Below are 144,179 nucleotides of genomic sequence, written 5' to 3'. Positions count from 1 at the left end.
GTATATATACTTTTTTAAATTAATAAAGTATTTTATTTTTTCCTGTTACATGTAAAGATAGTTCTCAACTTTTGTATACATACTTTTATGTGTGTATGTATATATGTATGATATATGTATGTTTGTATATGTACACAGAGAGAGAGGCCAAGTTCTAAAATCTTTGGGGAAAGGATTATTTTGTTCTTCCTTGGAAAATTGATGAGATTGTAGTAGATGTCAATGACTGGGGGCAGCTAGTTGGCGCAGTGGATAGAGCACTGGCCCTGGATTCAGGAGGACCTGAGTTCAAATCCGGCCTCAGACAGTTGATACTTACTACTGTGTGACCCTGAGCAAAGTCACTTACCCCCAATTGCCTCACCCAAAAAAAAAAAAAAGATGTCAATGACCTCTAAAGGTCCTTCCAACTCTAAATCCAATGAACATCCTGGCTTTGATACAGTGTCATAACATTCAAACTAAGGTCCAACACCTGTGCTTGAATCAGAGGCAAAGCAATGTCATGGAAAAAAAATTCTAGCTTTGAAGCCAGAAGACCTGAATCCAAGGCTGTCTCTGCCAACTCACTTCCCTTCTCTGAGACTCAGCATTCACCTCTCCTAAATGGGTAAAATAATACTTGCACTACCCATTCTTATATAGCTGTTGTAAGAAAAATGCTTTGGAAGCTAGAAAGTACTCTAGAAGCAAGAACTCATCACCATTGGGATGACACTGGCTTTGAGCAGCTTGATTTGATTGAGGAGTTGGAGAAAGAGTTACGGAATAGTCCTTTCAGCTTGTTGTTGTTGTTGTTGTTGATTCTTCATTCTTTTTTTTTTTTTTTTTAGTGAGGCAATTGGGGTTAAGTGACTTGCCCAGGGTCACACAGCTAGTAAGTGTTAAGTGTCTGAGGCCGGATTTGAACCCAGGTACTCCTGACTCCAGGGCCGGTGCTCTATCCACTGTGCCACCTAGCTGCCCCCTATTCTTCATTCTTGAAGAGGACCAATGACATCAGGAAGGTGATATCTTGACTTGCAGTTAATTGGATTTAAGTGAGGCAGGGCTGTGCAAAGTCATCAGCCTCTTTCTCTCCTGCAGAGTCATCGGAGTCCAGGGGCAAAACATAGGTCAGACAACTGGTGATGGCCCCAGATGCAGAGGGAGACCTTGGCCTTTTTAAGCTAAGGTCTTTCCCATGTCTCCGTTTGTCTGGGCTAGTCCTTCAGCTTAACCAAAAGCCCTAGTGGGTCCGAGGAATCACCACAAAGCGAGCAATCAGGGCTTCTTCATTCAGAGGCTTCTCTTTGTCCAGACTAAAGCACTTCTTCCTGATCACCTCTCTCCTATATTTGCTATATCTCCCTATTAAGATGAAAGCTCCTTGAAGGCAGGAACCAGCTAGTTTGGTTTTTTATTTATACCCTCTGGGGCTTGGCACAAATGCTCTGTACATAGTAAATGCTTATTAGATGCTTTTTCATTCATTCATTTCTTTCCCCTTTGATAAGAAGGAATTTTTCTGGATTCACATTTCTGCCTCAAAGCTTTATGTCTAATAAATTTACTAAGGTACAGGGTGTGCTTTGTAACAGTGAAGGGCTCTAGACACACAAGCATCATGTCCTCCCATGCATAATGGGTGTCATGTTACTCGCCTTCTCAATGGACTATGGAAGGTCCTGGAAGGAGGAAGAGAATTTGGAACTCAAAAAGAAAAAAACAGATTGACAAAAGGAAACATAAGGCAGCCGTATTCTTATCACAGAGAAAGGTAGACCAGAGGAAAGACCTGTAAGTACCATAGTTCCAGTAGGAAGGACAGGAATAAACTTATGTAGCACCTACTATGTGCCAGGCAATGTGTCAAGTGCTCTTTACAAATATTCGTTCATTTGGTCCTCACAAAACCCTGGGAGGTAGTGGCTGTTATTGTCCCCATTTTACCATTGAGGAAACTGAGTCAGACAGAGGTTAAGTGGCTTCCGGTAGTACCAGCTTTGCTACTGATTTGCTTGGGGACATAAGGGAAGCTCTCCGTAGCTAAACTTCCTCAACTATCAAATGATTATTATAACACATTTTGTCTGGAGGTTGAGTAGGGTAATGGACAGGGGAATGTTTTGCAGAATTGCAGAAGATAAAAGGTTCAAACACCAGATATTTGTTATTGTAATTTCACATTATTCTTGTGAGAATGAAATGAGAAACGTAAAAATGAGAGCGATTTACAAAATTAAAAGTTCCCTTTTAAGTCCAATTCAGCTAAACGTTAAGTAGCTGTTGTGGGTACCCAATACAGAGAGAGAAAAAATTTAAACAAGGGTTGGCCTCCGCTAAGCAAGGAGATCAGACACATATTCAGATAACTAGGATACATGCTCAGTTAATCAAAAGGTGCAAACCTAGGTCCAAGGAGGCAGAAGAGTAGAGGGGATGAACTTAGAGCAAGAATTCTTAACCCCTTCAGTGCCATGGACCGCTATTTGGTCTGGGGAAGCCTGTGGACTTATGATCTCACATTAAGCAGCTAAGACTTCCTGTCTTCCCAGGCACCCATCTCTCCATTCCTAGTCTTTTTCAACTGAAAACTCTTTCTTATGAGAATAGCATAAAACCTTCCAAAAGCTTATCTAATAGTCACACTCTGCCACCTATTCTCACCACATGAAGGCAGGGACTGGTTTAATTTGTGTCTTTGCCTCACATGTAGAAGGCCCTTAAGTGTCTGTTAAATGGAATTAAGTTGAACCCACCACTTAAGCTCCCTAAGCCTCAGTTTCCTCAATAATAAAATGTAGCTAGTCCATAATATTTACATAACCTATATCACAAGATGGTTTGGGGGAAAGGGATTTGTGACCCTTCAAGTGCTCTAGGAATGTGAACCATTATTATATCCAGTCTGAATCAAAATGATTGCTAACATTTTAAAAACATTTGAGATTTTTTACAAAGCTGCAAGCTCACATCCACCCTCTGAGGTGGGCATTATCAGCATGATTATCCCCATTTTACAGAAGAGGCAACTGAGGCCCAAAAAGGGGAAGGGACTTGCCTAAAATTATATCGTAAGTGGCAGAGCTGGGATTCAGAGTCAGGTCTGACACTGAGTCCAAGTCTCTGTCCACTACCTCAGAGTTTTTGTTGTTTGTTGAGTTGTTTCAGTCATGTCCAACTCTTCATGACCCCGTTTGCAGGTTTTCTTGGCAAAGATACTGGAGCAGTTTGCCATTTCCTCTTCTGGCTCATTTAACAGATGAGGAAACTGAGGCAAACAAGGTTAAGTGACTTGCCCAGGGTCACACAGCCAGGAAGTGTCTGAGGCCGGATTTGAACTCAGGAAGAGGAATGTTCCTGATTCCAAATCCAGCATTCTATCCACTGAGCCACCTAGCTGCCCAAGGTACCCCTGAATAACTCTCTTAATTTAAGTGTCATTTTTATTATATTGGCTCAGCCTGCCCATGATCAATTAATATTTTCCAATTATTTAGATCTGACTTTATTTGTGTGAAAAGTATTTTGTAATTGTGTTCATTTAGTTTCTGGGTTGGTCTTGATAGGCTTTTATAGTGTATATAATAATTTTAAATGGAATGTCTCTTTCTGTATCTTGCTACTGGACTTTGTTGGTAACTTATAGAAATGCTGATGATTTATGTAGGTTGATTTTATTTATTGAGATTTTGCTAAAGTTGTTAATTATTTCAACTAGTTTTTTAGTTGATTTTTTAGGAATCTTCAAGTATACCATCATATTATCTACAAAGAGTGATAGTTTTCATTTCGCACTATCTATTCTAATTCCTTCAATTTATTTTTCTTCTTATTGCTAGTTGGGAGGACCTGAATTCAAATCTGACCTCAGATACTTACTAGCTATGTAACCATGGGCAAGTCACAACTCCAAATGCCTTAAAAAAACAACAACATCCTTGCTACCTTCATTTGTCCTGGCGTATATCTTGCCACTGGACTTAGATGGCTCTGGAGGAGTGAGGTTGCTTACTTTGCACAGCCCTGCCTCACTTAAATCCAATTCACTGAAAGTCATGTCATCATCCTGATGTCATGGTCCTTTTCAAGAATGAAGGACAGACAACAATAACAACATGAATTTCTAGTACAATATTGACTAATAGTGGTGATAATGGGCATCCTTGTTTCACCGCTGATCTTACTGGGAAGAATTCTAGCTTATCCCTGTTACAGATAATACTTGCTATTAGTTTTAGATAAATATTACTTATCATTTTAAGGAAAGTTTCATTTTTTCCTATACTTTTCTAGAGTTTTTAACAGAATTGAGTGTTATATTTTATCAAAATCTTTTTCTCCATATATTGAAATAATCATATGTTTTTGTTGGTTTTGTTATTGATATAATCAATTATGCTGATACTTTTCCAAATATTGAACCAGCTCTTCATTCCTGGTATAAATCCCACCTGCTCATAGTGTATGATCAATCTCTTTGCTAGTATTTTATTAAAAATATTTGCATCAATATTCATTAGGAAAATTGGTCCAGTTTTCTCTTTCTGTCTTAGCTCTTCCTGGTTTAGGTATCAGCACCATATTTATGTCTAAAAAGTATTTGGTAGGAATCCTTTGCCTATTTTTCTAAATCATTTATATTGTATTAGAATTAGTTATTCTTTAAATGTTTGGTAGAATTCATTTGTGAATTCATCTGCTCCTGTGGTTTTTTCTTAGGGAGCTTATGCAATTTCATTTTCTAAAATAGGGTTATTTGAACATTCTACTTCCTCACCGTTAATTTGGGTAGCTTATATTTGTGTAAATATTCACCCATTTCACCTAGATTTTTCAGATTTATTGTCATATAATTGGGCAAAATAGCTCTGAATTTTTTTTTTTACTTTCCTCTTCATTGGTGGTGAATTCACCCCTTTCATTTTTTGATACTGGTAATTTTGTTTTCTTCTATCTTTTTTAAAAATCAAATTAACCAATGATTTATCTATTTTATTGTTTTTTCACAAAGCCAACTTTGAGTTTTAATTATTAGTTCAATGATTTTCTTATTTTCAATTTTATTAGTCTCTCCTTTGATCTCAGGATTTCCAATTTGGTGTTTAATTGGAGATTTTCAACTTATTCTCTTTCTAGTTTTTTTTTAAATTCATTGATATGTTCTTTCTCTATTTTATTGATGCAAGCACATAGAGATATAAATTTTCCCTTAAATACTGCTTTGGTTGCATTCCATTAATTCTAGCATGTTGTTTCATTGCTGTCATTCTCTTTAATGAAATTATTGATTGTTTCTGATTTGTTCTTTTTTTTTTTTTTTTTTTTGGTGAGGCAATTGGGGTTAAGTGACTTGCCCAGGGTCACACAGCTAGTAAGTGTTAAATGTCTGAGGTCAGATTCAAACTCAGGTACTCCTGAATCCAGGGCCGGTGCTCTATCCACTGCGCCATCTAGCTGCCCCGATTTGTTCTTTAACTTACTTGGGTTTTTTAGGATTAAATTCTTTTGTTTCCAATTAATTTTTTTATCTATATTTCCATGGCCCTTTATTAAATGTTGTTTTTATTGTATTAAGATCTGAAATGGATGCATTTAATACTTTAGGTTTTCTACATTTTGTTGTGAGGTTTTTATGCCCTAATACATGGTCAGTTTTTCTCTAGGTTCTATGTACTGCTCAGAAAAAGGTATATTCCTTTCTATTCTCATTCAGTTTTTTCCAGAGGCCTATCATTTCTAATTTTTCTAAAATTCTATTCATCTCCTTAACTTCTTTCTTGTTTCTTTTTTTGTTATAACAATTTAGTTCTGAGAGGGGAAAGTTGAGGTCCCCAACTAGTTTTTACTGTCTGTTTCCTCTTATAATCCATTTAACTTTTCCTTTGAGAATTGGATGCAATGCCATTTGGTGCATATGTTCAGTATTGGCATTTCTTCATTGTTTATAGTACCTTATAGCAAGATGTGTTTTCCTTGCTTAAATCCTTTAGTTAGATCTATTTTTGCTTTTGTTTTGTCTGGGATCATGATTGCTATCCCCCCAACCCCTTTTTTACTTCAACTAAAACACAATAGATTCTGCTCCATCCTCTTACTTTTACTCCCTGTGTCTCTCTGCTTCAAGTGTGTTTCTTATAAACAATAAATTGTAGGATTCTAGTTTTTAATCCATTCTGCTATCTGCTTTCATTTTATGGGTGAGTTCACTCAATTCACATTCACAGTTATGATTGCTAACTGTGTATTTTCTTCCATTCTACTTTTTTTCCTATTTCTCCTTCTCTTTCTCTCCCCTTTCACCCTTTTCCTACTCAAAAGTGTTTTGCTTCTGACCACAGCCTCACCCAATCTTTCTTCCCTATCTCTCTCCCCTCCTACTTCCCTTTAGGGTAAGATAGATTTCTATACCCAACTAAGTCGGTTTTATTCCCTCTTTCAGACAATTCCAATGAGAGTAAGGTTCATATGTTGTCTACCACCCCACCATGTTCCCCTTCATTATAAAAGCTCTTTCCTCTTTTATGTGATATAATTTACCTTATTCCACCTCTCCCTTCCCCCTTCTCCCAGTGTATCCTTCTTTCTCATTTTTGTTTTGTTTTGGTTTTTTGGTTATCATTCTATCATAGTCAACCCACACCCATGCCTTCTGTCTATAGATACTCCTTTTAACTGCCCTATGTTAAGGGCTAAAATTCTAGCTAAACTGTCTAAACTATTTAATGAGTGGTCGCCAATAAATTATAAGCTTTAGCAAGAGTTAGGCTTTTAAGCATTTATTAAGGAGAATAAGAATTTGGTAAAGAAAAAGAAAGGCCTAGATTCCTATCTATTAAAGGGAGAGCACATTTCTAGCTCCGCTCTCCGCCAGAGTCCAAAAGGAAGCGAGCCTCCGTCTCCTCCTTCCTCCTCCCACTAGTCCGCGTCACTTCCTGATACCAAAGACTCCTGGTCTTGCCCTCAAAGACCTTCGCTTCATGGGCAGAACTCTTCTACAGTTAGTATCCAGCAGGTGGCGTTATTCCAATCGTTACAGTCCCCTGTTGTTCCTCAAGAAACAAATGTTTCCTTGACGGAACAGTAAAAAGAATATAATAACTATTGCTAACTAATAATATGTGAACAACAATATAGAAAAGGAAGAGAGGAAAGTTTTGTCCAGAGGGGCGATTTTTTTTTTTGTCCTCATGAACCGACGCTTTGACATTGGTCTTGCAAAGGGAGGGCCTCTGCAGAGAGTACATATTACAGATGGTGTATATTATAACCGAAAAAGAAAGAGAAAAAAACAAAACAAAACTGTTCATTTAAAGTCTCTGAAAGTCTTTTCTCAGATGTCCTCTAGGTGTAGTCGTGAATGGAAGTCTTTTCAGGGGTTGATGTGTGGATACTGGTAATCAGCCAGGAAATTTCCTACAAAATTGAGCTTAACAGAACTTTAAAATAGCTTTGTCAATAATCAAATCAACAATGAAAGTTCTCAAAAACATGTCTAAGGGAATTCAGAATCTTAGTTGTTACACATGAAACATATATAAAACAAAAATTGAAACATTCTTTAAAATTATAATATTACTATTATATATTATATAATATTACTATAGTCCACCCCCTTATGGAGGGTAATTGAGAAGACAATTGCTGTGATATTAATTTTTCAAAATAATTTTTATCTTTGTTTCATCACTTTTTTGCATCATCTGCCTAATCATCCTCATGCCATTATGAGAAAATTTAAAAAATCTAATATAATTGGTAACAGGTGTCAAGGCCAAATTCAACACTGTATTTATCATGACACCTGAGATAATTATGGGGGTTACCATAAAAGAACAGAGAAATGATGGGATATGAGCATTCCCACACTTGAGCAATATGTACTGCCCATACAGTATGCCAGGCTTAAAATAGGTGGATGGAATATATGTCCATGCCACCGAACATATTGGAGGAAACTGAGTCAGACTTAATCAGATGCATGGGATTGAGATGTCCATGGCATCAGGCATATAGGAGGGAGCATAGAAGCCAGGCGTAGAATAAGATGGGTGGGATGAATACTTCCAGCCATCTGTACAATATTGTGGGGAAAAATAAAATAAAATATTAAACCAGAGAATCCAACCTCAACATTAGTCAAAAGCCGTTCCCTCGGCCATACCTTGACTTCATGCATGTCTCCCCTCATGTGACAATTCAGTGTCTGCTCTTGCATGTATTCCTCTTGTGATTGGATGGCATCTTGGCCAACTGGCATCTGATAACTCAGAATAAAGGCAATTAATGTCTTAAATGATAAGTTCCCATAATCCAAGTCTCATATGGATTTAAAAATTGAGGATAATAAATGATTGCAAAAAATGTGAATACATCTTGACTCAGAACACAATATATAATTATGCAACAATTTCAAATAATACCCCTTTTTTTTACTTAGTATACAATTACTTTTTTGAAAAATCTGAACATATTTAAATAAAAGTTAAAGCACAACACAATCTCAAAGACAACTTTTACAAATGTTCCCCTCTTTTTTTTTTTTTTTGGAATATGCTTATCAAAAATAATACTTCTAGAATCAATTTACACTTGCCATGGCAAACAATTTGCCAGGGAAATGCTTTAAAGAGTTTGATCAAATAATCAGTTGAGAAAAAAAATAACAAAAACAAACAACTCAGAATATGGGAGCACAATACTCCTAGAATTAACATTGTATTATGAAATCAAAACCATGTTTCAAAATTAGATAGATGAATGAATAGAAGAAAATACACATGGAACAATAAAATACAGTGAAATTCAAACTAAGGAAATCTAAATGAATATGAACTTAATATCAATAAGAGTATTATAAAATATAAACTTGATCACATGACTATAAAAAGCTTTACAAATATTCTCCTTGTTTAGAAACTAAGTATAAGACACAATCTCAAAAGCATTAAAATCTCTATGAAAATAAACCCATACCATTAATTTCAAAATGTATATGTAATAGTATAGAAATCCTATGTAACCTCTGAACTGATACTATTAATAATCTGAGTGAATTTAGAACACTTTTGATTCCGATATCTAAAATCCCCAATACGCATATCAATACCTTGCTTCTTACTTCTACATTTCTGTAAAATATATATACTTCCATGGCAAAAGAAGCGGAGTCTTGAACTATGGTGATGATTGTCATTCTTATTCAGCTTAAGTTTTTCTTCTTTAACCCCTCTATATTGTCTGTCAGTCTTTTCACCATACAAATGCTTTATAAGATTACTAATTAAAGACAAAGCAGGTTAGCAAAATTATGAACAAAACGAGCATATCTGGAATTTAAAGGGTTTTCTAAGGTTGTCTCAGAAGCACAGCCAGGCTGGGGAAGGGCTGAGCCTGAAGCTGCAAATGTAGTTAGAGAAAGTTGAGCATGCGCATTAGATCTTTGGACTTCCCGGGCAGGGGAAGCAAAGGGCTTGGCCATGGGGGGAGTAGAGGGTGGGGTCTGGAGAGGAGGGGAGGGACCAGCACAATTTGAATCAGACTTGATTTTGAACTCAGGCCTGGATTCCTCTTCCCCCACTTTGCCTCCAGGTGCTAGGGGATTAAAAACTTCTAGAGGGTGGGTCATTGCCTCCAGGCATGCAAAATTAGAGTAACAATTAGTGTTAGAATTGGGAAAAGCTGCAGGAATCTCTTCAGGTTTCTCTGAAAAAAGCATGGTTGGGAGAGGGAGTGATATTTCCTTGTGTGAGTAAGTTGCTGGCTCTTTTAACAAAAATAAAAAGAAAAATAGAAAATCCACAAAAACAAAGCATTAACATGATCTTATCCCCCATTTGTCTGGTTAAACAGACTAAAATCAAAAATAGGGTAATTAGGGAGTTTAAAAGGTCCATTCGAAAAAATTTAAAGGAAAACACAGCCAGTACTCCAGTACTTAGCAGTTAAAGGGAGAGGGAGGGGAAATTTCTTACCCAACCAGAAGATCAGAAGACTGAAGTTTAGCTTTCCTCTTCGTGGTCAGCCATCTGTTAAGGGCTAAAATTCTAGCTAAACTGTCTAAACTATTTAATGAGTGGTCGCCAATAAATTATAAGCTTTAGCAAGAGTTAGGCTTTTAAGCATTTATTAAGGAGAATAAGAATTTGGTAAAGAAAAAGAAAGGCCTAGATTCCTATCTATTAAAGGGAGAGCACATTTCTAGCTCCGCTCTCCGCCAGAGTCCAAAAGGAAGCGAGCCTCCGTCTCCTCCTTCCTCCTCCCACTAGTCCGCGTCACTTCCTGATACCAAAGACTCCTGGTCTTGCCCTCAAAGACCTTCGCTTCATGGGCAGAACTCTTCTACAGTTAGTATCCAGCAGGTGGCGTTATTCCAATCGTTACACCTAATAATGATAAACAAAAAAGTTCTTAGGAGTTACACATATTATCTTCCCAAGTAGGAATGTAAACACTTTAACCTTATTGAGTCACTTGTGATTTGTCTTTCCTGTGTACCTTTCTATGCTTCTCTTGAGTCTTGTATTTGAAAGTGAAATTTTCTATTCAGCTCTGGTCTTCTCATCAGGCATACCTGAAAACCTTCTCTTTCATTAAATATCCATTTCTCCCCTTGATGGATTATACTCAGTTTTGTTTGGTAAGTGACTCTTGGTTGTAATCCTAGCTCCTTTGCCCTTTGGAATATCATATTCAAAGCCCTCTCATCCTTTAATGTAGAAGCTGCTAAATCTTGTGTTATCTTGACTGTGGCTCCACAATATTTGAATTGTTTCTTTCTGGCTGTTTATAGTATTTTCTCCTAGACTTGGGAGTTCTGGAATTTGGCTATAATATTCCTGGGATTTTTCATTTTGGAATCTCTTTCAAGAGGTGAGTGGTAGATTATTTTGATTTCTATTTTACCCTCTGGTTCTAGGATACCAAGGCTTTTTTTCCTTTATACGTTCTTGAAATGTGATGGCTAGGCTCTTTTTTTGATCATGGCTTTCAGATAATCCAATAATTCTTAAATTACCTCTCCTCAATCTTTTTTCCAGATCAGTTGTTTTTCCCATGAGATATTTCACATTTTCTTCTATTTTTTAATTCTTTTGATTTTGTTTTATTGTTTTTTAATGCCTCATCAACTCATTAATTTTCACTTGCCCAATTCTAATTTTTAAGAAATTATTTTCTTTAATGAGTTTTTTATCTCCTTTTCCATTTGACTAATTCTGCTTTTTCTTCTCTTCAGTGGATTTTTGTGCCTCTTTTTACCATTTGGCCTATTCTGGTTTTTAAGGTGTTATTTTCTCTTTTTATCACTCTCATTTCTTTTCTTAATTTTTTTCTCTACCTATTTTATTTGATTTTAAAATACCTTTTGAGGTCTTCCATGAGGTCTTTTTTTGGAGGGGGCGGGGGGCTGGGACCAATCTGCATTTTTCTTTGAGGCTTTGCTTATAACTATTTTGATATTGTTGTCCTCTTCCAAGTTTGTGTTTTGAGCTTCCCTGTCTCCATAGTAATTTTCTTTGGTCAGATTCTTCTTGTTGTTGTTTGCTCATTTTTCCAGTCCAGTTTTGACTTTTAACTTTGTTAAAGTTGGGCTCTGATTCTGGGTTCTGACTCACTTGTCCCAAGCTTCAAAATTTTTGTTCTATTGTTTTCAAAGCTAGTAATGGGGACCTGGAACTTTTCAGTTCTTCCAAGATGGTATGATCTAAGGAAAGGTGTGGTCACTGCTCTCCTGACCCATACTCTGGTCTGTGAAGGACCACAAGTACTGTTCTTTGCCCTGGAACTGTGACCAGGGTCCCTGCTCCCTTGTGGTCAAGAGCTCTAGTGTACTAGTGCTCCTCTTCACCCTGGGACTTCAGCCTGGAACCAAATATGGGCAAAGCAACAGAATCATGCACTCAATGCTAGCAAAGGGTCCCTTGTAATCTCTTTCTGATCAGTTGTGTGATCCCCCTTACTGTCTGTGGACTGAAAGTGCTGGAAGTCTGTGCTTCAGATTCAGTTGTCCCTAAGTCTTGCTGTTAGGTTCTGCCAGGGATGGCCTGCTACTGGCTTCCTTGTACATGGGCCCAAGGCCTCGCTGCTGCCTTGCCAGTTATGATTGTGCTCCCCTCTTACCCCAGTGAGAGACCTTTCCTGCCAACCTTCTAAGTTGTCTTGGTCTGGGATATTGTTTTTTCCCATCCTTTTGTTGGCTTTGCTGCTCCAGAATTAATTTTGAGATATTATTTTAAAGTTGTTTGGAGGGGAATTTGGGAGATGCCAGGTGAATCTCTTGTCTTTACTCTCCCATCCTAGCTCTGTGAAAGGCTTCCCAGATTCCCCTAGCTAAATGTTTCTTTTTTTTTTTTATCTTCATAGGAAAAATAAATTTTTTTCTTATCAACCTCCCTTTGCAAAATCTGATGACAATGGGGCAGCTAGATGGCGCAGTGGATAGAGCACCGGCCCTGGAGTCAGTAGTACCTGAGTTCAAATCCAGCCTCAGACACTTAACACTTACTAGCTGTGTGACCATGGGCAAGTCACTTAACCCCAATTGCCTCACTTAAAAAAAAAAAATCTGATGACAAATTAATCGACAAATACTGAATCAACACTAATTGTATGCATTGCCTAAGGTCCTGTGGGGAATATAAAGGTACAAAGGACAATGTCCCTGACCTCAAGGACCTGACAGACTAGTTGGAGAGAAAAACCATTACCCATAAAAATATAATTGATAGATGGCAGACTATTCCAAGAGACAGATGGATAGCACAAATTGAAAATGCTTATATGAGTTCAGAGGAGAGAGGGAGAGGGAGGGAGGGAGGGAGGAAGAGAGAGACTGAGAGAGAGAGACAAAGAGAGAATAAGAGAGAGCGCGTGTGAGAGCAAGAGCAAGAGTGAGAGAGTTGAGTGCGAGTGGCCAGACTGGTCAGAGTAGTGATTTCTCCCCTACACCACATGTTCCTATGAACTTTCAGTGCTCTCTGTGTCAAGAAAAAGACTAAAAAATTTTAGTCCATCTGGCAGGCCTTGACAATGCTGTCAGCAGTTGTCCACTGAGAGCTTTTGATTCAAGCTCTGAGCACCATTTGTGCCTCTGCTTGGAATGGGATCTAAGGTGACAGAAATGCCAGCCTCAGCTTTCTTTTCCCTTTGAAAGCATTTAGGTCCTAAACATTGTAATTCACATGATTAAACCAAGTTCTGTGCCCTCCTTTCTCTGACAGCCTGACAACATCCCTGTGAAACTCAATGCCGCTGCACTCTACAGAGAAGAGGCCCTATACCAACATAAAGCAGAGAAGGAACTTCGCAGGTATTGACCTAGCAAGGATGTCTTTTTAGCACTAGGGAGTAGGGGTAGGGGTAAGGGTTGGAGGGGGAGTAGGAGGAAGGAGAAAAAGGAGGGGTCATAGAATCCCATAACTTCAGAGTTGGAAAGGACTTTCCTTAGAGGGTATCTAATCTAATTTGTATCTGATGAGGAATCCCCTCTATCCTATCCCCAACAAGTTGTCATTCACTTAAAGACCTCTAGTGATGGGTAACTCACTAATTATTAGAAAATTTTTCCTTACATTGAGTCAAAGTCTGCCTCTCTACAATTTCCACCCTTTGCTTCTAATGGTGCCTTTTGTAGGCAAAGAAAAAACAAGTCATCTTTCCATAAGAAGAGGTATTTGAAGATAACAACCATTGTCTTCCTAAATTTTCACTTCTCCAGGCTGGGATTGGCAGACCCATTAGATAAACAGGGATTTGGTGTGGTCTGAGCATGTGCAGCATAGGGTTGAGCCATGTTCTGGGTTCTAGGGCCTCTACCAATGCACCAGGACCAGTATGGGGGAGCCACAATGAGGAAGCCTGACTGGCAAGTTTCTGATATCCTTGAAGTCTCTATATGTGGAAAAGAAACACACAGACCAGAGGCACAAGCAGACCTTGAGCATCTGTGTTACTGTGTAGAATGATAGTTAGACTAAGATTCTGTTCTTGTCTCTGCTCCTGAGTCATTATATTATATCCTGAGGCATCCCATTCCATTCTTGAAAGCCCCTGGACAACTTATAATGAAGTCAATCTCCCTGTAGTTTCTGTTCTTTTGTTCTAGTTATGCCCAATGAAGCAAGGAAGAACAATATAATCCCTCCTATAGAAAAAGGTTCTCTTTGGCAATTCAATTCCCCACAAGTTGGTGCAGACCACAATAGGCCATGATGCTTACCCTAGTAGACAGGTACATTTGCATACTTGGTGAGAGACTGGGTGCAAACTCTTCTAAAAGAGGTAAGCTAAGGGAAATTTTGAGCAGGACACTGGAAATAGGAGGGAGAAAATGAACACATAACCAAAAACAGCTTTACCATTGTGTCTTACTCCCCCTACAACCAAGAGAAGGCCTTTCCTCTTCTGGCTTCAGACCAGAGTCCTCTAGTCAATCCAACACTTTTGTCAGGGTTTCCTCTTTCTGTTGCCATATTCTTCTTGTGTCTCCCTCCCAAACCTGAGAACATCTATGGAATAAACTCCAATTTGTTAAAAGGACCGGCAGCCTTGCAAGCATCAAGTACGGGGTCAATCCCTGGACACCCTAACAATCTCATTCCTTTTAGAAACACAAAAGGAGATAGAGGCCAAAGGTTGCAGAGGGCATGAAAGAACCCTAGGGATTGCCACTGTTAAGGGCTAAAATTCTAGCTAAACTGTCTAAAATATCTAATGAGTGGTCGCCAATAAATTATAAGCTTTAGCAAGAGTTAGACTTTTAAGCATTTATTAAGGAGAATAAGAATTTGGTAAAGAGAGAGAGAAAGGCCTAGATTCCTATCTATTAAAGGGAGAGCACATTTCTAGCTCCCTTCTCCGCCAGCGTCCTCAGGAAAAAGAGCGAGACTGAGCGCCAGTCTCTTCCTTCCTCCTCCCACTAGCCCGCGTCACTTCCTGACTCCTGGTCTTGCCCTCAAAGACCTTCCCTTCATGGGCAGAACTCTTCTACAGTAAGTATCCAGCAGGTGGCGTCATTCCAATCGTTACAGTCCCCCCTGTTGTTCCTCAAGAAACAAAATGTTTCCTTGACGGAACAGTAAAAAGAATATAATAACTATTGCTAACTAATAATATGTGAACAACAATATAGAAAAGGAAGAGAGGAAAGTTTTGTCCAGAGGGGCGATTTTTTTTTGTCCTCATGAACCGACGCTTTGACATTAGTCCTGCAAAGGGAGGGCCTCTGCAGAGAATACATGTTACAGATGGTGTATATTATAACAGAAAGAGAAAAAAAACAACAAATCAAAACTGTTCATTTAAAGTCTCTGAAAGTCTTTTCTCAGATGTCCTCTAGGTGTAGTCATGGAATGGAAGTCTTTTCAGGGGTTGATGTGTGGATGCTGGTAATCAGCCAGGAAAATTTCCTACAAAATTGAGCTTAACAGAACTTTAAAATAGCTTTGTCAATAATCAAATCAAACAATGAAAGTTCTCAAAACATGTCTAAGGGAATTCAGAATCTTAGTTGTTACACATGAAACATATAATAAAACAAAAATTGAACCATTCTTTAAAATTATAATATTACTATAGTCCCCCCCTTATGGAGGGTAATTGAGAAGACAATTGCTGCGATATTAATTATTAAAAATAATTTTTTATCTTTGTTTCATCACTTTTTGCATCATCTGCCTAATTATCCCTCATGCCATTATGAGAAATTAAAAAATCTAATATAATTGGTACAGGTGTCAAGGCCAAATTCAACACTGTATTTATCATGACACCTGAGATAATTATGGGGGTTACCATAAAAGAACAGAGAAATGATGGGATATGAGCATTCCCACACTTGAGCAATATGTTCTGCCCATACAGTATGCCAGGCTTAAAATAGGTGGATGGAATATATGTCCATGCCACCGAACATATTGGAAGAAACTGAGTCAGACTTAATCAGATGCATGGGACTGAGATGTCCATGGCATCAGGCATATAGGAGGGAGCATGGAAGCCAGGTGTAGAAGTGAGATGGGTGGGATGAATACTTCCAGCCATCTGTACAATATTGTGGGGGAAAATAAAATAAAATATTAAACCAAGAGAATCCAACCTCAACATTTGTCAAAAGCCGTTCCCTCGGCCATACCTTGACTTCATGCATGTCTCCCCTCATGTGACAGTTCAGTGTCTGCTCTTGCATGTATTCCTCTTGTGATTGGATGGCATCTTGGCCAACTGGCATCTGATAACTCAGAATAAAGGCAATTAATGTCTTAAATGATAAGTTCCCATAATCCAAGTCTCATATGGATTTAAAAATTGAGGATAATAAATGATTGCAAAAAATGTGAATACATCTTGACTCAGAACACAATATATAATTATGCAACAATTTCAAATAATACCCCTTTTTTTTTTACTTAGTATACAATTACTTTTGTGAAAAATCAGAACATACTTAAATACAAGTTAAAGCACAACAGAAACTCAAAGAATTTTTTTTTTGAAAAAAGAAAACTTTTACAAATGTTCCCCTCTTTTTTTTTGGGGGGGGGAATATGCTTATCAAAAATAATACTTCTAGAATCAATTTACACTTGCCATGGCAACCAATTTGCCAGGGAAATGCTTTAAAGAGTTTGATCAAATAATCAGTTGAGGAAAAAAAAATAACAAAAACAAACAACTCAGAATATGGGAGCACAATACTCCTAGAATTAACATTGTATTATGAAATCAAAACCATGTTTCAAAATTAGATAGATGAATGAATAGAAGAAAATACACATGGAACAATAAAATACAGTGAAATTCAAACTAAGGAAATCTAAATGAATATGAACTTAATATCAATAAGAGTATTATAAAATATAAACTTGATCACATGACTATAAAAAGCTTTTACAAATATTCTCCTTGTTTTAGAAACTAAGTATGACACAATCTCAAAAGCATGAAAATCTCTATGAAAATAAACCTATACCATTAATTTCAAAATGTATATGTAATAGCATAGAAATCCTATGTAACCTCTGAACTGACATTAATACTCTGAATGAATTCAGAACACTTTTGATTCCGATATCTAAAATCCCCAATACTCATATCAATACCTTGCTGCTTACTTCTACATTTCTGTAAAATATATACCCTTCCATGGCAAAAGCAGAGTCTTGAACTATGTTGATGATTTTCATTCTTATTCAGCTTAAGTTTTTCTTCTTTAACCCCTCTATATTGTCTGTCAGTCTTTTCACCATACAAATGCTTTATAAGATTACTAATTAAAGACAAAAGCAGGTTAGCAAAATTATGAACAAAACGAGCATATCTGGAATTTAAAGGGTTTTCTAAGGTTGTCTCAGAAGCACAGCCAGGCTGGGGAAGGGCTGAGCCTGAAGCTGCAAATGCAGGTAGAAAAAATTGAGCATGTGCACCAGATCTCTGGACTTCCCAGGCAGGGGAAGCTATGGGCTTGGCCATAGGAGGAGTAGAGGGTGGGGTCTGGAGAGGAGGGGAGGGACCAGCACAATTTGAATCACACTTGATTTTGAACTCAGGCCTGGATTCCTCTTCCCCCACCTTGCCTCCAGGTGCTAGGGGATTAAAAGCTTCTAGAGGGTGGGTCATTGGCATGCAAAATTAAAGCAACAATTAGTGTTAGAACTGGGAAAAGCTGCAGGAATCTCTTCAGGTTTCTCTGAAAAAGCATGGTTGGGAGAGGGAGAGATATTTCCTTGTGTGAGTAAGTTGCTGGCTCTTTTAACAAAAATAAAAAGAAAAATAGAAAATCCACAAAAACAAAGCATTAACATGATCTTATCTCCCATTTGTCTGGTTAAACAGACTAAAATCAAAAATAGGGTAATTAGGGAGTTTAAAAGGTCCATTCGAAAAAATTTAAAGGGAAAACACAGCCAGTGCGCCAGTACTTAGCAATTTAAAGGGAGAGGGAGGGGAAATTTCTTACCCAACCAGAAGATCAGAAGACTGAGGGTTAGCTTTCCTCTTCGTGGTCAGCCATCTGTTAAGGGCTAAAATTCTAGCTAAACTGTCCTAAATATCTAATGAGTGGTCGCCAATAAATTATAAGCTTTAGCAAGAGTTAGACTTTTAAGCATTTATTAAGGAGAATAAGAATTTGGTAAAGAGAGAGAGAAAGGCCTAGATTCCTATCTATTAAAGGGAGAGCACATTTCTAGCTCCCTTCTCCGCCAGCGTCCTCAGGAAAAAGAGCGAGACTGAGCGCCAGTCTCTTCCTTCCTCCTCCCACTAGCCTGCGTCACTTCCTGACTCCTGGTCTTGCCCTCAAAGACCTTCCCTTCATGGGCAGAACTCTTCTACAGTAAGTATCCAGCAGGTGGCGTCATTCCAATCGTTACACCACCTAATCCAGAAAAGTGAAATTTGGGGTCATTTTCTCATACCTCGAGACTTAATATGAGATCTGGCTGTTGTGAGTGGGATACACCACACACACAATTCCTCTCAACAGCTCCCGGCCTTTTTGGATAGTGGCCTCAGAAAAATGTCCTTACTGAGATGGAGGACTTTAGAAACACCCTGAAGAAATAGCATCATCACAGAGACTCATAGTCAGGATCCCTCACTCCTAGGAAGGTGATAGGGGAGAGATCTGGATATATGAAGATTATCAGCCTTGAAACAAGAGAGTTACTAAGGTAGATCAGTCCACCATGCCATGAGTTCAAGATGCCCTGAGCTGGCTGTTGGGCAGCCAGTGGTTCTTAGGACTCAACTCAGCAGCCAGTAGTGCCATTATCCCGAAGGCAGAGGATGAAAGGGAAAAGATGGACTTCATCTGCCCAGTAGGATTCCACCAAGTTTGAACACATGCCCCAAGGGATTTCTGGGACCCCACTATTTTTCAATGTCTCCCAGAGAAGGTGGTTGGTGACACGAACTACTCAAAAGTCTTGATGTATCTGGATGATTTCAGTGTATTTGAAAAGACGTTGGAAGAACCTAAGGACAGGTTAATGAAGTGTTAAATTGGCTGGAGGACACTGGTATGAAGCTATCACTTGACAAGTGACTTCATTAGGCCTATCTGCAGCAGCCGAACTGTACTAGTTCCAGTTCAAGGCAGGACTTTCCAACCAGTTGACAAACATGTCAAAGAGAATTTGAGTTTATCTTCATGAACATGATCCCTGTTGGATGGAGATCAGCCCAATGTGGTGTTTCTCAGAGAATAAATGTCCTTTTATCAGCCCTGGGCTGCCTCTGTAACTAGATTTCCTTACTGCCCCATAGCTTAGCCCCATGAACATAATGAAAGCATGTCATTACAGAAGACTGGGGATAAAGAAGAAAATGTCCTTTTGGGTTGAGATTTGCACATAAATCCATGGCTAAAGTAAGATAAATCTTTCCATTTTCTAGTAATGTCAAATTACTGTATTGTAAAATCCTCATTTTCCCATAAACTCCTTGGTGATTGAATATGAGAAATAGACCCAAGTCATGTGCCTTCCCTGTGGCTACATAATCAATGTAATGACATCATTAAATGCACTTAATAGTTTGTTATGGAAAAATTAAAGTATAAAGAAAGACCAACTCCCTGGGCAAAACCACTTAGACTAGCAGAGTTTTCCCTCCCTACTCACTCATGTTCAACAAAAGCATGTTTGGTCAACTTTGGTGGCGTCAGTAAAAACACAGACACCAGAATGAGAGAGATGAGATGCCTAGTTAGCCCACATCTGGACTACTGTACTTAGGTCTGAGCACCATAGTTTAGGAAGCTAAGTAGGTGGTTTAAGAAGCTGAGAAGCAGTGGATAGAGCACTGGGAGTCAGGAGGACGTGAGTTCAAATCTAGCCTCAGACACTTACTAGCCATATGATGCTGAGCAAGTCACTTAACCTGTGTGTGCCTCAGTTTCTTCATCTGTAAAATGTGGATAATAATAGCACCTACCTTGAAGGATGGTTGTGAGGATCAAATGAGACAATAATTGTAAAATGCTTAGCACATAGAAACATTAGCTACTACTATGACTATTATTATTAGGAAAGATATTGACAACCTATGGGGCATCCTAAGTGAACTGAAGACTATGCCATATGAGGATGTACAAGAAGGGTTGGACTTGCTGAGCTTGACCCCAAAAGGCAGAACTAAAACCAAGAGGCAGAATTTGAAGAGGCAGATTTTGGCTGATATATTGGCTCAATATTAGGGAAAAATGAAAGGCAGCTGGCTGTAGTGGATACAGAGCTGGCTTCAAGGTCCCCGAGACCTGGGTTCTAGTCCTGCCTCCGACACATCCTGGCTGTGTGAACCTGGACAAGTCACTTCCTTTTTCAGTGTTCCAGGCAACCCTAAGACAAATTGAAGAGAAAAAAACTGATTGGTAGAAGAAGTTCCTCACTAAGAACTCTCTACACAAATGGAGGGAGGGAAAAAAAAGTGGAAATTATGAGAGCTATCCAAGAGTGGAATGTGCTGCTTTGGGAAGTAGCAGGTTCTCTTTCTGTGAAGGTCATCAGGCTTGTCAGGGGCATCATAGAAATGATTCCTGTCTAGGCATAGGGTAGACCAGATGCCCCCAAGGCCCCTTCCTACTATGATATTTTGTAACTCAGTGACTTCTGGTTACCCTTCCTGTTCATCAGTGCTTTCCTAGTCCCTTACCTGTAGTGAGGTGGCATTGTGGGTAGGAAGAAAAAGAACACTACTCAGCTCAAAATGCACATCCATCTATACTGTCACCCTGCATCCTCTTGCATTCACTTATGGGCCTTTTCCTCCTAAAGTTGTCCCAGCCAATATCATTTTACAACCACATTACTAGTTCATGATAAAGAGACTCTGCCTCTTTCTACCTTTGTGACTCTGGAAACTTACTTAACTTCTCTGGGCCTCAGTTTCCTTATCTGTATAACAAAGGGGTTGGACTCGATGACATCCGAGGTCCCTTGCAGCTCTATAGCTATGATTCTAGATATCTAAATAACTATACAGCGTATATCTATGTTTCTAAAGTTAAGGTTTTCTCCTTTATTGCTCTTCAACCAGTCACCTGCAGATAAATTCAATGTCCTTTTTTTCTTCGTTTGGGTCTTTCCTTTTCACAGAGGGAGGTTAAATAATTTATACAAACAGTTGACAAAAAAAAAAAATTTTGGAACTAGGATGTGGAAGGCTTCAAATGCCCAACAGAGAAGTTTTTATTTGCTCCTAGAGGTCAGAGGGAACCACTGAAGTTTATTGAGTAGGGGAACAAAGACAAACTTACATTTTAGGAAAGCTTATGGAGAAAAGGAGAGGTGTCATAAGATTAGAGAAAGGAAATGTCCCCATTTTCCAAAAAGGGGGGATTGGGTAGAACCCGCAAACTATTGGTTGAAGAGTTTGACTGATTCCTGGCGAAAAAATCTAGGCTGGATTATTAACTTGTGAACATTTAAAAAGTGAGACTGTGAATACTACGGGCCAGCATGAATTCATCAAGAACAGTCACACAAGACTAAGGTTATTCCCTTTTCTGACTGGACAGGTAGATAAGGACAACGTTGTGGGTATAGTCCTGTCATGATATCATTGTGGACATTTAAAAGATACCAATGAGGGGGCGGCTAGGTGGTGCAGTGAATAAACCACTGGCCCTGGATTCAGGAGTTCCTGAGTTTAAATCTGGCCTCAGACACTTGACATTTACTGGCTGTGTGACCCTGGGCAAGTCACTTAACCCCCATTGCCCCACAAAAATAAATAAATGAATGAATAAATAAATAAATATTTATAAAAGATACCAATGAGCCATCATCACATTATCCAACTCTTTCAATGTCTTAGTATGTAGTTCACTCCTGCCTAATGATTTAGACTTTTTCAGGGTGGCTAGGCTTTTTCTCTTTCACCATTTACCCATCAGAATATAAGCTTGAGGGGCAGCTAGGTGGCGCAGTGGATAAAGCACCGGCCTTGGAGTCAGGAGTACCTGAGTTCAAATCCGGCCTCAGACACTTAACACTTACTAGCTGTGTGATCCTGGGCAAGTCACTTGACCCCAATTGCCTCATTTAAAAAAAAAAAAAGAATATAAGCTTGAGGGCAGCAACTGGGTTGGAGTTTTTTTTGCCTCTTTTTGTATCCTCAGGACTTAGAACAGTGGCTTGTGGTTGGTGCTGAATAAATGTCTATTATTGAATCTTCTCCTTATTTATCTTGAATTTCAATTCCCAGTTAACCATCCTTTTTTCTACTTAGTCCAATAATCATTCTCCTAAGAGAAAAAAATGGAAGCAAACAAGAATTGAGTAGTTCTGCCAATTTTATTGTCATCTGTGTCATCCCAAGCATTCCTAATCAGTGGTCCTCTCCCTCTTTTTTGACCTTCCTCTTTCCCATCACATAGCTTTAAATTGGCGCCATCTTGGGCCTCAGATTATTCTGGACTTTAGTGTTCCTGATATACTTGTTTGGAGTGTATTTGTATGTCTAGGAACCCCAACCCAAGTCAACCCAGTTCTACTCAGCCCCATCCATGCTTATCACAGTCTTGGATCTCTACAAATATTAATTTTACTCTTTTATTGGATAAATTAGGGTTGCCCAGGGAAATTGTTTCTCTTCCTTCCTCCTCTCTATCATAATCTTCTAGATTCCAGGGGTGACTACAAAGAAAACCTAAATTTGTCTAATTACTCTGTTGAGCCAGCATAGTGCAAGCGAGTAGCTATGGAGAACAAGTTTGCAGATAATAAATGTGGTGTCGTTGTTGTTGTTGTTGTTGTTATTGTTGGCAAAGATACTGGAGTGCTTTGTCATTTCCTTACCCAGATCATTTTACAGATGGGAACTGAGGCAAACAGGGTTAAGTCAGCCAGGGTCACACAGCTAGGAAGTGTCTGTGGCCAGATTTTAATTCAGGAAGATTCCTGGCCCAGTGCTCTATCCACTGTGCCACCTAGCTGCCTTATCTACATGTGGTTCAAGTCCAAATTTCCCTCTGAGTACAGGATTTCACAATCAGGAAACTGCCCCTCACTGATGCTCACAAGTATTATTCCTCTTTCACTCCTCCCCAAACACCACTCAAATATCACCATCAAACTAACCACCCCCATGACATCATTTCATCCAAAACTGCATATTTTTGGAGTGCTGTTAGGTAGATTATGCACACATAACCAGGAGCTCACAAGTGATTATCTACTCGAGCCTTGGAAAACCTCCTCTCCCTAAAGGAGAAGGACCCTGCTCTTTCCTCAATGAATCTCCACTCCTTTTAGGACATTGTTTTTCATTTATTTACATGTTGCTTTCTGTTTGCTGTGTAATATATACATCTTGTGTCTCCTCCATAGAGTGTTCCCTTCCTGAGGGCAAGAATCATGTCTCATAATTCAGTGGTACCATGCACAGTACCCAGGAGAGTGTTCTCTACCCTCTCAGTAAAGGCTTGTTAATTCAACCAGCACTAGCCCCTGTCCCCTTCTGACATGTGATATATCCCCTAACAACATTGTGTTTCCATAATACCATCCTCAAAACAATCCTGTGAGCTTGGTGGTACAAATATAATGGTCCTCATTTTACAGATGGGGAAACTAAGGCTCAAAGAGATGACTTGACTAGTAAGCAAGTAGCTTCTTATTCTTTCTTTGCTGTTGTTATTCCTCTTCTGCCTCCAGGATCGAAGACCTCTTGCAAGGATACAAAGGCTTCTCAGAATTTGTAGAACGGCAAAAGAAAATACACGAGAAAGAGTTAGAGGAGAAGCTGGCTAAGACAGAGTACCAGAGGCTACTAGGGAAGTTAAGCCGGGAAGAGGCAATTATACAACATCAGAACCTAATTAAGGAGAACAATAAGAAAGCCAATCAGAAGAAAGAAATGGTGATGTATCTGGTTCCTCCTATGGGTAAAGGGCTAGCTAATGGTTTGTTTTGTTTTCTTTTGTTTTGTTTTGTTCTGATTTGCAGGCAATGAAATTAAGAAGTTAGCGCTGACTTTTACTAAAAAAATAAAAATAAAAAACCAACACGATTTATTTATTTCTATTTTGGCTCTTGAGAAGCCAAAAAAATAATCTCATGGCATTTTAGGCTGAATTAAGTAAAGGCAGTGTTGGGCCTGGGGTCAGGAAGAACTGGGTTCAAATCTGACCTCAGACCCTTACTAGCTTTGTGACCCTGGGCAAGTCATTTAACCCCTGTTTGCCTCAGTTTTCTCATCTATAAAATGGGAGTAATAATAGCACCTACTTTTCAGAATTATTCTGTAGATCAAAGGAGATGATATTTGTAAAAACACTTAACACAGTGCCTGGCTTTATATAATTTTATTGATTGATATAATTATATGTTTGTACTGTTTGCTATTCTTCTTATTAATTAGCATAAGCATAGTGTCTACAATAAGGGAGTGTATGATCCCTAACTAGGCAACATCTGGACTATAATGTTCAATTCTGGGCACCACATTTTGGGAAGAACAGAGATAAAAGAGTAGGTAGGTACCCAGACAGCAACCCCAATGGTGCAGGTACTCAAAAACCATGCCTCCCAAGTGATAGCTGCAAAGATCAGCTGAGGAAAGTGGGCTTGTTTAATTCAAAGAGAAGCCTTAGGAGCAGGGAGAAGATGTGATGGAAATTTTTCAAAATCTGACTGACTGTCAAGGAAGAGGGATTAAACTTGTTTTGCAGAGTCCCGGAGCACAGAATTATGAGCAGTGGAGTACAATTACAGGGAAACAGATTTCACTTCCACCCAAGGAAGAACTGTGTAGCAATCAAAGCCATCCATCAATGAAGTGTATTTCTTAAATAGGTAGTAAGTTCCCCATCACTGAAAGTCAGGGAGGTTGTCAAGGCAGATTCCTATACTTGGCCCCTCCAATTCTTAAGATTTAATGATTCTATCTGACTTTCATGTAAGACCTCAGTAAGTGTCAGTGGCTTTCTCTTTCTTTTCACTAAATAAGAGAGTCAAAATCATTTTCTGAAGTATGTAATAATTACTGAGCAAGTAGGCATCCTAACTAACTAAATTGTGAAAACAAGTTCTGACTTCGTGTCTGTCTGATTCATTCATTTAGCAGACAGGTGCCTGTTTTGTCCTAGATATTAGCATGCAATGGAATGTGGAGTCAATTAAGCTTTGGAACATCCAGATTGGTTTATTTGCTTTTTTATCACCCTTACCCGGGGATTTTGATTATTTCTTCTCTCTCCCATCAACCAATCATCCATCCAATCAGTCAGCCCACAAACATCTCTGAAGTACCTTCAGAGAACGTGGTGTTTTCTCCTCAGCTTAAAAAGAATTACTTTTTTAAAAAAGACAAAATTCTGACACTGTGTATTTGATCTTGGGCCGGTCATTTCCCTTTTCTGAGACCCCACTTATAAAACGAAGGTGTTGGACTAGATGCTCTCTAGAGATCTCTTCCAGCTCTCAAATTCCATGATTCCACGAACCCAGCAAAAATCACACTGTTGCACCAGCATTGAAAGCACATTGTCCCTGGAAGTTTGGGAGCTGACTTTGCCAGGCTAGAAACCACCTTCATCTCCTTGATTTAGGAGGTTCTAATCTGCACTAAAGTCATAGATTTATAGATGTGTAGAATGTTAGGGCTGGAGGGAATCTTGGAGGGCACTGACTCCCACATTTTACAGAAGAGCAAACTGAGGCCCTATGAGGGCAAGTAAGTGAATCACCCCAGATGACACAGTAAGTGGAGGAGCTAAGACTCTGAACTCAGATCTTTGGCCTCTCTGCCATGTAAATCTGTCTCTCCCTTTAGTAAACTGCATTCCAAATAGCATCCAGGGGGCAGCTAGGTGGCACAGTGGATAAAGCACCAGCCCTGGATTCAGGAAGACGTGAGTTCAAATCTGGCCTCAGACACTTGACACTCACTAGCTGTGTGACCTTGGGCAAGTCACTTAACCCTCATTGCCCTACCAAAAAACCCCCAAAAAACCAAAAAACAAATAGCATCCAATGTCCACTGAAAGGCTCATCTGAGTGTAAAGTGTTGAACAATCAAGGGATCACGGAATTTAAAGCTACAAGGGACCATGTAATCCAACTTCCCTCTTTTTTACAGATGGGGAGATGAAGTCCAGAAAAGTTTAGTCATTTGCCCAAGGTCACACAATTACTGACCCCACTACACCACGATTACTGTCTTGCCATGGGCTCAGGAGGAGGGTGAGCCTGCCCTCTCCCTCTGGGACTTTGGTTAGTTGGCCATTAACAGATTACAAAGGAGGCTGGGAGGAAGTCAATGCCTTTTTCTTCTATCAGTTCCAAGTGTGCTTAAAGGGCTAGGAAGGAAAGGAGGACAAATCCCCTTTAAGAACCCAATTATATTTTAAAGGTTCAAGAGGTAAAGAAGGCAAATCCCTTTTAAGAACTCAGGTATAGGGGCAGCTAGGTGGTGCAGTGGATAGAGCACTGGCCCTGGAGTCAGGAGGACCTGAGTTCAAATCTGCCCTCAGACATTTAACACTAGTTGTGTGACCCTGGGCAAGTCACTTAACTCCAATTGCCTCACACACAAAAAAAGAACTCAGGTATATGGGGAGGGGGGATGAACCATGCAGAAATAATCTTTAGCATTATGTGGAGAAGAAAAAAAAAAAACAACCAAAAGAAAAAACCCTCTTTGACACAAGTGATGCCTATTGGTTTTCACGCACAATTAAGTGCCTACTATGTGCGAAGTCCTGTTCTAGGTGCTAGGGACATGGAAACAAATAATGAAGACTGTCATCGACTGTTACCAACTGCAGCAGTAAATGGAGTGCTGCCCTCAGGGACCTTCTAGTGAAGGATGTGGCATGAGTACAAATAAGTTTATACAGGATCCTGTGAGAAAGAGGATAGTAACAATGACAGGGGGGCGGAGGTGGAGAAGAGGAAAGATGGGAATCAGGAATGCCTTCCCAGGCATTACGGATAGCTCCCCGAATTTCGCTTCCTTCCTTTTGTCAAGCTATTTACTTTAATAGAACCAGTCACAATGTTTTGCTTCACCAGTAGGTGCTGCCAGCCAACAAAGGAAGTAATTCCAACTGCAAACTACATAAGCTCAAAGTTACAGGAAACCAATTCATTCCCTGACTATATTGCTTGTTTTGATAGTCTACATATGGAGTTTACTCATAATAAAGGATTCCCCCCACCCTTAATTCTCTTCCTTTCTGACCCCTGTACTTCATTTTACACTGTTGATCTTCCTCTTTTCCTGGGCAGTCTCTCTGTTTGGGGTTTTTGGGACTTTGTTCTCCCTAGCTTCAACTCCTACCTGCAGGACCACTTCTTTTTTATTTTTCTAATTTAGATATGATTTTTTAAAACTTTCATTTGTTTAATTTTTCAGTTCCAAATTCTCTCCCTCCATGACATCCCTTCAACCTTCCCCCTTTTCTCAATTCACACCATAACCACTCTAACTGCATACATTCATCACCTCTTCCTTGGATCATTAGAATAGCTCAAAATCAATTGTGCCTGCTTCCAGTCCCTCCTCTCTCCAATCCAACATTCATAAAGTTACCAAAGTGATATTACTACAGCATAGATCAGACAATGTCATTCACTGACTCTTTAAACTCTGTTGGCTCCCTCTTACTTATAAGATCAAATACACGCTCCTCTGTTTAGCATTTAAATCCCTTTAGAACCTAGGTCCAAACTACCTTTCCAGCCTTATTATACAATTCTTTCTATGTACTGAGCCAGTGGAGTCAAACTCAAATAGTGACTTAGTAAGATAGTGACTTAGAAAACCACAAATTACCATTATCTATGTTGTACTGTATTTTCTTTCTTTTTTTGGGGGGGGGGCAATGAGGGTTAAGTGACTTGCCCAGGGTCACACAGCTAGTAAGTGTTAAGTGTCTGAGGCCGGATTTGAACTCAGGTACTCCTGAATCCAGGACCAGTGCTTTATCCACTGCGCCACCTAGCTGTCCCCTGTACTATATTTTTAAATGTCTTTTGTTAAACATTTCCCAATTTCTTTTTAGCCTGGTTTCATAGGAGTTTTGCAGCCGGTGACTAGAAGTTTGGCACTAATTGGCCTTCTTTCTTTACTCTATTTCCCATCTCCAGGCCTTTGCAAAAGCTGTCTCTCCATCACTGTACTAGACTCCCTCTTCACTTCATCTCTTTTTTTAAAAATTATTTAATATTTTTCCTAATTACATGTAAAAACAATTTTTAACATTTGGGTTGTTGTTGTTTTTTTTTATTTTGAGTTCCAGATCTCACTTCATGTCTTAAAAGTTCTAGTTTCAGAGGCAGCTAGGTGGCGCAGTGGATAAAGCATCAGCCCTGGATTCATGAGGACCTGAGTTCAAATTCGACCTCAGACACTTGACACTTACTAGCTGTGTGACCCTGGGCAAGTCACTTAACCCTCATTGCCCTACCCCCCCCCAAAAAAAGTTCTAGTTTCTTTCAGATTTCAGCTCAGTCAGATTAGTCCTGATCCCCTCCTCTTCTACCTTTCCTCACTCCCTGCCAAACACACACACACACACACACACACACACACACACACACACACACATTTATATTTGTGTATTCATTTTGTATTATTTTTTCTATATTTATGAAAACAAGCATGTTGTCTCAGGCAGACATGTTAGAATCAAGAGCTCATCAAAGAAAAGGATCGGGGCAGCTAGGTGGCACAGTGGATAGAGCACCAGCCCTGGAGTCAGGAGTACCTAAGTTCAAATCTGGCCTCAGACACTTAACACTTACTAGCTGTGTGACCCTGGGCAAGTCACTTAACCCCAATTGCCTCACTAAAAAAACAAAACAAAAAAACAAAGAAAAGGATCATTTCATTTTTGTCTTTATATCTACATTATTTAGCACAGTCAGTACCTGGCATATAGTAGGCTCTTAATAAATGTTTATTGATTGATTGATAGATTGGGAGAGTCAAAAACATACTAGATTTGGAATCAAAGGACTTGGGTCTGGATTCTGGTTTTCCTGCTACTCCCACTGTAACCTTGGGGGAAGTCACTTAACCCCTCCAGGGTTCAGTTTCTTTCCCTGTAAATTGGGGAGGATCAGACTGGCTGCTTCTCTTCCAGCTCTAACTCCTCTGGTTCAGGAGCTGATGTTTTGCAAATCACCCTGGTGTGTTTTTTTTCTTTTTTTTTTCTCATTTTTTTTTCTCTCTCTCACTCTCTCTACTTTGGTGATGTGGTGGGAAGTAGATAGCAAGGCTGAAGAATGAGTTCAAGAAGCAGTGCCTCAAAGAAAAAAATAAAAGGAAAAAAGTGATTGAACAAATAACAGAGGGCCACAAAAATGTGAAGACTGTCCAAGCGAAGCTTCGGAAAACCAAGCACCAATTAGGTACTGGAGGCCCAGACTGGGGGGGGGGCGGGGGAGACTTAGTTTCGATATTGTGGCCATAGGAGGAAAAAGTGACTGGTGGAGCAGGGGGGCATGTCAGGGTGGGAGGAGTTAAAGCCAGGGTTATAAACATAGGCAACTATGCCACTTTATGTGCTGTGTAACCTTGAGCAAGAACCTTCACCTCCATGAGCCTCAGTTTATCTATCTGTAAAGTGGGGAAATTGAAGTTGATGATTTCTAGGTCCCTCCGAGGTGTAAATGTGTCATCTATTGAGGAGTTTCAGGCATGGTTTTGAGTTAGGAGTAGCCAGGAGCCTATAAAATGCAGGAATGAAGAGAGTCAACCATGGGCCTTGTCTGCCTCACTGTGTGGCATATCCCCATTGATGACTGGCTTCAGCACTAACTTGCTGAGTAACTCTGGTCAAACTATGTCACCTCTTCTGTGTTCCTTGTTACTTCATCTATAAAGTATAAGGAAGGAAGGAAAGAGAGATAAGGAGGAAGGAAGAAGGGAAGGAGGGAGGGAGGAAGAAGGAAGAGCAGCTGAGGCATGGCTTTGAAGTCTGAAGTCAGGAGCAGAATGGGATGGGGTGGGGATGGGTAGTAATCATCGTACTAACTACATTACATTTTATTTGTGGGGGACTCAGGAGATGGGTAGATGAAAGAAGTTATCCTGTGTGGTCACTCCTGCTTTCTTGGGTCTCCTGCACCTCTGCCATATATATGCCTTACACAGTACTTTCCACCATAGAAAATCAGTTATCCCCCCCCCCCCAGCCCAGGACATGGCTCAGGAGATCAAGCAGCTCCATGAGAAGAGGATGGAGATTGACAATGAAGAGAACAAGAGAAAATGTGAACGGACCCATGAACTCCGATCAATTGAGTCTCTTCCTGTGATAAAGGACCGGTTTATTGACTTTACCAAGGTAAGTCCATCTAGAGTGGCTCATATTCATACAATGATATTTCTATTAACAATGAACATTGGGGGTCAGCTAGATGGCGCAGTGGATAAAGCACTGGCCTGGATTCAGGAGGACCTGAGTTCAAATCTGACCTCAGATATTTGACACTTACTAGCTGTGTAACCCTGGGCAAGTCATTTAACCCTCATTGCCTGGCAAAAAACAAACAAACAAAAAAGAAGATTAATTCTATTTCATTCAACAAATATTTATTATTTCCACTGTGTGACAGAATAAAAAGGTAAAAAAATTAATAGAGTCCTGGTCCCCAAGGAATTTATATGGAAGGGGACAGGGAGAACATGTATATTTGACATATATATGTACACACACACATATATATGTACATATATATAGATATATATAGGTGTATAAATAGAACATTGTAGGGTGAAAGTAGAGATCTAGACGAGGTACTCCAGCAGAATTTGAATGAGGAGAGACCACTCATTGGTCTTTAGCTGGGGGGCATCCGGGAAAGTTTTATGGAAGAGTTAATATCTGAGGTAGTCGAGCCTTAAAGGAAGATAAATATTTCAACAAGTATAAATGAGTAGGCTATGTGTTCCATACATGGGGTACGGCCTACTTGAATCTGTGGAGGCAGGAAAGGACAGAAAATGTTCAGAGAATAGCTAATTGTCCAGTTTGAATGGTACGTAAAATACATTGAGGATTTATCACGCAAAAGTTGGCTGGATTCAGACTCAAACTTACAGTGGTACCATGGAGCATTCCTCCTCACTGCTGGATTCCATGGCCAAGATGGAAGACTAGACCTCTTACCTCTCTAAAATAAGAACTACGCACAAGAGGCAAAGCAATTGTAGCTACCTCCATGGGCTATGACACCAAAAACCCTAATGAGGTTAGAGCCCAACGAACCAACAGCAAAGAAGGATATTCCTTGATGTGCTCACTCAGTGTCTTCTCCCCTACTGGCCCCCATATTCAAGCAGGGTAGCACAGTCTGACTCAAAGGCTTGTGCTTTCACATCCTCCACTCAACAATTCCTTTACTGATGCTGCAGTTTCTACAAGATAACCCCACTCTTGCTCCTGCCCTTACCCCACCATGTGGTGATCAACTGCCCCCCCACCCCCGGTCGAGAAGTGGGGGAGTACAGAAAAGGAGGAAGCTTGTCTTGCCTTGGTTGGTAGAGTGGCAACACACTATGGTCAGCCAGGGAACTAAGGAATAGAAGGAACAGGGATAAGCTGGCAGTTTTTAGGGAGGATACTACATGTTCCACCAGGCCTGAAGGAAAGGGAACTGGAATCCAGAAACAAAAGAAAGAACTGCTTGGGAACAAAAATAGACAGAATTGAAGGACAATTTGAAAGAAGAGAAGTGAAAAACAATATTTTAAAAGAAAACTATAGGGGCAGCTAGGTGGCACAGTGGATAGAGCACGGGCCCTGGAGTCAGGAATACCTGAGTTCAAATCCGGCCTCAGACACTTAACACTTATTAGCTGTGTGACCCTGGGCAAGTCACTTAACCCCAATTGCCTCACTAAAAAAAAAAAAGAAAACTATGACCTCCAAGCAAAACATTGATCTCAAAGACAAGATGCATAGAGACAACTTAAGAATTACAAGTCTCTTTAGAATATCATGACAAGTCAAAAAAAACCTGAACACTATAATGTAAAAAATAATAAAGAAAAACTGTCCAGAACTTTTGAACACATCCCAATCAAAAGAATCCACAGATCACCCCCAGGGTGGGAAAAGAAACCCCAACACTGCAAACTTCAAGACACATAGTATTTAAATTGAACAATGCCAATGATAAACAATAAACTCTGCAAATGACCAGGAGAAAGACCTTCAATACAGGGTTTCCTAAAAGTCTTAGTGCTTAAGCTAATTTTAAACTACCTTTTAAAAAAAATAATGTTCCAGTTTTTTATAGTTCTCTAGAGTCTTGTATTTGAAAGTCAAATTTACCATTCAGTTCAGGTCTTTTTATCACAAATATCTGAAAGTCTTCTTTTTCATTAAAGTCCCATTTTTTCTGCTGAAAGATTATGCTGAGTTTTGCTGGGTAGGTGATTCTTGGTTGTAATCCCATTTCCTTTGCCCTTTGGAATATAATATTCCATGCCCTCTGGTCCTTTAATGTAAAAGTTGCTAGATCTTGTGTTATCCTGACTGGGGCTCCACAGTACTTGAATTCTTTCTTTTTGACAGCTTGCAATATTTTCTCCTTGACCTGAGAGCTCTGGAATTTGGCTATAATATTCCTAGGAGTTTTCCTTTTGGGATCTCTTTCTGGAGGTGATCGGTGGATTCTTTCAATTTCTATTTTAGCTTCTTCTTCTAGAATTTCAGGGCAATTTTCCCTGAGAATATCTTGGAAGATGATGTCTAAGCTCTTTCTTTGATCATGGTTTTCAGGTAGACCAATAATTTTCAAATTATCTCTTTGAAGATAAAGTTAGAGAGGTAGAGGAAAAAATGGAAAGAGAAATGAGGGTGATGCAGGAAAGACATGAGAAAAAAGTCAACAGCTTGAAAAGCCAAATGGAAAAGCTCTCTGATGAAAATAATTACCTGAGAATTAGGATTGAACAAATGGAAGCCAGTGACTTTATGAGAAACCAAGACACAGTAAAGCAAATCCAAATGAATAAAAAAAATAGAGGGCAATGTGAAATATCTTCTGGGAAAAACTGCTGACCTGGAAAATAGGTCCAGGAGAGATCATTTGAAAATTATTGGTCTACCTGAAAACCATGATGGAAAAAGCTGTGCTATATAATTGTAGTGAAATAGTCATGTGCTATAGGAAATGACAAACAGGATGATCCCAGAAAAACCTGGAAAGACTAATGAACATTGATGTATAGTGAAGTGAGCAGAGTTGGGAGGACATTGTGCATAGTGACAGCAGTATTGTTCAGTGAGCAAATGTGAATGATTTAACTACTCTCAGCAATGCAATAATCCAAGATAATCCCAAGGAACTAATAAGAAAGCTTACTATTCACCTCTATAGAAAGAACTGATAAAAAGAACACTTGTGGATTGTACATATATAACCTGGTTGTTATCTTGTGGAGGGGGGAGGAAAGAGAGGGAAGGAGGGAGAAAAATTTGGAACTCTAAATCTTATGATAATGAATGTTGAAAACAACCCTTACATGTAACTGGAAAAAATAAAATAAATGTTTGTTGCTAGGGAAAAAAAATAATGCTGCACTAAGACTTTTGGGACACCCTGTATAAAGGAAAGGACTTTTGAATAGCATAAGACTATTCTGTCCCTGCCAGGAAAAAAAAAAACTGTAGGGAATGGAATAATGTCTTCCAAAGAGCAAAGGAGCTCAAGATGCCCTTTACAATCTAGCCCCCCCTTAGCTTTCCAGTCTTCTCATACTTAATCCTGTGCAGGTAATCTACAAGCCAGTGACACCTGGCCTTGCTGTTTCTCACATACTGTGCTCCATCTGCTAACTCCAGGCTTTTTCACTGACTGTGCCCCATTCCCAGAATGCTCTCCCTTCCCATCTCCATCTCTTGTCCTCCTTCTATTCTCAACCAAAACATCACTTTCTGCTACCTTCCACTCCCCATGTGAGTGCCTTTCCTTTGATATTACTTCCAATTTACCCTGCATAGTCCTTGTATGTACATAGTTGTTTTGTAGTTCTGGTCATATAATTGCTGTGTTTGTCTTGGGAGGAAGACTCCCAAGTATTTTATATTGGTAACAGTTATTTTATTTATTTATTTATTCATTCATTCATTCATTCATTCATTTATTTTGGTGGGGCAATGAGGGTTAAGTGACTTGCCCAGGGTCACACAGTTAGTGTCAAGTATCTGAGTCCAGATTTGAACTCAGGTTCTCCTGAATACAGGGCTGGTACTTTATCCACTGTGCCACCTAGCTGCCCCTACGCAATTGTTTTAACCTTAAGCTTACATAATGAAAAGGCAAAACGGGAAAAAACCCTGATCTTGGGAAAGATTAAAGGCAAAAGAAGGGATGGCAGAGGATGAGATCGATAGTGTCATGGCAGCAAAGAACATGAGCTTAGACTTTGGAAGAGAGTAGAGGACCAATGGGCCTGGAGTGCTGTGGTCTAGAAGAGTTGGACAGTATCGAATGACTGAACAACAATATAGTTGTTTGCTTGCTGTCTCCCACATTAGAATACAAGTTCCTCAGGATCACAGACTGTTTTTGCCTCTCTTTGTATTCTCAGCACTTAGCACAATGCCTGCCACACAGTAAGGGCTTCATAAATGCTTGTTGACTGACTGACCTTGGCAGCTGCCACCAAGCCAGACCAGTAGTCATGTACTCTTAACCTGCTTGTATTTTCCATAAACAGCTAAATCCACTTTCTCCCAATTAAGCAAGAGACAAGAATTTTTTTTGGGGGGGGGGTTGGGGGAGTGGTTTCAGAAGGAAATTTTATTTTAAAAAAAACACTAAGCAAATAACTAAGAGAAACAAAAAGAAGTCACCAAAAACAGGAAATGAAGTCTTGCAGTTTCCAGTTAAAATTTAATTCACTTCAACATACACTAAATGTTTGCTGTGTAGAGATGTAAAGCAAGACAGCCTTTGATCTCACAAGGATTAAAATAACTAAAGTCTAGCCACCAAATAGTTTGGCTGATACAGCTCTTGGATAACCCTAGACCCAATTCCCTTTCTTTGCTTCAGCCCTACCCTGTTTTTCTTTGTGTGGTTTGGTTTTGTAAGGAATTAATTGTGATTTGGGGTTTCCATGACCCTGTCTTTGTTTCATTATGGTCAGACTAAAAAGATGTAATCTTGAAAAACCTAAGAAAAGATGGGTATATACTTGAAGAGATAATAGAACAAACAAAAGGAACTCTGACTAGATTTGTCATGTATATTAGGTGGGACTGAATAACACAAAGAACATTTATTGAGTCAAAGTATCCAACAAAGTACCTAAGCCCCATCTAGGAGTTCCCCCATGCCCACATGGGCCTGGCCAAATTATAAGGGGGACAGCCCAGGGGGTATGTTGAACCAATTGGAGACTCAGCAAGGCTATAGAACCACCCTTCCTGTGGGAGAGGCAGGAAGGGGAAGAGAGGGAGAGGGAGAGGGAGAGGGAGAGGGAGAGGGAGAGGGAGAGGGAGAGGGAGAGGGAGAGGGAGAGGGAGAGGGAGAGGGAGAGGGAGAGGGAGAGGGAGAGGGAGAGGGAGAGGGAGAGGGAGAGGGAGAGGGAGAGGGAGAGGGAGAGGGAGAGGGAGAGGGAGAGGGAGAGGGAGAGGGAGAGGGAGAGGGAGAGGGAGAGGGAGAGGGAGAGGGAGAGGGAGAGGGAGGGAGGTGCTTGGTGGTGATTGACCTTTGGATAGAACCAGGAGACACTGCACAGCTGATTCTCCTTAGAACTACAGATTCCAGGTGGTGGTGAGTTTGTGTTGTTGAAGCTACGCTGGCTCTTTAGGCCAGCTGAGCTGGAAGCAAGTTTAGGGTTTGAGTCAGTTTTTATTCAAGCCAAGCTGTTCTCAGTAGCTGAGGAAGCAAAGCTTATTCGAGGCGCCTGGGGGCCTTTTTAACCCTAGAGATTTAGATTCTAACCATCTGGAAAGTGGGTCATATTTTTCCCTTTCTCTATCCCCTTTCTCATTGTCCCTGGCCCTATTAACTTCACTTGTGTTGTAAATATTGTTCCCATTAATAAAAGATGATTTGTTTGTGGAAAAGAGGCTGTTAATCTCCTTTCTTATCAGTCTGAGAGAAATAACTAAAGAAAAGGCAGTTTGGAAGAGAGGAAACTATGGACCTAGAAGTCTCCCATGTTTTCTGAAACCCTTTATTACGGCAAGCCGCTCAATTAACCCTCCCCATGCTGAATCTGGCCCATACAGTTTACCTGGAGTGTATCACCATCCAATTCTTAAAACTGGTTCTATCCTTTAAACATGCTAATTATTCAAACCTTGACCTAGTTTCCCCAGTGTCCATGTAGTCCTTAGTGTCCTGATATCTTGAATTTTTCTGTATCATATCAGCTCCCCATGAAAGACTCATAAAAGGGAAGTTTCTGGCTTCTTTTCTGAGTGTCACACATAAGGAGAGCAGAAAGGGGGCACCTCAGAGCTGCTCTTTGACAAAAGCTGACTTCCCTGGTCAGGAGCCTATTTCGTCTGCCTCCCTCCAAAATCTGATGGTCCCGGAGTAGATGTCAGAGATTCAGAATGTTAGGGACCATTCTGGGAAGGAGAAACAGCTGTGCACCTGGGGTTGGGGACCCAGAGCTGCCCACAATTCACACAACCTACTTAAGAGCATCAGGCAGCATCTTCATGGATAGTGTTTAAGAGGTTAGAAAAGGGACAGAGGACTAGCATTTGTGCTGACTGAGTGTACATGGGGAGAAGGTTAACTGTAAGAGCGCAAGAGTGAGTTAGAAGAGAAAACATTTGGGAGGCTGCAAGGGGAAGGAAGTATATTGTCTGCAATTCCACAAGATCAGGGTGGAGAGAAGAGATATTTAAGAACCAGAAAATGTCCTAAGGGATGGTCAGTTGGTGGAAGGAGTCAGCAATTGCAGTGAGAAAGTGTTTCAATTACCCTTTGGAGTAAGAATAGAAAGTAAGATGGGGTGTGGGGGGGAATATTCTGGGAATGAGTTTGAAGCAAGGATTTCGATGGTCATATGTTCAGGATTGGTCAGAGAGGGCTTCAGAGAATCACTGACTCAGATGCTCTCTAGTCCAATCATATCCAAAGAAGAATCTCCAAAGTCATCAAAACTTTTCTTGAAGACCGCCAGTTACAGGGGCAACTCAGTACCTTCCAATGCAATCCATTTTGGGTTAACCCCAATTGATTGGAAGTTTTCCCTTACATCAAGCCAAAACGTATCTCTTTGTAACTTACAAGTATTACTCCTGGTTGTATCCTCCAATGTCAAGAAAAAAATGCCTTATCCTTCTTTCATAAGCAATCTCTTCAACTACTGGAAAACAATTCCCATGGCCCCTCAAAGTCTTTTCTACTTTGACTACTCATCCCCAATTTCTTCAGTTGATGTGCCCTGACCAGGACAGAAAATAAGGGGACTCTCACTTCCCTGACTCTGTTTCTCTTAATGCAGCCTAAGATTGCGTTTATACTATCCTATCATTTTGCCGACTCATATTGGCCTTGTAGTTCATTAGGAATCCCAGATCTTTCCCAGACAAACTGCATTCTAACACCACCTCCCCCACTTCGTACCTATGGAGTTGATATTTTGAACCCAGGCATAAGACTTTACATTTATCTTTATTAAGTGTTATCTTATTAGATTTGGTCAAGCATACATCCAGGAACCACACTACTAGAGACCCCCTTCTAGGCTGACAGTGAACTATTAATGACTACTCTTTGGATCCAGTCATTCAACCAAATCTTTCTAATTATATTTTCATTATAGCCCACATTCCTTCATATTTTCTAAAAGAATAACATGAAAACTTTGTCAAATGCTTTGCTAAAATCTATTTGAACCATATCTACAGCATTTCCAAATATACCAGTCTATTAAACCTGAAAAAATAAGGAAATAAAGTTCACCTGCCATGACCTGCTCTTGATGAAGCCATATTGGCTTTTTGTGATCAACACTTCCTTTTCTAGATCTTTATTAGCCATCCCTGTGTGACGGTTATCTTCTAGATAATGTGTTCTAGAAATTTTCTAGTAATGGGAGTCAAATTCACTTGGACTATTGTCGACAGATTCCATTCTCTTCACTTTTTTTGAAAATCAGGACATTTGTCCTTCATTCCCATGTCACCTCTACCTTTGTCCACATTTCAAAGATCACTCACAGTGACTCAGCAATCACTTCTGCCAGTTCTCTCAATATATTTGATATAATTCATCTGGGCCTGGTAACTTGAACTCATCAAGGATGGCTGGGTACCAACTAATTATCACCCTACTCATTTTTGGTATCCATTCCCTATGAGCTATTTTCCTAGGCTGATTTCCCCCATAGAATTTTGACCTTTCTCTAAAACCTTTGAAGCCTACTCTTCCAAAATGTATAGTGAATGTCCAATTTGTCTTTCCTCCTCCATCCCAAATTCTAAGATGGTCACTTCCCACCCAGTTACTTCTGTTAGAAACAGATAAACTGAAGCACGACTCCCGGTCTGGTGCAGAGAAGGAAGGCCGTTTTATTATGATCTTGCAAAAATGGGCAAAATGGTTTTTTCAGTGTGTTTATATATGGGTCCATCCCTAACGCAAGGATTCCCTCCCCTGTTTCACCTATTGGGTTCCTCCGGATTCATATCACATTCTTCTAGACACTTCTAAACATGTATACCACTCCACCCCCTTCCCCAGTGGGACAACCAGACTGAGATTGTACATTTCTTTTGTTATCTAACTTTAGAAAACTACTGCTACCTCTGCAGGGAAAGGAAGAGAAATTTGGGGAGGGGGAGATAAGCCCCTGGGACTTGAATAATGTAGTCTGTTCTTATCTGAGAGGAGCATCTTCTACTGTTAACTCAGCAGAAAAAGGAGGGAGGCATGGGAGAAAAGGCCCTGGGACTTGAATAATGTGGCCTGGCCTAAGGGGGCAATTGTAACTGCTAGCTCACCAAAAAAAGGAAGGGAATGGGGGGTGGGGGGGTCAGGGGAGAAGAAGCCCTCGGGACTTGAATAATGTATCCTGCCTACTGAGGAGGACACATTTAATTCTCTCACTTCTAACACATCCATCATTTCTTCACTTTCACCAGCTCTTCCTTGTTGATGAGAATTGGTCCCATAACAGAATTTCTCTAAGATTCTCTTCCTTTTGAAGAATTAAATTACTATTAAGGCAAGGTAGACAGTTTTAGCAGATGTCCAGATAAATGAAATCCCACAGAATTAATAAATAATATCTCTTGGCCAGGCTTGTGATCTCTTTCCCAAATTCATCCATATGCATACCCTTTCACTTCTCTTTCTGCCCCTGTTAACCTTCACCCAAATAATCTCCACCCTTCTTCTCCACTCTATTTCCTGGATTTTCTCATACTGAGGATATTTTCTTCATATATAGTAAGGCTCTGTTGTATCCCCCACCCTCCCTGTCCTTTAACTCTCCTTTTCTTTTTGAATGTGGTATATTCTAGCTCTGTATCTCATCATAGTAAAGTCTGATAACCAGGCCAAATCTTCCTCCTTCCATTAGAATCTCATCTTGCTAGCTTGACTTGTGAATCTGAAATGATTTACCATCAGTGTTACTGAAGGCTCCTTTCTTGGAATTCATCTGCTATGATATCTGGGTCTCCCTACTGCAATTCTTCCTTCATTGGAATTGCTCTTTAGAGTAACTTGGTGCATCTGTGTAGCCAATCCTTCCCCTTCCCCTCCAGTCAGTGCAGGTTGGTATGATTTAGGAATTCTGAAAAATGCATTTGGGATTTGGGGTCAGAGCAGACCTGAAGCTAGATATGGTGCCTGGGGGTTGATTTGTGTTCTGGGAGAGTTGCCCCTATCCCATACAATGCATAAAGCAGCATGGTGATTTTGTGTCAAAAGCTATAAATTCAGATTCTATTCAACACATCCTATCTACATTGTGGGTTGCTGAGTTGTTGCTGGTTTTTGTTTCATATGAAGATAGGTTGGAGATGTGGGAACATGACCAAGCTTGAAATGGTGAAACAAATATAACTTGGAGGAAGTTTCTCCTCCCCTTTGTCACCTTGAACACATTAGTGGGGAGTAGTGCCCTTTGCAGAACTCTAAATCTTTACTGCTAAACTCTTGACTCAAGATTATTCTGAGAGGATTTCATAGGCTGCTCCAATAATCACAAGAACCAAGTGGTCCCACTCCTCCCATTCCTGGGCAAATTATCATCTCCCCTCCGGCCATTCTCTCATTGTCTAATCTAATCTCTCACTCCCTAGACACAACCAGAACATACCTTTCTCTAGTTACCACTCACAAACTAATTTCTCAAACTACCAGCTAACTTATATAAACAAAGGAACTATCCTGATGCCCTTAATTGCCCTCCCCCACACCTAGTATGCAATTGTAGTCATCTGATTCCTCATAGTAAAGGGAGACTCTTTGTCTTGGTGATCTCAACAGCCCTTATGAGTTCAATTATCATCTCTACACAAATGATTCTCAGATCTTTATGTCCAGCCCTAGTCTCTCTCCTAAGCACTACTTGATCGGGGCAGCTAGGTGGTGCAGTGGATAGAGCACCGGCCCTGGATTCAGGAGGACCTGAGTTCAAATTCGGCCTCAGACCCTTGACACTTACTAGCTGTGTGACCCTGGGCAAGTCACTTAACCCCATTTACCTCACCAAAAACAAAAAAACTAGTTATCACTAATCTCCTATTAGACATTTTCAGCTACGGGCATTTCCACTTCAACATGTTCAACATAGAAGTCATCTTTGCCTCCCAATTCCACTATTTCTACCAATGGCACCACTCTTTCTAGTTACCCAAGCTTAAATCCCCCACATCATCCTTGGCACTCTGTTCCCCCTTACTCTCCATGTCCAATCGGTTGCCAAGTCTTGTCACTTCACTGCCACAATTCCTCTGGCAGCTGCCCCCTTCTCTCTACTTATACCAGGTTACATTCTCACTGCCTCTTATCTGGACTATGACAATGTATCATCCCAAATGATCTCCCTATCCCAGACTTTCCCCTCTCCAAACTATTTTTCACATAGCTGCCAGTCAGATGAATGTTGATCAGCTGGCCTCTAAACTAAAGGAGATCCTAGAAGCAGTTCAAGGATCCAAAACATTTGCACGTGTATTGTTGAGATCCAGTCTCTGTATGAGGCTGAAAGGCGCATAAGTACTGGACAAATGCAAGATTCAACACTCATAATGTCTTCATGGACAAGCTGGCTTTGCCTGAGCCCGAGAAGCCCTGGAAAATGTGCAGGACACAGCACAAGATACAGTCCAAATACCTCAGCCAGACAGAGGACCTAAATGGACACTTCCGCTTTGTGAAGCTGCTACTACTGCCCCATGAAGGGCAAGGCAGTGGTGAGGTCAGCAGCTCCAGACCTCCCGTTGGAGCCCTACAAAGCACCCAGCACCCAGTAGCCCAGACAAGGAGCTTGTGCTCACCCTTGACCTTGGCTACTCCTGTTATTCCTTTTCCCTGCGATTCCCATCTCCCCTTAGAGTTTGCACAGATGTTCCTGATGCCCCAGGGAGGAAGCTCTTGGTTTGAAAGAGAAGAAGAGGAGTAAAGGAAACTATTTATTCCCTTCTCCCAGGGAGCAGATTTCTGGGCAGGGTGGGTGAGGAATTCACTTTCAGCAAGACTGAAGGGGCTCCTAAAGGGGCTCCTGAAGGGGCTCCTGAAGGGACTCTAGTAGCCACACCTCCCTTCAGGACCCTACTGTCTATGACCAAAGTTACTGAGCCTGAGAGACCACACTCCCTCTCTCCCCTATGCCACAGACAAACAACTTCTCTCTCTCCCCAATAAAGGTGCTCTCTAACAAATAATAACAGCACAACAACAAAATCCATCCTTTGCTTAGGTTATCACTTCTCTATACTTTTCTGAATGATTTATCATTCAGAGATGGCCAAGGGAATTTAGGGTTAGGGTATTGGGGTATTTTTCATATATACTGGGGGGGGGGCAGCTAGATGGCTCAGTGGATAAAGCACTGGCCCTGGATTCAGGAGGACCTGAGTTCAAATCTGGCCTCAGACACTTGACACTTACTAACTGTGTGACCCTGGGCAAGTCACTTAACCCTCATTGCCCCACCAAAAACAAAAAAAAAGGCAGCTAAGTGGCACAGTGGATAAAGCACTGGCCTTGGATTCAGTAGGACCTGAGTTCAAATCCAGACTCAGACACTTGACATTAGCTGTGTTACCCTGGTCAAGTCACTTAACCCTCATTGCCCTAAAAAAAAAATTTTTTTTAATTGAAGACATAGATACTGGAGCTATAATATAGAGAAAGGGGACTTAACTGAGATTTGAGAGACATGGATTCTTATCCCATCCCTGACACCAATAATAACTCACACAGCCCTCCACTAAATCCCTCCTCCAAAGAGGCAGCAAGGTATGGCGAAAAGAGCACTTGATTTGGAGTCAGAGCACCTGGTTTGGGATCCCAGGTCTTCCACTTAGAACCTTGTAGGACCTCGAGCAGTTATGCTCATTGAGCCTCGGTTTCCTCGTCTGTAAAATCTCTAAGCTTCCTTCCAGCTCTAAATCTCTGACCCTATACAGTCATGGCATGGAGATGGCCAAGTTCCCAAACATTTTACCGGCAAATTATAAGCCCTGGCAGATCCTGGCTTCAAGCCAGGAAAGCTTGAAGTATGAGCCTAGCAATTGATTGTGTGTCCTGTCTGAGGACTAGCCTAGATAAGTGTAGCAAAGCCCATCACCACCTCTGGTTGGCCACCTGAGAAGGAATTGGTTCAGCCAAAGAAACTCAGGAAACTACCTGCCAGTGAGCACAAAGGGATATCCACGCAGGTGAAACAATTAATCTTTCAGAGAAACGCCTATTTCTTTTGACCTTTACAGTTAACAATCTTGTGAGGCAGAAGGTATGGGAATTGATGATCTCCATTTTTCATGTGAGAAAACTGAAGCTAAGAAAGGGGAAGTAACTTGTTCATGGTCTCAAAGCTAGTCAGCACGTTGGAACTGGAATTCAAGTCCTGATCTCCTTGACTCCAAGGCTGGTGCTCTTCCCACTGAACTAGCCATATTCCTAGGTCTTGATGTGACCTTGGGCAAATCATTTAACCTTTGTGGCCCTCAGTTTACGCTTCTGTAAAATGAAGGAATTATTGCTGGCGCTAAAGTTCTCTGAAATCTTACATGCCTGTGGTTCCCATAAAGGAAAAGGGGACATTTCACCATAATATCTGGATGATGGCTGTTTTTCAGTTACTTTAAGGAGACATCTCAGTGTCTCATGCACAGTCGTTTCTTTATGATCATAGGTTTTATGCCACTGGAAAAAAAAAATTCAGCCTCCATCATCTCAAAGTCACGCATCTCCATCCTAATTATTCCATTGCTCTCTCACTCCCTCTCTCTCTCTCTCTCTAGGATGCTGGTCATGGCCTCATTGGGGAAATGTCCTTGGTAGAACTTCAGGAACGGCTACTGTTGCTGAAGCAACAGCAGAAAAGAGATGAAGAAGAGAAGCGTGACCAGATCATCCGGGAAAAGCAAGCTAAGATGAATAAGCTTCTGGAAAAGGCTGAACAGATCGCTATGTGCCGAGAAGCCTGTGGAAGAGCAGCAGCATTAAAGTCAGTACCCAGTGGGAGAATACAGCAGTGTCCACGAGACAGGGGTGGGGCTGGAGGGGGGTGATCTTAGGTGACCACAAGCTCAAGACAACACACAAGTGTAGTATGGCGGCCAAAAAAAAGCCAAGATCTTAGGCTATGTAACTGACCCTCTCTGATGTCAAGAGCAAGGGGACATGATTGTCCCATTATCCTCAGGCCTTGTCAGACCGGATTTGAACCATTGTTTCCAATTCTGGGCACTGCCTTTTAGGAAGGACATTGATAAATAAGAGTGCATGCAGAGGAGGAAAAATAAAATAGTGAAGGGACTCAAAACCACTCATTTAGTCATTGATTTAAGAAACATTTCATTCGGACAGCTAGGTGGTACAGTGGATAGAATGCTGGTCCTGAAATTAGGAGGACCTGAGTTCAAATCTCACCTCAGATACTTACTAGCTGTGTGACCCAAGGCAAGTCACTTAACTCCAGTTGTCTTAAACATCCGGGGCCATCTCCAGTCATCCTGATCTATATCTTGCCACTGGACCCAGATGACTCTGGAGGAGAGAGTGAGGTTGGTGACCTTGCACAGTCCTCCCTCACTTTATCTAATTCTTTGCATGTCATGACATCACCCCAATGTCATGGTCCTCTTCAAGAACGAAACTATAAACAATAATAAGAAACATTTGTCAAGTACCTGCCTATGCAGTGTCCATCTTAACCTGGAGTCAGGAAGACCTAAGTTCAAATCCAAATTCAGATACCCTGAGCAAGTCACTTAAACTCTGTCTGCCTCATTTTCCTCAACTATAAAATGGGAATAATAATAATGGCACCTAGGTCCCAGAGTTGTTGTGGGGATCAAATGAGATAATATTTTTTAAATGCTTAGTGTAGTGCCTGCCACATAGTAAGCACTATATAAAAACCTGTTCCCTTCCCACCTCTACCCTTACCCACACGGGTGGTGTGATGCTAGGCAAGGTGTTTAACTTCTTGGGGCCCCAGACAAATCTTTGAGACTAGAGCTTGCAGAGATGCTGAGCTGCATCTGTAGAAGGTGTTTCCTCACTGGGAACTCCTCCCATCATTGAAATTACAGGTCCAAAGTAGGGGAGGGGGGAAGCCCCTGCTGTGTACAGAGCCCTGGGTTCAGTTATCTAGGAAGATGCAAAGTTTAGATAAGACACTGGAGACATGGCTTCTATCCCCATGGCACTGACAGTCTAGCACAGGGACATGGCCCCTTCTCTCATCTGACATTGACACTGCCTCGGTGCAGGGTCTCCCTGCTAGACCTACAATAGCCCAGGCTGGGTTGGCCTGCCTCAAGTGTCTCCCCACTCCACCCACCCCCATTCAGCCACCGAAGTGATTTTCCTAAAACACAGGCCTGACCAAGGCCCCTCCTACTCACTGAACTCCAGGGGCTCCCTCCAGGATCCACATCTTCTCTTTGATATTCAACATTCTTCATAAGCTAGTCTCCTCCTTTGTTCTAGTCATCTTAACACCTTACTCCCCATCATGAATGCTTGCATCCAATGACATTGTCCTCCTTGCTTCCCCACTAATGAGATGCTCCATCTCTAGATGGCTCAGTACTATGCCTCAGGTACCGAGAGAGGTGTAAACCATACTGCTCAATGAGGCCCAAGGGGGAAGCTTATTTAGCCGTGGTCACCCTGGCAGGAGGCCCTATTCAAACAATCGTTTTGCAAGGCACTTCCTGTCTGGTATCTAGTTAGTATTGTCACAATACTTCCCCAGGAGGACTCATTTCAGGCCTTCAGGCCTGTTTATTTCAGGCATCTGTCAGCCCATCTGGGGAGATGTGTCTTCTCCCAGTTCAGATTCCAGCCTTCCCATACCATTGTAGACAATCCTTATGACTTGTTGAGGCCAAAACAAACAAACTAACAAACAAACAAAACCTCTCCACCCTTCTTGGACACTTCTCTGAGCCCCTGGAAACTTATCAAGGCTGCTCTTTGATGGTCAGATATAAGGAGCTATTCCTGGACTAGCTAGAGCTCATAGCCAAGACCCCAGCCTTTGAGAGCCCAGGGTTCCCTCCACATTATGGTCAGGTATCAGAGGATGACTTTGGAAAGAGACTCGAGCTGCATCTTGTGGGTTGGGCTAGAATTTAGCAGATGGAAATCGTGGGGGCAGGGGGATGGTGTAGGTAAAGATGCTGGGGGAGCCAGAACAGCCAGGGGCCACAGCATCTAGAACCCGAAAAGAAGCTGGAGTCAGATACAGGAGGGTCTGGAATACCAGGATCAAGGGTTTAGACTTGGGGCAGCTAGGTGGCACAGTGGATAAAGCACCAGCCTGGATTCAGGAGGACCGGAGTTCAAATCTAACCTCAGACACTTGACACTTACTAGCTGTGTGACGCTGGGCAAGTCACTTAACCCTCATTGCCCTGCCCCCCCCCCAAAAAAAAGAGTTTAGATTTAATTTTGTAGGCAGTCGTGTCCACCTGAATGTTCCTGAAAAAGGAGATGAGAAAGTGAATCTCTGAAGTACCACCTGGACCAGATAGTACCAGGAGACAGGGCCACCCTCCCCTCCCTCCCTGTCCCATGTGCACAGGAGCAAAAGCATTTTTTGACAATGGGTAGAAGGCTGACTTTGTTCTAATTGGCTTTGCCTATAAGTCATATGGGACAGATCCAAATGTAACAGTTGTCAGGTAGGTAGGTAGGATGCTCACTCCCACGGGCTCCACAGGTAGGTCAATGACCACACTAGCCCATGTTTCTTTTTTCTTTTCTTTCTTTTTTTTTTCTTTTTTTTTGCAGGGCAATGAGGGTTAAGTGACTTGCCCAAGGTCACACAGTTAGTATGTGTCAAGTGTCTGAGGCCAGATTTGAACTCAGGTCCTCTTGAATCCAGGGCCGGTGCTTTATCCACTGTGTCACCTATCTGCCCCGACACATACATGTTTCTTTCTTTTTTTTTTTTTTAGTGAGGCAATTGGGATTAAGTGACTTGCCCAGGGTCACACAGCTAGTAAGTGTTAAGTATCTGAGGCCGGATTTGAACTCAAGTACTCCTGACTCCAGGGCTGGTGCTCTATCCACTGAGCCATCTAGCTGCCCTTCCCCATGTTTCTTAAAAGTTCTAAAAGGTATGATCAGCTTTAGAGATGGAAAGGGCCTCAGTGCAGCCCTCTTGTTCTACCAGTGTGGAAACTGAGACCCACAAAAGTGAAGTGATTCGGAATCACAGATCTAGAACAGGGATGGACCCTCAAGGCTGTCTACTCCAACACCTTTATTTTATGGATGGGCAGATTGAGGCCCAGCGATGGCTAGTGATTTGTCCAAGATCACACAGCTAACAAGTAATGAAAACAGAATTTGAACCCAGGTCCCTCGACTCCCAATCCAGGGCTTTTGACACCATACTCTAGCTGCCTCCACTGTTGGACAGAAGAAGAATATGAGGTGCTAATAAGAGAGCCAGAGCCAAGGCTCTTGACATTAATTGTCATGGATTCCTTTTTTTAGTAGGAATCCTGTGGGAGCCCTTCTCAGAACAATGTTTTTTAAATATATAAATACATTCTTGGTAGGATTTACAAAGGAACCCAAATGAATTAATATTTAATATTAATGAAGATAAAGACATTATTTTTTCTGAGTTCTCAGACATCCCCACCTCCAGAAAATCTATCCACAGACCCTTCTGTGCAGTCCCAAGTTGGGAACCCCTGCTATAGTAGGAAATGCGGGGGAAGAAAGGGGGACCACTGAGGGCAGTGTTAAGGGTTAAAATTCTAGCTAAACTGTCTAAAATATCTAATGAGTGGTCGCCAATAAATTATAAGCTTTAGCAAGAGTTAGACTTTTAAGCATTTATTAAGGAGAATAAGAATTTGGTAAAGAGAGAGAGAAAGGCCTAGATTTCTATCTATTAAAGGGAAAGCACATTTTTAGCTCCCTTCTCCGCCAGCGTCCTCAGGAAAGAGCCCCAGAGTCCGCGCCAGTCTCTTCCTTCCTCCTCCCACTAGTCCGCGTCACTTCCTCCCGCCAAAGAAAAGACTCCTGGTCTTGCCCTCAAAGACCTTCGCTTCATGGGCAGAACTCTTCTACAGTAAGTATCCAGCAGGTGGCGTTATTCTAATCATTACAGCAGTACCTCAAAGCCTTTTGACCAGGCAGGGGACTGCCTGCATCCCCCACAGAAAATGAGCACAGGCTGCACTTTCATTGCTGGTAATCTCAAGCTGGTTCATGCATGGTTGCTTTCTTTCATAGACAGAGCTTTGGAAGTCAGAGTGGGTAGAGCTGGAGTCAGAGGGACTCCCAGGAAGGGACACAGCATCTGGGTCCTGGGAGCCTGGCTCTGCTGAGTGTCCTCCCCTTTGGTCTCTCTCCATGGACATCTCTGGCTGCTGCAATCCAGGCCTGAGAGAGGCAAACCAGGAACTCAGGAACACGAGCAGTGCCTCTGTCTCTCAGTCACCTCCATGAATCTTTGCGGCATCAAGCTGCTCCAGAGAATGAACCCAGATCAGGAGCCTTGGGTTTAAGCCCTATCTCACCCCTTAGCTGTATGGCCTTGGGCAAGTCACTTGATTCCATTGAGGACCTGAATCTCCTATAAAATGGGGATAATAATATTCACATCCTACCTCACAGGGTTTTGGCAGGGGGGGGGAGTGCCCCAGAAATAAAAATGCCCAAGAAATGCAAGTTTTGTCATTCTGGCCTGCCTTGAAGGGCTTTTGCAAGGAAAGAACTTTGCAAATGGAAAAGCAGTTCGTTCTTTCCTGAGACATCTTATGGATTTGTGTTTTCATCAGTGCAGGGAAGGTCACAGGACTTCAGAGTGGAAAAGTACCTTAGAGGTGATGTAGTCAAATCCTCTCATTTTACAGGGAACTTGGGCTCAGAGAAGGGGAAACACTTATCCAAGGCTACACAGACAGTAGAAAATGCAGAGCTGGAATTCTAACTCATAGCCTCCTCCTCTAAAACCTGTGTATCAAATGGGATTATATTGGGCAAGCACTTACCATAGTACCGGGTAAATAGTAGGTGCTTAATAAATGCTCATCCCCTTCCTCCTCCCTCCTTCCTCTCTTCCCACTCTGCCTCCTCTACTTCCTCCACCAGTGCCAGCCATACCACCCCCTCCCATCCTAAGCAATGTCTTTCCATCCTATAGAATTCTTTCCCCAATGTTATTCTGCAACTCCTGCACCCAGAATCCACCTAACATGCCCAAGACCTGTATACATGTGAGCTGTCATTAGCATTTTCAGGGGCAGAACTGCACTTGTGATATCAGTGGCATAGGAAACTCCCTCTACCAATGCAGACTGGTACTCCCTCTCCAATTTAGAGTCAGTGATTTGCCCAGAGTACTAAGAGATTAAGCCACTTGCCCAATGTCAATTAGAGGCAGCACTAGAATCCAGCTAGGTAGGACAGTAAATAGAGTACTGGGTCTGGAATCAGGAACACCTGGGTTCAAATCCTGTTTCAGACTAGCTGTGAGACCCTGGAGAAGTCACTTGACCTATTTGCCTCAGTTTCCTCCTCTGTAAAATGGGGATGAAAATAGTACCTGTTGTTGTGAGGATCTAGTAAGATATTTATAAAAGTGCATGGCACGTAGAAAGTGCTCTATAAATGTTAGCTATTATTGTGAGTATTATTGTTTTCAGTATCATTCCTGGTCTCAGGGCTATGATTCACTATGGTGTAGTGGTGGCTGTGCTTCTACCTCCAAGTGAAGCAGGTTTAATTTCAAGCTTAATACCCGAGAGTATCCACTGAACCCCACCTGCACCCCCAAAAGTGTTACAGTTTCATGTTCTTGCAAGGCCGACAGGCCAGTGATTCCTGTAGGGCTGTCTAAAGACAGGCTCTCTCCATCCCCAAGTTCATTATCAGAGAGATCATGTCATCAGTGCCACACACCATCCCAGGAGACAGAAGGAAGGCCAGAAGGTGACTTAGTTATGACAGAAATTAAGGCCACGGTCCCCACTGCACACAAGGAATTCTACCCACCTTGCATATGTCAACAAGTCAGCATCTAATAAAGGCCAGCCCCATTCATCCCAAGGGTGATGACAAAAGTTTCTTAAACAAATGGGATCTTGAGGGCAGCTAGGTGGAGCAGTGGATAAAGTACTGGTCCTGGATTCAGGAGGACCTGAGTTCAAATCGGACTTCAGACACTTGACACTTACTAGCTGTGTGACCCTAGGCAAGTCACTTAACCCCAATTGCCCTACCAAAAAAAAAAGAAAAGAAAAGAAAAAATTATACACACACAATGTTCTCTATTCAACAATTATTTGATGTTTAGGATTGTCATTGACTTCACAAGATTTTGACAGGTGTTCTTTAGTTCTCCATTATGAAAGCCAAAAAACAAAACAAAAAAAAACAACAAATGAGCTCTTAGGCAGCGTCATCAAGAGTTTCATGTGGTTCCCAACTCAACAAATTATTTACTGTAAGGACTTTTATAGGCAGGCAGTCACAAAACTGTGGTTTAATCAGCCACAGCATGTTATAACCACGGGATACCTTTAACCCCAGAAGCAACAGGCCTGTCAACTTCCTACTTGATGGGGCTATAAAATGAGACTGCCAGATCCACCCTATAGGATAGTGAAATTGGCTTTGCTTCTTCAGAAAACCAATTCTAGCCCTGATCCTTTGAATTGGAACATGTGAAGAACTGCAGAATGTCAGGGCTAGAAGGTACCTCCCTTAGAACTTAGAACACAGAACATCAAAGCTGGAAAGGCCCTTAGGACAGAAGAGAGAAACTATTAGAGCCAGGGAGAATAGAGAATGGAGTATGTCAGGGCCAGGACAGAGCAGAGAAATTAATGAAGTAATTAGCTAATGAATTAATTGAATTAACAAACAATAGCTGTCATTTTTACATTGCTTTAAAGGCTAAAAGAATTTTGAATACATTATCTCATTTGAATTTCACAACAATCCCAGGATGTAAATAATGTAGATGTCATGAATCCCATATTCCCATGCAGGTATCATTCCCATAGGCAGCTAGGTGGTACAGTAGATAGAGTTCCTGGCCTAGAATCAGGAAGACCTGAGTTCAAATTCAGCCTCAGACAGCTGGGTTTTGGATGGGATCCCCCTGGGTCCAGGGTGGATGCTTTGTCTACTGTGTCACCTAGCTGCCCCATGATGACATCTTTAGGGTTAAATTGAGGGGTGAGGGGAATGCACTGGGGGAGGGGGAAAAAGCAGAGGTGAAATCCTACATGAAAGAAACAGGAAAGGGCTTATGGAGTGGGGGAAGAGATGGGGGAGGAGGGCAGTAAATGAATTTTACACTTATCAGAATTGGCTCAAAGACCTCAACCTCAGCAGAATTGGCTCAAGGAGGGAATAACATACACACTCAATTGGATGGAGTGATCTATCTAACCCTGTAGGAAAATAGGAGGGGAAGGGGATAAAGAGAGAGGGGCAAAAGAAGGAAGGGCAGATTGGGGGAGGAGACAGACAGAAACAAATCCCTTTTGAAGAGGGATAGTATGAAAGAAGATGGATAATAGAATAAATATCATGGGGAAGGGAATAGAATGGAAGGGAAACAATTAACAATAGTAATTATGAAAAAGAGAAAAGGGGGAAAAATTGTACAAAAAATATTTATAGCAACTCTTGGTGGTGACTAAGAATTGACAATCAAGGGAATGTCCATCAATTGAGGAATGACTGAAGAAGCAAATTCAGCCTCAGACACTTAATAGCTGTATGACCCTGGGCAACTTCTATTTGCCTCAGTTTCCTCAACTGTTAAATAGGGATAATAAGAGCATCTACCTCACATGATTGTTATGAGGATCAAATGAGATACTATTTTAAAAAGCACTTGAGAGCACCGGCCCTGAATTCAGGAGGACCCGAGTTCAAATCCAACCTCAGACACAGCACTTACTAGCTGTGTGACCCTGGACAAGTCACTTAACTCTCATTGCCCTGCCCCCCCCCCCAAAAAAAAAGAAAGAAAGAAAAGAAAAAAGAAATTTATTAGTAGAGGGGTAGGGGCAGCTAGGTGGCGCAGTGGATAGAGCACCAGCCCTGGATTCAGGAGGACCTGAGTTCAAATCTGGCCTCAGACACTTAACAATTACTAGCTGTGTGACCCTGGGCAAGTCATTTAACCCCAATTGCCTCACCAAAAAAAAAAAAAGCACTTGACACAGTGCCTGACACATAGTAAGCTCTATATAAATGCTTGTTCCCTTCCTATTTTGCAGAAATGCCTAAAATCATCTAGTGACTTAATAGCAAGGCCCTGACCAGGAACTCAGATCTTAAGTAAGAATCTGTAGTGTCTGTGAGAAACAAATTGTGAGAAACCCCATTTAAAAATTTCTGGAACTCAGTGTTGGAGAAGTATCAAAGGCCTTTATTTATACATTCGAGCGAGAATGGGCTAGCTCCCTAATAGAAATGGTGGCCAATGTGGGACTCAGGAGCCCTTTTATCTCTTAAGGGGCTGGCTCCACCCTTCTTTCTCAATTACAATCTTCTTACCAAGACACTGGAACCAAACACTAGCCAATTAGAATGTAGTATAGTCAAAGGGGCAGCCCTCTAAACTCCTCCCCCATGTGACCAGCCCTGGGTCTCTCTCATCATGTGATCCTGATTGCTGGGGAGAGGGGGAGGAAAGGAGCCATTAGTAAGCACCCTTCTCCCAGCTGAAATTCACCTCCCAGATATTCCCCCAGAGTCAGGGGGATTTTCTTTTGGTTTTGTTTGTTTGTTTGTTTTGTAATCTCATGCACATATACTCAAAGGTAATAGAATTTCAAAATAATGTAAGGAAGGTTTGGAGCTTACTATACCCACTCACACTTAGCCTAGCACATACAGTCCCAAGAGGGTAGCTCCTACTTCTCTCCTCCAAGTTCTTGGGGCAACCCTAAAGGGTTGTGTTTTCTTATTTGTGAGGCCTCATCCAATATGCTCTCCAATATAATTTAGCCAATTAACATCTGTTAGCTTTTACTAAGAAGGGTATAGCAAGGACTGAAGTCCAATAACATCCCCACCCTGCAAAAAAAGGAGGGTATACGTTCCCTTCTACAGAGTCACGTGGGACAAAGGTACCATGCATTCATGGACTCGTGGAAGCTTGTAGCAGTTCTTCCTCTTCGAAGGTTAATAGGTGTCATGGGGCAAATGGGGTAGGGGGCTTGGGATAGGGGTTTGGGGTCCTTAGGAATTCCTCTTTAAAGAATTACACCCTCTTGCACACAAAAGCAATTAGAATAAGAGTAGTTTATTTAGGGGAAGGGAAGAGAAACCAAGACAGAAATCATTGGACTTCTTCTCATGGGGAGAAAGGCACAGAGTGTAGCTCTGAGATACCAATCTCCTCAAGCAGGAGACAGGCAGGTACTTTTATAGAGGACTGATGGGGGTGACCGTTTGACTGTGGAAAGTTCCTTTAGTGAGGGAGGACCATCTCCCACTGGTGGTGGCTGGAGGAGTTGGGTGAGGAGTGGCTGCATATCTCTCAAGCCATCTCTCTCTCCTCTGGACAAAGGCAGCAGCCACACCTAATCTTATCTCCCCAGGGGTGGAGGACACTTGAATGAAGGGTGAGGGTCTGGGAGCTAGCTCAGTCTGATCTGGTTCCACTTACCTCTTTAGGTGTGTCTGTCCTTTGGTTTAGTTTCTTTCTTTCTTTCTTTCTTTCTTTCTTTCTTTCTTTCTTTCTTTCTTTCTTTCTTTCTTTCTTCCTTCCTTCCTTCCTTCCTTCCTTCCTTCCTTCCTTCCTTCCTTCCTTCCTTCCTTCCTTCCTTCCTTCCTTCCTTCCTTCCTTCCTTCCTTCCTTCCTTCCTTCTTTCTTTCTTTCTTTCTTTCTTTCTTTCTTTCTTTCTTTCTTTCTTTCTTTCTTTCTTTCTTTCTTTCTGGCAATTGGGGGTAAGTGACTTGCCCAGACTCACACAGCTAGTAAGTGTTAAGTGTCTGAGGCCAGATTTGAACTCAGGTACTCCTGACTCCAGGGCCAGTGCTCTATCCACTGTGCCACCTAACTGCCCTTTTTTAAAAAATTAAAAAAAAATTTTTTTGGTTTAGTTTCTCAAGGAGAAGGTTCTTTGATGTTCCCCAGAGAACTTCTGGGGTGCTCTGGGCCCATAACAATAGGGAAATGAAGAAAATATTTTCCATTCAAACCTTTGTACATACACTGACTTCTGGTTTAGCAGAATATTAAAAGGCTCTTTTTGCAATAAGCTAACCCAATCCTAAGAGGGTACCTGCTCATGCTCTGAAGTAGCGAGAGGGGTCTCTACATGAAGCATGCCTGGCAGCAGGCTAACAGAGCCTCCACAGGACTGGAACCAGGCAGGACACTGAGCTCTCCTTGGCTAGTCCCCATTACAACAGTAATCTCTTTATATACACATCGCTTACAAAGTGCCTTCACCCCTCATCACACAACAGCCCTGTGAGGCTGGCAGGGCAGGGCAAATTATCTCCATTTTATGGAGGAGAACGCTGAGTCTCAGAGTAAGGAAATGGCCTGTTCATGGTCACCGAACTAGTAAATAGACTCAAAGCCAGGTCTCCTGACTCCCAGTAAATGCTTTTCCTTCTCTGCCATGCTCCACTAGGAAAGATAATTTTATCAAAGTGTGACTAAGTTGCTTATTTGTTCCCACACTCGAATAGGAGCATAATTCTGATGTCTGGGATAAAATAGAAATTTCTCAGCCTAACTTTGAAGACTCTTCACAATCTGGCTGCAGCCTACTCTTCCACTCCCTCTCACTCTATGTTCTAGGCAACTCAGAAATCAATATTCTCTCTCTTGCCTCCATGCATTTACACAGGTCATCCCCCATACCAGATATGTCTTCCTTCTTCATCTCTACCTCTCAGAATCATTTTTCAAGGCTTAGCTCATGTAATACCTCCTCCACAAAAGCTTCCTAATTCTAACTGGCTATTGTGTCTTCTCTCCTTCCTCAAATTACCTTGTATTTATTTCTCTTTATACATATGATAACCCTGCTCATGGAATGTAAGTAAACTCCTTAAGAGCTGTTTCATTTTTGCTTTTTACATCATCAGAGTGTAAAGCATAGTGCCTTACATATAATAAGTGTTTAATTAATGCTTGTTGAATTGAATAAAACTATCTAGAAATGCAAAGGGCTGCTTGAAGAAGTGAGTTCTTTAATACTGCAGGTGTTTAAATAGCTAATAAAAATAAACAAAAGATGGTAAAACACTAAATTTTAGGTGGCCTTAATATTCTTCTGTCAGGGTGTGGCAAATACAACAGAAAGATAAACAAGAAAGAAATTACAGAATTGAACAAAATGTTGGAAAAACTGTGCCTATGGAGATTAAATCTCAGGGAATAGATATCTAAGGTTCCCATGGGATTTATGAAAAAAAATTAACCACGTGCTTGGACATAAAGAACTCATAAACAAATGCAAAAAAAAGATAGAAACTCAAAACCATCATTTACAAGCAATAATGCAATAAAAATTGTAATCAATAAGAAAATGCAAACAAAATATTCAGACCTAAATGAAAACAAACAAAAAAGATACACTAAATAATTTTTGAGTTAGACCAAATCATAGACATAATATTCAAATATACTAAGGATTTGTGCTTTTGTTAGAGAAAAAAAATGGTTCTTGACATATTAGAAGGCACATGAGGTGCGGAATATTGCACATATTTTCAGATTTTTAAATGTAATGATTAGTTTTGTTGAGGGGTTCTTTTTCTCTTCCTTTTTAAAAATTTTATGTTATATAGGATAACTATCTGGGAAGAGAGAGTGGAGTGATCTGGGGGAATTTTAATAGATACATAAAATAAAAACTATCAATAAAATTATCTTTAAATAAGAAATACCATTCTCAAAAGAACTACAAACCTCCCAACCAGTATCTTTAAAATAGTTCAAAATTGCCAATAATAAGAGAAATGTAACCCACGTATAACTTCACACTCATCAAATGGGCAAAAATGATAAAAATCTGGGAACTTTAAGGTCGACAGAGATGTGGGAAAAACAAGGCTTGCTAACTCACTGCTTTCAGAGTTTTGAAGGCACAGACAATTTTGGCAAGTAATTTGTAATTATGTCACAAGAGTTATAAAAATGTTCATATCTTTGATAAAAACAATGTCACCAGGATTATACCCCCAGAAAGTTACTAATAACAAGAAAAGACATCCATATGAAGATATTCATAGCATCACTATTTGTTGAGTAAAAAACTAGAAACAAACTTTGTGCCAACCATTAAAGGAAAGGTTAAACCAATTGTGATAAATGAAGAATACTGTATCCTAAGGAACAATAAATGTGAAGAATTTGAGGAAATATTGGAATTCTCATATGAAATGATACAGAACAAAAGACCAAAAGAACAACATACACCATGACTGCAACAATGACAAAAAACAGATGGCAAAATAAAACAGGTCAAGGGGGCAACTAGGTGGCACAGTAGATAAAGCACCGGCCCTGGATTCAGGAGGACCTGAGCTCAAACCCGGCCTCAAACACTTGACACTTACTCACTGTGTGATCCTGAGCAAGTCACTTAACCCTCATTGCCCTGCCAAAAAACAAAAACAAAAACAAACAGGTCAAGAAACCTGGTACTCGCATACATCCCTCTTTTCTTTTAACAGAGAAAACTTCTAAAGTGTAAGGTTGCATGTAAAAATAACTATAATCATAAATACATGATACAATGTTATCAATTACTCTAAAAATACTGGGGCAGCTAAGTAGCACAGTGGATAGAGTGCCAGGCCCAGGCAGAAGAACTCATCTTCCTGAGTTCAAATCTGGTCTCAGACACTTACTAGCTGTGTGACCCTGGGCAAGTCACTTCACCCTGTTTGCTTCAATTTCCTCATCTGTAAAATGAGCTGGAGAAAGAAATGGCAAACCACTCCAGCATCTTGGCTAAGAAAACACCAAATGGAGTCACACACAAATGGAGTCAGACATAATTGAAAATGGCTGAAGAACAACAAAAAATACAACCAAAACCCTACACTTAAAAATAATCATTATAGGGGGCAGCTAGATGGCGCAGTGGATAGAGCACTGGCCCTGGAGTCAGGAGTACCTGAGTTCAAATCTGGCCTCAGACACTTAACACTTACTAGCTGTGTGACCCTGGGCAAGTCACTTAACCCCTATTGCCTCACTAAAAAAAAAAAAATAATAATCATTATAAATATATAACAACTACAAAGCAGAATAAAATGACATAGCCTAAGGGAGGTACAAAGAGGGAAAGATATTTTCTAATAGGATCTGTTTTTTAAAAAACTGTCTTCTGAGCATTTAAAGTCATTTTCTTTTTGTCTTGTTTTGTTTTTGTTGGGGCAATGAGGATTAAGTGACTTGCTCAGGGTCACACAGCTAGTAAGTGTCAAGCGTCTGAGGCTGGATTTGAACTCAGGTCCTTCTGAATCCAGGGCCAGTGCTTTATCCACTGTGCCACCTAGCTGCCCCTAAAGTCATTTTCTAGAACACTGCTGGAAAACATGATCCTTTCTTTTTTGTTGGAGAAAATATTAAGGCAGGATCACAGGATCATTAAGGTTCAGGGGCTGAGACTCAAAACTTGATCTCAAACCCAGTGCTATCTCCACAGGGCCACACTGCCTTACTGGTGAGCATGACAACAATTAAAATGAGATGCATGTCCTACTTCATTCTAAGAGGGCCAGAATGGGGTCACCAGCATATGGCAGCCACATTGGTGTGTTTTGTCAGTCAGCAGGTCTGACTAAGGAAGGGAATAAGCATTTCTTTAACACCTACCTACTGTGTGCCAGGCACTGTGTTAAGCACTTTTACAGATATTCTCTCATTTGATTGGCTTGGCCCTCCCCAACCCTCACCCCCCACTCTCCACTTCCTCCTGTTCCAAAGGTAGAAGTCAGCTGTTCACAGTTCAAGGCATCACTTTCCTCTTTCCTGAAGTAACCAAGAGGAATGACATGGGCAAGAATTAGGGAAGTTGAGTTCTGTTGAGTATAAAGTAAGAGGGATTGACATTTATACATCACTTTATGATTACCAAACACTTTACATATCACAACTCACTGCATGCTTATCACAGCCCAATGAGGGAAGCAGGACAGGGATGGTTAATCCCTCTTTTACAGAAGAAGAAACTAGAGCCCCAGTAGGTAAAGTGAACTCACCTTTAAGGTCACATAGTGGAATAGATTCAAACCCAAGTCTTCTGACTTTTCCAAGTCCAGAGTATCCTTCCACAGCACTAGAGTTATCTTGAAATATAAAATTGTTGTTTGTTGTTGTTTAGTCATTTCAGTTATGTCTGACTCTCCATTACCCTTTTTGGGTTTTTCTTGGAAAAGATACCGGAATGGTTTTCCATTTCCTTCTCCAGTTCATATGACAGATAAGGAAACTGAGGCAAACAGGGTTAAGTGACTTACCCAAGGTCACATAGCTAGTAAATGTCTGAAGTCAGATTTGAATTCAGGTCTTTCTGACTCTTGACCTGGCAGCTCTTATCCACTGTACTACTTAGCTGCCCAACTATAAAATACCAATTCTAATTGGACATATGTGTGGCAATTAAGTGAATTCAAACCTTCCTGATATTGTACTGGCTTGGGGAGAGGAGGGGAAGTAATGGACAAATGAACCAAATGAAGGTCACATTCTTGCATCAGAGAAAGAGAAATGATATTGATAATTCATGTTTAATGTGAATTACAAAACTCTCCTCTCACAACCATCCTGTAAAGTACTGGTGTGAGCACTTTGGTCTTCGAAAACAAAGGAACAATAACAACGATGCCCACTGGCAAGTCACTAACCCTCACCCATAAAATGGAGATAATAGCCTCACTACCTGGTTGCCATGGTAGTAGTAGTAATGAGCTATTGCTATATTGGCACATTCCAATAAAAAGAGACCCATGTTTTCTTTCTCGATTGTTCAGACCTTTCCATGATCCTTCTCAACCACGAAGGTCCATCTGTCAGGGATGCTCTAGAATTGTACATCATGGAACACCATCAACTCAGAAGACTTATAATTTCAGGCAAACCAAAGTATAATGGAAAGAAGCCCAGTAGTTGTAAGAATGATGACGTGTTTTGTTCTGTGTTTTTTTTAAAAAGAGTATTAAAAAAAGGGGAGATAGGGAGGTAGCTAGGTGGTGCAGTAGATGAAGCACCAGCCCTGGATTCAGGAGGACCTGAGTTCAAATCCAGCCTCAGACACTTGACACTTACTAGCTGTGTGACCCTGGGCAAGTCACTTAATCCTCATTGCCCCACCAAAAAAAAAAGTATTAAGAATGATGATGTGTGTAAAACAAATAGATTATCCCAAAGATAAGTGATCAAAAGGCATAAGCTGTTTGCAAAAGAGAAATTGAAAACTATCAACAACCATGTGAAAACCTCCCAGAATGCTCCAAAGCCCTAATCATAAAAGAAATGCACAATAAAATGGCTGTTGAAAAGATGGCTGGAGAGTCAAATGAAGCTAGAGCCAGCTAAGCTATATAATGGACCACTAAACACACTCACCAATCAAGGTAGAAAAGATGCCAAGATAGGAGTTCCAGAGCTGAAAGTGCATGGTCTCTAGTCTAGGTGACAAGGAGCCTGGTGAAATGATGAGATGAAATCAGAAAGACCTGAGTTCAAATCTAGCCTCAGATACTTAATTTATTGTGTGACCCTGTGTAAGTCACTTAACCCCTATTTGCCTCAGTTTCTTCATCTGTAAAATGAGGATAACAGCATCCAACTCCCAGGGTTCTTGTGAGAATCAAATGAGATAATAATTGTAAAGTGTTTATCACTGGACCTGGCTCACAGTAAGTGCCATATAAGTGTGTGGGCTATTTTAAGGTATTAAGAAAGATGATTATAAAAATATAAATTAAAACAAAACTGAAAGGCAGCTGAACTCTGATTAAAAGCAATGACCTGTGGATAAAGCACCAGCCCTGGATTCAGGAGGACCTGAGTTCAAATCCGGCCTCAGACACTTGACACTTACTAGCTGTGTGACCCTGGGCAAGTCACTTAACCCTAATTGCCCTGCCTGGGAAAAACAAAACAAAACAAAACAATGCCTCTAGAGGACAGATGATGAAGCATCCCTCTTTCTCTCTTTTTTTTTTTTGGTAGAAAGGTGGTATACTAGAAGTGGTAGTGTATTGGGGAGGGGTAGAAACAGCTAGGTGGCACAATGGACAGAATGCTGGACTTAGAGTTAGGAAGACCTGAGTTCAAATCCTACCTCACATAATTACTAGCTTTGTGACCCTGAACAAGTCACTTAATGTCATCTGTCTTAGTTTCCTCATCTGTATAATTAAGAGATTGGATTCAATGACCTCCAAGGTCTCTTCCAACTCTAAATCTGTGGCTCTGTGATTTAAAACAAAACAAAACAACACAACACAACTGTTTGTTTTGTTTGCAGTCAAACAATCATCAACCTTTAGTCAGGTAATAATGTTTCCATTACTTTTAAAGGAAAAAAAAAGATCTTATTCTTTGTTTACAAGTAAGATTCTGATGGATGGGGAAGTGGGGCATCTCAGGAAATGTCGGTGGCATTAAAAAGAACAAAAGGCATCAATAATTTTAAGTGGTACAAGAAACAATTATTAAGGAAGCATGAGAATAGGAAAGGATGTGGGCCTGTCATGTAGCAAGAGTGGGAGATAATAGATTTACACCCTGAGAGCTGTGCCGGGATTCACACAATCCTAAAAGAATGAGAGATAGAGCCCTAGTCCATTCAGTGAAAGATTTACAAAAAGGTGTGTGCTAGAAGAAAAGCATGAATGGGCTTAGTTCTACATTGGGGTAAGAGGGCCTCCGGTGATGAGATCCCTAATCCATCAAAGGATTCCAGTATTCCCTTTTCTCAGACAAGGTCTAAGGTAGCCAAGATTGAGGTTCTCATCCTCCATGAAGCCTTCCCTAAAAGCACTGGTATCTCACTCTCAAAGCACTTGGGTTTCTCACCAGCCTTCTCCCTTACAAGCTGTGTGTTCCCGGGCCAGTCACCTCCCTTCCTTAGCTTCCTCAGCTATAAAGTGAGAAGAATAACACCTACCTCCCAAGGTCCTTGTGAGGATAATGTAAGCAAAGTTATTTATAAAGCTTAAAGTGCTATAAATAAAGGTGAGCAGGTTTTATTAACTATACTGATTCTCACTCAGTGTCAAAGGGCTTAGTAGGGGGAAAGGAATAAGCATTTATTAAGCACCTACTATGTGCCTCACCCCCTCTTCCTCCCACAAGCAAACTTCACGTCCTAATGCCAAAGAAAAGCCACATGGCCTTGCCCTCAGAGGCCTTCTCCTCATGGTGGAGCTTTCCTACAGTAAGTCTCCAGCAGGTGGCATCATTCCAATCATTACACTACCTTGCTGAGATGATGTCCATCTCAAGAGGAACAGGGAGTCCTAAAGCCACAAAGTCACTGGGACTGTGAAAAAATAGAGAAGTACTGCTTTCAAGAGTAATCCTTCCTATCTCATTCTTCTTTGCTTTGTCTGTTTCTTCTGTCCAGGAATGAGGAAAAAAAAAGGCTTGAATTCCATACACCCAAAGTTGTCAGTCAAGATGAGCGCAATTTAGAGCTGAAGAGAAAAATCCAGGTGATGATGGAACAGCGCCAACAGCAGGTTGATAGCCAGAAGGCTGGACCCCAGAAGGCCAAGCCAGAGCTAGAACCATGGCTCAGGCCCAAGGTGAGCTCCCACCCTGGACAGAGATAGGCTATACTGAGCATGCCAAATGCAGGGGGCCTGGCTTCCTGGCATGGCTTTGCTGCTAAAAAGTGTTTCTACAGTACTTGGAGACTAGTGTAGGAGGGGTGAATTGGACCATGGGGACCAGCTCAGAGCAATGCTCAGAGTTGCCTTTCCTGGTTCCAGGGGACCCATATGGGAGCTTTGGGGTCTGCCTCCAGTCTCGCGTGACTCAAAATTGTATCCTGGCCAAGCCACCATACTGCAGGGTACAAAACAGGGAGTGGGTACTATACCCTGGCCTCTTTAGGCTCAATAATGGTTCATGAAGGCCAAACATATAAAGCATCTTTTGGAGATGGGCATGGTAGTATATATATACACACACACACATATATATATACACATACATACACATATATACATATATACACATACATGTATACATATATGTGTGTATGTATATATACCTATTACTTGGAAGGCTGAATCTGTTGGATTGCTTGAGCTTATGAGCTCTGAGCCACAGTGGCCTAAAGGATGACACCGATGTGCTGGGCCCTAGCAGGTGGCAGAGGGGGTGCAGGCTGCCTGAGGAGAGGCAAATCGGTCCAGATTGGAAATAGAGCAGCTAAAAGCTTCTGTGCTGATCAGTAGAAGGATCTGTCCCTGAGCAGCCACTGCACTTCCGGCCTAGGTGAGATAAGAAACTAACCCCAGCCCCCAAAAGGCACCTTTCTCTCAACAGCACAGAGGGTGGGTAGCATTGGCATAATTATCCCTTTTTTAAAGATGAAAATCATGGAGTCATAGATTTAGACCTGGAAAGGACCTCATAGGTCAACAGGCCCAAGCTCCTGGTTGGTTCCATGTACATGGTCTCTAAGTTGACTCTTGGAAGTGTTAAGGGCTAAAATTCTAGCTAGTCTGTCCAAAATATCTAATGAGTGGTCGCCAATAAATTATAAACTTTAACAAGAGTTAGACTTTTAAGCATTTATTAAGGAGAATAAGAATTTGGTAAAGAGAGAGAGAAAGGCCTAGATCCCTATCTATTAAAGGGAGAGCACATTTCTAGCTCCGCTCTCCACCAGAGTCCAGAGGAAAGAGCCCAAGACCGAGCGCTAGTCTCTTCCTTCTTCCTCCCACTACCCAACGTCACTTCCTGATGCCAAAGAAAAGACTCCTGGTCTTGCCCTCAAAGACCTTCGCTTCATGGGCGGAACTCCTCTACAGTAAGTCTCCAGCAGGTGGCGTCATTCCAATCGTTACAGTTGGAACTTTAAAACCAGACCTACGGAATCAAGATATGGTTCTGTTTAAAACTTGCTCTGGGTCAGCAGAGGACATGACCTAAAATGGTGAAAAGCCCACTGTGCCTTGCGGGGAATATTCCTTGGGACTTGCAGGGTCACTTGAGTTTCCCCTTGGGAAAAACAAGTGGGGGAGGCCAACGTTCTGGGTACAGCGATGGTCTCGTCTTTCCCTTTTCCCAGACTCCTTTCGAAGAACGCCACTGGAAAATGTTAGAGGAGAGTCGGGAAAAGCTTTACAAGAGACTCCAGAGAAACACAGCCACCAGAGAGGTAGAGCAGAGAGAGGAGTACCACGTGTCAACCCTGAGTGGAGCTTTGCCTTGCATCCTGAGGTCTTAAAATGCCACCTACTTTGTTCTGCCCACAGTCCCTTTCAGAGCTAGACTTCAGCCCTGGGCAAGTTGGATACACAGTGAAGGTAGCCAGTCGGCCTCCCAGAACATTCAAGGGCTGTTACACAGATAGGAGGGATAATAAGTCAGGGTGGGGAAATGGTGGGCATAAAGAAATAAAGGACATTGGCTAGGGAGTCCCAGAACATCCACTGGGTGGCTTCTGAACCAGTCACATTCTGTCAATAGTTATCTTGAGGAGTTAAAATATGTGAGGGTAAAAAGTGAGCCCCACCCCCCAGTGTCGGGCAGTCTCACCTTTTTTTGTGAGCTATTTCTGACCTCGCTCCCTCTGCACCCTCCACGATCCATACGCTGGGGTTCTCTCCCAGACAGATGTTCTGTTGTAGGAATACTTTTGCCATATACCCTGCTGAGCCTCCCTCTTTGTTTCTCAGAAGGAAACTTGTTTGTAGGGTTGGTGGTTCACATGGCCAATGTACTGATTTGTTTATGCTTAGTGATGTTTGTTATAAAGTAGGATTTTCTTGTGAGTGTGTGGGGGGGTATTGGGTAGTGATAAATATGGAAAAAAAAGTCAATAAAATGTTTTTTTTTAAATACACAAAAGAAAACAAAAATAAGTCCAGAAGAGCAAGGGGGACTGCTACTCATTTCCCTTACATGCACTAGGCTTCTCTCTACCTGATTCTTTCACTCACACTGTTCCCTACAGCCTGAATGAACTGATGCTCCCGCCCCATCCCATCCCATCCTGTCCCATCCCATCTCTACCACACAGCTGTGGTTTATTGGAAAGAGGACTGGTTTTAAGATAAGACGACTTTGGCAGGAATCCTGGCAAAGCCACTTAATTACCTGGATGACCTCAAGCCAGGCCTTCATTTACACATCTTTAAAAAAAAAGGGGGGGGGGGAATGGGGGCAGCTAGGTGGTGCAGTGGATAGAGCACCGACCCTGGATTCAGGAGGACCTGAGTTCAAATCCGGCCTCAAGCACTTGACACTTAACTAGCTGTGTGACCCTGGGCAAGTCACTTAACCCCAATTGCCTCACCAAAAAAAGGGGGGGGTGGATGGACCAGATGATCTTCTAGTCCTGTGATTCTGTTCCTCCTTTGTGACCCATTTTAAATCCCACCTCCTCAAGGAAACTTTCCCTTATAACTCTTCCACCACAAATCAGAAATGATGTAGCAGAATCTCACTGGGAAAGCAAAAGTCAAGAATCAGAATGGGGTGGGTCTGTGAGGGTGCATGATCCCAACAAAGAGCTTTCCTGCTTTGGGCAGCCAAAAAGAGGTTTCTACCAGGACACTCCTACAATGTAGGAGTGTCCTGGTAGAGGAAGAAGAGGTTGGAGAGTGTCACATAGTAGTAGACTGAGCAAGAATTCTTCAGTGGTTTACAAGACTTAGAATTGAATGGGCCAGGGGGCGGCTAGGTGGCGCAGTGGATAAAGCACCGGCCCTGGATTCAGGAGTATCTGAGCTCAAATCCGGCCTCAGACACATAACACTAGCTGTGTGACCCTGGGCAAGTCACTTAACCCCAATTGCCTCACTAAAAAAAAAAAAAAAAAGAATTGAATGAGCCAGGGGCAGCTAGGTGGTACAGTGGGTAGAGCACCGGCCCTGGATTCAGGAGGACCTGAGTTCAAATCCGGATTTAGACACTTAACATTTATACTAGCTGTGTGACCCATGGCAAGTCACTTAACCCCAATTGCCTCACCAAAAAAAAAAAAAAAAAAAGAGAATTGAATGGGCCAGATTCTTATCTGTTGCCCTTTCTAAGTGTTTTGTTTGCAAGTTTTGTCCCACCCTCCTTTTTGGAGAAGGGGCTTATTCTATTTGTTCTATCAGTTATTATGGTTCCCAATCGCTTGCTGGGCTCTTGGGGTCCTTCAGCAGGGGCTTAAGGATACCAAAGTCAACCATAGCCTTTCCATGATCTAGCCAAGAGAGTAGAACAGTTGCCAGACATCTGGGCTGGGAGAACAACCTGGTTTTCCCAAAAAGGTGTGAATGATGTTTAGGACCACATAGTTAGTTAGGCTGGGGTGTTCAACCCACATATGGAGAGGTTTTCAGTTTCTTTTTTTTTTTAGTTTAATATTTTATTTTTCCCAATTACATTTAAAAATAATTTTTTCACATTTGTTTTTAAAAATTTTGGATTTCAACTCTTCTCCTTCCTTCCCTTCCCTTCCCCATCCTTGAGAAGGTAAGCAATTTGATATAGGTTATACATGTATGTTCATGGAAAACATATTTCCATATCAGTCATGTTGTGAAAGAAAACACAAAAAAAATAAAGTTTTTAAAAAGTATGATTCGATCTGCATTCATACTCCATCAGTTCTTTCTCTGTAGGTAGATAGCATTTTTTTTAATAAAAGCATTTTATTATTTTCCAGTTACATGTAGAGATAGTTTTCAACATTTGTTTATATTAGATTTCCAATTTCAAATTTTTTCCCACCCACTCCTCCCTCCTCTCCTCCCCTAGCCAGCAGGTAATCTGATATAGGTTATATATATATATATATATATATATATATATATATATATATATATATATATATATATATATATATATATAAAATAACATTAAACATATTTCTGCATTAGTCATGTTATAAGAGAAGAATCAGAGCAATAAGGAAAAACCGAAAAAAAAAAAAACCCAGCAGCACCAAAAACAAAAGAAATAGTATGGTTCAATCAGCATCCATATTCCACAGTTCTTTTTTTTTCTTTCTGACTTTGGAGAGCCTTTTCCATCATGAGTCCTTTGGAACTTTCTTGTACCATTGTATTGGTGAGAAGAATCTAATCTATCACAGTTGATCAATACATAATGTTGATGATACTGTGTATAATGTTCTTCTGGTTCTGTTCATCGTTTCTTACAGCACTATTGAATTCCATTACATTCATATACCACAACTTGTTCAGCCATTCCCTAATTGATGGGCAACCCCTCAATTTCCAATTCTTTGCCATCACAAAAAGAGCATAGATAGCATTTTTTATCATAAGGAATTTCTTGAATCAGTGTATTTCTAAGAATATCTAAGTCATTCACAGTCTATCATCCCACAATGTTGCTATTATGATGTACAATTGTTATGGGCACATCAAAGAACCTTCTCCATGAGAAACTAAACCAAAGGACAGACACACCTAAAGAGATAAGTGGAACCAGATCAGACTGAGCTAGCTCCAGGACCCCCACCCTTCATTCCAGTCTCTCTCACCCCTGGGGAAATAAATTTGGGTGTGGCTGCTGCCTTTGTGGCAGGAGGAGGGGCTTTAGATCCCTCACTCAACTCCACCAGCCACGACCAGTGGGTGATGGTCCTCCCTCAATCCACAGTCAATCACCTCATTGGACCACCATTGGACCTCTATAAAAGTATCCACCTGTCTCCTGCTTGAGAATATTGGTATCATGCTCGCTTCAGCAGCACATATACTAAAAAAAATGGAACAATACAGAGAAGATTGGTATCTCAGAGCCATGCTCTGTGCCATGCCTTTCTCCCCATGAGAAGTCCAAGGATTTCTCTCTTGGTTTCCCTTCATAGCCCCTAAATAAACTATTATCTTATTCTAATGGTTTTGTGTGCAAGAGGGTATAATTCTTTAAAGAGGAATTCCTAAGGACCCCAAACCTCCTACCCTATTTCCCCCATGAAATAACATTCTCTTGTTCTGCCCATTTCACTTTGCATCAATTCATGTAAGGCTTTCCAGGTTTTTCTGAGATCATCCTGCTCATCATTTCTTTTTTTTTTTAAATAATATTTTATTTTTTCAAAGTTACATGTAAAGTCAATTTTTAATACTCATTAAAAAAAAATTTGAGTTCCAAATTTTCTCTCTCCCTCACCTCCTCCCTCCCTGAGATGATAAGCAATATATATAAATTTTTTTTTTTTTTGCAGGGCAATGGGGGTTAGTGTGCCCAGGGTCACATAGCTAGTAAGTGTCAAGTGTCTGAGGCAAAATTTGAACTCAAGTCTTCCTGAATCCAGGGCCAATGCTTTATCCACTGAGCCACCTAGCTGCCCCATGATAAGCAATTTGATATAGGTTATATATGTTCAGTCATACAAAACATTACCATATTAGTCATATTGTAAAAGAAAACAGAGCCAAATGAAAAAAAATCACAAAAAAAATACAGAAAGTGAAAAAATAATATGCTTTGATATGTATTCATACTCCATCAGTTCTTTCTCTGGAGGTAGGTAGCATTTTTCATCATGAGTCCTTTGGAATTTTCTTGGATTGTTGTATTACTAAGAACAGCTAAGTCATTCACAGTTGATCATTATACAGTATTGCTCTTTGTGTGTATGATGTTTTCCTGGTTCTACTCAATTCACTTTGCATCAATTCATATGTCTTTCTAGGCTTTTCTGAAATCTGTTTGCTCATCATTTCTTACCGCACAATAGTATTCCACCAAAATCATATACCATAACTTGTTCAGCCATTCCCCAGTTGATGGGCATCCCCTCAATTTCTAAGTTTTTGCAGAAAAGGCTACTATAAATATTTTTGTACATATAGGTCCTTTTCCTTATTTTCTTTTTATCTCTTTGGGATACAGACCTAGTAGTAGTGCTGCTGGGTTAAAAGATATGCATGGTTTTATAGCCCTTTGGCCATAGTTCCAATCTAGAGTGTTTGAATCAATTCACAATTCCATCAACAATGCATTAATGTCTCAGTTTTCCCACATCCCCTGCAACATTTGTCATTTTCCTTTTCTGTCATATTAACTAATCTGATAGGTGTGGGATGGTACCTCTGAGTTGTTTTAATTTGCATTTATCTAATCAATAGTGATTTAGAACATTTTTTTTTCACATGACTATAGATAGCTTTGATTTCTTTGTCTAAAAACTGCCTGTTCATATCCTTTGACCATTTATCAATTGGGGAATGACTTGTATTCTTATAAATTTGACTCAGTTCTTTATATATTTGAGAAATGAGGCTTTTATCAGATAAATTTGTTATAAAATTCTTTTCACAGTTATTACTGTGTATTTTCCTCTATCCTATTTTCTCTCTATTTATCCTACTCTCTCTCTCCTTTCAACCTGTCCATCCTCAAAAGCATTTTGCTTCTACCATCTTCTCTTCCCTTTACTCAGCACCCTCCTTCTCTTATTCTCTTCCCCTCCTACTTTTCTGTAAAACAGTTGATACCTGAGCGTGTACGTTATTCCTTCTTTGAGCCAATTCTGAAGATTGTGAGGTTCAACCATTGCCTACCCCCACCTCATCTTCTCCTCCACTGTAAAAGCTCTTTAGTGTCTCTTTTATGTGATATAATTTATCTCATTCTATCTCTACCTTCCCCCATGTTCCAGTGAATTCCTCTTTCTCACTCCTTAATTTTATTTTTTTAGATATCCCATCATATTCAACTCCCATAGATGCCCTGTCTATGTATACTCCTTCCAACTGCCCTAATAGTGACAAAGTTCTTAGGAGTTACAAATATCTTCCCATGTTGGAATTTAAATAGTTTAACCTTATTGAATTCCTTATGATTTCTCTTTCCTGTTTACCTTTTTGTGTTTCTTTTGAGTCTTATATTTGAAAATCAGATTTTCTATTCAGCTCCGTTCTGCTTGAAAGTCCTCTATTTTATCGAATATCCATTTTTTTCTCCTAAATGATTATAATCAGTTTTGCTTGGTAGATAATTCTTGGTTGTAATCCAAGTTCCTTTACCTTCTGGAATATCATATTCTAAGCCTTCTGATCCCTTAATGTAGAAGCTTCTAAATCTTTTGTTAACCTTACTGTAGCTTCAAGATATTGTTATTGGTTCTTTCTGGTTGCTTGCAATATTTTCCCCTTGACCTTGAAGCTCAGAAATTTGGCTATAATATTCCTGGGAGTTTTCATTTTGGGATCTCTTTCAGGAAGTGATAGGTCTTCCTTTTTCAATTTCTATTTTACTCTATGGTTCTAGAATATCAGGGTAGTTTTCCTTGATAATTTCTTGAAAGATGATATCTATGTTCTTTTTTTTTTGGTTTTCAGGTAGTCCAGTAAGTCTTAAATTATCTCTTCTTAGTTGTTTTTTCCAATGAGATATTCCACATTTTCTTCTATTTTTTTTTATACTTTTGATTTTGTTTTGTTTCTTGATGTTTCATTGTCCAATTCTAACTTTTAAGGAATTATTTTCTTCAGTAGGCTTTTGTGCCTCCTTTTTTATTTGGCCAAAGGAGTTTTTTTAAGGAGTTCTTTCCTTTAGGGAATTTTTGCATATCTTTTTCCATTTGGCCAATTCTGCTTTTTAAGGAGTTCTTTTCTTCAGTGGATTTTTATGCTTCTTTTACCATTTAGCCTATTATGTTTTTTCAGGTGTTATTTTCTTCAGAATTTTTTTGTGGCTCCTTTACCAAGCTTGACTTTTTTCACACTTTTCTTTCATCACACTCATTTGTTTTCCTGATTTTTCCTCTATCTCTTTTATTTGATTTTTAAAAGCCTTTTTGAGCTCTTCCAAGAATTTTTTTGGGGTCCAAGACCAATTTTTACTTTTCTTTGAGGGTTTGGATATAGCAGTTTTGACTCTATTGTCTTCTTCTGAGTTTGTATTTTGATCTTCATTGACACCACAGTAACATAGTAATAGTTATTTTTCTGTTGCTTGCTCATTTTCTAGCCCATTTCTTGACTTTTAATTTCATATTAAAGTTGGGTTTTGTCCCCAGGGTCTGGGGGCACTGTCCCAAGATTCAGGTTTTTTGTGCAGCTTATTTCAGAGCTAGTTTTGGAGGTCTATAACTGTGCAGTTATTTCAAGGTGGTATGGTTTAAGGAGAGGTGTGGGCACTGCTTCCATGCCCTGTGTTCTGGCCTGTTAGAGACCACAAGCACTCTTTTCTGCCTTGGAACTATGACCAGGGTTCCTGCTCCCTTGCAGTCCCAAGCTCTGGTATGCTAGTGTTCTTCCTCATCCCAGAACTGTGACCCAGGCTGCAACCTGGCTCTACATATGGGCAGCACAACAGAGTCCTGTACCCAGTTCTGGCAAAGGGATTCCTGTAATCTCCTTCTAAACAGTTCTTCTACCCCCATGCCTTCTGTGGTCTGAGAATTCTGAAAGTTACCCCTGCCAATTCAGTTGCTCACCACCACCACCACCACCACCACCACCACCACCACCACCAATGCCTGCTGCTAGTTTGCTAGGGCATTGCCTGTACTAGACTGGGCTCCACTTTCACCTGGTGCAACCTTCTGAGTTGCCTTGGGCTAGAAAATTATTTCACCCAGTCCTTTTGTGGGTCCTGCCCATCTAGAATTGATTTTGAGATATTATTTTCAAGTCTGGAGGGACATTTTGGAGAACTCCACTGAGTCCTCTGCCATCTTGTGTCCTCTCCCTGGGTTTTCAGTTTCAAGATGAGAGAATTAAGAATTCAGATCCTGACTCTGCTACTTACTAGCTGTGTTATCCCGGGCAGATTCCTTCATAGCTCTAGGACTCACTTTCCTCCTTTGTAAAATGAGAGAGTTGAACTCAGGGTTCTCTATGGGTCCTTCCAGCCCCGAGTCTCAGGATCTTATGAATTACATCAGACTCTTTGCTTGGCTCTCTCTTCAGTTAGTGAGCTTGTGTCTCTACTTGGTCGCTATTAGTCTCCTGAAGGCTTAAGGTTAAAAAATGAAATTCAACAAACATTTAAAGACCTACTGTGTTCAGAGGGCTGTTCTGGGGGAAGGAACATACAAATTTTAGATAAGACAGTCTATGTCCGCATAGGTCTTAGATGAATAGGGAAATAAGATATAAGCATCAACAATGACAGTGCAAAACACTAAATAAAAGGCAGTTTGGGGGCAGCTAGGTGGCACAGTGGATAAATCACCGGCCCTGGATTCAGGAGGACCTGAGTTCAAATCTGGCCTCAGACACTTGACACTTACTAGCTGTGTGACCCTGGGCAAGTCACTTAACCCCAATTGCCTCACACACACACAAAAAAAGACAGTTTGCTCAATAGAAAGTGTTGGACTTAGAGTTTGGAAGACCTGGATTCAAATTCTGCCATGAGCACTTAGTAACTCTGTGACCTTGGGCAAATCACAAAATCCCTCATGGATTCAGTTTCCACACCTAATAATAATATAGCTAGTACTTATATGGTACCTACTATGTGCCAGGCAGTGTGCTAAGCACTTCTCAAATATTATCTCATTTGATCATTACAACAACCCTCAGAGGCAGGTGCTATTATTACCCCCATTTTATAGTCAAGTAAACTGAGGCAAACAGGTGAAATGACTTGCCTGTGGTTACACAGCTAGTAAGTGTCTGAGGCTGGATTTGAACTCAGATCTTTCTGATTCCAGGATCAGTGCTCCATTCCCTATACAGCTAATGACCCTATAAGAAATGGTTGGTCTAAATGATCTAATATAAGATAAGTAGGCAAAGTATGTGCCAGGTTCTGTACTAAGCCCTTGGTAGATAAATACAAGCAGTCAAGTCATTTCTTAGACTCAAGGAGCTTACATGCTAACTGGGGTGGGGGAAGGGGGGACTATTTAAAAAGGGGAGTTGGAAAGGGGAGAGAGGGAACAGCATTGTGGCAGAAGAGAGTCCAGGCATGAGTGAAGTGAAGCATGGCAGGGCCCTTTCCTAAAATGATGGACTCTCTTGCTCGAAATCTATTGTTCTGTGACAAGTGCATTACAGTGCTGTAAACAACATGCTATGTGTGGTCTGTAGGGAAAAGATTGTCACCAAAATGAGAGATCAGGGAAGGCTTCCTAGGGGAAGTGCCCTTTGATTTGGGTCTTAAAGGACGGGTGGTAACAACAAGCAGAAAGCAGGGGGAGAGAGCATTGTAGGCATAAGGAACAAAAACATAGAGGCAGAAAAAGAACAAAGCATGTCTAGAAGAGAGTTTGTATGAATGAATGGTTTGATCAAAGCAAAGTGTGTGGAATTGAGACAGGTGAGATAAGGCTGGAAAGCTAGGCTTGTACTAGTGGTCATGGAGGGTCTTAGATGCTGGGTTAAGGAATCTGAACTTGACTCAGTAGCTACAAGGCAAATGCTGAAGGGTTTGGAGCTTGGGGAGCAACATAACTGGATCTACGCATAAGAAAGACTAATCTGAACACTATATGAAGGCTAGATTGGAGTAGGAAGAGGATGGAAGTAGGAAGATTGGTAGGAGGTTATTGCAATGGTCCCAGCCAGCAGCGATAAACACTTGTGTTAGAATCATGGCTGTGGGGAAAGCAACGATGGGATGCAAGAGATGCTGTGGAGGAGAAAGCAGCAGGGCTTGGCGGTTGCTTCGAGATGGGGGGCCAGAAAAGAAGAAAGGTTTCAAGCATGGGAGACCTGGTAAATGGTGATACTACAGACAGAAATAATGAAGTCACCAAGAAGAGTAGGTGCTTCCTCCTCCAATGACCTTATCTGTGCACAATAGAATGTAAGCTCGTACAGGGCAAGAACTATCTCATTTTTTTCTTCCTATTGATATCTTGTGCCTGACACAGGCCATGGCATATACTAGATATTTATTAAATTGAGGGGACAATAAGGAACTTGATTGAGACATGTTGAATTTGATATGCTGGAAATGTTTTACAGGCAGCTTGGAATGGAGGGGGATGGGTGTCTGGAGTTTATCAAGAGACCAAGTCAAGGAGGGGGCAGCTAGGTGGCACAGTGGATAAAACACTGGCCCTGGATTCAGGAGGACCTGAGTTCAAATCTGGCCTCAGATATATGACACTTACTAGCTGTGTGGCCCTGGGTAAGTCACTTAACCCTCACTACCCCACAAAAAAAAAGAAGAAGAAGAAGAAGAAGCATATGAGACCAAGTCAAGTCAACAAGCATTTATTAAGTGATTACCTTGTGCCAAGTACTCTGCTAAGTTCTGGGAATACAAATACAAGCAGAAAGAAAGTCAATCCTTGCCTTCAAGGACCTCAGATGGGGAAAGACAATACATAAAAGGAAAATGGAAAGGGAAAAGGAGGTAAAGAAGGTACTTCATGGGGGCATGATGGAGAAAGTCTGAAAATTCTAGAGTGCAGCCCAGAGGAGAATGACGATATGGCTGACCTGGGCACTTTCCTTAAAATGGAGGTTCTGGGAGGAATCAACCAATCAGAAGAAAGAGTTGCAGGGGTGGGGTGTATTTGCATTGTGAGAAGGCATGGGGTAAAGGGAGTTTCCAGGATGAGGTGAGGAGGCTACAGGGTCCAGTGAACTTCCAGGATGAGAAGACTGCTGTGGTATGGTGGGGAAAAGTCTGGAGAGTCAAGAGTGGAACCCAGAGAGGAATGAAGACAAGCCTGGAGATAAAGGATTTGGAGGTATCTGCAGAGAGGCTATAGTTAAGGTCATGGGAGTAAATAACATTGATAACAGAGAGACTGTGAAGAGAGAAGTAAAGAGGTCTTAGTACCTGTCTTCCTTCCTAATGTTTCTGTATATATATCTAATGATATCTTACAAGGATAACTTTGAAGGGAAAAAAGTCACAATTAGTCTCCTTAAGGAGACTATTATTTGGGGGAAGTGAGCATACACACACACACATATTTACACATATACATATACTTTCACAATTCATACATACATACATATATACATACATACATACGTACGCCTTAGATTTTTTTTTAGTATCAGATATAGAACCCTCCTCTTCTCTCCTACAAGCTGGTTCTCTGAGTCACTGCCCAACCCTAGTACTAGCAATAAGCCAACTCTCACCCCCAAATCATGGAGTCTAGTACAGTCACCTAGATTTTCTCTGTAAAAGTCATTGGGAGAAATGGATAGACCACCTGTTATAGTTACCCACTGAAGAATTCTGGGTGTTTTCAGGAGATCGCTATAGCAACCCTGAAGGATTGCTTTCAGAAAGGATGTACACATATGTCCACCTTGCTACCCTTTTGGAACAAAATGTTTCTGGGAATTGGGATGGGCAAGCTGACAAAGGTGATTTTGGATGGACATAGAGTGTGGTGAAAAGAACAGTAGTAGGTCTGGCTATGATGGTGCACACCTGTAATCCTTGCTACCAGAGGAGGCTGAGGCTGATGGATTGCTTGAGTTCGGAAATTCTGAGCTGAGTGGGGTTAAGGCCATCAAGGTGTACACACTAAGTCTGGTACCAGTATGAGGAGCTCCCTGGAGCAGTGGGCCACCAGGTTGCTAGGGGGTGGGGGGTGGAGGGGCAAAGGGAGCAGGTAAATCAACTGGTATCAGAAATGTTGAAGGTCAAAGCTTCCATGCCAATCATCAATAGTGGCATCAGGCCCATGCATAGCTGCTGCACTTCCAGTCTAGGCAAGAGAGGGAGACCCAGTCTCCAAACACATGCATGCATGCCCACTATTAGACTAGGAGTGTCTTCTGTGTGCCTCAAATTCCTTACCTCTAAAAGGAGCAGGTCTTTGAGGCTCTTCATCTGAGAGGGAAGTCACTGCTTATTCTCCAAAGAGTGAGTGATGTGAATATGCAGGTACCACCAAATGAAAGGTCATCCACCCAGCATCAGAGGAAGAAGAGGCAAATATGGCTGGTTAGTTGACTCCCTCTTGTATTGAAGCAGCAATTTGTGAACTTGACAATAACTAGGGAGAGGTTTGCTCTCTCCCTTGGGTGTGTATCCAAGACATGACAGAGAACCAGCTGCTAATGACTTGCTAAACCCTTATGACTGCTACTGGCTTCTGATGATGCATGTGGGCAGCCATCATGTTGCCAGAAGGAATCTAACAGGACCTGGGGCCAGAAGTTCAGACTCTGGGCCTCAGTATTTAGTTCTGGGAGCTTCCAGGAATGATTCATTTGGCTTAAACCTCCACCTAAGGTTTCCCTTAGGAAGGAACATCAGGATTTAGTTCATTTTATTCCTGCCCAGGGTTTCCCCCGGGAAAGTTTGTCTTATATCTGAACACGCCTTCACCTTCCTTAGGTTAAAAATAGCAAACTATGGAGGCAGCTAGGTGGCACAGTAGATAGAGCACCAGCCCTAGAATCAGGAGGACCTGAGTTCAAATCCAGGCTCAGACACTTGACACTTACTAGCTGTGTGACCCTAGGCAAGTCACTTAACCCCAATTGCCTTACCAAAAGAACCAACCAAACAAAATAAATCAAACTATATAGAACCACGTTTATTTGACCTGACAGAAAACATAAATGATTCTAACCTGAACCAATAAATGGTCAAGACATTCCCCTTCTACCTCAGGTAGGTCTTGGAATATGGACCAATACAGTCCAAATCTAATACTACCCTGAATGGGACCTTCCTCCAGGGGCAAAGAACTTAGGGTTGCCAGGGAGTCAAGGAACTTTCCCAGCTGGTGAGCCCTAACTTGCCTAGCTAGGGTCCTCTATCGTCCTCTGGACTTAAAACACAACTCTGGAAGGGGTCCCTTGAAAGAAGAAAGAATTCCGGATTGCTGGAGAATTAGCAAATCATCCACCTTCCCCTCTGGTAGATTCTATCTTTCCTGGGAACTCCCAGAGCCCATATGCCTTAAAGTGCCAGTAAATTAATAGGGCTAGGTTGTTTCTTCACATCATGGCTCCCTATTAGACCTCTCCTACTTCTTATCTCGGTCTGCTGACCGGCTCCTTCTCTTTTGAGTCTCTCAGTCTGTGATTGTATCTGGCACCATTCCTTCAATACAGCTCTCCATCCATAAGGAGGGTTGAGGATGAGAAATGCAGAACCCTCTGGGGGAGGAAGACTGCCAGGGTTGGAGGAAGGTTTCTCTCTTTATCCTTGAATTTTCACCCTGCCTCAGGGTAAAGCCAGTTCTACCCATTCACCACAGTGCCTAAAACCTCCTTGCATTTGCCCAGGACATTACGATTTTTAGTGTCTTTATATCTCTTATCATTTTCTTCTCTCCTCAATACCCCTCTCTGTAAACTCTCTCCTCCTCCTCAACAGAGGATTTGCTTTACTGAGAATAGAGTCAATCAGCTGTAAGACCCCTCTTTTCTCCTATTCCATGCTTCAAGACCCTCTCATCATTCCCTTCTTTTTCTCCTGCTTTGCTCTAGTCTCTAAAGAAAGGGTTATCCTTTTTTTTTTCCAATGCCAGCCTCTTTCCTTAAGCCTTGATCCTTTCCCTATCCATACCCTTCCAGAATTTGCCTCTACTGCCTAAAAATTCCTAGGTCCCCCCATTATTTAAAACACACACACACACACACACACACACACACACACACACACACACAGCCTTTCTTTGACCCTGCAGCTCCCTCAACCATCTTAAATCTCTTCTTTTCATGGCCAAATGCCTTCTAAAAAGCCTATAGTCGGGGTCGGCTAGGTGGTGCAGTGGATAAAGCACCGGCCCTGGATTCAGGAGTTCCTGAGTTCAAATCCGGCCTCAGACACTTGACACTTACTAGCTGTGTGACCCTGGGCAAGTCACTTAACCCCCATTGCCCCGCCAAAAAAAAAAAAAAGCCTATATTCAGGAGGCAGATAGGTGGCACAGTGGACAAAGCACTGGCCTGGATTCAGGAGGACCTGAGTTCAGATTTGGCCTCAGACACTTGACACTTACTAGCTGTGTGACGTGGGCAGGTCACTTAATCCTCATTGCTCTGCAAAAAAAAGAAAAAGAAAAAAAAGGTCTATACTTATTGTCTCTACTTCGTCACCTCCTATTTTCTTAGCCTCTTGCAATCTAACTTGAAAGAAACTTTTCCCCAAAGTTATCAATGAAATCTCAATATCCTTTCCTCAGTGTTCATACTAGTTGACCTTTTTGCTAATTTTGACTTTGCCAATCCACCCTTTTCATCCTCTAGAGTCTCTCTCAGCACCTAATGCTAAGATCATAGAACTGGAAACTGGACCTTAGTATGCCTCATTTTGCTCAAAATTCCAAGTTTTTACCTGTTTTCTTTTGCTTTAGTCTCTAAAAATAAGGTGGTCCTTTTCTCTTTGCTAAGACCAACAGCTTTACTTGATGCCATCTTCCTCCCCTCTCCTTCCTTCTCCTTCCCCTTCTTCATTCAGTGTCTTCCTTTCTCTCCCCCGCACCTCTCTCTGTGTCTCTGTCTCTCTCTGTCTCTGTCTCTCTATCTCTCTCTCCAAGCTCTCTTTTAACTACCCACAAACACACCCAGATCTCCTCCACTGATAACAATCTTCACTTGATCTTGCTATTCCTTCAGGCAGTTATCTTTTTTTTTGTTTTGTTTTTGCAGGGCAATGAGGGTTAAGTGACCTGCTCAGGGTCACACAGCTAGTAAGGGTCAAGTGTCTGAGGTTGGATTTGAACTCAGGTCCTCCTGAATCCAGGGCCAGTGCTCTATCCACTGCGCCACCTAGCTGCCCAGGCAGTTATCTTTTACCTCTTCTCTCCTTGATTGCCAAACTCCTAAAAAGACACATTTACATTCACAACCTCTATTTCTCACTATCCATTTACTTTTCAACCCCTCACAATGTCGCTCTTTTACCCCATCCCTTTACTCAAACCATTCTCCAAAGCTTCCCTATAGCAATCACTGCTAAATCTGATGACCTCTTCTATCCTTACCTTCCTTGACTTCTGAAGCTTTTTGCACTTTTCACCATCCTCTCCTCTATGTTTCATGTCCTTGACTTCTCTCCTTGTTCTCCTTCTACCTGTTTGGTCAACCTCAGTCTCTTTTGTTGAACCATGTGGCATTTTCTATCTCATAGGTGTGGGTATTCCTCAGCGGTCTGTCTTGTCTCATCTTTTCTCTCTATATTTTCTCTCTCACCAATCTCATTCACTCATATGTATTCAAATATCAACTAACTCAGATAACTCAAACAGATATACATACATATATATTAGTATATATAATATATCCAATCTGTAAGGGCTAAGATTCTAGCTAAACTATCTAAAATCTAATGAGTGGTCACCAATAAATTATAAGCTTTAGCAAGAGTATTTAAATGTTTAAGTATTTATTAAAGAGCATTAGGATCAGAGAGAAAGGTAAAAATCTAACTATTTTTAAGAGACCCTATCATCCGACCCACCATGGTGAGGTCAGGAACCAAAAAGAGATAGAACCTGTGAGGGAAAAATCCATCCTCTTCTCAATAATTCTCAGGAACTCAGCAGCGAGGTGACAAAGGCTTTATTTTCTTCTCATGAGAAGGAGGCACCCTAGTGTGCAGCTAGTGGGTGCCCAAAAGGGGGGCTCGCAGGCCCTGTTTTATACCCTAGTCCCTAACGCGAATGGACCTTCCCCTTTTTCATCACTGGTCGGGGTTACAATCTACAGGCAAAAACTAGCTAATCGGAACACAGTATTCCCACCCCTCTTCCTTGTATGGGCATAACTCAGGAGTGGACCTTATATTTCCTTATATGGACAGAACTCTGGAGAGGACCTAATTGAGACCAGGGCTCCTTGAACCATGTGACCTTGCTAACCTGAGGGGGAGGAGGGGATCTGAGACCTTTGTCCTACAAACAGGTCAGGGGAGTATGACTGACTGTTATATCCACGTTGAGAGGAGACAATTACCCATTTCTCACAGAACCCCTCCACCAGCGTCCACTTCCTACTTCATGTCCCCCTCCCAGAAATGGGAGGCTCCTCAAGTTGATTGGCTGGTAGCCTTGATAGTACCCATGAGCAAACGTCACTTCCTGACGCTAAGGACCTTGACCACATGGCTTGCCCTAAGAGGCCTTCACCTCATGGCGGAGCTTTTCTACAGTAAGTCTCCAGCAGGTGGCATCATTCCAATTGTTACAAATCATAAACTCTCTCTTGAAACTCCAGTACCACCTTTCCAACTGCCTGACAGGCTTCTCCATCTGGAATTTTCATTGGCATCCCAGACTCTCAACATGTCCAACACATGTCTTCCTACCAAAGCCTCCCTTTTTCTAAACTTACCTATTTCTTTCACTCAGATTTGTAACCTCTTGACTACACATGTATAACTTATATTGAATTGTTTGTGATCTTAAGGGGGGGAGGGAGGGAGGAAGAGAATTTGGAACACAGAGTTCTAAAAATGGACATTAAAATTATTTCTATACATAATTTGGGAAAAAATAATATTCTAAATAAAAATAAATTAAATTAGATTTGCAACCTCAGTCATCCCTGCCTCTCACCCCCTATGTAATAAGTTGTAAAGCACCATTGATTCTGTATCCAAAAATGTCTCACATTTGTCCTCTTCTCTCTACTCCAAAAATCACCACTCATATTCAAGCCTTTCTAACTTCATCACCTTTTTGTTAGACTATTATAACCACCTCCTATTTAGGGTCATAGTCCCCATACTCTCCCCTTACCAAACTTCCACATGGCTGTCAAAATTATCTTCCTAAGGTAGTCCTCTGAATGCGTAGCCTCCTCTTCTCAAACCTGGGGGCCTCCTCAGTGCCTCTGGGATCCTATGCAAACATTTAAGGGCTTTGGTAGTCTGATTCCAATCTACCCTGGCAGCCTTACTGGCCATTACCCCGCTTCAAGAACTCTGTGTTCCAGACAAATTGGCCCTACTAGCTGTTTCCTTAACTCAGCATTCCATCTCATGCCTCTAAGAGATCACAGGGGCGGTACTCCCTTTTGATCTCTGCCCATTGGAATCATTAGCTTCCTTTAAGACCCAGGTGCCACCTCCTATATGACCCCTTTCCCCATTTCATTGGTAAAGAGAAGTCCCAAATGAGGAACCTTCCCCTTTTGATGGAGGTCAGCATCTTTTGTACCTTTTTTTTTTTTTCGGGACAATGGGGGTTAAGTGACTTGCCCAGGGTCAAACAGCTAGTAAGTGTCAAGTGTCTGAGACTGGATTTGAACTCAGGTCCTCTTGAATCCAGGGCCAGTGCTTTATCCACTGCGCCACCTAGCTGCCCCATCTTTTGTACCTTTTAAGAGAGTAAATAGCTAGAGGACTGAGAAATAGTGACTTGCCTAAGGTCCCATAGCCAGTATTTGTCAGAAGACTTGAACTCAGGTCTTCCTGGATCCAAGGCTAGTTTTGTATCTGTTATTCCATGGCATCCTTCACATCGTGTTCACTGTTAATAAATGTTGAACACAGAATATAAAATGTCAGAACTGGAAGGAGACTTAGAACTTAGAGTGTCGAATAAAGAGGATTTAGAATCATAGAATCTGGAATATCAGAGCTAGAGGAAATGTGAAAGGTGATCTAACCCAACTCTCCTGCTGTCTCCTTCCCACTAGCTCTCCCACAGGACTAAAGCCGTTTTTCACAGGGACACGCCCTGCAAAAAAGGGATTTGAGGGCTGTATGTAATTGGCCAGTAGATGGCAGAGTTAGCCCAAGATAAAGAAAACAGCCGTTTGGCTGAGACTGAAGGCTGTGCCGATAGATTGGCCTGGCCAGCGTATAGTCAGTCTGTCTGGTCCTAGGAGAGTCTTAGAAGCTTAGAGCTGAAAGCAACAGGTGTGACCTTGGACACACCATTAGCTCCTCTAAGCATTAGTCTCCTGATCTGTTAGATAAAGCAGTTGTATTAAATTATTTCTAAGTTTCCTTCTGAATTTATAGCCCTGTGATTCCTGCATGATGCCCCTAGTGTTGAGGGTTCTTGTAAGGCATGAGCTCCTTGCCTTGTCTAGGGTTGCCCCATTGCTACCACAATGAGGAGGATTGAATGATTGATTGATTGAGGGCTATTCGAGAAGTCAGAGGAAGGAGAAATTGGGGGATTGGAGTAGTCAGGAATGATTTTTGCTGAAGAGAGGAGAAACCATGAACAAAAAAGACAAGGAAGCAAATCATTAAGTATCTACCATGTAAAAAAAAAAGTATCTACCAAGTGCCAAGCACTTTGCTATAAGGGGGCTGGAGAAATAAAGAAAAGCAAAATTATCCCTTGCTCTTAAGAATCTCACAATCAAATGGGGAAAGACACCATGCAAATCATATGTACAAACAAGATCTATACAGGATAAATTGGAGAGAATCTCAAAAGGAAGAAACTGATACTAAGGAGAACTGCTTTTTTGCAGAAGGTGGGATTTAAGTTGAGACCTGAAGGCAGTCAGGAGGCAGAAGTGAGAATTTCAGACATGGGGGACAGCTAGTGAAAATAGTCAGTAGATGAAGTGTCTTGAAAAAGCAAAGGAGGGGGCAGCTAGGTAGCGCAGTGGATAGAGCATCGGCCCTGGATTCAGGAGTACCTGAGTTCAAATCCAACCTCAGACACTTGACACTTCCTAGCTGTGTGACCCTCACTTAACCCCAATTGCCTCACCTTAAAAAAGAAAAAAATAGAAAAGAAAGTCAGAGTCACTTAATGATGGAGTACATGGAGGGAAGAGAGGTGTAAGAAGACTAGAAAGGTAGCATGGGCTGCTTTTCAGATTTTGAAGAACTTTAAAGGACAAAGGAGTTTACATTTGACCTTGGAGGCAATAGAGAGCTACTGACATTTACCGAAAAGGGGAATGACATGATCTGAACAGTGTTACTGAGATCACTTTGGTTGACGAGTGGAAGATAGACTTGGAGGAGATAGAGACTTGGGGCAGAGAGGCCTACTGGTGAAGGCTAGTGCAATATTCCACGGGTGAGATGATTAGGGCCAGCATCAGGGTGGTAGTTATATTAGAAGTGAGGAGCTATAGAAAAGAAATGTTAGGAAAGTAGAATCCAGAGAATTTGGCAAAAGATTGGATATGGTGGGGTGAGAGTGAGGAGTTGAGGGTAGCACCTAGGTTGTAAGTATGGGTAATTGGGGTGATAGTAGTGCCCTCAACAGTAATAAAGCAAAGTTAGAAAGAGATGAAGGTTTTGGGGAAAAGATAACGAATTCCATTTTGGATGTAGAGTTTAAAATGTCTGTGGGATATCCAGTTCTAAATGTCCAGTAAGTAGGCAGTTAAGGATGGAAGCCTGAAAGCCAGCAGAGAAGTTAGGGTTTCACAAGTAGAACTGAGAACATTAGCATGAAGATAATTCAGTACATGGGAAATGATGAGATTACTAAATGAAATAGTATAAAGGGAGAAGAGAAGTAGGCCCAAGACAGATCATTGTGCTATGTCCACAATTACCCAGGTGGGACCCAGATGAAGACTCAACAAAGAAGTCTAAGAAGGAATGGTCAGACATGTGTAGGAAGAGACCCAGAAAAAATGAGTGTCACAAACACTTAGAAGAAAATATCCAGGAGTAGAGGATGATCAACAGTGTTGAAGAATGAGTGTTGATTCGGCAATTGAGATCACTGGTAATTTTGGAGAGGTCCATTTCTGTTCAATGATGAAACTGGAAGCCAAACTGAAGAGCATTAAGAGAGTGGGGAGAAAAGAAATTGGAGGCAAATGTTGTAGAGAGCCTTTTCAAAGAGTGTAGCTAAAAAGAAAGAACAAATAAAAGGGAAAAAAGGAAAAGAAAAAAGGTTGGATGGATCAAGTTAAAGGGTTTTGAGGATAGAGGAAACAGGGAAGGTTTTGTAGGCAACAAGGAAGCAGTTGTTAGGGGCATGACAGTGAAACCAACAAGATGGCTTGTGAGTGGAGTATTTTAATAGAATTGAAGTATTTCAATAGAATTGGATAAAAGTGAAAAGTTGATCAGCTTTTAATCTTTCCCCAGAGAGTAACAAGTTTACTGTTTAAAAAGAGAAGAGAGGGGGCAGCTAGGTGGCAAAGTGGATAAAGCACCAGCCCTGGATTCAGGAATACCTGAGTTCAAATCCGACCTCAGACACTTGACACTTACTAGCTGTGTGACCCTGGGCAAGTCCCTTAACCCTCATTGCCCCACAAAAAAAAAGGGGAGGGGGTGGGAAGAGAAATGGGAAATGAGCTTGTTTGAAGAACAAGAGGTTGGTCTCAGGGATGGAGGACAATGAAAATATCAGCCTGACTGAATTATTGAGAAATGTAATATGTTTTTAAAAGGACGTTGGAATTAGAAGAGTATTTTTTAGAATAAGAAGGTACACAGACATTACCTAATCTAATTTACCTCATTCTGTAAAGGAGAGAACTGGGACCCAGAGAGGTAGTTCTACTTGTCCAAGTTTACACTTGTAGTTAGCAGCACAGCTTATGCATTGGATAACTACCAAAAGTGTCTGAGCAATCCAACTGAACAATTTTTGTTGTTCAGTCGTTTATAAGAGCTGCTTATTAGGAAGGTTGAGCAAGACTCAAGTAATATCGTCTTTGTTTTAGATGTTTTGTTAACAAATAATAAAAGAAGGCTTGCTGGGACGGGGATGGAGGAGGGAGTTGGAAATGAATGTGACTTAGAAACAAGATGCCATCAGTTTAAAAAAGACAGGGAATCAGGGTGACAGAAGGGGACAAAAAGATGAACATGATTTGGAACCTAATTGGAGGAAAAGGAGTGAGGGGGCTGGGAGTCAAAGACATTTAACCCAAGAGAATCATAGAACGAAGAACCTCATGACTGAAGTGTACTTTAGAGACCACACACTAGTCTAATACCCCCTCCCCTTTATTTTACATTTTACAGATGGGGGAAACTGAGGTCCAGAAAAGGAAAGTATCTTATCTTGCACAGGCAGTTAGTGGAGTGCTCAGGCTAGAACTCAGCCCCCTACTCCAGTCCAGTACACTTTTCACTACACCACCACCCCTTCCAGCCTGGGAGCCCAACATCATAATCAAATTACCGATTTATATCTTTGGGAGGGACTTCTCTTTGGGAGGTGACCTCGGACTTCACCTCCCATCTAGCAATTCACCAGAAAAGCGGAACCTAACAAGGTAAGCAGGACCTAACCAGGTAACTTGCCAGATCTGCTGATAGCGTGAAAACCTCCCCAACAACTGGGCTCATAGTCCTTGTGACCATCCTCCTCCCTTCCCCATGCCCCAAACTCCTTTCCCTTGCCACTGCACTCCTCTTATACGGGTAGCATCCACCTACGGGATAGCCCCTTGAGGGCAGGGGCTAACTTTTGTAATTATATTCCCAGGATGTAAGGCGCCTGGGGCATTTCATAGTTAGTGCATAATACATGCTTTTTCATTCATTCATTAGAGGATTTGAACCCGAAAAACCACAACTTCCGACAGACACTGCGAAAAGGACCTACCACGAGGAGGAATGGCTCCAGTGGGTAGAAGAAGGGGAGGGTCTAAGCCTGCGCATTGGGGAAGAGCCCTTTGCCCCTTTAGTGGGTACCTGCGATCCTTCCAGCAGAATTTAAGCTCCTTGCAGGCAGGGTCTGTTCCTTTTTTTTTTTTTTTTTTGTCTTTGTATCCCCAGCACTCAGTATATGGCCTTGCACACATTAGGCACTTAATAAGTAAAATTGAAGCGGAATAGAATTCAAGCTGAGATGGGTGGGTCCTTCACCCAATAGGAGCGAGAGACCTTGGGGGCCAATCCCAGAGCGCGTTCGGCGCGCGGGGAGGGGGCAGGGAGAAGGAGAAGGCGGCCTCACAACGGGCAGCGTCCAATGAGCGCGTGCGGGGGGCGGGCTCTAGGGCTCGAGTGGGAGGAGACCTGGAGCTGGAGCTCTAAGTGCTGCTGGGCTGGCGACGGTGGCGGTGGTGTCAGCGGCCCTTCTGTTGATTCTGTGTCTCGGAGACTGGACGCCCTCGCTTTAGCGCAGCGGGTCGTGAAGGGAGGTGAGCTGAGCTGAAGGGAGCGGAGGGGCGACGGGGAGGGGAAGGAAAGGCAGGTGAGGTCCCGGATCGCCGTCGGGCCGGGTCGAGGATGCATTGGTCGGAGGGGGCCGCAGGAGGCCCCGGACCGGGCCTCGCCTCGGGCTGGATCGCCCTAGTGTTGGGCCCGATGGTTGCGCTTCCTCTTTTAGGCCCCCGCCCGCCCCGCCCCCCTCAGCGCTCCGGGCCCTGTCTCAGAGCTGGGGCGTGCGGACCTCGGAGACCACGTAGGCCACCCTCTAAAAGCTGGGAACCGAGACGCAGAAAAAATCAGGCCAGGCCTCCTGCCCCGGGCCTAGGCGAGCCCGGCGGTGTGCTTGGCTCAATCCTTCCGGGACACCCACCCCCACCCGGCGCGGCGCTTGGACTCCGAAGCGCATTTCTGGCCTGCTCTTGTAGGCAAGGGAATGCGTGAGGCCCGCCGAGCCAGGCCGGGCCTGGCGAGGAGGGCGAGGGGTGGGTCCCCAGGAAAGACCCCACCAGTGAACTTGGCCAGTGTTCCTTTCGAGGCCACAAAGCCCTTTAATCACAGTGAGCTTGGTGAGGTTAATTAAGTCCAGAATATTGGTATTTTACAGAGCAGGAAACCGAGAGCCATAGAGATGAAGCGGTATTTGGGGTTAAGCTGGCACTCGGTCCACCCAGGGCTCGGATTCCAGGTCCGGGTCTGTCTCTTTCCTTCACGGCAGTGAGGGGATCTGGCCACGGCCACAGAATCTGGTGTCGCATCCGGGGCCACATCTCACTTTACTCTTCCTAGTATGCTACTTGGTCGTCCTACCCCTGCCCCGAGTCAAGGCCTCGGACTCTTAAGGCCTTAAAAAAATAAATAAATAAAAGAATTGCCCAATTCCTGCCCGTTTTCTTCTTTGCCAAACCTCCTTGCAAGAGAGAGAGCCTCCTCTGGCATTCTAGGATTCCTGACTCCCAGTACAGAGTCCTTCCCTCGGATCCATGTCTGTCCACATAGGTGTGTGGGTGTGGGTGACTTGGTCTGCAAGTGTTTTGAGACATTTCCAAAAATGTATGGTCTATCTTACTTGGGCCAAGCAGACTTATGAAAATAGATGCATGAATCTGTTTCTAGATAGATATATTTATGTAAATATCTAGCTAGAGAGATATCTATATATAGATGTTGAATAAATATAGTTATTAGATCTGCCTATATTGAATATAAATAGATCTATATTGGATACAGATATATTTATCTTGATTATACCTATATTGAATCTCTGGCCTGTGGTTGTTTTTTTTGTTTGGTTTGGTTTGTTTTGTTCATTTTGAGATCTACCTGCGTGTATTTCTGTAAATAGCAGTATATCTTGCTTGGTTCGAGTTGTTTTAGAGGCGTTGCAGGCCTTCTGTGAATTCCTCGTTGTTTGTCTTGGGTTGAATTTATCCAAAGATGTGTCAGTTTGAGTGTTTCTAATCTCTAGAGTCGCTGTGCTGAGGGTTGACCCCCCCCCCCCCATCTGAGGCTGAAGTAATGACCTAAAATATGAATCTGAATGAGAATTGGGGGGGCGGGTAGAAGAGACTGTGATAACAGTGCTAATATTTTAATCTGAATATTAACCTTTTTATTTTTCCAAGGCTATTAACCCACCAAAAATATTTTTTGGAAGGGAAAATTGATTTAATTTATGACAAGCATTCTTAATCTTTTTTGTCATGATCCCCTTTGGCAGTCAAGTGAAGTCTTGTGGACATTTTCTCAGAATGTTTTTTTTTTTAATTGAAGGAAATGCTAAATTTCAGTTAATTTAAGTAAACATGCAGTTTTTCATATCCAAGTATGTATATCGGATCTATTTATATTCAATATAGGTAGATCTAATAACTATATATCCAATGTCTATATATAGCTATCTCTATAGCTATAGATAGCTAGATATCTACATAGATATGTCTGTCTAGATACAGATTCATGCATCTGTTTTCATGAGTCTGCTTAGCCCAAATAAAATAGACCATACATTTTTGGAAATGCATCTCAAAACACTTCCAGACCCCTTGGTGGGAAGGGAGGAAGAGGGGGTGCTGTGTGTGTACAGATTTAATATTTAAGGCAGTTCTCCCCCCCTCCCCCCCTTTTAGTGAGAAGGTAAGTAGAGGACAAAAAAATATAGAGAGAGAAATCGTGTCACTTGGTGGTGTCACAGTAGCTAAAATATATTACATATTTATAAATCTCAAGTTGTAATTGTTCAGTAGTGTCAGACTCTTTTTGACCTGCCACATCAACATGTCCATGGGCTTTTCTTGGCTAAGACACTGGAGTGGTTTGCCATTTCCTTCTCTGGTGGATTCAGGCAAACAGATTTAGTGACTTGCCCAGGATCACACAGCTAGTAAGTGACTGAGGCCACATTTAAACTTAGGTCTTCCTGACTCCAGGTCCAGGCTCCATCCACTGAGCCACCTGGGGTGAAGAGTTTTCTGGGCCTGGGTAGAGAAAGTGCAGAAATGAAACCTGGAGAGGGATAAAGAACATTTTGTGAAACATAAAGTATTATAAAATTGTATAGGTGGCAGAAAGAGAGCCTCAGGGATATTTTCTTTGTGTATCTTGGTGCCTAGCATATGGCATGATTCATAATAGGGCCTTAAGAAATGGTTGTGAATTAATTTAGTACAGCCCTTTTATTCTACAAAAGTACTAAACTAAATTCCAGATTAGGTAAATTATTTGCCCCATAGTATGTAGTGTTTTTGATTGTGTCCTTTCTACCTTATTCTTTCTTGTGTCAAAGATAATTGCAGTTTCATGCCTGGGTGACTGAGAATAAAGTAGTGCCACCAGGGAAAACAGAGAGATATGGGAGTGTAGGGCAGGCCTGAAGCCGAATTTGAGGGGTTTTTTTACATGTTGAATTGGACTCTATAGGAGACCTTCAGGGCATGGTGTCTCATTGGTAGTTGGAGATGAAGGACTGAATCTTCTTTAAAAAGAGGTGGCGGTAGGGGTGGGGATGGGGCTAGGCCTGGAAATATAGTCAGAATAATTGAAGCTTTGAGAGTAAATCAGTTCAATAAAGTAAAGAGCCATGGTGAGAACAAAGGACTAAGGCAAGAAGAAAGCCTTGGGAATAACACAAGGAGTAAGAAAGTCAGCAAAGGAAACAAGGGGAGCAGTCAATTCACTGAAAATGAAAAGGCAGAGTGATAGATATACTGGTGGTTCTCAAAGTGTTTTCCCCTGGGGGTCCTTGAGACCCTTTTAAGAAGTTTACAATATTAAAACTTTTCATAATAATTATAAGACAGTTTACTTTCTAATATGGTAATTATTGATATGTTTTACCTACATTTTAAAAAATCCACTCTTAAGGGGGTCCTCAATTTTTAAGAACATAGAGGGATCCTGAGACGGAAAAGTTTTAAAATGGCTGACTTGTACAATAGAAGTTCCTGCTGATTTGGGAAGGAATACTGCCTGGCTTGGATAATGACCCACACCCATTGAGAGCCATCTTTCTTCAGTGGGATAGAGCTGATTTGTCCTTTGCAAAGAAGAGCCTCTCCAGAGTTAGAAAGGTTCTTGCTGAGTGTGGGTGAAATGAAGGGGGGGAAAGGTATTTCAGATTAATTCCATTTTTATTTAAATGTTTAATCTTTCAGACTTTTTTAAAAAAATGTGTCACAACTCTTAATTCTGGCACATTATAGAGGAGAGATCTGAGAGGCTTCTTGGTATTTTTAAATGGAATTCTGTTTACTGGTCCCTCAGTAGTGTAGTGTCAAGTGCTGGACCCGGAGTCTGGAAGAACTGAGTTCAAATATTCCTTGAGACACCAACTGTATGACCCTGGCCAAATCACTTGCCTCAGTTTCCTCAACTGTAAAATTGGGATAATAGCACCTCCCTTAAAGGGTTGTTGTAGGGATCAAATGGGAGAATATTTGTAAAGCGCTTAGTACAATGCCAGGCACATAGGTGTTACATAAATGTTTATTCCCTTCCCTGTTAGCATGTGTGTGAGTGAGAGTTCTCATTTATTAACTAGGAAGCTTTGTCTTGGACAGCCATTTAATTTTTTTTCTTATTAAAGAATTTTTTCTCAATTACATGTAAAAACAATTTTAAATTTGTTTTTTCTAATTTTTGAATTCCAAATTCCCTCCATCCATGCCCTCACTCAAGTGCTTTGATAGAGATTATACATGTGCAGTCCTCCAGAACATATTTCTTTATTAACCATGTTGTAAAAGAGAACACAGACCAAAAATGAAGTTTAAAAAAGTGTGCTTCGATCTGCATTTAGACTCCCATCAGTTCTTTTCTCAGGAGGTGGATAGCATTTCTCATCATAAGCCTTTTGGTATTGTCTTGTATCATTGTATTGCAGAAAATAGTTAAGTCATTCATAGTTGATCATTGCATACTATTGCTGTTACTATGTACATATGATAATATCTACTGTGTTAATATGCTCTATTAAGTGGTTCTGCTCACTTCCCTTTCACACTCATTATGTCTTCCCAGGTTTTCCTGAAAGCATCCTGCTAGTCATATTTCTTACAGCACAATAGTACAGCCTGTTGAGTCATTCCCCAATTAATCCATGTTCCTTCAGTTTCTAATTCTTTGCTACCACAAAAAGAGCTGCTATAAATATTTTTATACTTATAAGACCTTTTCCTTTTCTTTTGATCTCTTTCGATACAGATGTACTAGTGAAATTGCTGGGGAAAAGGGTAGGGTGGATTGGAGGAGACAGCAGTCAAAAGCAAAACACTTTTGAGGAAGGACAGGGTGAAAGGGAGGAGGGGGAAGGAAGGAAGGAAAGGTGGGTGGATGGATGGATGGGTAGATGGATACACAGGAAGGGAGAAATAGGATGGAGGGAAATAGAAAGTAATTGTAGCTGTGAATATGAATGGGATGAACTCAGCCATAAAATGGAACAGGATAGAGGGTGGATTAAAAACCAGAATCCTACAATATATTGTTTATAAGAAACATACTTGAAGTAGAGACACAGTAAAGTTAAGGGGCTGAAGTAGAATCAGTTATGCTTCAGCTGAAGTTTAAAAGGCAGGGGTAATAAAATACTTTTATTCAAAAAAAAATTTTTTTAAAAGCAGGGGTAGCGATTATGATCTCAACGCAAAAGCAAAAATAGATCTAATTAAAAGAAATAAACAGGGAAACGACATTTTGCTAAAAGGTGCCATGGACAATGAAGTAATATCAATACTAAATATATGCATCAAATGGTATAGCATCCAAATTCTTAAAGAAAAAGTTAAATGACTTACAAGAGGAAATAGACAATTAAAACTATACGAGTTGGGGCAGCTAAGTGATGCAGTGGATAGAGCACCGGCCCTGGATTCAGGAGGACCTGAGTTCAAATCCGGTCTCAGACACTTGACACTTACTAGCTGTGTGACCCTGGGCAAGTCACTTAACCCTCATTTCCCTGCCCCAAAAACCAAAAACAAAAACTGTATGAGTTGGGGGCCTCAACATTCCCCTTACATTATTCTGACAAAAAATAAGAAAGAAGTTAAGGCAATGAATAGAATTTTAGAAAAGTTAGATATGATAAACCTGAAGAAAATTGAATGGGAATAGAAAGGAATATACCTTATTCTCAGTGGTACAAGGCATTGCCATAAAAATTGACCATGCTTTAGGTCATAAACACCTCATAACTAGATACAGAAATATTTAATGCATCCTTTTCAGATCATAATGCAGTGAAAATTACATTCAATAACAGGCCATGGAAACATAGATTAAAAATTAATTAGAGGGGCAGCTAGGTGGCGCAGTGGGTAGAGCACCGGTCCTGGATTCAGGAGGACCTGAGTTCAAATCCTGCCTCAGACACTTGACACTTACTAGCTGTGTGACCCTGGGCAAGTCACTTAACCCTCATTGCCCTGCCAAAAAAATAATTAGAAACTAAGTGATCTAATCCTAAAGGATGAGTAGGTCAAAGAACAAAGTAAGAAAAGCATTGAATTAAAGAAAACTAGGAGCTGGTTTTATGGAGGAAAAAAACAACCTAGTAAATTAGGTAAACCTTTAGTTAATTTGGTTTAAAAAAAAAAGGAAAAAACCAAATTACCAGTATTCAAATGAAAAGGATAAGTTTACCACCAGTGAAGAGGCAATTAAATCGGTTTAAGTTTCGAGAGAAATATAGGATTAAAGTGACTTAAATGACTGAGCAATTTAATTCTTAAGAGAAGGTACTTTTTTCCTTTTTGTGGGGCAGTGAGGGTTAAGTGACTTGCCCAGCTAGAGAAAGTACTTTAAATTAATTTTAACAAACTCCTATTAAGCATTTACTCAGTGTCAAGCACTACTTGGCTGTTTAATTGCCAATTTGAGGGTAGTAGTGTATGGGTTGATCCCACTGTCTTCTCTGACTTTTCCTACTTGGACCCCTACCTTGAATCTCCACCAAAACTATTTTCAGCACCTTTGTACTCTTCTGAAAGGTTACCTACTTCTGGGGAAGACAGAGACAGATTGAGAGATGGACTTGAAACCAGAAGCCATTCACGTGAATTTAGGGTATATTTAAGGAAGAGAAGTCTTAAGGAATGGGGTTGGGTGCATTGTGATCAGAATGGCAGAGGAGTTTGGCTGTAGCATTTTGAATTGACTGACGGGAAAAGTTAAGCTAGAAAGGGACCTTAATTAATAACTTAGAGGGGGCAGCTAGGTGGCACAGTAGATAAAGCACCATCCCTGGATTCAGGAGTACCTGAGTTCAAATCTGGCCTCAGATACTTGACACTAGCCTATGTGACCTTGGGCAAGTCACTTAACCCCCATTGCTCACCAAAAAAACCCCAAACCACCCCAAAAAATCCAGTGATCAATTAATAACTTAGATCACTTTTATGTCATCTGTATTTCTGAGGATAGAAGCAGCATGATAAAGGAAATAAGTCAAAATTTGGGTTCAGGTTACTACATTTCTTAGATATATAACCAAAGACAAATCACATCCCCCCTTCCCCCCTTAAAAGGGGGGATCAGACCTGGTGGTTCTTTCCAGGCCACCTCATTTTAAAAAAGAAAATGTGATATTTTCAGGGTCAGAAGTCTTTAAGGCTTCTGGGTGGGAGGTGTTCAGATTAAGAAGGCCCCATGGGCTGAGAGAAGTTCCAGGATGAGACAGCAGCTGAGATTTGAAATCTGCAATGTCAAGCAAGGCGAGAGCATAGGGTGGGAGGAGCAGAGAATTAAGGCTGCCTGGCACAAGCAAAATCAATGCAGTTAGAAACTGCCCTTGGTGGTGGTAGTTGTGGGGGGGGTTGGAAGAGGAGAGAGGGAATCTTTTTATCAGTTGTCTGATATCCAAAATGTGTGAGGAATTGATACAATATATGAAAATGAGTCATTTTCCTAGAGATAAGTGGTCAAAGGATATGAACTTGTAGTTTTCAGAAGAAAAAATGTAAGCTGGAAACCATATGAAAAGATGTTCCAGGTTACTAATAATAAGAAATCCAAATTACAAAAACTATGAGGTTTCACCTCACTCCTTTTGACAAAGATGACAAAAAGGTATACATGTTGTAAATGATGGAGAGACACTTCAGATGGGTACACTAATGAACTATTGATGGAACTGATAATTCTGAAAAGCAGTTGTGATCCCCTTACTTGATCGTATTTCACAAAACCCACACCATGACCCTTTCCTCCCTCCCCCAGCAGTTCAAAGACATAAAGGTCCAACATAAAAATTTACAGTGGTACTAATAACAAAAACTGTAATTAAAGTGGGCTCCCATCAGTTAGGGAATAACTAAACAAATTGTATATGAATGTAACAATATTACTGTGCCTTAAGAAGTGGCATATGTTAAAAAAAAAGTGGCATATGTGAGCAATTCAGAGAAACTCTGGGTGGATGAAGTATTGCAGCCTGAAGCAAGCAGACCCAGAATAACAATGTACAGAATGAGCACGATCACATAAAGGGGGAAAATTCTGTATTTAAAGATGACTGAGATTTCCTGCCAAGATGGCAGCCTGAATTGGTAGAAGACTGTGCAGCTGCTACCCCATGGCTGCTTCAGCAAAAAATCTGTATTTTGCACCAAGCCGAATAATGATCAAGAAATCCGGTGAGAAATTGTAGAGTAAATGACTTCTTCAACCCCAGCATTGCACAAAAAGTCATCCAGGAGCACACAGGGAATAGAGACGGGATTACCCCTTCTTCCCTGCAGTGACTATTAGTGTGACCATAGATGGGACATGTGTAACTTGTATGGCTCTGTTTCCAGAGATAGCAAGAAGTAGAGGGTTCCCCTGAACCTTGCAGCACTGAGATGCAGGCATCCCAGGCTCATGGACTCTGAGGCTCTTTAACACTTTGTCCTTGAGATTTCATAGAGGACTTCGAGACCTATTGCCCTGAATCAGGAGGTAACCCTGGAAACTGTAGGTCGGTGAAAGAATGTAAGGAGACCAGGGGTGAACCCTATCAGGACCAACTTGTGCAGCAGGGAATAAAACTTGACCCCTAGTGCCCCCAAATTCAGAGGTTAAAGTTGGAGATAGGAAAAAACAACAAACAACCCAGCATCAAAAATTATTGTAAATGTAACTTAAGTAGAAATAAGAGGGGAAATGGATTTTCCACAAGCATTACACGAATACCTAGAAGAAATAAAGCTAGAAGTAAAAAATATAATAAAATCTCTGGGAGAAATAATTAAATGGAGAATAAATTGCTTAAAAGAGAATAGTGGTAAACATCCAAGCAAAAGACCAAATAAGTCAATGTCTCCATGAGACAGGAAGAAATGTTTAAATAAAATCAAAAGTCTGAAAAAAAAAAGTAGAAGAAAATGTGAAATGTATGAAAAACAAATGACCTAGAAAACAGGTTACGGAGAGATAATTTAAGAATCATTGAACTCCCTGAAAACCATGATTTAAAACTCTTGGATTCTATACTTCAAGAAATCACAGACAAAAACTGCCCAGATCTATTAGAACTAGAGGGCACAGTGAAGGTCTAAATTCCATTCCCATCCATAAATCCCTCAATAACCTCTTGAATGAAAAGCTGAAAGGGAAAAAAAAGTCATAGATAATATCTAGAACACCCATGTTGAAAACTGTAAGCATTCAGAAAAGTAGTACAAGTACCAAAGATCCACAGTTAGGATCTTAGCCTGATAGCTTCTACTATAAACAAAAGATCTCAAAATGTAATATTTCTTTTTTTAAATAGTTTTGGTTAAATATTTCCCAGTTACACATGGACAAAATTTTTAACATTTTTTTTAAGTTTGAAAATTTTGAATTCCAAAATCTCTTCCACCCCCCCTCCTTGAGAGAAGACAAGCAATTTGATATCAAGTATACACATGAAGTTATGCAAAATATTTGCATATTTGCCACCTTGCCCCCAAAAGTCCCATCAAAAAAACAAGAAAAATACAATATAGAAAAATATGTTTCAATTTGCATTCAGTTTTTTCTCTCCTTGGAGGTGGATAGCATTTTTTGTAATGGATCCTTTGGAATTGGCTTGGATTAGAGTAGCTAAGTCATTTACAGGTTGATCATCCTTAGAATATTGCTGTTGTGTTTGTACAGTGTTCTGTTTATTCTCACACTGCTTTATGTAAGTTCATATAAGTCTTCCCAGGTTTTTCTAAAACCATCTATCTCCATTTCTCATAGTAAAATAATACTCCATCACGATTATATTACAGCTTGTAGCCATTCTCCAGTTGATGGGCATCCCCTCAGTTTTCAAAAATGTAATTCAAAAGGTGAAAGAAAAGCATTTACAACCAAAAATAACTTGTATAGCTGGGGCTTTAATGGAATAGAGGACTTCTAAGCTTTTGGGGGGGGCAGGAAATGAGGGTTAAGTGACTTGCCCAGGATCAATCACACAACTAGTAAGTGTCAAGTATCTGAGACTGGATTTGAACTCAGGTCCTCCTAAATCCAGGGCCAGTGCCCTATCCACTCTACCACCTACCTTCCCCCATTCCAAGCATTTTTTTATGAAGATTCCAGAACTGAATAGGAATTTTGGAGATACAAACACAAAAACTCCAGAAAAACTTAGAAAAGTAAATTTATTTGAGCAATTGGAAGGAGCTGTAGGATGATGTAGTGCTAACATTCTAATACTTAAGGATGTGAGAGAATATACAAACATCAAAGAAGGGTGGAGAGTGGGCATCAGATAAACTTCATTCTTCTCTTAAACAGATAAGGATGGTTAAATTTAGTTCAACATAGAAATATTTTAAACAGGGAAACTTGAGAATAGGGAGAAGAAGGGTAGAAGAGGAATAATTGTAAGTAAAACAAAGTTCCTGATTCTAAAGTAGAGATTAAAAGAGAGGGACAGAAAAGAGATAGAAAAGTACCAGAATCTAAGGGGGTACCTTAGATCTCTTCTTGGACAACTGGCAATGACTAAACAAATTGTGGTATATAAATATGAAAATGATGAAATGAAATTTTAGAGAAACCTGAGTATAATTTGGCACTGAATGAAGTGAGTAGAACAAGAACAATTTATACAAAGACTACCTTGTAAAGAAAAAAAAACAACTTTGAAAAACTTGAGAAGTCTGATTAATTCAGTGAACAACTGTTTCCATAGGACCTATAATGAAGCTTTACTTGCCTCCTCACCGAGGATGGGCACAAGTTGTCCAGATATGCATTTCTGGACGTGGTTTTTGTGTGGATTAAGACTATGCTTATTGTTATGTCTTCCTCCTTTCTTCCTTCTCCCTCTCCTGTAAATTGAAGAATGACTAAACAAGTTATGGTATATGAATATGATAGAAAACTGTTATGCCATAAGAAATGGTAAAAGCAGGGGTGAGGGTGTGGTGGCTAGAGAAATCTGGGAAGACATGAGTTCAACGTGGAGGCAACTTAGTTGAACCAGAAGAACAATTCATACCAAGACAACAATATGGTAAAGACAAGCAACTTTGAAGGAATTAGGACCTCTAATGAGTGTAATGATCAAGTGATGAAACATGCTGCCTGCCTACCTACTGATAAGAAGGTGACTCAGAGTACAGAATGAAACATATAATTTTTTTGGACATATTTTGCTTGATTATATATGGTTGGAAAAGGGTTTTTTTCTAAATTTTCAAACAAGTGGGGGGCGTGGGGTGAGAGAGAAGACACTTTTTTCTGTTTGAAGAAAATCTTTTTTTAAAAAGCAATAGTGGGGCAGCTAGGTGGCGCAGTGGATAGAGCACCGGCCCTGGATTCAGGAGTTCCTGAGTTCAAATCTGGCCTCAGACACTTGACACTTACTGGCTGTGTGACCCTGGGCAAGTCACTTAACCCCATTGCCCCATAAAAAAAAAAGCGCAATAGTGATGGGGCAGCTAGGTGGCACAGTGGATAGAGCACCAGCCCTGGAGTCAGGAGTACCTGAGTTCAAATCCGGCCTCAGACACTTAACACTTACTAGCTGTGTGACCCTGGGCAAGTCACTTAACCCCAATTGCCTCCCTTTAAAAAAAAAAAAAAGCAATAGTGATGCTTAAAAAAAGAGGGCCATTGAAACATTTTTTGAAAATGTTAAGAGACAATGGAAGGAAGTTTAGAAAGAAGCACAGTGAATGAAGAGAGTTTTGAAAGTGACGGGTAGAATTTATTATGTACTTTGTTTTTAAAATTTGAGCAGAAAGATGTCTGATCTCTGGTCTTGGCTAATGGTGAAATGTACCTAACTTGTATTGACAGTATAGTTGTATGAGGCATGTTGTTGGATGTGAGGGACTGTATTGATAAAAGTTTTGTTGTGTTATAAGGGAGGATTCTATTGGGTAAGTAGGAGACCCTCAGGGCAGTGACAGTAAGGGTTTTGTTGTTCTTGTCGTCGTTGTCGTTGTTTTTTGTGGGGCAGTGGGGGTTAAGTGACTTGCCCAAGGTCACACAGCTAGTAAGTGTTAAGTGTCTGAGGCCAATTTTGAACTGAGGTCCTCCTGAATCCAAGGCCAGTGCTTTATCCGCTGTACCACCTAGCTGCCCCCGACATTAAGTTTTTTAAAAAATGCTGTTTTAAAATCATTTATTTTTTTAAATGATAAAGAAAATATATTTGTTAAAAATATAAAGGAGCAGTAGGTGTAGGAAGAGAAGAATCTTAAGTGATCCCTATTGGGGGGTGGGGCAATGAGGGTTAAGTGACTTGACAGCTGGTAAGTGTCAAGTGTCTGAGGTCAGATTTGAACTCAGGTTCTCCTGAATCCAGGACTGGTGCTTTATCCACTGTGCCACCTAGCTGCCCCCTCAAGTGATCCCTAGATGAAAGGTATTGACATAATATTCTTTACTCATTGGAAGAGATAGATTAGGGGATTACTAGTTGTGTGACCTTGGGCAAGACACTTAACCCTCATTGCCCTGCGGGCTCCCCCCCCCCCCAAGGGAAGAGATAGATTAAAGGGAAAAAGAAGGTGATAGTCTTTTGTTTTTCTGTTTCTCTTTTCATTTTTGCCCTATGAACTTCATGAGTACTTATATCTGTTGTAGCAACTGCCTGGAGGAAGTTGGAGGGGTTTAGAGGTATATAGATTTAGAGGTTTAAGGGACTTGAAATATCTAGTCCAGGGATTTTTAATCTGAATTCTAGAACTCTGTGTGTGTGTGTATGTTCGTTCTGTTATAATTGGATTCCTTTGTAATATTCTGTATTTTATTTTTATGCATTTAAAAATATTCTGTGTCATTTGTAAGCTTCACCTAAAGGTCCTGGAGAGAAACCGTTTAAAATCTCCCCATTTAGCCCTCATCTTTTCATTGTACAGAGGAGAAAACAGACCCAGGGAGGGGGAGTGACTTTTTAATCATAAAAGTATTTTATTATTTCCTAGTTACATGTAGAGATAGTTTTCAACATTTGTTTTTATAAGATTTCTAGTTTCAGATTTTTCTCCCTCCCCCCTCCCCAAGACAGCAAGCAATCCGATATAGGTTATTTTTGTATAATCACATTAAACATATTTTTGCATTAATCATGCTGTAAAAGAAGAATCAGAGCAAAAGAGAAAAACCTAAAAAAAGTAGAAATAGTATGGTTCAATCTGCATCTAGATTCCAGTTCTTTTTTTCTGGATTTGGAGAGCATTTTCCATCATGAATCCTTTGGAACTATCTTGGACCGCTGTGTTGCTGAGAAGAGTCAAGTTTATCACAATGTTGTTGATATTGTGTACAGTGTTCTCCTGGTTCTACTCATCTCACTCAGCATCAGTTTATGTAAGTCCTTCCAGGTTTCTCTGAAATTCACCTGCTCATCTTTTCTTACAGCACAATAGTATTCCATTACATTCATATACCACAGGGCATCCCCATAATTTCCAATTCCTTGCCACTACAAAAAGAGCAGCTTTTGCATGCATAGTTTTATAGCATTTTGGACATAGCTCCAAATTGCTCTCTAGAATGGTTGGATCAGTTCATAACTCCACCAACAATGCATTAGTGTTCCAATTTTTCCACAGCTTTTCCAACATTTATTATTTTCCTTTTTTGTCATATTAGCCAATCTGATAGGTATCCGGTGGTACCTCAGAGTTGTTTTAATTTGCATTTCTCTAATCAATAGTGATTTAGAGCATTTTTTCATATGGCAATAGCTTTGATTTCTTCATCTGAAAAACTGCCTGTTCATATCCTTTGACCATGTCTCAATTGGGGAATGACTTGGATTCTTATAAATTTGATTTAGTTCCCTATATATTTTAGAAATGAGGCCTTTATCAGAAATACTGACCATAAAAATTGTTTCCCAGCTTTCTTCCTCCATTCTAATTTTGGATGCATTGCTTCTGTTTGTACAAAAACTTTAATGTAATCAAAATCATCCATTTTGCATTTCATAATATTCTCTATCTCTTATTTGGTCATAAACTGTTCTCCTTTCTATAAATCTGAGAGGTAGACTATTCCTTCCTCTCCTAATTTACCTATGATATCACCGTATATGTCTAAATCATGATTTTTTTTTTTTAGTGAGGCAATTGGGGTTAAGTGACTTGCCCAGGGTCACACAGTAAGTGTTAAGTGTCTGAGGCTGGATTTGAACTCAGGTACTCCTGACTCCAGGGCTGGTGCTCTATCCACTGCGCTACCTAGCTGCCCCAATATGTCTAAATCATGTACCCATTTTGACTTTATTTTGGTATACAATGTAAGATGTTGGCCTATGCCTATTTTCTGCCATACTATCTTCCAGTTTTCCCAGCAGTTTTTGTCAAATACTGAGTTCCTATTCCAGAAGCTGGAGTCTTTGGGTTTATCAAACAGTAGATTACTATAGTCATTTACTACTGTGTCTCCTGTGCCTAACCTAGTCCATTGATCCACCATTCTATTTCTTAGCCAGTACCAAATGGAGAAGTGACTTTAAAATTTTTTTTTTTAAATAAAAATTTTTTGTGTGTGTGAGACAATTGGGGTTAAGTGACTTGCCCAGGCTCACACAGCTAGTAAGTGTAAAGTGTCTGAGGCCGGATTTGAACTCAGGTCCTCCTGAATCCAGGGCCAGCGCTCTATCCACTGTGCCACCTGCTGCCCGAGAAGTGACTTTTTAATGTTAAACAGGTAATAAGTAAAACTGGAATTTGAACACATGCTCTCTTTAGAATGAAACTACATTGAGCAGAACAAGAATTGAGTCTTGAACATCTAGAATACAGCAAGGACACTTTGAAGATGGAAATGAGAAACCATAAGTGGGGGGAGGGGGAACCTATTTCCCAGTTTGTGTAGGGGTCCCATTTGCTAATGAAACTATTTTCTAGCATTTTTCCTGTCTTATACCACCTCATCTCTTCCATCCCATCCATTATTTAGCATGGGATCCCCAGCCATGAGAAGTTTACTCTGAGGATGGCCAGGAGACAATGATATCAGCCAGTAGGAAGCTATAATACTACTAATATTTTACAGGTTATTGTCTGATTCATCTCAAAAAGCATGGATCTTTTAAGTCCTCCAGTACCCATAACCTCTGAGAGGTAATGTGGTGTGTAGGGAAAATACTGGTCTAGGAATCAGGAAAATAGAATTCTAGTCCTTACTCATGTATGACCTTAGGTAAGTCAGTCACTTTCATTCTCTCTGAGCTTTAGTTTCCTCATATGTAACCAAAAAACTCAATGAATGATTTGTAAAAGACATCAATTTTTACACACCCGATGTGGGAATTTGTTTTGTTTGTCTATATGTATTTGTCACGTGGGCTTTTTTTTTCTTCCCAAAGGAGGAGAGAGGTAGAAAGAAGATATAAATACTTGTTAATAGAAAAAAAAATCTTTAAGCATAAAAAGATTGGCTTTGGGAGTGACTCTTCAGGTCATTTCCAAAGTTCTAAAATTCTTTAATTCTGAGTCCTTATTCTCAAAGATCTTAAACTGCACCCTCTACTTGATTTTTAAAAAACAGGATAAAAGGAAAAGGTGGCATAATTCATTCTTAGAAAGATTTAACAAAGAACTTGGGGCAGAGAAGGAAAGGCTTGATTTTATGGCTTTAGAATGGTCTGGTGAGGCTTGTCATTGTGCCATTGTGTTTGACCACCATCATTCATTCAAATTTCAAGAGAAAGCTTTTAGTCTTGTTAACATTGAAGCATATCATGATAAAAAAAAAATTGTAGGAGAGAGAATTAGTTGGATTTATACTTGTGAAAAATCTTTGATAATTTTGTGGGAAATTGATTTTGGTCCACATCTCCCACTGGATGGACGGATGGACGGATGGACAGATATATACACACATAACAGGGAACTGCAAATGGACTTAAAGATTTTAACAAAAAACTTTTAAGGTTGGAAGAAAATAGAAAAATGTATTTATCTTAGTTATTTACTTTAAAGAATATGACTTTAAAAAAATACATTACTGATACTTTCCTTCCTCTCCTTCCCAGAGAGCCATCCCATATAACCGCCCCCCCATTTTTTTTTTTAAAGAAAAAAGGAAAAGAGGAAGAGGAATAAAAAATCAGTAAAACCAAGTAATAATTTTTTAAAATCTCAAGTTATGGGCAGCTAGGTGGTGCAGTGGATAGAACACGGCCCTGGAGTCAGGAGGACCTGAGTTCAAATCCAGCCTCAGACACTTGACACTTACTAGTTGTGTGACCCTGGGCAAGTCACTTAACCCTCATTGCCCTGCAAAGAAAACAAAACAAAACAAAACATCTCAAGTTATAATGCAATATTCCCCACTCATTGTGAGGGCCAAAATCTGATATACAGAGCATTATTTGGGTGACTTGCCTTAATATTGGGGTCCTGGAAATATGAAGGACTCTTTTAGGTTTAATCTTCCCTTTGAGCTTTCCTTTTTATATATTCCTCCCAGGCCAATAAGAAAAGGAGCCTCTGAGCTTTAGTTCATAAAGGATCAGGTTTTATTACTTGGGAATTAATTAAACCACAAAGGTGAAACCAATTAAGGAAATGAGGAAGTAGAAATACAGATAAATAGTCTTAACTCTAAGCTTAGCCTATGCAATCCCAGAGGAATTTAGGGTTAAACTCACCAACCCCGGTCAGTCTACAGTCACTTGTTAGAAACATCGTTGCCTGAAACAGAGCAAAACATGTACTTCTGCCAGGTCCAGGACGCCACCAGAATGATCCGCCAGGCTACAAAATCGAGAACTCTTAAACACGCCCCGCCTCCCAGAAGTTGCCTCCCTTCCTGAGTTCCATTTTTCCTCCCCCAAAAGGGGAAGTCCTTCTCAGTAGCATACATAATCTCAGGGTGGGCCAGGTGTGGCCTCTCCCAAATGATTCAGCTAAAACTTTCGATATTAATCTTTACCACAAATAATTTTTAGCACACTCATGAACCTCACATCTCTAAAAGGTTTAAAGAGACATCTTCTCATATCTCTTGTTCTGGGGTGATGCTTATTAGTTAGTATACAACACTAACTTTCTCTTGCCACAGCCATGGCCCTATCTGCTTGCCCAGTATAGTTCAGTACCTTAAGCACTTTGCTACCTCTGGTTTTTGCTTGTGTCATTCTCTACTTGAACTGCCAGCCATGCTATTACTAACTTTTAAAATCCTTCAAAACTCAGTTCAAGTGCCCATCCTATTTTCTTCATATGACATTGTGTTAACATTTTATAGTGTTATGTCTCTTATAAGAAAATCATAAACATAATACATCACAATGATAGTAAGAACAACAGAAATCTTACGATTATATCAATATATGTAGGAAAAACTTTGGACAGATCAAAACCATTTCTGCTAAAACAACAAAAGTACATTAGAAAAGAGGAATAAATGGATCTTTCCTTAATGTGGTAAAAATAATATATATCTCAAACCAAGAGTCGCCATTATGTGTAATGAGAGTAAGTAAACTAGAAGCCTTCAGCTTTCTGTAGTTAAATCAGAAATAAAGCAAAATGTCCATTATCACCACTCTTATTTGATATAGTGACAGAAATACTGGCTATATAGCAAGAGGACAAGAATCAAGCATAAGCAAAATGAAAACAGTTCTTCCTTTTTGTAGGTGGCCTAATGCTTAACTTACGTCAGAGAAGTAGAATATTAAAAAAGTCAGCAAAACGTATAAAATACCTAAGTGTCTTATCTGCCATAACACACAAAGGACTTATAGGACTAAAACTAAAAGAAATCTGGAAATAAAAGATATAATAATTGGAGGAATCATGGGTAGAATAAGCCAACATAATAATGATGATGACATTACCTAAATTAATTTACTTATTTAACACCATAGCAGTCAAACAAAGAATTACTGTACAGAGCTAGAAAGAAAACAAAATTCATCTGAAGTAAGCAAAGATCTTGGGTAGTAATAGGAAAAAAGTGGTATGATCAGGGGCATAACAATACCAAATCGTAAACTATACTACGAAGCAGTAATCATAAAAATAATTTGGTACTCATTTCTTGATTTAATTTTTTTTTTTTTTTAGTGAGGCAATTTGGGTTAAGTGACTTGCCCAGGGTCACACAGCTAGTAAGTAAGTGTTAAGTGTCTGAGGCCAGATTTGAACTCAGGTACTCCTGACTCCAGGGCCAGTGCTCTATCCACTGCACCATCTAACTGCCCCAGGTACTCATTTCTTAAAAATAAATTTATCAGATGAAGAGATTAGGTACATAGCATCTTGAAGGAAAATTAACCCAGTAACTTAGTGTTCAAGAAACCCAAAGACCCTAGTACTTGGATAAAAACTTATTGAACAACAATGCCTTAAAGCATATACTAAGTTAAATTTTACATGTATATGTGATATATAGAAAAGATGAAATAGGTAAGAGCAATGAAATTTCCTTTCAGATCTCTGGATAAAGGTATAGCTCATGACCAAACAGAGAATAGAGTATATCATAGAAGATAAAATGGACAATTTAAATTACACGAAATTTTTTTTTTAGTTAACTACAAATTTTATTTATTTATTTATTTATTTATTTATTTATTTATTTATTTATTTATTTTTGCGGGGCAATGGGGGTTAAGTGACTTGCCCAGGGTCACACAGCTAGCAAGTGTCAAGTGTCTGAGGCTGGATTTGAACTCAGGTACTCCTGAATCCAAGGCCGATGCTTTATCCACTGCGCCACCTAGCTGCCCCTATTTATTTTTTTTATGTATAAGGTATTTTATTTTTTCCGTTACAGGTAAAGATAGTTCTCAACTTTTGTTTATACAAGCTTTACAATTTCAGATTTTTCTCCCTCCCTCCCCCCTCCCCTAGACAGCAGGTAATCTGATATAGGTTATATCTATATATCTATATACATATACATATATATCTATATATATACACACACATATATATATACACATAATAGCATTAATCCTATTTCTGCATTAATCCTGTTACAAGAGAAAAAATCAGAGCAGTGATGCAAAACCTCAAAATAGAAAAAAAAAACAACAGCACCCAAAACAAAAGAAATAGTATGGTTCAATCAGCATCTATACTCCACAGTTTTTTTTTTTTTCTTGGATTTGGAGATCCTCTTCTATCATGAGTTCCCTGGAACTCTTCTGTACCATTGCATTGGTAAGAAGACTATAGTCCATCACAGTAGGTCAACACTCAATGTTGATGATACTGTGTACAATGTTCTTCTGGTTCTGCTTATCTCACTCATCATCAGCTCACGCAAGACCCTCCAGGTTTCTCTGAACTCCTCCTGCTCATCATTTCTTACAGCACAATAGTATTCCATTGTATTCATATACCACAACTTGTCCAACCATTCCCCAATTGATGGGCACCCCCTCAACTTCCAATTCCTTGCTACCATGTAAAGAGCAGGTATAAATATTTTTGTACATGTGGGTCCCTTTCCCCCTTCCATGATTTCTTTGGGAAAAAGACCTAAAAGTGGAATTGCTGGGTCAAAGGGTATGCACAGCTTTATCGCCCTTTGGGCATAATTCCAAATTGCTCTCCAGAATGGTTGGATCAGTTCACAGCTCCACCAAAAATGCATTAGTGTTCCAATTTTCCCACAGCTTCTCCAACATTTATTATCTTCCTTTTTTGTCATTTTAGCCAATCTGATCGGTGTCAGGTGGTACCTCAGAGTTGTTTTAATTTGCATCTCTCTAATCTTTAGAGATTTAGAGCATTTTTTCATATGGGAATAGATAGTTTTGGTTTCTTCATCAGAAAACTGCCTGTTCATATCCTTTGACCATTTCTCAATTGGGGAATGACTTGGATTCTTATAAATTTGATTTAATTCCCTATATATTTTAGAGATGAGGCTTTTATCAGAAGCACTGGCCTCAAAAATTGTTTCCCAGCTTTCTGTCTCCCTTCCAATTTTGGATGCATTGCTTCTGTTTGTACAAAAATTTTTTAATTTAATATAATCAAAATCATCCATTTTGCATTTTATAATATACTCTATCTCTTGTTTGGTCAAAAACTGTTTTCCTTTCCAAAGATCTGATAGGTACACTATTCCTTTCTCTCCTAATTTACCTATGGTATCACCTCTTATGTCTAAATCAAATTACATGAAATTTAAAAGTTTTTACAGAAACAAAAGCAAGGTAGCTAAATTTAGAAGGGAAATCATTAACTAAGAAGAAATACCACATCATTTCTCAGATAAAGGTCTAATTTTCAAGATATTTAAGGAATTTATTCAAATTCATAAGAATTGGAACCATTCCCCAATTGGATAAATGGTCCTGGATATGAACAGAAAAGAACCAAGCTAGCAACAATCATAAAAAAAATGCTTCAAATCACTAATAAATAGGGAAATGTAAATTGAAGTAATTCTTATGTTCTGCCTAATACCCATCAGATTGCTAAAGATGAGAAGTCAGAAATGACAGATATTAGTGGAGCTGAGGGAAAACAGGCATATTAATTTGCTGTTGGGATAGCTATGAATTGGTCCAGCCATTCAAGAAATAAATATGGAACCATGCCTAAAAGGTCACCAAACTGGTGTATGCCTTTTGACCCAGTACTACTATTACTATTACTAGGTCTATTCTCCAGATATCAAATAAAGAGGAAAAGGAAACATCTCTACAAAAATATTTGTAGCAGCTCTTTATGTAGTAGGAAAGAAGTGAGGAGGTGCTTCTTAGTTAGGGGAACGGCTAAATGAAAGAAGGTATATTCATGTAATAGGATCCTATCATGTTCTAAGAAGTGATAAAAGAGATAGTTTTAGAGAAACCTGGGAAGACTTGTGTAGTAGTGTGGAGTGAAGGGAGCAGAATCTGAAGAATAAGGTTTATAAAGACAAACAACTTTGAAAAATTAAAGAACTATGAGCACTGTAATAACTAAATACAATTCCAGAAGACTAATGTTGAAACCATGCTGCTCAACTCTTGTTTGGTTCCTCTTTTTGTTTTCAATGGAGGGCAAGGTTGGAGGGGGAGAATTATTTTCATTAATTTAAAAAATATTAAAACAAAACCAGGAGGTTAGACTAATGCAGCTTTTTACAGCCCCTCTATCATCTTAGGGTGAATAAAATAATACTATTATGAGTTAACATGGGGTTTTTGTTAATCTTTGAAATGAGTTGTATGATGGGTTACTAGGCTGAGATTCTGATGGGTCAGCTGTAAAAAGAACATTGAATTTGGGATCTGCATTTGAATCCAAACTTATTTTTTTCCTCATAGGTTAAAATTAAGTTGAATGTGATTTCTTTGATACTATCCAATTTTAGATCCTATGATTAATGATTGAAACAAATCTTTCATGAGAAAGTGGCTCAGCAAGTTGTTTCCTCCAGTGATACACTCTCTGAATTGTCATTTACATTAGGAAATTATAAGAAACACTATACTCTTTAAAGCCTAACTTCTTAAACTGAAGGTTATGACCCCATATGAGCTCTCATAATTGTATGTGGGGGTCATGAAAAATTTGACAACAGTAAAAAGTTATGTATACCTATTTTATAAATTTCTCAAGTGAGAAGGGATCTCAAGTGGAAAAAGTTTAGGAAGCTCTGCTTTAAAGCAGTGCAACCAGTTAGCGATTGTTTTTGCAGTGGGATATAATTGTATGATTCTATAATATAGACTGGCACAGATCACTGAGACATTTGCTCATGTTAAGATATGAAGATAAAAATACTCCTTTCTTCCCATCTGCCCACTTTCAATGAAAGTGTGAACATAACTTTAGCTTTAAAAAAAAGTTGGCAGAATGGCTGAACAAACTGAAGTATGTTAATGTAATGGAATATTATTGGGCTGTGAGACATGATCAAAGGGACAGATTCATAGAAACCTAGGGAGACTTGTCTGAATATATATACTGAATGAAATGAGCAGAACTAGGGAAACAGTTTTACAAATACCACCTTACAAAGGAAAAAGGAGCTTTTAAAAAGATTAAGAATTATAATCAATACAATCATGACTCAGACTAGCGAATCATGTTTCCCATCACTTCACTAGATACGTACTTTTCACTAGATACATACTAGAAACATACTTTTTTCTGACATGGACAGTGTAATTGTTTTGCATTACTAGAGCTTTTTTTTTCCTTAAGAGAAAAAATTGAAGGCAGAGTCAAGATGGAAGAGAACAAGGTAGGGACTTGCCGGAACTCTCCCAAATTCCCTCTGAACAACTTTAAATAATACCTCAAAACAAATCCTGGATTGGCAAAACCCACAAAAGAAAAGGGTGAAACAATTCTCTAGCCCAAGATAACTTAGAGGGTCAGCAGTTGTAAGGGCCAAATTTAGTATGGGGAGAGTTAATTGGGCGGCTTGCCCTAATATTGGGGTAAGAAAGGAGATTAATAGCCTCTTTAAAAAAACAACAAAACAGGTTTTATTAATGGGAACAAATTTTAAAACACAAGTGAGGTTAATAGAGCTAGGGACAATGAGAAAGGGAATGGGGAAGGACAAAATACTACCCACTTCCCAGATGATTAGAATCTAAATCTCTGGGGCAAAAAGACCCCAGGCACTCTAAACCTGCCTAGCCTCGCCTTGACAACACAAACTCACCACCACCCAGAATCCATAGTTCTAAGGAGAATCAGCTGCACAGCGTTTCCCAGGCCTGGTCCGAAGGTCCACCACACCAACATCCCTCGTCCTCTCTTGTGTGCACAAGAGTGAGTTCTCTCCTTCCCAGCTTCCTCTCGAAAACCTCCGTGAAACTCGAAAACAGGGCCGTCCACACACCCAGCCCCAAGCTAATTGGCTGGCAACTTTGACAGAACTAACAGGTGGCTCTACAGCTGCAAGCAGGCCAGCTTCCGGACGCTAAAGCCACCTGGCCGCCCCCATTATAATTTGGCCAGGCCCATGTAGGCGTGCAGGTGTCCGGCATGAGGTCAGCATGCACCAGTGTGCGCCGGGGTTTCTAATTTTAGCCAAAGATGGGGTCATAGAAACCCCAAATCACAATTAATTCCTTACACAGTAAAGCTCTGTTGCACAAAGGTGAGTTGAGCTGCATCCTAGCAAACCTAGCTGCAGGCCTTGGGGGTGACTAATTTGGTGGCAGTAGTGGCAACAGGAGCTTCCCAACCTCTCTCAGATGGTATGGGAGTATGACAACTAGTCAGAAGGAGATCAGAGGGGTCCCTTTTCAGACACTGGGTGCAGGACTCTGTAGCATTGCCCATACATGAATCTGGGTTGCAGTCCTGAGTCACAGTCCCAGGGCGAGGAGGAGCGCTAGCACAAAAGAGCTTACAGCTGCATGGGAACAAGGACCTTGGCCACAGTTCCAGGGCAGAAAAGAGTCCTATCCAGAGCATAGGCTAGGAGAGTAGTAAACATATCTCTTCTTTTTTTTTTTTTTTTTTTTTAGTGAGGCAATTGGGGTTAAGTGACTTGCCCAGGGTCACACAGCTAGTAAGTGTTAAGTGTCTGAGGCCAGATTTGAACTCAGGTTCTCCTGACTCCAGGGCCGGTGCTCTATCCACTGTGCCACCTAGCTGCCCCCATATCTCTTCTTAGAGCATACCACCTTGAAAGAACTAAAAACTTGTAGATAACCACCCACGGAGCCCCCAACTAGCTCCAAAACAGTTGCTCAAAAATACTTGAAGGGGGCGGCTAGGTGGTGCAGTGGATTAAGCACCGGCCCTGGATTCAGGAGTACCTGAGTTCAAATCTGGCCTCAGACACTTTACACTTACTAACTGTGTGACCCTGGGCAAGTCACTTAACCCCCACTGCCCTACAAAACAAACAAAAGAACCCCCCCAAAACTTGAAGTTTTGGACAGTGCCCCCTGGACCCTGGGAACAAAGCCCAACTTTTACATAAAGTTAAGAGTCAAGTCTTCTTGGGCAGCTAGGTGGCACGGTGGATAAAGCACCAGTCCTGGATTCAGGAGGACCTGAGTTCAAATCCAACCTCAGACACTTGACACTTACTAGCTGTGTGACCCTGGGCAAGTCACTTAACCCCAATTGCTTCACTAAAAAAACAAAACACAAAAACAAAAAGAGTCAAGCAATAGGCTGGAAAACTGAGCAAAGAACAACAAAAAAAGAACTTGACCATAGAAAGTCAAAACAAACTCAGAAGAAAACAAAGTCAGAATTGCTACATCCAAAGCCTCAAAGGAAAATGAGAAATGGCCTCAGGCCCAAAAAGAATTGTTGGAAGGAACTCAAAAAAGGATTTAAACACTCAAATAAGAGAGGTAGAGAGAAAATTGGGAAGAAAAATGATAGTGATTCAAGAAAATCATGAAAAAAGTCAACTTGGTTTAAGGAGGCACAAAAAAAAGGTTGAAGAAAATAATGCATTAAAAAACCAAAGTAGCTTCCATCCTGGACCGCCGCTGCCGGAGCTGCCTCCTCCGAGCTTCGGGGAGACCTACCCCCAGCTTTCCCCCTGACCCTTCCCCCACCCCGGACCCCAGAGACGGTGGCATGGAGGGGCTCGGCTCCTGACTCTCTCGCAGGCTCCTGCGCACCTACTACTGCCCTGCTGCCATCTCTCTGTCCCCACTTGCCCATTCCCCTACTGCTTGCCTCCCCGCCCTCCTCCTCCCCTGTGTGCACGCAAAAAAAAATTAAAATAATAATTAAATAAAATAAAAATTAAAAAAAAAGTAGGCCAAGTGGCAAAAGTGGCTTAAAAATCCAGTGAAGAGAAGAATGCTTTAAAAAGCAGAATTAGCCACATGGAAAAAAGATGTATAAAAATTTACTGAAGAAAAGAACTCCTTAAAAAGTAGAATTGGCCAAATGGAAAAGGAGGTACAAAAGCTTACTGAAGAAAATTATTCCTTAAAAAGTAAAATTGTACAAATGTAAGTTAATGATTCCGGGATGTGAAGAAATGATAAAACAAAATCAAAAGAGTGAAAAACTAGGGGGAAAAATGTTAAATATCTCATGGGAAAAACAACTGACCTGGAAAATAGATTGAGGAGAGATAATTTAAAGAATTTTGGACTGCCTGAAAGTCATGATTTTTTAAAAAAGAATGTATAGGGGCAGCTAGGTGGCGCAGTGGATAGAGCACTGGCCCTGGATTCAGGAGTACCTGAGTTCAATTCCGGCCTCAGATACTTAACACTTACTAGCTGTGTGACCCTGGGCAAGTCACTTAACCCCCATTGCCTCACTAAAAAAATAAGAATGTATACATTAGTTAAATTATCAAGTAAAACTACCCTGATATTCTAACACCAGAGAGTAAAATAGAAATCGAAAGAATCTACCTCCTGAAAGAGACCCCAAAACGAAAATTCCTGTGACTATTTTATTCAAATATGTAGAGAACTGAGTCAAATTTATTAAAAATAAGAGCCATTTCCCGATTGCTAAATAGTCAAAGGATATGAACAGGCAGTTTTCAGATGAAACTATAGTGATATGATAAAATGCTCTAAATCACTATTGAGAGAAATGCAAATTGAAACAACTCTGAGGTGCCACTCCTCACCTATCAGATTGGCTAATATTACAAAAAAGGAAAATGACAAATTTTGAAGGGGATGTGGGAAAATTGAGGTGCTAAATGCACTCTTGTGGACTTGTGAACTGATTCAACAACTGGAGAGCAGACCACACACCCTTTGACTCAGGAATACCACTACTAGGTCTATATCCCAAAGAGATAAAAAACAAAAAGGAAAAGGACATATATGTACAAAAATAGCAGCTCTTTGTGATGGCAAAGAATTGGAAATTGAGAGGATGCCCATCAACTGGGGAATGGGTGAATGATTTGTGGTATATGATTGTGATGGAATTTAGTTGTTAAGTCATTTTTTAGTCAATGCCTGACTCTCCATGACCCCATATGGGTTTTCTTGGCAGAGATACTGGAGTGGTTTGCCATTTGCTTCTCCAGCTCAATTTACAGATGAAGAACTGAGGCAAATAGCATTAAGTGACTTGTCCAGGGTATTCATTCCAAGCCTAGCACTCTTACCTACTTTACCACCTTGCTGCCTCTTGTGATGGAATACCATTGTGCTATAAGAAATGATGAGCAGGGTACTCCCAGAAAACCCTGGAAAGACTTATATGAACTGATGCAAAGTGAAATGAGCAGAATCAGGAGGACATTGTGCATAGTAACAACAATATTGTATAATTATCAACTGTGAGTGACTTAGCTATTTCTCAGCAATACAATTGTCTAAGACAATTTGTGCAGATTGAAGCATAAAAACTTGAAAAGACCCTTTTTGGGGGGAGGGGTGGGGTTTTTTCATTACGTTACTAATATGGAATTATCATTTTGTATGATTGTACATGTGTGACCTATACCAAATTGCTTGCCTTCCCCCTGACAAGAATGTAATGAAGGGAGAGAATTTTTTTTTTTTTTGGTGGGGCAATGGGGCTTAAGTGACTTGCCCAGGGTCACACAGCTAGTTAGTGTCAAGTGTCTGAGGCCAGATTTGAACTCAGGCACGCCTGAATCCTGGGCCAGTGCTTTATCCACTATGCCACCTCGCTGCCCCTGAAAATTTTTTAAATGAATGTTAAAAATAGTTTTTACATGTAATTGGGGAAAAAGTAAAGTATTAAATTTAAAAAGAGGAGAGATTTATGGAGAATGGTAATATTAATATCCTCCAAAAAGGAAAGATTGCAAATGAAACATTAAAAAATATGTAGAAGAGAGCATAAAAAGTTCAGAAAGGGATTTTAATAAGTATGGCAGTATTAGCACAACTCTTAAACTTAGCGAGTACCCCCAAAATAAGGCATATGTAATAGATTCATGGTTTGATATGCAATCTTTTTTCTTTAGCATATATTGAAATGTTAATGTCTTTTATTTGTCAAGTTCATAACAGTAAGTTTTATATACATATATATAAATGAGTAGGTGCATGGAAAGATCACTTAGAAATCTTGTGTCTCACTTTGTGGCAAGTCACTGAATCCAATGAAGCTCATTCTGAAAGTTGGCATTAATAATGCACATGCTACTTCCTTTATAGTGTTGTGAGAAAAGTGCTTTGTAAAACCTAAATTAAGGACTATTGAATTGTGACCTTTTATAGCTTCAATTTAGATATATAGCAGTAGTAGCAACCCAGCAGAATTTTAGTTAATTATAGAAATAGAATAGCAAATTTAAACATCACTTTTGTTTTAATGATTGTTAGTCCATTATCATAATCTTTGCTGTTTGTAATATTATGTTCCATGGTTATAATGGTTTGTGCTTAGTATATACTGTGCTAAACTGCAGATTTTTTCATTCCATACGCACTCATACTCTACCACTTGCCTGGCCTGAGCCTTCCAGGGAAGGTGGGGAATGCCATTTCTTTGTACTCCCTCTACTGATCTTGGGTGAAAACCTTCCTGCAGGGAAAGGAAGGAAACCACATTCGATAGTGTTCCCTTCACTGATCAGCTCCAGCGACACCTTTGTTGCATTTGTCCTCAGAGGACTCCATTCTGAAGCCTAATTCCCAGGGTGGTGATAATTTACCAGATTTTATCCCTCTGTGATTAACAGCCTCCTACCTCTCAAGTCCTCCTCATTTCAGTGATTCTGAACTCTCCGACCTTTTGATTCAAACCCTTTTCTTGTCCCCTACTGACTACTTCCCTTTCTCCCACCTCTCAGCCTAAGCCCTCTAACATTCCTCTCTAAAAACTACCCACTCCTCTTACTGTACTCTCTGGAATGCCTGCTCCCAAGGTAACAAACTTGCTTTCATCTTAAATCTTTACTTTTCCATTCTCTGGCCATCCTTTCCAGAACTAGTTGTTCTTTAAATCATTCTCTTGACCCACTGGTTAAGATGGGGGTTAGAATATTCCTTGCCTTCCCATTACCACTTTCAGGCTCTCTCCCTGCTTCATTTCTCTTTGGAGGTTCACTCAATCCACATTTAGCATACAATCAAGATTCCACTCACCTCAAGGACTCTCTTCTTCCCTCAGTATGTTTATTAGCTCATCATCTTTCCTCCAACTCCTTTCCTCTAACTAGGGGACTTAAACATACGTATTGGTATTCCATGAAACATCTTAACCACCTACCACTTCCTCAAATTACTTACTTCCCATAACTTGTTCCTTCATTGCACTTAAGCTGCATAAAGATCACACTCTTGATTTTCCTGTCACCATGATATTCCATTTCTACCTTTGTGAATTCTGAAATTCCCTTATCGGATGTCTTTCTACCTTTTCCTCTACCGCACAGTTCTGTTCTCTTACCTTTGATCCCTCAACCCCTCAATTCCTTCCCAGGCCATCAGCCCTTTGTCATATGAGACCCTTCTACTTGCTGAGGCAAACCCTTCCAAATGCACAGGTAATCTCATTTTGTCTCATCTTCAGTGCATTTCCCCCTTTCTCATTCCTTTTCTCTCCATAATCTTTTTTTTGGGGGGGTGGCTTGGGGGAACAAGGGTTAAGTGACAGGGCTGGTGCTTTATCCACTGCACCATCTAGCAGCCTTCTCTCTCCATAATCTTGAATCTTCCCTGCTTCCCTGCAGCCTACAAACAGGTCCACATCTTAACTCTTTACAGTCTGGCCTTCTGCCTCATCATTCAACTTATGCTGCCAAATTAATTGTCTTTTTGACTTCTTAGCAGCTGTGGAAACTGTCAGTTATCCTCTTCTCCTTGTTATTCTTTTCTCTCTAGGGTTTTGTGACACTGCTTTCTCTTGGTTCTTAGACTTCTCTCTGCTGGATCTTTGGCCAGGTCCCACCCAGTAACTGATGTTTCCTCTGTTGTAAACCTGCTTCTCTTCTCTCTATATTATTTGGCTTGGCGGTCTCATCAGTTTCCATTATCTTGATGCTAATGATTCTCAGATCTTCTTATCCAACCCTTACTTTTTTGCTGACTTTCATGCTTCCATCTCCAATTGCCTATTGGACATCTCAGATTGGATATCCTGTAGACTTTGGGGGGGGGCAATTGGGGTTAAGTGACTTGCCCAGGGTCACACAGCTAGTAAGTGTTAAGTGTTTGAGGTCAAATTTGAACTCAGGTCCTCCTGAATCCAAGGTTGGTGCTCTATCCACTGCGCCACCTAGCTGCCCCATCCTGTAGACTTCTTAAGCTCAACATGTCCAAAACTGAACTCACCCTTCTCCCTAGAACTTCCCTCTTCCTGATTTTTCTATTAATATCAAGTACCACAGTCCTCCTGGAAGTCACCCATACTCACAAAGTAGATGTCATCTTTGACTTCTCAGGTCTCTCCCCCTCATCCCATCTCTAGCCAAGTCATTTTGATTCTGACTTCATAAGGTTTTTCATATATGTTCCTTTCTCTGATATTATTGACAGTCTGTTTCATGTCCTTATCACCTGACATCTGGACTATTGGAAGTAGCTTTCTGATTGGTCTCCCTGCCTCAAGTCTTTCCCTACTATAATAGTCCTTTCACTTAACTTTTACATTGATATTTATAAAACAGATATAATTCTCTCTCTCTCTCTTTCTCTCTCTCTCTCTCTCTCTCTCTCTCACACACACACACACACACACACACACACACACACACACACATACACACACACACACACCCCTATTCAGTAATTCCAGTGGCTCCCTATTACTTTCAGGATCAAATATAAAATCCTGTATTTGGTCTTTAAAACCCTTCCTAACCTGGCCCCTTCTTACCTTTCTAGTCCATCTCCAGACTGTTGTCACCACCTATCCCCCATCCCTACCATCTATCCCCCATCCCTGGAATTTTCTCCCTTCTTGTCTCCAACTCCTGGCTTCCTTCAAGACATAGCTAAAATCCCACCTTCTACATTCATGATCTCCCTTAATGATGATGCCTTCCCTCTGTTTATTATCTCCAGTTGCTCCTATACATCTCTTGTTTGCATTATTGTCTCCCTCATTAGATTGTGAATTCCTTGAGAATAAGGATTTTGGGAGGCAGCTAGGTGGCACAGTGGATAAAGCACTGGCCCTGGATTCAGGAGGACCTGAGTTCAAATCTGGCCTCAGACACTTGACACTTACCACTGTGTGACCCTGGGCAAGTCACTTAACTCTTATTGCCCAGTCAAAAAAAAAAAAAAAAAAAGAGAGAGAGAGAGAGAATAAGGATTTTGTGGTTGGATTTGGATTTAGCTTCCTTCTGCTTGTTCATCCCCATCACTTAGTACAGTGCCTGGCACATGGTAAGCACTTAAGAAATGCTTTTGTGACTTCCTGACCTCACAGCATGGTTTACAGAAGCTTATTTATGTAGACCAATTAGTATTAAGTGGCATATGATGGAGAATTTTTCTTAAAGCCTTGTTTTTCCCAGACTACCTCAACCTCCCCTTTCCCTCATCCCTCCCCATCTAGTTGCATGTAAGGCATATAGGCAGAAACTGTCTATGCTTACATTGGATGATTGTGGCCCCGGGGCTGATTCCCTTAAGCACAGAACTGCTACTCTGGAGAATTTTGGACTCATTCCTTTGGACTTCACATAGGCCGTTGTGTGTGTGACGGGCTTAGGGTTTTGGTTGGGCTGGGGGCAGGGAGTAGTTTGATTTTTGTTTTTTAATAGATTTAAGAAACTGAACCTCACATGGCACTGCCCACTGAGACTATCAGGTATTTTCTCTGACTGACCTTTGATCCTAGGTTCAATTCAAAGACACTTGACATATAGTAGTAAATACTTCCCCAAGAAGCTTTCTGATCTTTAGCTGAGTCTTATTGACGATATAGGTATTGGTTATTTACATATTATCTTTTTCTTAAATAGGTTTTAAAACTACTCCTGGAAATCTGCACTTTGGGCTATTGTGAAAGCTAAAGAAATGGGCTACAAGCAAATATAAGGATTTGAAAGATTTTAATTGTTGCCATATTTTTGGCATACATCACATCCATATATATCCTTTTTCTCTCTGGATCTGAGAAACATCATGAGCACAGTAAGTTTTTTGTTTGTTTTTTTAAACAAAGTCCATAGAAAGCATCTCATTGGTTTTACTTTTTTTTTTTAAAAAGAATAAGGATATATGATTTTAAAGCTTAAGCCTTAAAAAATCATCTATGCCAAACCCTTCATTTTAGAAAGCTGAGGCCCAGAGAAAATAAATTATTTGCCTAAGATCATAGAGTGAATTGGTGGAAGAACCAGAAGTGGAATATTGAGCTCTGGACCTAGTCCATTGTTCAAGCCGCTAAACTAGACTGTCTCTTATAACTAGTGGTGTATTGAACTGAGCAATAGAATGAAAGTCAGGGTGCCTTCTTTCTAGTTCTGCCTCTAACTCACTGACCTTGAACATGTCAGTGGCTTGACCTCTCTGATCTGGGCCTCAGCTGAGTCTTATAAAGATGGGGTTCTATTCTGGAAATCAGTTTAAAATTAAGATTTTTGCTTAGTTTTATTTTGTATTGTTTTAATGTATAAAACATCTGTGCATTTTGACACACAGACCTAACAGACAGGTTATAAATATCAAAATATTTTCTTACACTTTTCATGATAGCAAGGAACTCAAAGTAAATCACTATCAATTGAGAAATTGCTAAACCATTTGTGATGTGTGAATGTTATGAAATACTGTGATAACTTGGAATAATTCTAAGAGAATCATGGGGAGGCTTATATGAATTCATTCAGAGTAAAGGAAGCAAAACCAGGAAAACCCTGACTATAAAATTATCAAAAGAACAACAACAAAAAGATAATATTATATAAGCGTAATAGAAGCTTGACTCTGGAGGAGAGTTAAAAACTACTCTTCCCTTTAATCTTTTTTTTAATTATAAAAGTATTTTATTATTTTCCAGTTACATGTAGAGATAGTTTTCAGCATTTGTTTTTATAAGATTTCTAGTTTCAAATTTTTTCTCCCTCTCTCCTCCCCAAGACAGCATGCAATCTGATATAGGTTATGTATGTACAATCACATTAAACATTTCTGCATTACTCTTGTGGTGAAAAAAGAATCAAAGCAAAAAGGAAAAACCTCAAAAAAGGAAAACAACAGCACCAGAAACAAAGGAAATAGTGTGGTTCAATCTGCATCCATATTCCACAGTTCTTTTTTTTTCTGGTTTTGGAGAGCATTTTCCATCATGAGTCCTTTGGAACTATCTTGTACTATTGTATTGCTGAGAAGAATCAAGTCTGTCACATTTGATTAACGCGTAATGTTGATGATACTGTGTACAATGTTCTCCTGGTTCTCCTCATCTCACTCATCATCAGTTCATGCAAGTCCTTCCAGTTTTCTCTGAAATATGCCTGTTCCTTGTTTCTTACAGCACAGTAGTATTCCATTACATTCATATATCACAACTTGTTCAGCCATTCCCCAATTGATGGGCATCCCCTCAATTTCCAATTCCTTGCCACCACAAAAAGAGCAGCTTTAAATATTTTTGTACATGTGGGTCCTTTTCCCTTTTTTATGATCTCTTTGGAAAAAAGACCTAATTGTGGTATTGCTGGGTCAAAGGGTATGCACAGCATTACAGCCCTTTGGGCATAATTCCAAATTGCTTTCAGAATGGTTGGATCAGTTCACAGCTCCACCAACAATGCATTAGTATTCCAGTTTTTCCACAGCTTCTCCAACATTTATTATTTTCCTTTTTTGCCATATTAACCAATCTGATAGGTGACTTCCCTTCAATCTTGGTGAAGGTGGGGGGAGTCTTTATGTGGAGTATTATATACATAGATTAGTTAATTGTATTGTATTGACTGGTTTTGCTAAACTTTTTTCTTAATTTGTTAAAAGAGATGGCTTGTTGAGTAGAGGAAGAGATTGGTTTGGGAAAGATTATATAAAAACAAAATGTTTAACATGCTGTTAGATTGGTTCATTCAGCAGATATTTAACAACTGCCTGTTATGTTCAAAGCTGTGTAGATACAAAGATACCTATAGCATAGACCTGAATCTTAGGAAGATTACAATATACAAGGAAAAAAGACATGTTCAATTTTAATCTCTGCTGGTTAACTAGCTCTTGGCATGTCTCACATACAAACACACAGACACAGACAAACACATGCATGCTCACATACACACACTTGTGGGTATCTTTTCTTTTCCTGATTACAACATGAGGAAATTGTATTTGATGACTGTAGCACAGTGCCTGGCTCATATTAAATGCTATATAAATGCTTATTCACTTATTCCCTCCCTTCTTATATAGTTCATAAGAAACTTTTATAGTTCATAAGACTGTTTTAAATCTTTTTGTTGCAAGCTTAGACAAAAGGCCTAGGACCAAGAAAGACCAAGTATTTAAATAGAAAATGTCCTTGAATACTTGCCAAGGTTGTAGAGGCTCTTCTGGGGAATAAAGAATTTAAATATAGAAAGAGCTTTGTGATCATCATCCCTCATTTTACATCAATAGTCTAAGGGCAAGAATAAGGAAGGGTTATACAGGCAATAAGCGTTGCTAAACTGGTTGTGAATTGTTGGTGTGTTTTGTCACAGTTATAGAATTCTGTGACTTAAGTATGTGCATTGTTTCCATTAAAAATTTAGAGAGGGGCCAGATAGGTGTCACAGTGGATAAAGCACCGGCCCTGGATTCAGGAGGACCTGAGTTCAAATTTGTCCTCAGACACTTGACACTTACTAGCTGTGTGAGTCTAGGCAAGTCACTTAACCCTCATTGCCCTGCAAAAAAAGAAAGAAAGAAAAGAAAAGAAAATGTTAAGAGAATTAATGTGTCCCTTTGGATGCTTTTCAGCTGGTTTTAGATAGTGGATTGAATAAATCATCAAAATAAAATGATAACTTTGGAATTGTTTGCAAATGAGTAAACCAAAGCCTAAAGCTATTTACAGTAACTTGTCTAAGACTTCAGTGCTTGAGAGTTCTGTCATTGGTGTGGAATCATTTCCTTCAACAAAGCTTCCATACAGATAGATCAGGAGCCTACCATAGATTTTGGCAGAACATTTCACAAAGTCTCTCAGCATATACCCCTTTGAACAGGATCATGAGTTGTAGGCTAGGTGACATACGTAAGTGGATTTGGAAATAACTTAATGTTTGTCTACCTGAAGGGAAGGTGTCTAGCAGCATGCCCCAGTGGTCTGTCTTTGGCCTTTTGGTATTCAGCATTTTCATCAGTACTTGTAGTGAAAACATAGATCAATAAACATTTATTTAAAACCTACTCTGTACCAGGTACTATGCTAAGCGCTGGTGATATAAAAACATAATAACGCCCCTGCCTTCAAGAAGGTTGTATTTTGGAGCAGCTAGGTGGCACAGTGGACAGAGTACTGGCCCTGGATTCAGGAGGACCTGAGTTCAAATCCAGCCTCGGACACTTAACACACTTACTAGCTGTGTGACCCTGGGCAAGTCACTTAACCCCAATTTCCTCCCCCCCCCCAAAAGGTTGTATTTTATCAAGGGAAATGATGTCTTCCACATAAAAGTAAGCACAAAATATATCCAAAGAAGCTCTGAAATCATTTAGTGGGTTCAGGAGAGGCAGTCACATCTGGAAGACCAGGAAAAGCCTTATGTAGGAGATGACACTTGAGCTGAGCATGGAAAGAAGGTAGGGAGGTTATGAGGAGAGAGCACACTTCAAGCTTGGGGGCACAGCTTGTGCAAAGGTGTGGAGGAAGGAAATAGTATGTTAATATGTGGAAAAGTAAGTGTGCCAGTTTGGCTTGTTAAGAGTCCACTGCAGTAATTTAGAGGGGATAATTGTTTGAATTAGGGACAACTTAATGGATATAGGAAGAATGATGACTATATAGTTGAGGACTTGAATAGCATTCAGGAAAAATAAGGGGATACTTCATGTTAGATAAAAGTGACTGTATCTGAAAATATCTCAGGCTGAATCTAATAAGATCAAAGTGGTATGATAGCAATAAATATGAAATCCTATACTTGGGTTGAAAAAGTAAACTCAACAAATGAAAGATGAAGAAGGCCTGGCTAGAGAGCATTTTGTCTCAGAAAGCTTTGTGTTTTGATTGACTACAAAATATATGACATGGCAGCCAAAAAAGTAAACACAGTCTTAGGTTGTTTTAAGAAGGACATCTTATACAGAAAAAGGGAAGTGATAATCCCACTGCACTCTCTTCTCATCAGGCCACAGCTGAAATGCTGTTCAGTTCTGGTTGTGTAATTTTAGGACAGACATGTACAAAGTGAAGTATTTCTAGGGTGATGAGTGTGTATAATAGAGGATTCGGTGAAGGTATCGAGAGAGTTTTAGCCAAAGGAGATTTAGGGGAGACACCATAGCTGTCTGAAGGATCTTCAAGTGGAAGTTGAATTACTTTTTTTTTTTTTCTATAGCCCCAGATTGTAAACCTTGGAGTGGTGGGTAGAAGTTGCAGAGAAGCAGATTTCAGCTCAACATAAAGAAAAACTCAACAATTAGAGCTTGTCCCAAAGTAAAATTAACTTCCTCAGGAAATAATGGGTTCCCTGTTATTTAAGGCCTTCAGGCAGAATCTCTATTGGATGTTGGCTAGGGATGTTAAAGAGAAAGTTCCTTTTCAGTAAGAAGTTGGATTAAGTGACTTACAAAGTCCTTTCTAGTTCAAAATTCTATGACTGCAATACTCCTACACTTTAGGATACAGTGTCTAAAACAATTGGGCAGCCCTCTGGTAATGAACCTTTCCATATTTAACAGTGTTCTACCTCAAACAACACATTATCCATTACTCCTCCTCCTACAGTTGGAACCTTACCAGCTCTTTTTTTTTTTTTTTGCAGGGCAATGAGGGTTAAGTGACTGCCCAGGGTCACACAGCTAGTAAGTGTCAAGTGTCTGAGGCTGGATTTGAACTCAGGTCCTTCTGAATCCAGGGCAGTGCTTTATCCACTGTGTCACCTAGCTGCCCCCTCTTTACCAGCTTTTTAAGCCTTTTTCAGCTCAGCTAATAAAATAGTGAAAAACCCAAGATCAAGGCTATACTATATTGTGGCATCAAAGTATGCTTTAATAAAGAATCAAATTTAATCACAATTTGTTCAGTCTTAGAAATTATGAGCAGTTGTGTTGAAGCAAACTTTATTTCCTTTGGTTTTTTGTTTTTGTTTTTGTTTTTTTTTGCTGGGCAATGGGGGTTAAGTGACTTGCCCAGGGTCACACAGCTAATAAATGTTAAGTGTCTGAGACCAGATTTGAACTCAGGTCCTCCTGACTTCATGGTGGTGCTCTATCCACTGCACCACCTGCCTCACTTAAAAATAAAGGAAAATTGACCAAGTGTGGAAAACAAGAAAAGTAAAAAAACTATGTGTGAATCTCCAAAGGAATGGGAAGCACCTTTCCAGGGATTCTAATATATGACAAAGGATTTTAATTGGAATCCAAAGCCACTTAGCAACCCTGGTAGGTTAACAAATTTGTGTTCGTAAAAATCAAAGAATTACAGTTAGAAGGGACCTGAAAATTCATCTAGTTTAGTTTCTGCCCAGATCATGAGTTCTGTCTATATCATTCCTGACAGGTAGTCAGTCAACTAGACAAGGGGTGTCAAACTCAGAAAGAAACAGGGGCCGATAAACTGTACGTAAGGATCCCTACAGGCTGTGTATTGATTTAGAAAACTCCATGTTAACATCATCTATTTTTTATTGTATTTATTTTCTTAAATATTTCCCAGTTGTATTTTAATATGGTTCTGGTGGTACTCAGGAGCATTGCAGCTGAGTGTTTAATATCTCTGATCTAGATTCCACTTGAAGAACTATGGTAACTTGCAAATTACCATCTCTAAATGAGGGTGTTAAATTTATGGACAGCTCATTGTTGGGAATTTTTTTTCCTTATTGACCTGAAATTAGCCATCCTCTAATTCCCGCCCATTGGTCTCCTTTAATCCTTCTCCTGCATTACAACCCATAAGATATTTGAAGATCACTGTCATCTCCCAACAGGTTTTCTCTTCATATTAAATGTTCCCATTTCCTTCAATCAGTCCTAAGATGATATGGTCTTGAGGGCAGCTAGGTGGCGCAGTGAATAGAGCACTGGCCCTGGATTCAGGAGGACCTGAGTTCAAATCTGGCCTCAGACACTAGCTGTGTGACCCTGGGCAAGTCACTTAACCCCAATTGCCTCACCAAAAAAAGAAAAGATGATATGATCTTGAGTCCCCTCACCATCCTAGTCATCCTTCTCTGTTTGTGTTCCATCATCCACTGTCTTTAAAATGTGGTATTCACAATTGGTGCAGTCTGAAGGGTAAGGAAATGATCACAAAAGCCCTGACTGGACACTAGATAGATGTATGTTGGTATGCAGCCATAAAGTCACATTGAGTTTGTAAACCTTTTTTTGGCTACCATTTCACATACAGATTTTTGTCTACTAAAACCATTCTGGTCTTTTCTTTTTCTTTCTTTTTTTTTTAAAGTGAGGCAATGGGGGTTAATTGACGTCCCCAGGGTCACACAGCTAGTAAGTGTTAAGTGTCTGAGGCTGGATTTGGCCTCAGGTCCTCCTGACTCTAGGGCCAGTGCTCTATGCACTGCGCCACCTAGCTGCCCCTATTCTGGTCTTTTTATGGGACTTGATTCCTATCTACATCTCTACCCCCCACCCACAACCTGGACTTGTGCAATAGATTGTTAAACTCAAATGCCAAACTGGAAATGTGTACCTATGCAAAGTCTTATATCTGAGTTGAAATAGTTATCTTTTCATTAATCATTCAATTTATTTTTATTTTTAACAGACTCAAAGAAAGCGCCGAGGTGGAACAACAAATTCCAGACAGACTCAAAAACGAGAACGATTAGTAGGTCCAACAACTGAGATGACTTCAGAAGCTGAGCCAATAGAACTTGTAGAAAGTGGTAAGTGTACAAATAAAACTGATGGAGCCTCTTATTTTGGAAGGATATTATAGGACCTAAAATGCTGAGAGTTATTTTGGAAACATCCATCTCAAATTTTTTATTCAAACTTTAAAGCCAATTTTGTTATAACCAATCCTATATTTGTCCTAAAGTATTCCAAGGTTTCTAAAACTTGAAAACTGCTAGAGTTTGGTTGAGCTAGTAATATCCAATACCTTGTGGTTACTTCATGAAAGCCCATAACCTTCTTCCTTGGTTTTCATGAAGAGGACATAAAGCTGTAAGTCATATGAAAATTCTAAATCCATGGAATTGATGGTATGAGGGGTTAGGGAAAGAATTTTATGGTAGGCTACCCTTGTGAGTGTGGTCATCTTATCTTCCTTGCACCAAAATGATCTTAAAGGCTTTCAGAAAAGGTGACATTTTCCAAATCATTTCTGCCTTGTGAAATAATTTGAAATGTTTCCTAGGTGCCTTGTAGTTCTTACTATGCTCCTGATAACTTAATTATCTCTATAGCAGTTTTCAGCAAGGATTTTTTTTTAAAAGGGCTGTTTGCAACTTTTTGTTGTTTTGTTGCTATGTCCTAAACATGAGTTTTGGGGTGATGCTTATAACCAATCATAGTAAAGGCCAATGTTGACTTCAGACAGTTACAGGGAGCTATTCTTCAATGAGATTTCTATTTCTATATTTGTAATGTAGCACATATATAATCCTTAGGGTTCCAGAGATTATTCTGAATTCCAGGCTCAGGGAAGGGCAGACTAGCTGATAAAAGGAGGAAAAAAAAAGGCCTAATGGCTGACTAGAGAGATTTAGTATTAGGGTATCTATGCTGATAATGTCTCTGTTTCTGTAGGGTTACATTTGCCTGGGTTCAGGGTATTTATTTAGATCTACTGAACTTGTCAATTTTCCTGATGTTTGTTACAAAATGTTTTCTTTTAAAGCTGGAGAAGAAGTGGTGGACCTCACCTGTGAATCTACTGAACCGGTGGTAGTGGATCTAACTCACAATGATTCTGTGGTGGTAAGCATCAGTAGTATAGATTGAGGTGGACGCTACCAGGTTTTAGTTACCTTAGCAATCTAACTGATTGAGTGTCTGTCACATCTTAAGTATAGATTACTTTCAGAGGAGTTGTAATATTATTATACTCCAGCAAGCAGATTATTGTTCACATGGTATATGATGTATATAAAGTCCTTTGCAAACTTTAAAGGGCTACAGAGGTGTCAGGTATTATTACTCTGTATTATCAAAGATAAAAGAAGTAATGCTTTAGAACCTTCTCCAAAAATTATTTAAGTACTAGAAGGACATCTAGTTGTATAAACATAAAGATACAGGAATGTGTTCTGCTGTTTGGGAACTAAAATGTGTTTTGTTTGGGGGGGGGGTTGGTGAGGCAATTGGGGTTAAGTAACTTGCCCAGGGTCACACAGCTAGTAAGTGTCAAGCGTCTGAGGTCAGATTTGAACTCAGGTCCTTCTGAATTCAGGGCTGGTGCTCTATACACTGTGCCACCTAGCTGCCCCTGAACTAAAATGTTTTTTTAACAAAGAATCTGATCACTTTCCAACCCTAAAAGGTAGATCACTACATTTATTATCTAGCCTAATGGTGTCATATATCATACTGGAAGTAATTTGACCTTCCCTTCATTTCATAGATTTTAAAATATGTTTATTGATGTAATGCCAGTTAGCATTTTTATAATAGACATCTCTTAGTCTCTCTGCTAGACTGATTCTGATAACTCCCAGTGCTTGGTCTCCTTTGGCAGAGATACCAGGTTATAATAGAAAAACTTAGAATGACAGACAGTCAGAACTGAAATGGACCTTAGAAATCACTTGGGCCAAATGACTTGCCCTATTTCACAGACTAACTGGGGCAGAATCTAGAACTCTCTGCAAGCCTACCTAGTTGTCATTTTACTGTATTGCTCTTCTCACAGTGCTTCAAGTTAAAAGATGCCGACTTTCTAATTAATGTAGGAAACAGCATTAGATTTAGAGTCAGAGTTTAAACCCCAGATTTGCATCTTAGTATTAATATAATCTTGGCCAAATCAGTCTCTCTGGATCTCAGTTTCTTCATTTGAAACATGAGGTGAGTGTGGAGTCAGTCTCCATAATTCCTTTCAGCATCAAAGTCTCCTGATCTGTGCTTCAGAAGCTATGGTTTGTGTTTTAAAATTTCATGGCCTGAGTCAGAGGAATCACAAAATCACTCTGCTCTTCACAAAGCTCTGCAAAAAATAGAAGAGAAAGACCTTTAATGTGCTTCTATCACCCCTGGAATATATTGAGACACACTGTCTTTCACCATCTCCCCTGCACTAGCCAGTCTCTCCTCTTTCCCCCATCTTGACTTGTTGCTGAACCAATTTAATGCTACAGTGTCATCCTCTTTTGAATTCCTAAGTCCCCTTATCATATCACCACTTATACCCAACCAAGCCTCAGCCTTGTATCACTCTCACCATTTGTTGCCTTCTCTCCTACACACTTGTTCCTTACCCAAGGGTTCTGACTGGGTCCACTGCAAATTCATGTTGTACAGTTTCATCTGAGCCCTCATTGTTGCTAGGTAGTCATACTCTAGCTCTCTTATCAACTCACTCCCACTATGCACTCACTATTGGTCTTCCAAACTTTTTTGTGCCTTCTGAAACCTCCTGTGGATCCCTGTCCCTGTCAGCCGAGAATCGTGCCTCATTCACTGTGAACTCCCTCTTCTCCCCTCTTCCTCATCTATTACTCAGGTACCTTCTACCATTATCTTTTTTTTTTCTTCTTCTACCATTATCTTGTCCTTCACTGCTGTCTCACCTGTTCCAGTGACTCCATTCTGTCCCATCTCCTCCATCAGATTGCTCCCTCCATCATCTACACTCTTTGATTTATTTTCATTCTTTCCCCCTCTGCTGACTCATTTCTTACTACCTATAGACATACCTATGTCTCTTCTGCTCCTGAAAAAGCCTGAACTAGATTTTTCCATCCCTGTTAACTATTGTCTTCTATCTCTTCTGCCCTTCGTAGCTAAGGCTGTCTTCAGTAGACGTCTCCACTTTTCTCTCCCCTCCCTCTCTGTCTCTCTCTCTGTCTCTCTCTGTCTCTCTCTGTCTCTCTCTCTCTCTCTCTCTCTCTGTCTCTCTCTCTCTCTCTCCCCCCCCTTCTTCTCTCTCCCCTCCCTCCCTCTTCTCTCTCTCTGTCTCTCTGTCTCTCTGTCTCTCTCTCTCTCTCTCTCTCTCTCTTTTAACCCTTTACAGTCTGGCTTCTGGCTTAATCATTCCTCCAAAGTTAGCCTATTCCTACTCCTTGGTCACCTCTGTCTAGCCTTTGACACTGTTGATGACTCTCTCCTTGATATTTTCTTCTCTCTAGGTTTTTGTAACACTACTCTCTACTGGTTCTCTCACTGTGCCTGGCACAGACTAGATGCTCAATAGGTGTTGGTTGGTTGACGACCTACTCTGTCACCTTTTTCATTCCTCCTTCAGATCATGCTCTCTAACCACTGGTGTCCTTCAGTGTTCTGTCCTATGCCCAGTTCTTTTCTCCTTCTATACTACTTTATTTAGTGATTTCACAAGCTCCCAGCAATTTAATTACCATCTCTTTAATCTATGTTTCTGGCCCCAAATTCTCTGTCTGCCTCCAAGCTCACATCTCCTGTCCCAAATCTCTAGTTGGCTTCCAGTCTCATATTTCCAACTGCCTTTTAGTCAACTTGACCTGCATGTCTGGTAGACTTCTTAAATTCATCATACCTAAAACAGAACCCATTATCTTTCCCCCAAGTGCTCCCCTACCCTCCATCTTTCCTATTACTGTACAGGCCAACACCATCCTTCCAGTCCTTCAGACTTGCAACCTAGGAGTCGTCGTGATTTCTCACTCTCACCCCTCCTATCCAGTCTGTTGCTGAGTCCATCAGTTTCATCTTTCAGTGTGTCTCAAATATACCCCCTTCTCTCTTCTGACAGTGCCCCCCCTGTGGTATAGGCCTTCATCATCTCACACCTGGACTATTGGAATAGCCATCTGCCTGCCTCAAGTCTCTTCCACATTCCAGTTCACACTTTATTCGGACACTAGAGTGATTTTCCTAACATGCAGGTCCAACCAAGTAAAATCCCCTACTTACTAACTCCAGCAGCTCTCTGTTGCTTCAAAAACTCAAAGATAAAATGCTTGGTTTGACATTCAAAGCCCTTCATAGCCTAGGGCCCTCTCAATCTCCCAGTCTTCTAAGTCCTAGCTAAATCCCATCTATAGGAAGCCTTTCCTGAATTCCAGTACCTTCCCTCTGTTAATTTCTTACTTATCTTATATATGCCTCACTTTGTATATATTTGTTTGCATATTGTGTCCCCCATTAAGTTATAAGCTCCTTGAGGCCAGGGACCGTCTTATCCCCTCTTTTTATATCCCCAGTGCTTAGCTGAGTAGTAGGCTCTTAAGAAATGTTTATTGATTGATTCAAACAAATTAAATGACTTGCCCAGGATGACACAGCTAATAAGTAGCTTTTGGGGGGGGGGGCAGGGCAATGGGGGTTAAGTGACTTGCCCAGGGTCACACAGCTAGTGTCAAGTGTCTGAGGCCGGATTTGAACTCAGGTTCTCCTGAATCCAGGGCCGGTGCTTTATCCACTGCGCCACCTAGCTGCCCCGATAATAAGTATCTTATGCTGGATTTGCACTCAGATCTTCTGACTCTTGGTCCTGTACTCTTTTTTGTTTTTTTTTGTTTTTTTGGTGAGGCAGTTGGGGTTAAGTGACTTGCCCAAGGTCACACAACTATTAAGTGTCAAGTGTCTGAGGCTGGATTTGAACTCAGGTACTCCTGACTCCAAGGCCAGTGCTCTATCCACTGTGCCACCTAGCTGCCCCTGGTCCTGTACTCTTTCTATCCACTATGTCACCTAATTGTCCCCATCACTGAGTCTTTAGAGAGAGAGAGAGAGAGAGAGAGAGTGTGTGTGTGTGTGTGTGTGTGTGTGTGTATTTCTTTATGAATTTATTTACTTTTAGCATTCTTTTGAAATTTTGAGTTCCAGATTCTCTCCCTCTTGCCAATTCTTCCCCCACTCATTGAGAAGGCAAACAATATGTTATGTTATATAAGGCAAACATACATATATATATAAAAGAATTATTTGGGGTTAGATCCTTAGATCCTACTTCTGACCTGTGCTGTGGCTGTATGCCCCTCCACCAGTGATCCTCTCATTCCCCCAGAATCTGCTGATCTGCAGGGGTAAAGGGAGTTTTCATCAGGAGTTCCCCCATACCACAAGTTTGGTCAAACAAAATACACTAGACTGTGTGATTAGTTTAACAGGAAACATCTTAAAAGTTGGACTTAGGTAATAAATGATCTTTTCATTTCTCAAATGAAGAACAATTTAAACTCTCACTTTATCTAGACTCTTTTCTGAGTGTTGGATAAGTTGTTTTGCCTAACCATGACACCACTCGGTTCCAGTGTCCAACAGAGGCTTTAGCATCTTTGACCTAGGTACATCTTAAGAGTTTAATCTAATATTGCCCACCAGGGGGGATGTTTAGAATTTTGTGATTTCACAACAGATATTAATAGGTGCTTTACAGGTACATGTGATAAATATCTGTTGTTTTGATTTAGCATTTGCTAGATTCTGTTGGCCTTCATCATACTGTTTGGCCTTGTCCAGTTTTTATTATTAAACAATTACATTCACCACCTCAGATGGGGGTTATTGTGAATGATTTGTGGAAAGTTAGTTTAAAAATATTCGGCTGACTTGCATATAGATCCTCTCCTGAGCCCTTAAAGCAAGTAAATTCCCAATTATTGTTTCCCAAGCCAGGTCTGAATAACTTGTAGTTGCCACCTGGTGCTTTCTCTCCTTTGTTGCTCTGGGCTATCTTACAATAGAGGGGAGGTTTTCTGTCCTTTCCTCTTAAGACACACTACTAAAGTTAATCAGGAAACTGATTGTGATATAATATCCAAAGTCTATGTTAGGAATAAGAATAAGTTTGTTCAATGAACTCTTGTAAAATTAGTGCAGGTAGACTTATCACTAAATTTTATATTTATAAGGTTTTTAAATGGATATATCCGTACAGTACTATACTTTGTAATTTTCAATATAATGTAATGATTCCATAATTTTTAAGTAAGTTTTTTCTACAATTCTCAGGAATTATAATCAACACAGGTAAGTTATATTAATTGTACAATTCAATACATTTTAAAATATTATGGCAGCAAAAATTATATAGTCATCAAAAGGCATAAAATGAAATCTTGTTCCTATGCCTAGATATGATTAGTCTTGTGCTACCTTTTAATTCATTAAACATCAAATTTATTATAAATGGACAAATCACCATCTATTATTCCCTAAACTTGTCAGGATGTTTATGGACCAAATTTAGAATATCTTGAAAAGTGTAATTGAGGAAGAAAGGAAAATTTATGACATTTCAACAAAGTTTCTTTTATTAAAAGCTCACAGTATCTATCATTTTCTAACTAAGCAAAGAAATATGGCAAAAAGTAGAATGCTCTTTAATTCTCCAGAGCTATAATAAAGTCCCCCTAGTGTCTGATGAAATCTGATGAAAATACATCAGGGAATAAAACCATTACTTTAGCTACTATGAAACAACTTCCCTAAAGAATCAACTAGAACTCTTGTAGCCTGAAAGAGGGACTGGTTTTTACTTTATGTAAAATTGTCTTGGATTGGTGTTTTTGTTTTTTGAGTGAGCCCAATTTTGCTGATGGTTAGACCATAGGCAGAAGTGGTGATAGACTTTCAGAACATGACTCAAGTTGAGAGACAGAGATGGAGGATACAATTCTAAACATTTTTAAAAGATAATTTTTTTTTAATTTGCAAAGTATAGGTATTAAGACTACATTCAGGTCTCTTTTATTTAAAGTTTTGAGTTCCAAATTTTATCCTTTCTCTCACTCCCCAAGGTAGTAAGCAGTCAGATATAGGTTATATACATCTTTCATTTCTCATATTGGATAAAAGTTTTCTATTCTTCTCACTTAGGTGATAGGCAATTTACTGAATTGAGTTTTACCAAATTCTCAATGTTTAGTTCAGCCTTGTGCTAAGTAACAGAGAATGATATTGAAACAAATTATGTTATGTTCCTACCCTCAGAGGGTTTCTATCTTTTCCTTTTATCATCATGCATTTTATAGGCCGTTTTTACAGAATATCTTGGCCCATATGTAGTGATTTTCTAATAGAGAAATCGCTAAGATAGTTAATGATTTTTACAGAAATAAACTGGTATGGGGAAATAATAAAGGTGTTGATTTATTATTATTATCATCATCATTATTATTATTTTGCAGGGCAATGAGGGTTAAGTGACTTGCCCAGGGTCACACAGCTAGTAAGTGTCAAGTGTTGGAGGTCAGATTTGAACTCAGGTCCTCTTGAATCCAAGGCTGTTGCTTTATCCACTGCACCACCTAGCTGTCCCAAAGGTGTTAATTATTGATTGGACAATATGTATAAAATGTGGTGGATTCTAGGTTTTTGGTATTCTAATATAGATTAAGAGGTTTCAAATCAAAGGATAGGCCAAGACAACATGACTGGACATGCAGTAACTTTGCTTGTGTAATCCCTTGCATTCCAAAATTATTTTGAATAAAATCTGGGGTGAAGAAAGAATATTGGATTTTGAATTAGAAAATGTAGGTTATGGGGCAGCTAGGTGGCGCAGTGGATAGAGCACCGTCTCTGGAGTCAGGAGGACCTAAGTTCAAATCCGGCCTCAGTCACTTGACACTTACTAGCTGTGTGACCCTGGGCAAGTCACTTAAACCCAATTGCCTCACTAAAAAAAAAAAAAGAAAAAGAAAATGTAGGTTCAAATCCCAACTCTACTTACTACTATTTAGTAGCTATGTGATCATGGGCAAGTCACTTATCTTCCAGGGCTTCAGTTTTCTGATCTCTAAAACTAAGGATTTGGAATAGATGACAAACCTCTAAAGTCCTTTTAAACTCTAAATTTTAGCATCCTCTTATAAGAAGATAAATATCTTAAGATGTGAGAGTTCTACTAAAGGAATATCTTATGAAAGTATGGGACATTATTTAATTTCAGGTCCTTTTGTCCTACTGGGCTGCTATGTAAGCTTCCTAAGGGACCACCTCAAATGAGGGACTTCTACTCAGTGGAAATCAGTGCCATTTTACTTTTTTGGTTTTGGTGGGGCAGTGGGGGTTAAGGGACTTGCCCAGGGTCACACAGCTAGTAAGTGTCAAGTGTCTGAGGCCGGATTTGAACTCAGGTCCTCCTGAATCCAGGGCTGGTGCTTTATCCACTGCGCCACCTGGCTGCCCCAATCAATGCCATTTTAAAGCAGAATTTTAAAAATTAAAAACATTCTCATTACAGATAGGTAGTAAATGGCTAACTTGTTCTGCTGCTGTTGCTCTTTCTTAAAAGTATTAAAAGTATTAGGGCCATAGCATTTATAGGATTCGTATGAAGGGAACAGATGTAAAATTTTGACAGAGTTGAAATTGCCAAAAGGTTGCACAAGTAGTCCGTAGCAGAACTAATTCAAACCTACGACTCAAGATTATAAGTTTTGGCCCTCTTCTCCCATTACTGAGTTGTTCTGGGAACCTCCATATTGGGCAAGGGCCCAGACCAGCAGCCCTTCATTCTCTGGAATTCACCACTGTTATCCAGTGCTCTCTTTGCTATACTATGCAGTCTCCTTATTTATGGTGCTTCTTGGTATACATATAGAAAACTAAAGCCATAAGTATTATTTCTTTGTAGTTACTTTCTCTTGTGAATTTAGAACTCTTCCATTGTTTTTCTGTTATTTCTGATCCTCTCCCATTCCTTTATTATTTATTTCTTTATTTTTGGTGGGGCGATTTGGGTTAAGTGACTTGCCCAGGGTCACACAGCTAGTAAGTTGTCAAGTATCTGAGGGTGGATTTGAACTCAGGTCCTCCTGACTCCAGGGCCGGTGCTCTATCCACTGCGCCACCTAGCTGCCCCCTTTATTTTTTCATTTAAAGCCCTCTTGATCAGATTGTTATCTCCAAACATATTTGTCAGTTTTCCTTGCCAGCAATGAATCATTATACTTTCTTTTCTTTTTTTTATGGTGGGGCAATGAGGGCCATGGGTCACACAACTAGTAAGTGTCAAGTGTCTGAGGCCAGATTTAAACTCAGTTCCTCCTGATTCCTGGGCCAGTGTTTTATGCACTGCACCACCTAGCTGCCCCCAAATTGTTATACTTTCTTAACCAGTCATTGTTACCTATACCCTTCACGCAAAAATAAATAATCTTATTCTTTGACTTTCATTTATGTTTCATACTTATACTGGAAAAATCACCTGCATCCCCATAACTTAGCTTTCAGTTAGACACTAAAGTACTTAAAAATCATCTCTAATGGGATGACTCCCAAATTACATATCCAGCTACCATATCTCTCTAACCTCCAGGCATTTATTACCAACTCATTGTTTTAATTTCCACTGGAGTGTTTTTATACCTTTAGGTGTCTCAGTTAAACAGATCATCTGCCCATCTGCTTTCCCAAATAACTAATTTATATGATCACATATATCTTTATTTATAGAGAGTTAGCAAGACCAGAATCTTTGAAAGTTTATATATGACAAATATTAAATCTAAATATGACAAATATTAAATTTTGTCCTTCATGGTTAACGTTTATTGGGTTGATAGTGGTTAAAATAAGTGCTCTGAACTAAATTGAACCAACAATTCGATAAGTGCTTTGTTTTCATTTAGTATTGATTAATATTAGTGATGACTCAATGCACTAAATATTCCAAGCTTTAGCGTTTTTTAAGACCTTTTGTAAGAAATATCTTCATCGAGGTAATGAAGCCATTTGAGAATCTTATGGCTTAGTGCTGGGCTGAGATGAGATAGGGTGCAAGAGCTTTATAAACCTTTGGGCTGCTTTATCATCTTCATCCCCTAAATGTGGTGATTTGTGGACAGCACCCTTTTCCTCCATTGCTGTAATCACAGGTTTTATCTCATAGGATCATAATACAGATCTAAAACTGTAATGGCTCTCAAAGTCAATGAAAACCGATACCCTCATTTTAAGGAAACTGATGCTCAAAGATGATAATCTGCTAAAGATCGCACAGAAAGTGAGCATTGGAGGTGGTATTTGAACTCAAGTCCATTATCTCCATATCCAAGGCCCTTTCCATTATATCACTTCTTCCCTGTTAGTCTCTTAGTTGCTTAGCAAGTAATTTCAGGGAATTTAGAACTTAAGATAATTATCTATGCTATATTTTTATATTTTAAAAATATATAATTATGAATGATTGAAATAAAATTCTAATCACTTTTTTTTTCTTCCTGTTTTTTCAAGTTTGTTGAAGGTAAGTAGCAACATTTCATATTTAATGACATCTTAATAAAAAACCCTTGAATCACAAAGTTTTAGTATTAACAGGGCTTGAAAAGAGAGGATTCCCAGAGGATATAAAAGGAGAGGGTTGATATTAATCTTTTACACAGTCAGTTAACTTTAAGTTTTTTTTTCATATTTGTAAGCCCCTGATGTTAGTTTAAAAATCTGTGGTCTTCTTTCCTTATTGCAGAATCCTTTCTGGAAGTCCCAGAAGCCTAAGAAAGCTTTTGTAACCAACTCAGTGTCACAAATTCAGTCCTGAACCACTGTTAGGTTTCTTTCTTTCTTTTTGGGGGGGCAGGGCAATGAGGGTTAAGTGACTTGCCCAGGGTCACACTGCTAGTAAATGCTGAGTGTCTGAGGCTGAATTTGAACTCGGGTCCTCTTGAATCCAGGGCTGGTGCTTTATCCACTGTACCACCTGGCTGCCCCCCACTGTTAGGTTTCTTCTGGGGTCCTGCTGAAACTCCTTGCTGGGATCTCTGTTTCTTTGATTCCTTTCTAGGCACTAGTAAAAGTCTGTGACTGGCAGGAAATATGGAAAAAGGAGTTTAGTGAGCACTTCTCAGTAGGAGAGGAATGAGGTATCCTGTGCAGCAGTGAGAGAATTTGATAGGTCAGGGAAATGTAGCCTGGGCTTTGTGAAAGAGGGAACCAAAGAAGATATCTGTAGAGAATTTAGGACAGTATCAATGTTTGGTCAAGTGAGATAGTCCCATAAAGATAAATTATCACAGAAACCATTAGCTGGGCTTAATTGATAGAAAGCTTACTAAGTGTTAGGATGGGAGCCTTCACTTTTTAAATTTAAATTTTAGAAAATCGAAGGCAAAGGAGAAACCCTAGGATAAATCGAGGACAGCCTGACAGCTGTGTTTTGAGTAGTGATGATGAAGAAACAAGAGATGATGTGTATGTGACAGAAAATCCATCCAGAGAATCAGTTGTTCTGGAAGAAGAAACATCAAGCATAAGGTATGTAGCTCTGTTATTTTCTTTGGATATGTGATATATAGAAATACATGAAAATACATAAAGTAAACATATATTCTTTTGAAAACTACCAGTTCCTAGGGAACATTATGTTAAGTAAAAGTTTATTGTGTCTAATTTAGTTGATTATATCTTTATCTTAACTAAAGAGAAAGATCTGTTTTATGCTTATTTCCAGGGATATATGAAATATATGCTTTTAGGATCTATGTTTTCATGGTTGTCCATGAATCTCCAGTGTAGATAGCAACACTTTTATACCTTAGTAGATAGTTTTTGTAAACCGCTGTGGCCAAAAAATGGTGGTTAACTTTCTGATACTGAATGTCTCTGCACAAATAGACTGTTTTTTGTTTGTTTTTAGTGATGCAGTTGGGGTTAAGTGACTTGCCCAGGGTCACACAGCTAGCAAGTGTTAAGTGTCTGAGGCTGGATTTGAACTCAGGTCCTCCTGACTCCAGGGCTGGTGCTCTATCCACTGTGCCTCCTAGCTGCCCCTAGACTGTTTTTTTGGACAGCAGTTTGTCATGAGATTTGTGCCTGAATTCTTTCTAGCTTTGTTGGACAAAACTTATTATGCCAGCATAGCTTTTGAAAACACATACAACACCATGATGAGGCAACAGAATAGTACTTTGTAGGATATTTAAAACATGCTTTGGTGAATCTGTGATCTCATTAAGGTTGGAACTCCCTTCGGTGCTGCAGATCACAAACATTCCATGCTTTCTCATCCTGTTGGATTCATCCATGTCCTCCCATAAATCTTCCCTAGGGGGTTTGGTCAAAATACTGGGGCCTTTCCTTTAGGTCTCTTGACTCTGTGTGGGTACGAGTGGAGCATGTGTGCTCCTTCTATTTATTATACTTCTGTCTTGCTTTTTGACCACCCCACTTCTTGTCATATACCTTGATGACATCTTTTCAACTGCTTTTTACATGCAATTCGTAATTGGTCACATACTGCACCTGATCTGTACTCACTGAATAGCCATCCATTACCTTTTGAGTGACCCTCATTTCAAAAAATAGTATAATATTTCAAGATTCACAGACTACATTAACTGGAAGAATACTGATGTTAAAAATGCAGGGTTTTGTTTCAGGGAAAAGTTAATGGCCTTTGAAAATGGCACATGCTTTTTTTTTTTTTTTAAGTGAGGCAATTGGGGTTAAGTGACTTGCCCAGGGTCACACAGCTAGTAAGTGTTAAGTGTCTGAGGCCGGATTTGAACCCAGGTACTCCTGACTCCAGGGCCGGTGCTCTATCCACTGCGCCACCTAGCTGCCCCAGCACATACTTTTTTCAAATACAATCTGGCCTGCTGACTTTCTCCTGTTTAGTTCTGGACTACAGCTTACTGTTCCTCAGTAATGTCTATACAAAGTATATAAGAATGGACCAGCTCCAGATAATTTATTTCTTTTGTAATTCTGGATATTTTATTTTATGCATTTAAAAACATTGTTCTGAGGAATCCATAGACTTTACCAGACTGCCAGAGAGGTCAGTGACACCAGAAAGGTTAAGAATCCCTGGTCTAGACAATTGCTATTCTTCAACTTGGTAGATATAATGAATTTCATTTGAAAGGTTCTGTAGTATTCCAGGGTTTGATGTAATTGCCACATTTTCATTCACATGCAGCCATTTGTCCTCACCATTTTTAGTGAATCTCTATTTGTGTTTTGTTCTGGGCGTCCTGTGACAGTGGCAGCTTCCTTTGGCAAGCATCAGTCTCCCTATTGAATAATCAATTTGAGGGTCTCTGAACCAAGTGGCCTATGTTGTTGGATCTAAGAAATCTTGCATGATTTTGATGCATAGGAGATAATTTGTTAGAAGAAAACCATTTAAATGGCACTTTGCCTTATAAATCAAATGCCCTTTTTTTTTTTTTGGTAGTCTACAGACAATAAGCACAGTTGACTATGTTCATAAAAATTTAATCAACTATAAGATTATTTGTGAAAGCCTACCTGTCTCCACAATCTTCACCAAGGGTTCTTTCTATAAATTATTTTATAAAGATTTTGTAGGGCGGCTAGGTGGTACAGTGGATAGAGCACCGGCCCTGGAGTCAGGAGTACCTGAGTTCAAATCCGACCTCAGACACTTAACACTTAGTAGCTGTGTGACCTTAGGCAAGTCACTTGACCCCAATTGCCTCACTAAAAAAAAAAAAAAATAGAAAAGTAAGTCTAGTAATCATTAGCTGTTGGTATTTCTTTTAATTAACCTCTGTTTAGGAATAACACTGTCCATGTCGTTTTCAGTGTATTTCGTATCCATTACTATTTTAGATGGCTTGAAAATGGATTCCTTATACCTTCAAAACATTTGATGCTACCTTTGTTCTTGATCTGATTTAAGTATTTTTCCATCTTTTCTCTCATGCTATTTCTCCTTCCCTATATCCAACATGGCACAGGACTGTGGTGTTAGAATACTAATTTTTTAGTTTTTTGGATGAGCCAGTTGGGGTTAAGTGACTTGCCTAAGGTCACACAGCTAGTAAGTGTCAAGTGTCTGAGGTCTGATTTGAACTCAGGTCCTCCTGAATCTCAGGCCAGTGCTTTATCCACTGCGCTACCTAGCTGCCCCCTAACATCTTTTTTACAAGTGAGGAAACTGAGGCCCAGAAAATCTCCCTATATTTAACTACTTTTCATTTATTTGTACTTACTTAAATATGTACAGACAGGTCTCCCTTTAATAAACTCACATTATACAAATTCAACTTTTAAGTAAAGAATTCTGAAAAATACTGGCAGGCATTTACAATTGCAGGTTTGGCAGAAGAAGCTAGTAACCAGATTGTAGAATTAGCATAAGAATTGGAGCTAGGAGTGGATGAGCTTGATGTAGAGGATTGAATCTCATAGGGAAGACCTGACAAGTGAAGATCTGATTGAACAGCTAGCTGCACATTTTGTAGAAGAAAGGGAAGCTTTGGAACTAGAGCTTGTTGGAAGTAAAGTACTTACAAATAATCAGACTTGCAGAGGAGCATGGATAAAGGCTTTTTAATGCATTCACTCCCAAGAATGGCACCTTTGAACAAATCCACAGATAAACTCATATTCCTTAAGGTCCCTCCCCTCCTTTCTCCAATTGGATGGGAGGTTCACAGTTTTCCCAGAAGTCTACCTGTGTAACCCATAGTATGTTCTCTCTCCCCATTACATATTCCTTTGTACATCGCATGTTCGGAAAATGGCTGTCAAATCCTGCCCAGAGGTGAAGTTAATATTCATGAACTCATTAGTACTTACTAAGCATGTGCAGAAAGATGTTGGATTTACTAAAGTTTACTTAGCCCACCTCAGCACCAGCAGGATTCAGCTAGGTTTTTGTTTTTCTACTTTAGGGTTTTTTAGGAATGTTTGAGGAGGGTCTGCAATAGAGGCGGCATCGCTGTCCCTCTGAAATAAGTGTGGCATAGTATTCTAAATTCACACACGGTTGAATCCAAAGGTTTTACAACAGAAACAGTTGGCACAGAAACATTTCATCATTTGAGGGGATTTTGTTTCTTGTATTGAAAAGATACATCCACCTTTGAACTTTAAAAGTTCAGAGCCTAGTTGAGGATAATATTGGGTTGTTTTATATCTTCAGATATACGAGAGATAAAAGAGAACCACTGTCCAAACATCTCTTAATAGCTTCATTTAAAGCACTGTACGGCTAGGTGTTTCTCACATACTGTGAGAAACAAGGGCCCTTACCAACAAACTCGACCTGACTCAGGATGTAAGCAGGAAGGCAATTTATTGAACAATCTTGCATGAAGTGGTGACTTTGTGGCCAAGGCACACCTTAGCTACCTGCAGACAGCCTTTTTATACCTTTGCCCAAGTCCAAGAATCTCCCACCCTAATCTCCCATTGGCTGGTTCTTACAGAAGGTAAGCCCACTCAAATTTTCTTTAACATGATCCCCCCTCCTGTTACATACATCTTCATATGTCCCATCTTCAAAAATGGTGGCTGTCTCAGCCCTTGGGGTGTTGGCAGATAATATTCATAAACTGATTAAGTATGCCCAGAAGGGAGTTGAGGTAACTATAAGTCACTTAGCCTAATCTTACTGACAGAAACTGAATCCAGCCAGTTTTTTGTTTTTGCTTACTTTAGGACAGACTTTGCTTCACTGTTTCTGAAATAAGTGACACTGTATTTTCATTTCTCACAATACTGTACACTTATGTTTACTGTACAGTACTGTGCATACTTTATAATTAACTTTACCCTTCATTTCATAATTCTGTTTGTTTGTTTGCTTATCTATTTATTTGTTTGTTTGTTTGTTTGTTTTGGTGGGGCAATGGGGGTTAAGTGACTTGCCCAGGATCACACAGCTAGTAAGTGTCAAGTGTCTGAGGCTGGATTTGAACTCAGGTACTCCTGAATCCAGGGCCGGTGCTTTAACCACTGCGCCACCTAGCTGCCCCAGTTCTGTTTATTATTACGGCACAGTATGTGTATATATATATGCCTGCATTTGACCACATCTTATGACTGTTATATAGGCTAAGTGAAATAGGGGTAGGTAGTGGCCAATACTCATTATGTCAAAAATCCCTTTACTAGAGGTTTGCAGAATTTAGAAGTGAACTGTCTGTGTTTGTCTCCTCCATTTAGAATGTAAATTTTTCATGTATAGAGATCATTTCATTCTTTGTCCTTGTATCCCCAGTATAGTGCCTGGCACATAGTAGATGCTTAATAAATGTTTGTTGATTGATGGTTAATTGTTTTATAATTGGTATATGGGTTTAAAAGGATTGGTAGCTATGAAAGATGATTGTGAGTTTTGCTACTTTGTATTTTAAGAGGTTAAAATGGAAAGGAATTACTTTTATTAGAAGAGGATTTACTCAGCCACATTTCTCAAGACCCTACTGGCACTTATCACATGAGAAAATGTGAATTTATGGTGCTCTTACTAAGAAATTGGCATTAAGCTAATAAAGAGAAGGACATCAGATCAAAAGTGAGTTTTACTTAATAGTATATATAAAGTAAGTAGAGCTTGTTGCTCTTTGTTTTTTAATTGCTCAAGGAGATGCTTTTAATCAACTATCCTTATCCTTTCTTCCTGATGTTAGAATTGAAATTCCTAAAACACCTAATTTGAGTCACCATTTAAAGAAGTGGTCAGTTATATCTTAGAGAAGATATTTTCCATGCTTATGACCTTCTGTCCTTGTCCTCAAACCCCACCCCCACCCTATCCTAGAAAGATCTTGGGAAAACATTTGGGAATGATCAGAAAGATATCTGAGCCACCCGTTTTCATTTATTTTGCCAGGCTCGTTGTTGTTAATCAATGGATTCCCTTTGGGCCTTTCCCTCTTGACTAGGAATCAAAAGGAGACTTAAAATCTTTCAGGGTTTGGTGGGGGGGGGGGGGAGATGAGTATAATCTGTAAATTAAGTGATGAAGGATTTGCTCTGTCCATACTTACATGAAAAGAAGTTGCATAATATAAAAAGAGAAATTGTGTGCAAATATCTCTTCCAAATCTACAGGTGGGATCTCTGTGGTAGGGCATCTAGTCCTACCCTTTCATTTTATGGAGGAGAAAACAGGAAGAAGAGTATTAGCTTCTTGCATTCTATAAGTCTGTTTTCTCCATTTTAAATTACAAGACAGATTTTCTGCTTGGGGGCTTAAGTGAAATATTTATTTCCCATACGGAACAAATCTTCAGATTGTAATGTGACCAAATAGTGGGTAGTTTGCATTGTATTAGATCCTATGTTCAGCCAAGATGGGATGTGGATAACTTGTAATTAAAGAAAAAAGCCATGAATAATTAAAATTTGATTAAAGCCTAAATGAATTTTCTTATTTCTCTTCCTTATTACTGTTTCACTAATACTTCCCATGGAGGAAACTTTTCTGTGGGTTGAAGGAATTCTTTATAGAGGAAGAGAAAGAAAATATACTTTAAAAATTTTCTATAGACATATAATACATAGTTTTTATATTTACATACACTATGTAAGGCATTTTATAAACTTTAAAGCACTATACAATTCTATAGCTATTATATCATCTTGGGGGAATTGGTTATTTAAGGTGTCAACTACCAAATAATGAGACTTTTTCCTTTTGTTGTAAAACTGATCCAAATCATTGTGTTTTTAGGCCTTCTGGTACTGTTAGTTGTCCAATTTGCATGGATGGATACTCAGAGGTAAGAAAACTACAGCTTGTCATTTAATAAGTTTTCCCCCAAAAAAAATGCTTCAGCAAAAGAATTAGATTAGAGGGGAGGTTTTCCTTTAGAAATGAAATTACTCACTCAGTTTAATCTGATCCTGAGACACCTGGAACTATCATAAAGCAAAATTAAATTACTGTCTGCCCAACTGGCAAGGACTCTTATTGAAAAAATAGTATTTGGTGTCCTTTATTTAAACTCAATTTCCTAGTTATATTTTAACTATGTATTCTGTACTTGGTACCTGGTACAGAAGATTGAGGAGTTTAAGGAAATCCTTTTGTATTGGCCTTTTGTAGAAACAGTGACTGTTTCATACAGCTTTGCTAGAAAAATTTCAGTTTAGGATTGATTATGTCAGCTCTACTGTTACACTGTAAGAGAAGGATGGCACCTTTGCTGAAGAGCCCTCTTTTGGACCAGCCAAACTAGGGCAAACCTTAAGACTATGGTTGTTATTGGCCCTTTTACTCCAAAGGGTCCCATTATGGATATTTTCAAAGACTGAAAATGGTGCAAGGAAGGGTGTCCTTGACCATAATTTAGTCCTATTCCATTATTTTATAGGTGGGGAAGCTGAGACACAGAAGAAGAGACTTGTTACTAGAATTTGTGTCTCTTGAACCTAGAACTACAGGTCCTAGTGGTTAGTTATCAGTAACAAAACTGTTGCCCTGTTGTTTAGCTAATTACCACTAGCATATAAAATTGAGAATGTTTTTAAGTATAGAGAACATTGCTGTCTTGTAGAGACCTAGCTTCATGAATGTATCTGTTTGCTATTTTTCTAGATTTTGCAAAGTGGACGACTTATAGTCTCTACAAAATGTGGTCACGTCTTCTGTAGCCAATGCCTCCGTGATGCCCTTAGAAATGCTAGCTCCTGCCCAACTTGCCGGAAAAAGCTGAACCAGAAACAGTATCATCCAATATATATATGATATGTACTATGTTTCTCAGGACAGCTTTATGTGGATTGCTGTGAAAATGTCCTGAGGTTGTCAACATACTTGACAGTAAGGAGAACTGATTTTAAAAATGATTACCTGGGGTGTTTGTAAGCAGATTTTATGGTCCAAACTTAAATGTCATAAACCTAGCTTTTTGTTTTCTCACATTTGATAAGGTTGGGCTGAATTTCTGAGGGTCTGTGAAGGTTAGCTGAGCCACATGTCTTCTCTCAACAAAGCCCCTGTATTTTGACACATCTTCTCTGAACCAATAGGGTTTGTGAGCTCTTGGGTTTCAAAGTCATCTTAATCAAGTAATTATATCTAATAAGCCTAAAAGAATGGAAGGTAAGATATTGGCATGGATGAGTAGACTCTTCTCATTTGTAAGGTGCATAAGTGGGCAGGGTGGTTGAGTACTGTTCCCAGTAGGCCCATCATTTTCACATGCCAAGCTTGGTGTAAAAAGCCTATTTTTGATTCACAGCCTAGCAGAATGAAGGGCATAATGACAGGCCATGGACCTTCTTACCCAGGGAAAAAGACTACTCTGATGTATTGAAGAAATAGCAGAGCTGCCAAAAATAAAGCTCCCCAGGTATAGCTGCTGGGTCTTCTCCACCAGCACCCTTAAATATAGAACAGTGGCTCTAGGTCTCTCTGGAACCTGGAAGCAAACTCACTGGAGGCGTTTTATTTTTATTATTATTAATTGTTATTATAAAAATTATTGGCAAGGCCCAGATTTTCCAAACTTCACTTGATCATTAGGCATGTGTTTTTACTTCAGAGACTCATATCATACTCTTTATTTTAATTGGTGCCCATTGTCCACCTCCCCTCTTCCCTCCCTTTACCTAATTGAGTTATCAGCAGTTGGTGAGCAGAGAATTGTTTCATGAAGTTGAATGCCCAATTATAGAACTCATACTTCAAATCACACCCTCCCATCAGACATGTTTTCATCTAGCCATCTCAGCCATTTATCATTAGTAGAGATCTTGTGTCAGACCTTTAGAGGAGTTTATTCCATTTAGCATTTTAAGTTTAGTGGAATCTAAAAGGGTGAACAATCTAGTCTCTGACTAATGATGTTATAAATTTTCTTTGCGTGTACGCGCATGTGCGCGCACGCGCACACACACACACACACACACACACACTCTAAACCATATCCTAAGTGAGATTGCTGACTAGGTTCCCTCTTTCTTAAAGATTCAACTTTGTAACTAAACTCGTTGCTTTTGAAATTCTAATTTAATTGGGGCAGAAGTTTGTTCAGACTTTCACATTCCTCTGGAAGGCTGGATATTGACAGTGGCAAGAATGCCTCTTTCTGCCACATGTCTATCTGCTGTACATATTCTCAGGAATGTTGATTATGCTCTAGTGTTATACATTTGCCCCAAAGATACAGATATGGGGCATAAAAAAGGCTTACTTTTTGTATTGTAATAAAAACCATTTTGTGTTATTCTCCTTGTCCCTTGGTTGTCTGTTCATCAAGGGGTGGAAGTAGTTTGTGACATTACTTAGCTGCTTGGGGGCAAATCAGTTCTCTGCAACTTCAGTGCAAGTCATCTCTGCCTGTTTGTTGTTAATGATATCCAATACTATTTTATTGATTTTTTTTTTCACCCCCCATTTTGTGGTGGGAATTAATTTTTTGAATCTGTGTCTAGTTGGGATGAACTTTGTTTTAAGAAACTTTTGGTGTATGTATTTTTTCATCATCCACGATACCTTTTCTTCTGATGGTCCATGCCTGTTGAATTGATGCAGTCTTGCCTCCACACAAACCATGATTCTTGCCCACTGAAAAACTCTGGATTTTATCCTTTGTTTCTTTTTACCTGGAGAAAGCTGGTAAATTTTACTCTGTGCTTTGGAATTGCTTGTTCTTCACATCAGTAAAGGGTTCTTAAAATCTTGTATTCTTTTTCCATACCCTCTTAGAATTACTTAAAACAAAATAAAGTTTTGTTAAGGCTGTTTAGAAAAAAGATTATGAAGGGGGCAGTTCTAGCTTTGCTACTGATAACCAATCTTAAGTTTGATCAAACAAATTATTGTATAAAACTTAATTTAAAATGAGCATTTTCCCCCTTGCTACAGGAAGAAAAAGTGGTAGTTGCATTAGCAATCCTGACTTTTAGAAATTATATTAAATATCTTTTTAGTTAGAGTATATGTCATATTTTTATCCATCAAGTCAAGAATAGGAGTGTATTAAATATTAATTTGGGCTGATATGTGTATAGCTTTCCTGTGCTAGCTTTAGTTTTGAATGATATTTTTAATTAAGTTTGTATTTCCAGGTAAATATTTATTTTTTGTCCTGTATCAACTGTACTGATGCGTAAGATCCTTTTAAAAAAAAGCCTACAGAATACACAGCAGGTTCTTTGGCTGTTTTGTTTTGTGACTCTTGAAAAATTATACCTGCCCGATTCTAAGCTATCAATCACAAATGTTATTGTATTATTTCATTGTAAATCTAAATTGAAATGGTAATGTTTAGTTGTAGTTACTTAGTGTAGCACATATAGTTTTCCAGAACTGCAAAATATAAACAGGCTGATTATGTAAAATTCATACTTTTACTTTATTTGTGTATATAGTTCATTTTTTTGTTGTTATTTAAATTGTATCCATGTCCATGTGTCAGGTCTGTTTTGAACTTCAGCTAAATGGTTGTTAATTAAGATGAAAATAAACCCATTAATTTGATATACAGTGTGTACTCTTTATTTTGGCTTCTACATTAATTTTTTTTTACCTGACTGGTGTAGTCTCAGTTTCCTGTTTGGGGTCTGTCATTGAGCAGTAACCCAGTTTTGTCCTGCCTTTTACTCTACTTCCTCCTTTCTGCCCTTAGAAATCCCCTCTTCCTTTAAGCAGCTTCCATGATTGATGCCCTGTCCATCCATCCCCAAGCTAAAAATGACTTCTTCTCTTTTCCTAGAGCACTCTGGACTTATCCTTTGC

At 40.2% G+C, this 144,179-nt stretch overlaps 2 protein-coding genes across 2 annotated transcripts in view; both read left to right on the top strand.

Annotated features, from left to right (window-relative positions):
• Window positions 1–64,030, top strand: part of CFAP99 (cilia and flagella associated protein 99) — a 195,651-nt gene extending 131,621 nt beyond the window's left edge. The window contains exons 10-16 of the mRNA XM_043971559.1: window positions 13,203–13,291; window positions 23,637–23,841; window positions 29,198–29,339; window positions 30,126–30,277; window positions 43,397–43,602; window positions 61,205–61,385; window positions 62,882–64,030. Of these exons, the coding sequence (XP_043827494.1) occupies window positions 13,203–13,291; window positions 23,637–23,841; window positions 29,198–29,339; window positions 30,126–30,277; window positions 43,397–43,602; window positions 61,205–61,385; window positions 62,882–63,040 (1,134 nt within the window). The 3' untranslated portion in view covers window positions 63,041–64,030. The remainder of the gene's footprint in view (window positions 1–13,202; window positions 13,292–23,636; window positions 23,842–29,197; window positions 29,340–30,125; window positions 30,278–43,396; window positions 43,603–61,204; window positions 61,386–62,881) is intronic.
• A 20,531-nt stretch (window positions 64,031–84,561) lies between these two features.
• On the top strand, window positions 84,562–143,921 carry RNF4 (ring finger protein 4). Its single transcript, XM_043970793.1, has 8 exons — window positions 84,562–84,713; window positions 115,462–115,633; window positions 122,409–122,529; window positions 123,489–123,568; window positions 132,971–132,980; window positions 133,831–133,987; window positions 140,166–140,214; window positions 141,033–143,921. Exons 2-8 carry the CDS (start codon window positions 115,625–115,627, stop codon window positions 141,180–141,182), a joined length of 576 nt encoding a protein of 191 aa, XP_043826728.1. The 5' UTR covers window positions 84,562–84,713; window positions 115,462–115,624; the 3' UTR covers window positions 141,183–143,921.
• The last annotated feature ends 258 nt before the right edge of the window (window positions 143,922–144,179 follow it).

Source organism: Dromiciops gliroides, chromosome 6 (assembly GCF_019393635.1).
Source record: "Dromiciops gliroides isolate mDroGli1 chromosome 6, mDroGli1.pri, whole genome shotgun sequence".
Lineage (NCBI taxonomy): Eukaryota > Metazoa > Chordata > Mammalia > Microbiotheria > Microbiotheriidae > Dromiciops > Dromiciops gliroides.
The sequence above is the reverse complement of the archived record's forward strand: the minus strand, read 5'-3'. Positions and strand labels throughout refer to the sequence as shown.

What these genes read in the sequence shown, in the direction of transcription:
- RNF4 (XM_043970793.1), top strand. An exon ending in AATAGAACTTGTAGAAAGTG is followed by an intron (nt 122,530 to 123,488) that starts GTAAGTGTACAA and finishes TTTCTTTTAAAG; the next exon opens with CTGGAGAAGAAGTGGTGGAC. An exon ending in GAAGAAACATCAAGCATAAG is followed by an intron (nt 133,988 to 140,165) that starts GTATGTAGCTCT and finishes TTGTGTTTTTAG; the next exon opens with GCCTTCTGGTACTGTTAGTT.